This window comes from Strongylocentrotus purpuratus, unplaced genomic scaffold (assembly GCF_000002235.5).
Source record: "Strongylocentrotus purpuratus isolate Spur 01 unplaced genomic scaffold, Spur_5.0 spur5_scaffold_4, whole genome shotgun sequence".
NCBI lineage: Eukaryota > Metazoa > Echinodermata > Echinoidea > Camarodonta > Strongylocentrotidae > Strongylocentrotus > Strongylocentrotus purpuratus.
In genome coordinates, this window is record NW_022145610.1 from 3,648,750 (window position 1) to 3,770,645 (window position 121,896).

The 121,896-nt window shown below is 37.2% G+C and overlaps 5 protein-coding genes across 7 annotated transcripts; 3 read left to right on the forward strand and 2 right to left on the reverse strand.

Annotated features, from left to right (window-relative positions):
• Positions 1-23,798: 23,798 nt before the first annotated feature.
• LOC100892962 (GTPase-activating Rap/Ran-GAP domain-like protein 3) lies at positions 23,799-64,072 on the forward strand. 2 transcript variants are annotated; one of them, XR_004066363.1, is made up of 26 exons: positions 23,799-23,871; positions 29,861-29,948; positions 31,525-31,643; positions 35,092-35,156; positions 37,829-37,889; positions 38,681-38,783; positions 39,365-39,463; positions 43,513-43,616; positions 44,655-44,769; positions 46,190-46,235; positions 46,706-46,812; positions 47,737-47,852; positions 48,896-49,006; positions 49,526-49,600; positions 50,046-50,109; positions 50,991-51,038; positions 52,705-52,803; positions 53,403-53,516; positions 54,555-54,718; positions 55,374-55,526; positions 55,943-56,009; positions 56,938-57,018; positions 57,757-57,875; positions 58,385-58,490; positions 59,303-63,331; positions 63,364-64,072. XR_004066363.1 is itself a non-coding variant. In XM_030997646.1 (25 exons), exons 2-25 carry the CDS (start codon positions 29,870-29,872, stop codon positions 60,232-60,234), a joined length of 3,147 nt encoding a protein of 1,048 aa, XP_030853506.1. In that variant the 5' UTR covers positions 23,799-23,871; positions 29,861-29,869; the 3' UTR covers positions 60,235-64,072. The 2 variants fall into 2 exon arrangements, 1 of the variants encoding a protein (XP_030853506.1); XM_030997646.1 differs by having other exon boundaries at positions 59,303-64,072.
• Positions 64,073-67,870: 3,798 nt separating this feature from the next.
• LOC580013 (DNA polymerase epsilon subunit 3) lies at positions 67,871-77,247 on the reverse strand. The gene is made up of 5 exons (XM_780094.4): positions 77,141-77,247; positions 73,502-73,599; positions 71,833-71,918; positions 70,709-70,827; positions 67,871-70,125 (listed from the first exon to the last, which is right to left on the reverse strand). Exons 2-5 carry the CDS (start codon positions 73,565-73,567, stop codon positions 69,797-69,799), a joined length of 600 nt encoding a protein of 199 aa, XP_785187.1. The 5' UTR covers positions 73,568-73,599; positions 77,141-77,247; the 3' UTR covers positions 67,871-69,796.
• A 4,249-nt stretch (positions 77,248-81,496) lies between these two features.
• On the forward strand, positions 81,497-91,872 carry LOC588920 (vesicle-associated membrane protein 4). 2 transcript variants are annotated; one of them, XM_030997674.1, is made up of 7 exons: positions 81,497-81,632; positions 83,474-83,601; positions 84,107-84,219; positions 85,381-85,481; positions 89,766-89,845; positions 90,331-90,382; positions 91,103-91,872. In XM_030997674.1, exons 2-7 carry the CDS (start codon positions 83,536-83,538, stop codon positions 91,132-91,134), a joined length of 444 nt encoding a protein of 147 aa, XP_030853534.1. In that variant the 5' UTR covers positions 81,497-81,632; positions 83,474-83,535; the 3' UTR covers positions 91,135-91,872. The 2 variants fall into 2 exon arrangements, with proteins under 2 accessions (XP_030853534.1, XP_030853535.1); XM_030997675.1 differs by lacking the exon at positions 89,766-89,845 and having other exon boundaries at positions 91,103-91,145.
• Positions 91,873-97,239: 5,367 nt separating this feature from the next.
• sec1 (syntaxin binding protein 1) lies at positions 97,240-115,769 on the reverse strand (the record flags this gene model as incomplete). The annotated part of the gene is given in 17 exon segments (NM_214669.1): positions 97,240-98,018; positions 98,922-99,082; positions 99,517-99,608; positions 101,012-101,113; positions 102,055-102,176; positions 104,258-104,477; positions 105,192-105,257; positions 105,817-105,880; positions 107,043-107,147; positions 108,330-108,545; positions 109,060-109,208; positions 109,871-109,974; positions 111,040-111,118; positions 111,880-111,956; positions 112,826-112,907; positions 113,808-113,857; positions 115,729-115,769. Coding segments are annotated over 17 exon segments (1,782 nt in total). The 3' UTR covers positions 97,240-97,953.
• Positions 115,770-117,769: 2,000 nt separating this feature from the next.
• LOC115929269 lies at positions 117,770-121,423 on the forward strand. The gene is made up of 3 exons (XM_030997958.1): positions 117,770-117,829; positions 118,154-118,214; positions 120,588-121,423. Exons 1-3 carry the CDS (start codon positions 117,770-117,772, stop codon positions 121,421-121,423), a joined length of 957 nt encoding a protein of 318 aa, XP_030853818.1.
• The last annotated feature ends 473 nt before the right edge of the window (positions 121,424-121,896 follow it).

Genomic DNA, 121,896 nt, shown 5'->3' on the forward strand with positions numbered 1-121,896 from the left:
TAATTTAAAAAAAACAACAACAACAACTTAAAAATTAACATCATGCGACTTTGTCCAACAATGTATTTCAGCCCGCTCGGATGACCCGCCCATTGACTGCCAAAGGTATCTCCCATAAATTATGTTAAAATCTTTCTGTAAACGCCTCAGTTCCGAAAAGCGATCCCATCACATGAACTCAGCACTTGCTCGAAAGTCTTTAAAAAGATACTTTTTTTAAGGGATGATCATGGAATTCTCTCCTTCCAGACACGAACTTTTCCATTTGACCATGGTGAGCCGAGATAGAGACATTTTACTCCAAACTCTTGCGGATGTTCGTTCCTTCCCCCTTCTCAGTCAGAGGTACTTAACACAGAAACCTGCATACCATGCTCGTGTGGTAATGGTAGCAATACTCAACTTCAATATTCTTGGCGTCGGGAAATTCTGTAAAGTGAAAAAAACGCAATATATTGTGACACGGAAGGAGGCGGAGACGTGTATCCTGCCCTAGTTACACAAATCTTACTTGATTCCCCCCACTCGACTGAAAGACGAACCACTGTGACATAAAGTGCATCGCGTGCCCTACGTTCGTGCTATACCCAAAGTTCTCCTCTCTCGCCATGCTAGATTTATAGACCTAATCTACTGTGTTCAGTGATGTAATGCTGGTAAACATGAATACGTGTAGCTAAATTATAATTTTGCCGAAAACGTAAGCCTGTCTACCATCTATGTTTCTCTATCCCTGTCTCTTTCCCCTTCTCCCCCTCCCTCTCCCTCCCTCTCCCTCCCTCTCTCTCTCTCTCTCGCTCTCTACACACACACACACACACACACACACGCACACGCACCTCTTCTCCCTTCTCCCTCTCCGCACATATACACTCACACACTCTCTCCCCCGCCCTCCCTCTCCATCTCTCTCTCTCTCTCTCTCTCTCCCCCCTCTCTCTCCCTCCGCTCTCTCTTACACTAGCTCTCTCTCTCTCTCTCTCTCTCTGTTTCTATCTTTATCCCCTCTCTTTCGCTCTCTCTCCCCATCTCTCTCTCCCTTCCTAATTCTCTTTTTGTTCCCTCTCCCATCCCATCCCTCCCCCACTCTCTATCGCCCTCTCTCTTTCATTAATTATTGAAGATATAGATGATAATATGTAATCGTATTGTTCAGATTGAATTACGAACATGACTAGTTAATTTATATTAGTAGAAGCAAGTGCGAAAGTGCAAAGTAAATTAGATCGTTGTAACCCGTCACCTCCTGCCCCTCCCCATCCGCTATAGTAGAGTTACATCACGGTATTTTATTGCGTGAAAGCCAATGGAATATTACATATTATGTATACATTATCTACAAAGTGCATCTCATATCAACCACAACCATCGGGGTGCCGCTTGTTTTTGCTTTTCCTGAATTCGAGTTTTATAACACTTGTGAGATAACAAGTAATCAATTGAAATCCTATGAATTTGTTTATTATATAAGCAACTTACATCACTGCGAAAAGGTAAATCTTGTACAGTTTTAGCGTATGTTTTAAAGATGAGATCTTCTAAACATTATATATATAAACATGTACTTATCCGTACTGCCCCTCCCTTCCCGCCCCAACACACACACCTTTTTCTGTTAAGGTTCAAATTCATTTTAACCCATCTGCCCGTGGTCAACCCTACCCCCCCCCCCCCCCCTCTTCATAAAACATGTTCTAGCTGCGCCCTATATAATTGACAAAGGTTCATCACGTAGCACATACAAAGTGGTATGTACTGTGAGCTTTTGGAACCATCTAAATGATCAGATATTGACTAAATACAAAAATTCACTACACATGAACATGTATACGGGACTACACAAACATATGGCATGCAAATGTGGTCCACAGCCTTTAAATGTTACTTGTCATATTGTGTTTATTTATTTGCCACTTGTGTGATGGAACACTCTGATCAGCACGAGTGCTGTTTTTCATCGGGGGTATTTTAGGGTATTTAAAGATATATGCTTTTCAGGGGACATATTTATATGATACTCTATCAGACTAACATTTTAAAGAAAATGATCTGAAGAGCTGTAAGGGATATCTTCACCTTTCCCTGAGCTCAACCTTCTCTGTGAGCACCTTGATAGATGAGAGTGACACACAATTCAGCTGTGACCTTTCACACTCCCTGGCGAAATGACGTCGCGGTCTTACTTAAAAGATACAAATATGGCCACTGGCGACTTCAGTCAATACTCATATGATTTATTGAAAAGAGAAGCACTTTAGGGCATTTAATAAAAGCGCTGTTTTATGGGTATGAAGAAATACCAAAGTGCCCGATTAAAGCTCCCCATCTTCGCGGAAAAATATAATAAAAAGATACGTAAAAATTACGTGTTCTGTAACCAACACCAAACAATGGTTCATAGACATTGCTTTTGTGCAATGTGCGGTTATAGGCCTATATATTTAGATGATTGTTTATTTGTTTATTAGCCTTTTACCAAATGAGAGGCTGACTAAAAATGATAGACATTCGAGAGATATAAATTTACGTCTTTCAAGAATGTATTTTAACGCGCTTTTTGCTGGTACCTTTTCCGACTTACATGAAATTATATGATTACCAGTATCATGAGATGATCCACCTGCTCCGAAAGCAAACTGTCATATCGCTATTTCTCTCTCTCTCTCTCTCTCTCTCTCTCTCTCTCTTTCTCCCCTCTCTCTTCTACATCTCTTTCCTCTCTGTCTATCACTGTCTCTCTCTGTCTGTCTCTTATTCTCCCTCTCTCTTTCTTGCTGTTTATCTTTCTCTCTCTCTCTCTATCTCTCTCTCTCTCTTCCAACTCTGTCTCTCTCTCTCTCTCTCTCTCTCTCTCTATTGCTCTCTCTCTCTCTCTCTCTTTGTCTCTCTGTGTCTATCTCTCTCTCTCTCTCTCTCTCTCTCTTCTTCTTCTTCTTCTTCTTCTTCTCTCCCCTGCCCTCTCTCTTTCTCTTGCATTAAAAGAGACAAAAATGGTGATTGGCATTTTATTATTTCTAGGCATTTAGAGTGTTTGGTTTTCTTCAAGTAACGGATAGATACACGTGTACTTTATTGTTTTTTTTTAAAGCTGAATCCTCTCCAAAATAGCATTTTGTACTTATCTTTTACAGAGAGTCAATTCCATTATTGAATTGGATTTACGTTCTGAAACAGAATGATCTCATGCCACGCCTCAAAGAGTAGGTTTATACTTTTTTGTTTTCATAAATAGATTTCACTCCCTCTTCGATTGTTATCCTTTATTTGAACAAAAAAGTGTATTGTTAAAGTAATGTTGGGGTACGGCATTGTGTTATTGAATAGAGTCGGACACAAAAAGATTAGAAAAACACAAGTAGCCTACTCATTATCAATCAGACACATTTTCGGAAAACCGAGTATAGGCAAATATTCGGAAAACAGAGAATGGCGCACAGTGAATATAGAACCGTTATCGTTCAGTACGTGGCAGTGTGTACAAAAGGCATGCTAACAACAATTTTCTGGATATATTAATTTCATATGTCAGTCATCTGGAAGGTATATTTCCATTGCTAATCCTTCATTGATGTTGAAGTTAATTTATCCACAGTATTATATGCAATATTTTCCGACGGGTCTTTTTGTGCATACTGCCTCGCATTGAAAGTTGAGGGCTCTCTATTTACCAAGCGTTATTTGATATTTTTCCAAGTATTTGCATGTACTCGGTTTACCAAAGTTGTGTCAGATATATAGTAGGCTTCTTGATGATTATCAAAACCTTTTTCCATGATTGTGGAACGACATTATTAAGATTTGATTTTCCACTGTCTTTAATCACATAGAGGTATGTTTATAACATAGATTTACTGTACAACTTGATTTTTTTTTCTTCTCTTTTTTTGCATTTGTTGTCGATCAAGAAACGTGCATCATAAAAAAACGATAGATAATCTGGGAATGTTAATTAAATGTATCCTTGAAAAAGGTTTTGAATAACAAATCGGCATAATTGGAGTTTGAACTGCGCACATGAAGGCTTTATTGAACACAAAATCAAATCATGTAGATCCGGTGTAGGCAAGTGCTTAAATAAGATACGAAAAGCCCAACATTCAACGCCGTTGTAAAATAGGTCTAGTACGTACTTTTAGTGGTTCTTATTTTTGTTGTTCCTGTTTTGATGAGGTTAATGATAATCAGTTTTTCTTTTTATCAGCAGAGTTCCTTTGTTTAACACACGACATTTTATTTAATGCATTCCGTAAAACGCATATATTCCTGTATGTCACATTTTATACAACCATTCATCAAAAGCAAACACTGAGTCTTGGCTTTCCATTACCTTCTGACATCGTCCATTACTCTTTCACTTCAATCTCTGGTTCGTATACCTGTCTTCTGGCTTTGGGTTTCCGCGTAGATTACCCTTAAAATCATATTTGATCCTAGTTCCGAATCCTTAAAAGGGTTCTGTCAGGTAGTGAAATAGAGAAGCACTTAAAACATCAACTGCATTTCGTTCTCAAAAGTGTGATGGTGTTCTTTTCTGATGTTAAGGGTGATATCAAGGTATGCATAACTTTTCTTTCTCTGACGCTGTTAGAATAGGAGAATTGGACTTGAAAAGAACACACTTATTGAATAACGTCGGGGAAATCGTCCTAACAGAAAACTCATTGATCGCTTGTGATGAGCTATCAACAGCAAAAAAACTGCAACTGCTGTGAAGTTGAGTTGTCTGTTGCGTCAGGATGACGGTTAACTCATAGCCTGCCATAAGGCTGCATACACGCTATCGTTATAGTGCTTTGTACATGTGAGCAAACCATGCTATGCTATGCTGCCATGAGCATGCTTGCACACATTCGTAGTAGCAGTTATTGTTCATAGAACCATCGCGTTAATCAGATTATCTCAATATAAACTTGGCACTGGGGGATTTGGGGCTTGGCACAATGGGGATTAGCCCTGTGGCATGATAAGAGTTAAGGCCATCATCCATGATCACATGATGCGTCAAATGCTGACGTAGTACTGCGTCGTGCGAAGAGACATTGCAAACAAAGTACATGTTTTGCAAAATGAACGATGCAAACCCTGTGCTAAATGGCGCATGCACTCATTTCCTGTATTGTCATGAATATTGAAGGTAATGATCCAATCAAAATAACGCCTCGTGTACAAGGAACATGCGAGGTTTTTATTTCGACAGGTCGGCTGGTTTAGGTGATCGTCTATTGACGCCATTGAATGACGTACATGTAGGGTTGCGTCAGCGACGGGTACGATCCTTGACGCGACATGTGAATTAGCATCGCACACAAAGTGAACGCACAATCAATAGTGAAATCATGCGCTAAATTACTGGCGGCTGCACTATTTTCCTACACAGGCATGATTAGCGAAGGTAATTAAGCGATAAAAACTATTCATTTCCATTCACCTTGGTCACCGTTCAGTCTCCCATGAAACGTCAAAGAGCTTGCCATTTGCTGACGTGGTCTTGCGTCAGCGAAATAACACATCTTGTGCAACAGACCTGATACATAAAAAAGCTACTGAATCTTACCGTCTTAATCATCTATTTTCATCCATATAATAATAATAATGGGTTCTTGTATAGCGCTCATGTCTGCCGGACTTGACACTCCTGGCGCTCCCAATCAGTACACTATAGCTTTTGCACGGCTGCCATACGGCGCTCTTGCATTTCAAGGAATTAATTCCTACCAGGTACCCATTTACATCACCTATATGTATATTTGTATTCACCCAGCCACCAATCTGGATCGATGTTTACGTCGACATTTCTCTATCTCCGTTTTGGCCTATTTTAGAATACCCGAGATATTTTAGAAATTTTACCTCGTAACTCAAGGAATCCTGTCGATCAACCAATTTTCTCTTTGGGGATCCTTATCTTTTCTTCAAGATATCCCAATTACCGTAATGCATAGTTTGATGAATGTGTCGCCTATATTATGTTGTAACTTTTATACATTTGTAAATCAATGTACTATTTGCATTTGAGAAAATACGTAGAGCAAATCAAGCAAATGGAAATATCAATCATTTACAACTCCCTAGGAAATTATCAATTTTTCTAAGCCTGTTGAGAGAGGTGCAGTTTTCCCTATTTGACCGTCTAACAGTCGACGACTGATTCTGCCCGCCCCTCTCTCATCTCTCTCTCTCTCTCTCTCTCTCTCTCCCTCTCTCCATGGAATGCTCTCTCTCTCTTTCTCTCTCTCTCCCCCCCTCTCTCTCTCTTTTATTTTCTCACTCTCTATTTGTTTCTCTCTCTCCCCTTCACCCATTCCTTATATATCTTTCTCTGTCTCTCTGTCATTCCGTCTCTCCAGTTCTCCTACACTCTCTCATCTCTTCATCTTCCTTTTCCTCGCTCTATCCCCGTCTCTCTCTATCTCTTTCCTTTTCTCTAATTTTCTATATTTTGTTGTCTCTGTCTCTCTCACCCCTATCTCTCTCTCTCTTTCTCTCTCTCTCTTTCTCTCTCTCTCTCTCTCTCTCTCTCCCTCTTTCATTTCTCTCCTTTCCCTCTAAACCATATCCCCTTTACATTGACCCGCTTATCACCTCTTCAATGCAGACCAGATTCAAAACGATCCATCAGGTTTGTTACGTTCTCTACGTTGATATTTAGTTCTCAAACCTGGGAAATAGCCCACAAGTGGCCTCGGCTCACCCTGTGGCTATGGCGTCACGTCTATTGAATTACTGGTACCGTGCATGATCTCGACTTGGGACGAGTTTATCTTGAGTTACACGATTTTGACATGGGACGAGTTTCCATTAACCGACGCAAAGTCTGGTGTTTTTCTTGGAAATGGATTTGAATCAGTGACGTTTTGAAGAACGAAACCCGGTCTAACAATTCAAACGAAATTCGAATATACAACGCACTTTTCTCGATACCAATTATGTAATGGAGGATGACGGATATACGCAAGCCCAATTTGCGATAGATACCACTATCACACCATAGTGCAAACTAGGGCTGCACCTGGCGTGATACACTAGTAGGCGCATTATGCATGAGGATATTCATTGACATGTCATTTTAAGAGGGTGACAAATGTATGGGGTAAGAGACCTTTTCCTTTCGACTACAAACCAAAATTCGCAAGGAGTCGTTGGTGCACACGCAAATAGAATACTGAATAATTCAAAGCGACGATGTATTTCATCGGTGTCGAGCAAGAAGCACAATGTACAAGTCGTAAACTATTACCTGGGGAAAAATCAAAATAAACTTAAGATTTCTTATAAAGGATGTAACATGTTCCTCTCCAAAAAAAAAATAATGGGTCATACGTGTACCCTGTTCTTACAAATATCTGACGACAGAAAATATAAGGAAATATTCTTTTAAATACTCTTTCTATCTCTATTTTTCTCCCATGTCTTTGTTTTCTCTGTCCTTGTCTCTGTCTCTCTCCCCTCTCTCTCCCTCTCGTTCTCTCTCTCTCTCTTCTCCACTCCCCTCCCTCTTCCCCTCTATTTCTCCCTCTCCTTCTTTACCCTCTCTCCTGTTCCAGTATCTCCTTTTTGGCCTCTCCCAAATTCTATGGCCTGATTTTGCTCACCTTCCTATCCTCGTTTGTCTGATCTTTTTAATCTGTTTTGTGTGACCCTCTTCCTCCACCCAACCCCCTCTCTCTCTCTCTCTCTCTCTTTCTCTCTCTCTCTCTCTCTCTCTCTCTCTTCCCCTTTACTCTTTCCCTTTTCAGCAACTATTTGTGTCTCTCCAAAACTTCCCGGCATGGCTTTTGTTAACCTCTCTCCACTTCTATACCTGCAACACGTTGATTGCATCTAATTACTTCACTATCACTAATGTCGCTTCCCTTTACTGGAGATGTACTCGAAGATAAAAAGAGAACGTACGCTTTTGGTTTTTCCTTGTGCATTTAGAATTAGGCCTAATCGAAACATATGAAACCCTTTTTGGTTGACCTTTTATGCAATACACGTAAAAGGTACATCAGGATAGGCAGATGGTAGACAGAATTCATTAGAACTTAGTCCGGTGTTCATCAAAGCTTACTCACTTCAATCTAGATTTAAAGGGAATATATTCAGTCCACTCGTGTATGGAGTGCCAATTGTCAACTTCTTTTCATGTAGCAAAAGTTATCGTAATGTTGTAACTTAAATAAACAAACGAAAATGATGTCGACGTGAAATCAATTTTTCATTTCACTTCTAGGCTGGATTCATTTGATTACGCATTTTTTTACAGAAATACTTTACGCGTAACATTGAAAACAAATAATAGCTAAATTGGTACTTATTATATGTTGAAGTTAAATATGGCTTAATTTTAGTCCACCGCTATAATTAAAGACGAGCCTTTAGGCCCTCTATCAACAGGTTAGAAAATGAACCCGAAATTGTGCAACCACAGCTGTTGCAGCGCTTTCAGGCTTGAAATGAAATTTGACCTTTAGTAATAATTTAAGGTCTAAATTTCGACCTTATACGAAACAGTATTACCTATTGGATTCAAAGGTTGAATATCAAGGTGCACATTATGAACCTGTAAACCCCCAAATGGATCTGTCTCAGATTGAATTTGATCAAACATAAAAGACAATCATAATTTCGTTGCTCGAGAAATTTGGAAAAAACATACCAAATGCACTGGAATTATTCCTTTTAAGTTTGCAGGCACCAATTCACCACCCAAACAGCACGATATGACGTGCCGTTTTTGCTCGTTTCCCTAAAAATCGATGGAGACACGTGATGTACCTTGTCAGCAGGTATGAGAACCAGTTTGCACCCCAAGGCCATGTTCTAAATTGGACCTTAAATAGGACAGGCGAACCTCTTCACCTCTAATGTCTCATAATAGTATCTCGAACAAGACCTTAACCCAATCCGTCTACCTTAGCTACAACCTTCTCCCAGTATTTCATTTCATTTCATTTCATTTCTTTATTGTGTCCATATAGGATAATTGTTTATATCCACATGAACAATCTTGCTTCAACATATGAACATAGGAACAACATATAATTGACATTCAGAGGGCTCTGTTTTGGTATACATTTGATATAATATACATGATCATGATGAATATACATTGAAATACTCTTTTTTTTCTTCTTCTTCTTCTTCTTCTTCTTCTTCTTCTTCTTCTTCTTCTTCTTCTTCTTCTTCTTCTTCTTCTTTTTCTTCTTCTTCTTCTTCTTCTCTCTTTCTTCTTACATACCCTCCCTTTTCCTTTATTCTTATATGCTCTAATCTGAAGTAGGTATTTTGTTTTAAAAATTATTCCTTGATATGGTATAACAGTAGGGGTACAACAGTAAAGTAAGTATACTGAAACAAAATATATATTCGTGTAACATGTCAATAAGGGTATTTTGCATAGTTTTCACATTCTGTTCTCTTACTGGATTTCACCTAAGCCTATTGCATGTCCCATTTTGTTTTCTTAGAGGGATCGTTATGCGTACGACATTTGATGATATTGCATATTTCCTGGAAATACAAAACCTTCTGATTTTTGTTTACGTATTTTGTCATTATCATAAAATACAATTACATGCGTTGCAAGGAAATCAGACCACATCATTCTATTGAAATAAAATCCAAACAATTCTTTATTACACAATGAGAAGGTAATTATTTTGTGTACTTAAAAAAGAACAAGATTCAATTCAAACATTGGAAATGCGTCCGTAGCATCATCTTAAAAGATTGCAATATTGGAGAAAAAAATTAAGAAATCCCCCCTATCGGATATAATAGTAAATAATGAACTTTCGTAGATTATGTTGACCCTCCGATGTGTTTGCTGTTGCTGTTGCTGTTTGTTTGATTACTTATTTATTGGTTTAGTTTTGTTACACATTTGTGTTTTCTGTATTGTTTCATTTTCGTTTCGATTTTTTTACAATTTTGTTTGCATTTTTTATTTTTGTTTCTTTTTTTTTTCGTCTTTCTTTTATTAGTTTTCTTTTTGTCTCTCTTTTGTTTTATTGATGACTGTATAAAGATTTTGTTTATTTTGTTGTCTTTCTTTTATTATTTTTCCTTTTTTTTCTCTTCTGTTTTATTGATTGCTGTTTAAAGAAACCAGTTTTATTTTTTAAACACTGCCCGAATTCACCCCACCCCCCTCCAGCAACACCCATATCCTCAAACCGTTACTTTCCAAAAAGATCCGATTCTAAGTCAAAGGGCCAGCTATTTTGAGAGAAACTCATCTAAACTCACACCTTACCAAGGCAAAGCAGAGTCCGACATTCTTGGAACCAGACATTTCGATTTTTGGCTCATATGTGGATCACATTAGCATATCATGAGATCTAATAACACGGACCTTCTTCCTACACATGCCGACGACTAGAAATTGTATCAATAGTGATATTGATTGCACTCATTTTTTCGCTGGTTTTATTTAAAGTCGTGCAGATGTCGCACTATTTAGCACTCCATGTGTAATAAATCTATAATGCGTTTCTTTGAAAATGACTCGAGCGTAGAGCTTTCAAAATAATTACGTTTGAACGCACAAGAGTGTTCTAATTGGTATTTCCTGAGCAACTGATTGACTTTCATTTATTCCCTTTTTGTTAGATTCAGTACTGGATGGGAATGTATGTAAATATTCAATTAGCAAGTACACTTTACGAGTGTAAAACAAATACATGTATTAACGAATCGAAATTGGGGGCACTTACAAAATAAACATCACATGAGGTCCCTACATGATGGTTATGTAGGGCGTACTAGAAGGAGAGAGAGAGAGAGAGGATGGAGAGAGAAAGAGAGAGAGAGAGAGAGAGAGAGAGAGAGAAACGAGAAGGGGGAGATAGAGAAAGAAAGAGAGAGAGATGTATTTTACAACTAGACACGTGCATACATATTGCGAATGGGGGGGGGGGGAGGCTGACAAATGACAAGAAAGGAAGAGAATGAAAGGAACGGAAAGGCGTTTTTGGTTGATAGGGCAACTTGTCATTGATCGAAAAGATACGTGTTCGTAAGAAGATTTTGTCTTTGTTTTTTCAAAATAAAACAAATGAAATGAGAAGCAACATATATTGTCTGCTTGTTATTTTATATCTAGTCATGGTATCCTGGTTCATTCACTCGACTTTCAAATGTGAGGTTGAGGGTTCGAATACCTGCCCCGCACTAACCTCTTTTGCATTAAGACATTAACCTGCATTTGCCACTCTCCACCCAGGTGGTAGCCTTCCTTAGGTGTTTGAGCGCTAGTTACTTTGGCGGCTCCGCTATCGCATGGGTAATTATGTAAAAACGACATTGCGTGACGGATATGAGCGTATCAAGAGAAGCCGTTTTCTTATCGTCTACATAGAAAGGTTTTCATGTGTGCGTGTGTGCGCGTGTGCGTGTGTGTGTACGTGTGTGTAAGTGTTTCTTCCCTCTCGAAGTAATTTGATCTGTTTACTCGTGAGTCGTGAATACTCACAGCTATCTATTCACGGCTTGAGAATACCCTGGACATCGTGTTAATTAATGTGCAGAGTTTAGCACAGTGCTTTTATGTCATCCCTTCTCGGTCAAAATACTATGGCACCGCCCTTGCTTATGCTTAAAACCTGATACGTTCCCGCCACCTTAAACGGTGGAAAGAAGTCACCGTCTGCCACACATTTCCTTGAATTCACGGCTTATACATTAGCATTGTAGATATGCCATATATACCTGCTATCTACACCCTAAGCTGGTGTATCAATTCCTCTAGGATAACACGAGCCTTTGAGCATATGCAAAGCAAGAATCCACCTCTAAAGGTCACCGTTCAAAATTCCGTTCAAAAATGAAGCTTCGATAAAAACATCCCAAAGGCGCTTTGTATTTAGCTGGAGCTAAGAACCAGGGGTGTTGTTTGCTTAAGGTTTATGATGAAGTTGAAATGAACGCGATGAAAAGGGAAACGAGAATTGAGATTCAGTACAAACAAAATTGCTAAATGTTGGTACCAGAACCACTGAGAAGTATTGTTTGCTAAACGTTTTTGATGATATTTGAATAAAAGCGATGAAAGGGGAAATTCAGATTCATTACATACCATGTAGTCGAGTGGTTTAAGCACTTAACTTGAAATTGAATGAAGGCCGTTGTTCGATAACCGACATAGCACTAATGTTCTAATTTCCTTTGGCAAGGCATTAATCTTCATTTGCCACACTCGACCCAGGTGAGGTAAATGGGTACCTGGTAGGAATTAATTCCTTGAAATGCTAGAGCATTGTTATAGCAGCTAGGTTAAAACCAGGGTTATAATTAAAGTGCGCCTCGGAATAGATTTGTTTAGATAGACGGCGCTATTTATAAACACCTATTATGGTTATTATCATTATTATTATCATTACCATATTGTGTTCATGATCATGCCCACATCTTACTAAAAACTTGCGATGGATCCGAAGCGACTGCTAATAAGCGTTCAAATTATTGAATCCCAATCGCAACTCCGTACATAGGAGACAGGTGATTATAAAATTTACGATTTATTTTGGGACTCACAATCGGTTTGGATCACTCGTGCAACTCTTAATACCAGACAGTGCCCAGATACTCATTTTTTCATTGACTTTATTATAGTGAAAACATGACTTGTTCAATTGAATGCGCTATTGCCATGCTCGTTTGAACTTTGTAGTGATTAACCTAGTTTGCCACTAGCAGGTCAGCGAAAATGACTAGAAATATGAGCGCCTATTGGTTTCGATCGGAATAAACGCGCCTTTTTCGTTTTCACTTCTCTGTATAACTATCAATTACGCCTCAATAGCGATGGTAAGGTTGCAGCCAGTTCAATGAACCCATAATGTGGTTTGTATAATTTTATATTGCTCTTTCAGTGCGGAAGATGGTTTAAACCAGCGAAACCTTGATATTCAAGGAAAGCATATCAATCCATTCAAAATATAACAATCGTTAATCGCGGAGTAAGATACCATGAAATATTGCTTGAATCTAGATGAACAACGGCAATGTGCACTATGACTAAAATGAGAAATTTTCATTATTTCATAAAAAATTCATAACTTTCTTATTAGTTATCAGATTTTGCTCATACTTTTTTTGATTGGTTTGTCTGATTGTTCTGCTTTTATTGAAATAAGTTGTTTTTTAAGAGGACTTGCCCTCTAAACGTTATAGCAGCGCTTTGATTTTTGTCGTCTTTGAGAGCCTACTCTACGTATAACGAAAGCATTAATGCCCCTTTGATAGGCGATAGGTGATAGGCTTTCAAAATTCAAAGTTGTTAATATTGTTCACGGGTAGTTTGCTTGTTTGGCTTTCTATTTCTTCACTCCCTTTTCCTGCTTATTCTTGAATCTATTTCGAAAATGACTAAGATCATTATCCGTCATTCATTTTAACTAGTTCATTAATGGTATATGCTGTCTAATTTTAGGGCATAGTATTATCTTTCCGGGTTTGTTTGTTTTATGTGTAGAGAACGATGTTTGTGAAGTCGTGAACAAAAATAGGTGAGAGTTGACACATACAAAAGACAATGCAAAGGGCAGTGTACTGAAGAGTTTCAAAAATAGCTTCATAAATTTTCGATTTCAGATTTGCATTTAAATGCGTAGTATTATCCACTGTGTTAGCACTAACCTTTCTCATATTTCAAAGCTGTTTACCAAAGTACGATCTCTCTCTCTCTCTCTCTCTCTCTCTCTCTCTCTATATATATCTCTCTCTCTCTCTCTATCCCTCCCTCTCTCTCTCTCTAACTATCCCTCTTTCTCTATTCTCTCTCTCTCTCTCTCTCTCTCCCTCTCTCTCTTCTTTCCTTCCCTCTTCACACGTATTGCATTCAAGAGGTGTTTTCCCTTTCCAGATGCGTGGGTCCCGGCGTTGAGAGAGAGAGAGAGAGAGAGAGAGAGAGAGAGAGAGAGAGAGAGAGAGAAAGAGAGGGGGAGGTGGGTGGGGGAAGAGGGAGGGGGTCGAGGAATCATTTGGATCATATTTCCACGTTCCTTTTCTTCTTAAAATGTACATCTGACACTATAATTATGATTTTGTTATCCCTTATCAACAGAAGATCGAGAATCATCCTAAATGTTTGGATGCTGATCAATAACGTCGAATTTGAATGTGACTCTCACTGTCTCTTTAACCGTGCAATTTGGGGTAACATACCCCACCCCACCCTACGCTAAGTAGCTTCGCCACTCAATGTGCTGTTGATATCGAAACGGATACTTATTGGAATTTCCTGTTTGTTAATTAAGTTTAACAAACGGATGGAATCAAGTGGATTTGTTATGATATGTAAACGTTAACATCACCTCATATTACTCATAGAATGGGAGGGTCATTTGAGGTCATCCGCTTTCGTCCCCAAAACATATTATTGCAGCGCCCTCAAGAAAAGATTTCCGGAATGATTTTAGTTGGTGATTTAGATGCAAGAAGCAACAAGATTTACATGAGTTACAATATGGATTATCTGGGCTGTAAGCAACCATGACTGAACACCGATCTGCCTATAAATCTTTACTATAGTTTTTTTAAATCAATCTACTAGATTTCGGCTTGTCTCAAGCAAATCAGAATAAAGGTTATATGATTTTAGAGACTGGGCAAATGGTCTCTTGCATTAAGCTGTGTCAATGAGTTCAATAGAGCGAAAAGGAAAAACGAATGTTACTTTTGTCGTAGCTGCCTTCCAAGTAGGAAGCATGATTCGGTGTACATGTACTGTCTAGCAAATAATTAGAGCAACATTAAGTTATAATTATTGCTTAAATTAAACATCAATTTAATGCATTTTACCATCAAGTTAAGTTGTTAAGTACTGCTCCTCATATAATTTTCAGATTCAAGCCACGGAAAAGGCCTAATGGTCCCGTCACAATCGAGCCTCGAAAGAATTTAGAAGATTTCTTAGTTTGCTTGGCGCTTTGCAGCGGTAAATATGCGTTCGTGCTACCGTCTGTAGACTTGAAGCACCAACTCCTGCTTTCAGCTTTCCGTTCAGCACCTTGTCAATATTTGCCCTGCGTGCTCATGATATAGAAATCTCTGCCCGTCATATTCTTCTCTCGACTCGGGCAGGATGTCATTGAAACTCGTCGGCGTGGACGAAGAAGATCAGTGAAAAATAGCATGGGCGGTGGCGTAGACACGAGTCATGGGTAACAGGGGCGCACGCCCCCGCCCCCACCCCCCGTCATCAACAACATGATCACAACTACTCTCGAGAAATTAATTGAAGGCAATTTCAATATAGCCTAGTGCATCACCTTTTGAAATGTGCGAATATGACAGTGACTTTGATATTAAATTTCTTGAGTTGATTTTTCGAAAATATTTCATGTTCATGTTCAATAAATTAATACAACTGTTAAGGGGAGAAAGAGAAAAGGGGTAGAGGAAAGGAAGGTGTAGAGAAAATATTACCACCCGCCCCCGCGTTAATAGTTAAAGTTAATATTCATCGTATCCAAAGAGTAAGACCGCCCCCCCCCCCCATGTTGATGGACCCCCTCGATGTCATGACCCTCGGTATACGCCACTGAGCTCGGGCCTAGTCGCAATCATGTAAAAGCCCCCCCCCCCCCCCCACTTACCCCTCGGACATTTTAACTACATAATCATGGCCTTGGCTTATGGTATTCAAAGTAAAGAAAAAATTATCGAAATTTGAACAGTTTTTTATTTTCTTTCTAAAGGAAGTTTGCCTATATTCTTCAGTTTATTTCACACAATTCAGAGAAAGGGGGAGGGGGGAGGGGCACGGGCGACCCTCCCCATATCATCTTGCCTATTGTATCATGCAGACATAATATTGCTAAAAAATCCAAAACTGTTACTGCCCCCCCCCCTTATTTAGTATGTACTTGTATTTATTTAGTATCGAAACATATTTTTACAGGAAACCAAAAACATGCTCAGCAAAGTTTTTTTTCATCATGGTCCTGATTAAGGAGAATACAACAAATAGTAAAACATTAAACTCGGTTTGAATAGAACAAACAAACACATAATTCATAGATTAGTAGAGAGAAATATTTATAGATAAGTAGATTAAAGCTCTAACATGAAATATGAGGATAAATGGGACACTCAAAGATGAGCGTAGTTGATGGTAGGTTTACCCCCCCCCCCCCCCCCCCCCCACTCCCTCCCTCCTTAAATACGTTAGACATTGCGTTGGATTATGTTGGACATTGCCAGGGCATGTGTTATTTCCGAATAATGAAATTTAAACGCACCTGCATGTGACTAACTCTTCGTCCGGGTTTCAAGCCATGGATTGCTAATTCATTTCATTTGAATTCCACATCATTCCAGCTAAAAGCCTTACCGATATGAGGAACTTATGTTTTGACTCGCTATTTTCCTCACACGGTACACCCGAGTAATGGTTTTGTAGCTTTTTAGGCGAAGGGCCTTTAGGGCATCTTGTGAGATGGAGCGAGCGGCTTGAAATGGCAGACATGGAGCTAGATAGATTGAAGAAGTTTGCTTTGTAAGCTATTTGGTATGGGCGAAGGATGAGCTTTTAAAGGATAGGGTATATTCAGTGGCGCAAGTTGTTTGGTTGTTTGTTTGATTGATTTTATTTCTGCGTTCAAAAATATACAAACTCAAATTCAAAGTACAAAAATTCGAACAATAACAAATTGAGGGGGCACCGTTTTTTTTTTTTTTTTTTTTTGGGGGGGGGGGGGGGGGGTGGGGGGTTAAAGAGGGGCTTCTAGTCTTACACAGTGAATAGAATCAAAATCATTCATGGAACGCACATAAGGCCTCGTGTATTTGACTTCAAATAATCTACTCATCTTCTAATCCATGTTTCCAGTTTTTAAAATCTGAGATGCATGGCCCTTCGTGTATCAGTATTTGTGACATGTTGTAATATTGAAGCCCTAAAAAAAGCGTTCCAAATTGATCATGAAGTGCTTCGGAAAAGTACAAATCTTTGAGTGACTGATTTTACCATACTAATTTTCCCTAAATAGACTGTAGTGTTATACAAAAATTCGAAATCCAATCATAAATATCTTGATAATCAAACATGCAATTGGCTTGTAAAAGACATGGGATTCATTTCTGACCCACAGGTTTATAACTATGATTGCAGCATGAGCTAAATCCAGGAATTTGTTTAGAATCATGGGCAAAGATACCTAATACCTTTAAGTGTCAACGTCATTTTTTTCATAGAGATACGCAAAGACATTAGTATGTACTTATTCATATAGGGCACCTCGCCAAAATACTGTATGTGGTTACGATTGCCCGAATAATATTGCAATTTCAACATTTCTGAAAATGTCAAATATACATTTGACATGAAAACGTTTGAAAGGGATACAATAAACTCACACAAAAATAAATAATTATATCTATTACATAAAAAAAATACCTTAGTCATAAATAGAGTGTTTGTGTAATAAACATATAACTTTCGAATATCATTACTTTAAAGAAGTAAGATATTGACGTGACTAATAAAATATAAAATATAAAATATTTCCTTTTACCTATTGGCTTTATATTCATCAAATGCCAAAGGGATTTTATTTTCATATCCTGAAATTAAAGCAAAAATATAATTATATATTCCACATTAATTGTAAAGACTGTGAAAAGAACATTTGTGTTCTTCCTCCTTCGTCTTTAAATAGATGTACAAAAAAGGCGCGATATTGAATTTATTCACGAAGTAGATTTCTGAAGCCTACGAAATTGGTAATTGAGTGTAGTTGACCTTTACAGAGGATCTCCAAACATGAATAATACATTAAACATAATCCTTTTCTAGGTTCCTCGGTGGATTATTAAAATATGTGTATTGAAATCATGGAGAAAAGAAAGAAAGGAAGAATATTCACGAAAGCGAAAAAAGGGTACATTTGTGCTCTTTCTTATTTTATTATCATCTAAGAGAACATGTAAAAGAAAATCATATCATATTATTTTGATGAGCTTTATCTGGAAATATCTATCTCTAGGGCCTTGATTCGTCACATTATTGTGTAGCCCCATAAGTCAATATCTTTGTTCAGTGCTTTTTCTTCCCGTTTGTTTATCTGTAGCGAGATTCAGTAGGATGTCATTTTGATGTTTCCATTGGCTCAGTATTCTCTTTATGACGAAAATATCCAAAATGCCTTCTGGAGACAGTTTACCTCAGAACAACACTTTTAACTCCATTATTCAACATGATTATTAAAAAAAGAAAAGTCCACTTCCAAATCTCCAACTTCTCTTTTATATCAAACTCGACTTCTAAATGCAGAAAAAGCATTTTAGAAGACTGGTCTTAGACATCAATGAAGGACGACGTATGAACCAGATAAGCAGACGTCATATGAGATCAATTCAAATTGAATGCTTGTCAAAAATCTTTAACATCAATAATAAACACTAGAAAGGGATAAAGATATCTCGAAACTACTCTTTTATCTCAAACTTGATTTCAAGAGAGAAAACGTAAAACTGACCTTGGAATCCTATGAAGAAAGAAAACGCGGGAAACGAAATACTTCTCGCAGTACACAACATTTTCTAGGACAGACGACATTATTAGTGACATTGCATGGCCTTCAAACATGGATAATTTACATTGATACTATAGAGTTGGGTTGAGGAAAAATTTTATTATTCTATACACTTCACTAGACATGCGTGCAAATTTCTTTGCGTCTCTGATGACAATTGCATGCGTGCAGAGTATTGAGGTTTCATCAGATTTGCTCGTTATTTATTGCATTACAGATGATAGATGGCAGTTCAATCACTCAGAACCTTGCCCTTATACTGATTATTGATACCTCCTGTCATACAGAGAAGTCAGAAAAATGACATCAGATAAATTACTATATGCTTTCACGTGTATCATAAGGCTTAAGAAAGACGCATGCTCAAGCAAGTATTTTATAGTATTATCTTGTTTAGTCTTCTCAGTCTAGAACAAGGACAATTTTTAATCAAGCTGTTATAATATCTTTAAATCAGTATTGTAAATATGCGTAACATTCGATGTAGGGAAGACCTACCCCCCCCCCCCCCCCCCCCCTCCTTCCCCGTCGCCCTGATTTTTATGTAGTGTAGGCTATTCTACTGTGACATTGTTAGTACCGGTAATGGGACTGCATTTTTTCAGCAATGTTTATCATCAATTTAGTACGGATACACAAAGTTATGTGAAAGGACGACAGGACGTAGAAATACATGTACATGGCTTACGAAAAGGGAAGCCATCACGATTGTCTTCTAAAAATTATAAATGCAATTAACTGCCCTAACATGTCACGAAACATCTGTGCATCATTCAACCATAGAAGTGGACTTATTTAATGTGGAAGCTTGCAACCACATTAAGATATCGCCATAGTTTCTTAGAAGTGTAAGCCAACGTGTCTCCATATAGCGGCGTAGTTGCACGGATTAGGGGGGGGGGGGGGGCTCCGCCACCCTGAGTGGTAAGAAAACGAAAGAAAGACAAAAGATTGAAAAAAAAGAAAAAGGGAGAAGATGAAAGGGAAGAGGAAAGCAGACGCATGAAATATGTCCCGCACCCTTCCGCTAATAAGGAGCCTTTAATTATCCGAGTTAGACCAGTGCCCCCTCCCCCTATAGGCAGACTTACGCTACGACAAAGTCACGTGACCATATGCGGTAGAAATGTCGTTGACAAACTAGGTATGTTTCTGGAAGTGAAGATGGTGAAGGAGAGGAGTTACGATTGCCGTAAATGAGCTGTAATGAAGATGCAATGCAGTTTCATTCACTTACGTCTTTCTCCATCTCGCGAGCGAAGCATGCGTCAATTAATGAATGCCAATTAACTATAAGGAACCATTTCTATGACCTTTGACGAAGACTCAGGCGAAGTGTGCCGGAATATGATTCTGGAATATTAAACATAAAAAATGGGCATATTATGAGTTAATTGGGTTTCGTCGAAAAGATGACACATTAATCCATTTAACGACTGCTCCTTGAGACAGTGTTGTGTGCCTCGGATAAAGGAACATGCGAACAGCCAATTTTTCTTGGAATTTATCAATTGAACTCACAACTACGTAGTGTAGAGTTCAGTGAGTATATCGGTTATGCAAGATACGTGTGCGTTTTTCGATAATTTTAAGTGATCAATTTAATTACCACTTGCACGTTCCTGTACTTGATTTGATTATCGTGTCTGAATGAGTCTGATTGAATGATTTGCCTGGTACTATAGCCTCGAAAAATTGCGTAATAAACGAACTTACGACGACTACTTCTGGAGTTCATTCCTCTGTTGAAAAAATTTACTGTATCAGACTGTCGTTTATGGCCTCGTTCACAATTCGGAAAAGAATATAATTCATTGTGGGATGAAAATACATAAAGCTTTAATTTAGGTAATAATACACGCAGAAGGATATATTTATGCACAGGTTTTGATGACCAAAATTTTGACAAAATTAGGTGAAACTGCCGATTACAATATAATTTTTGTTTACACATTTCTCCAAGCAATCCGCCTCGTTCATAATCATTGTAAGCAAGCAAAATAATCAAAATTATGTGCTCTCTAAATCTGCTCAAACTTCAATATTCTTTAACGATTCTAGTGTGTATGGAAGCATAATTGAGGATAAACACATGATCAGCAATGGTATTTTCCATCATGGCCTGATTATGGAAATATACAACTTTTTTTTTTAAATACAGAATTCATCAATGCTCATTGCAATACGACAAAATTATAATAGTGTATTACAAAAATAATTAATTAACAATGAGGAAAACTATACTATAACCTAGTTATGCGTTAAATTTGTGTTGTTTTGTATTAAATGTGATGTTTTTTATGTACCTGTATAATGTAGGGGTTCCATGAAAAGCACCGCATTAAGTTTATGTGCTGGCTTCAATGGAACCACCCTACTCAAATAAAACTTAATAAATAAATAAATTGATAAATAAATAAATAAAAACATACACAGAAATACAAAGCTCTAGTCGGTAGAACAACACGGAAGCTCGAATCGTGGACTGGGAACGAATTAATCTCAATAATACAAATGGTGTTTGTCCGCTCTTCTCTAGCGATGTCACGGATCGGACTAAAGGTTATGATTGAAGGAAGGGAAAATTGATCACTATCACATTCACACCCATCCCCATGGGACGTGTATTGACCTTTAATAGAGGGATAATTTGCTTCTGAAATACATTTATAGATAGCAATTTGATTATCTTGTATTCAAGGTGGAATTGATAGGTCACTATTTTTATACACAGGGGTGTAAGTTGATCGTACCCGCGATAAAACTCATCTCAGGTAATTCTGCTTGTAAATAAAGCTAACGTCATTTGTATCATTATTTGATGACAGCTATGAGGCTACCTCGTCCTCATCATCTCTTGCATCTTCTCTTTTCTCCTCTTCCTCCAACTCACTATCCGGGCCTCGCCCTTCCGTACTTCCTCCTTCTTCTCCTCCTCATTTCCATCTCGATCCTTCTCTTCCCAATTTTGATCCTCCGGCTCCTTGTCCTCCTTCTCTTACCCCTCCTCCTTTTCCCTCTTCTCTACTTCCCCCTTTTCTCCCTCTCCTGCCCCTCATTCTTCTCCTTCTCCTCCTCTTTCTCTTATACCTCCCTAATCTGATTTCTCTCTCTCTCTCTCTCTTCTGTTCTACCGCTCCCGCCCCCATCCCCACTATTCGTGCATATGTTTTATACGATTGCTCTAATAATAATAATCTGGATTTATATATCGCTAAATACGGAATACCGTCTCAAAGTGCTTTATAGATATTATTACCCCGGTCATCGGATTCATTCACGCACAATGTGCACCATCTCCACCGTCTCTGGAGAGTATTCCTACCACATGGTCACCGTGAGGGCATAGGCATAATACAAATAGTTTTGTCATCCTACCGGGTCCCCATTTCTCTCTTGGGTATTGAGTGGCAAATGTAGACTAATGCCTTGCCAAAGGACATTAGTGCCGTGTCGGGGATCGAACCACGAACTTTGAATTTCAAGTCAAGCCTAACAATTTAAACCACTGGACTACGACACTTCTAAATCTTTATCATGGTGAACATAAGATTTGAAGTTTTAAAAAAAAAGACACTAAATTAAGAAAGAAAACTTGTATTAGAACACCAAAAGTCCGATCACATGTTCAACTCCACCCAGGTTATGTCGGGGAATCGCTATCCCCCCGCCTCCCTCCCCGTTCTGCAGAGAGTTGCCAAGAGATCATTGTAAATAATAAAATACCGTGAAATTATTCTACCTTATAAATATCTGTGCCCTTGAAGGCTTTTTTCTAATAAAGTCTAAATGCTCGGCAGACAACACCGAAAGGTTACTTTCGAGGACGATATCCCTTCATAATATTATCGCTCTCGTTCGCGCGTTAAGTCAAAGCGGAAGATAGGATTAATGTCTTGAGTACACCATGGACGCGCTGAAATAATCGGCTTAATTATCTTCCGGGTATTGACGCTGTTCACACTGGCATTGACACTGCGGGCGACAAATTACATTCTCCGCCAGTCGCTAGCTTCAGACTATCTTCTTATTTTTTTCTTTTTCAGCTAATTCTATCGCGTTGTGTTTTCTTGTAGGCTGCAATAACGTCAAATTGTCGCCTCTAAGAAAACATTAAAACACCTGGAAGTTAACGGTGCTTTTCTTTCCCTATCTATTACAACTTTGGAAATTGGATACCCTGTGGGTTGTAGAATGACCCCTTCCTCCCCCCCCCCCACCCCCTCTCTCTCCCCCTTCTCTCTCTCTCTCTCTCTCTCTCCCTTTCTCTCTCTCCCCTTCTCTCTCTCTCTCCCTCCCCCTCTCTATCTCTCTCTCTCTCCCCCCCCCCTTTTTGTGTGTGGGGAACTGGAGTGGTTCTCTCTCTATGTTTCTCTCCCTTATCTCCCCCCCCTCCCGCTCTCTCTCTCTCTCTCTCTCTCTCCCCCTCTCTCTTTTCCCTCTCCCCCTGTCCATGTCTCTGTCCCTTGACACAGGAAAGCTCCTCCTCAATCGCATTATTCGCATGTGACCTTTTCTTTCCTCATAAGCACATTACTTCGCATACATGCACGAGGTGAAGGACGGAGAACATTAATTATTAAAGTATACCTGAATGCGAACCCACCTCTACGGGATTCTGAACACGATGAAAGTTAAATTGGAATAAATTGTGTCGTTTTGTAAGCATGGTTTAATAGAGGTCATGAGAAGCAGTCGCGTCGGGGGATTGGAGGGAGGGGGGGGGGGCATGTCGTCACTTTTTATTCAAACTCATTCAAATTTAAATGTAAATCTACCCTGCAAGAGAGATCTTGTATTGATTGGTATTCTTAATACACAGGTTCACTGTAATACAAATGGGAATTTCTATTCACTATGCGAATGACTGCTCAAAGTTACTGAAAACTGCTATCTTCATCAACAGCTGGTCTGTTACAGGTGGTGGTTAAACCACGTTCAATTATTGGGATAGTGAGCACTAAATTTTTTTTCGGCCCTCGAAAATTAAAAATCGCACCCCCCCCTCGAGCAACAGGAGGGGGCCTGTCTCCAAATAAAGGTAACATTTTACCTGTCCCCCCCCCCCCCGGATCCGCCATTGCATACGGAGAACCATGCGGCGACTGTGCGGAGAGGAGAAGAAGTAAAGCAACCGAAGTGTTATATTTGGTGTCACTTAACACTGGATGGTGGTCGAAATTTTGATAACAAGGTCACCAGTTTGTCATCCCATTTGACGTTGAAATATTTTGTTTTCTTCATTTTTCTCATGAGAGTTCCTTTTCTTGTCTTTCAGTTGGTTGCCACGGATCGAGAGGGGATATCCACGGGGCGCTTCCGAGTCGAAGATGGCGAGAGGGATGAGGTAAATTAAAATCATTTTTTTCTTCTTCAAAGTCTCTTTTTGTTCTTACTTTGTCATTTTCCATTTTAAGAAGAGACGTAAATTTTGGTTTAATTGTATCAAAATTATTTTCTAACTGCTTCCCCCTCCCTTTTTCTCTCTTTCTTACTAAACTGTCTCTCTCTCTCTCTCTCTCCTCTCTCTCTCTCTCTCTCTTCTGTTTTTCTTTCACTTTTAACCTCTGTCTCTTTTCCTTTCTTTATATATTTCTCTTTCTTTTTTTCTCTATCTCTCTCCGTCGTATGTATCTATCTGCCTCTCTCCATTTTCTTTTGTATCTGTCTCTTTCTCTCCCTCTGTATTTCTTTCCCCCCCCTCTCTCTCTCTCTCTCTCTCCCCCCTCTCCCTCTCCCTCTCTCTATCTGTTCCTGTCTTTATCTCTCTTCCTCTCTTACCATTCCCTCAATCCATCTCTGTCCATTTCCACACCGTGTATCAATTCATTCACTCCTTCCCTTTCGTGAAAACATTTCTCTGTTTCGCGGAAGCTAGATCTTTTCCTTCCGTTGTTGTCATTCTTGTAATCAAGATTAAAGATGACATTCATTTTGGAGCACCACCAATCTATCATTCCTTGTAGTATGTGCCCCTAATTCTTCTTTGATACAGTTCGTAGCATCCGTGGAATCCAATACTATCAGTCTGTAGCCACACCCACCTCCCCAATTTCATTGCCTCCCTCCCAGCTTCAGTCACCTCCCTCCAAGTATATGCTTTCTTCCCTCTTTTCCATTCATACCTTTATTTTCTTCCTTTTCATCAGCTTATTCTTCTGCCCCCTCTTCTTCTTCTTCTAATTTTTTCGTTCTCCTTCTTTTTCCTATTCTTCAAAGCCCTCTTCTTCTCCCTTTTCTTCTTCTTTTTTAATTATTATTATTAATATTGATAATAGTAATAGTCGCACAAGTAGTCGTATCATTGTTTTCATTATTTTCATGATTAATAATATTATTATTATTATTACCATCATTATTATAACTTTTATTGCTATTATTTATTCGGCAAAAAAATCCAGAAAACAATGGTGAATAAAAAACAAAAGTAGAATTTGAAAAGATTCGCATGCATGCCAGGGAAATTTAAACAATTTAACAAGTAACTATAACACGATGAGCTTCTTCTTTTCTGGCATATAATAGTGAGTTACAACAAAATACAGATTTTGTTTTTCTTCTATAAATTACTTAACTTATATGAAATGGGATTGTTTAAAAGATGGAATAAAATACTGATAACTTTGAAATTAAGTTACCATGACTACGATCCGATATACTAGTTCTTTGTTAGCCACTCTTGTAGTTTTCTCCTCAAGCTTTCCTTACCTCTCTATTTCACTTTATAATGTAACTACCCCTTCCGGATATAGTCCTATAGTACTGCATTATGTCATTACAAATGGGGAAATTGCCGAGAAAATAATACGCCATGAGCATCTCCTGTACCGTCTCACAAATAGCCTTGAAATTTGCATTCAAGTAAAGCTGTTAAAAATGATAAATGTTTAATATCGAAATGTCATGTCATTTCACGCCAATGTTTCCGGTACGATTTAATTTCTTCTCGTCTTGCCATGACAACCTTGAGAATTGATGCGATCCAAAGTGAGAGAGAGGAGAAAAAGATGAAAAGAGGGATAGAGTAATACAACAAAATAATATAAATGGAACCAAAATACAGAAAAACAAGTAAAAAAAAGAAGAAAAGAGCAGATTATTAAGACACGTGCCTTCAAGATAATCAGAAAAATAAGTTCAACTATTTTCTTGTTGGTCAATCGCATCAAGTCCAGGTCTTGACAACATCCGGTTAATGGTCAACAGTGAATTGTTTTTACTACATGTATATCATTGCATCTCGGGGGGGGGGGGCGTTGTCTTAATTGTATAGTTATGTTTCATGAATGCAACGCCTTTCTAGAACATGTTCCATAATCCGATAATGAAACTATTAGTTCGGTGACGTAGGCCAGCTTCGAGGAAGCGTCATTTTGATTGCGTCGTTATCTACGGTAATCGAACATAAATCATGTAAGCACTCAGTGCATGCGCCAATAATGAAATCCTAGGTTTGATATTGTTCATTTTTGCATTTAATTTTCGTATGTCTCTCGCGTGGTGCGTCAAGGAGCAAGAAAGTCAGTGACTCAGTCCTACGCCATTGTAAAGACTGACGCTTCGTGTGCATCAAGCATTAGGTCTTAACGCACTGAGTGCCGTCAAATGTGCGTTTGATGCGTCAATTTGCCTTCGTCAAGTTCATGAATAAATCATAGTGTTAGAGAGATGAACACACTAAGTCAGAAAGTGAAATTTGACCTTTGACATGCCATGCGAGAGTGACAGCTTTAATACATAAACGTCAGAAAAATGTACAGTTTACTGAATAACTAATGGCGCATGCGCTAATTTCCTATATAGGCTTTATTAGCGTATTCAACGTGAACAAGATGGCGCCTGACTGTTTCTTGGTACGACCGCATAGGACTAAGTTGGTTTGTAATTTGGAAATGTGCGATCGATCCTACAAACTTGTGATCAATCGTAACTTTCGTTAAGCGTGGGCTTATAGACTATAGGTGTATGTATGCATAGCCCCTACTTTGTGCTCTGCGTTTCACGTTGTTCATGAAGTGAAAAATTCGATATTATCGTGCCCTAAATCTAACATAACCCGATTGGCGGAGAATGTTTAGTGCAGAAACAAGATATCAGCAAGTGATAGCCAGAGACCTGGCCACTGGCATATGACAAAAGATCAATAAAATGTAATCAGGTTAAACATTCTGTCATAGCATAACCCAGAAAGGGTTTCTTATTTATACAGTCTACCAATCGAGTACCTGGACCCGTGCCTTGGAGCTTATTCTTCCTAGTGTTACAAATAATTGTGACCCTAATGTGAGCAAGTGACTCATCTGTTTTCCTGTACGTATTCTACTTCCATAAATGTAGAATACCTTCATCAGTAACGAATGCTAACTGCTCATCGCGTTATGTGTTTCATGTCTTTTGAGATAATGCTATCATGACTTCCGAAAACATATCTTTGGCGTTTTCTTCCAGAATAGACATTCACAGATCAGAAGTCCACGTATGATGCGTTAATATATATTTCTGGACACTTAACGCTATTTCTTCATACTACAGAAAAGCTTTTCGATAAAATGTCTTCAAGCTTTGTGACATACAAATAAATTTCCAATGAATAAAGTCCATTAATTTTGAAGCGGTGAATCTGCGTCATTTAGCGATGATCGTCAACACAATGAAACCTTTCAAATGTTGTCTAAGCAAAAAGGCATGTTCTTAACACTGGACACTTATTCGTCAATCAACTTTAATCGAAAACTGAGATGAAAATTAATTAAACTTTACATTTAACACACTTCGAAATGATCGACAAGATCATAATTATCTACACTTCACTAGCTTGGAAATGATTTTTTTTTCCTGAAATGTCATTTTCAATGTACGTTTTTCCTGCACATAAAATCATTAGAGATCTCCTGTTTTTCCATATAAAATCTATACAACTGTGAACTCGTCTTTATGGGGTTTGCGTAGATAAGACATAACGCAGATCTGCAATTTGACCAATAAGTGCCCTTTTCATCTAGGTACAAAATCCACGTTTTTGTCATAAATAAGAAATTCCAAATTTTGAAAACGAAATACCTTTAATATTCCCATTGGATTCGCGATCTGAGTAGAATGAAATACGTTTTTACCTTAGTTCTTGTATATAGCTTGAATTTATTTTGTAAACAACCGCAATTTGTTTTGTGCGCTCATTGACATGCATTTGAAGCTAAAAAGCGTGAGAACAGATCGAGATAAAGAATGAAAATCTTATTCGTGCTGGCCGTTGCAAGAAGAAGGAGTAGAAGAAGAAGGACAAGAAGACTTATGAAATGGAAGAGGGAAAATATAATTTGAAATAAGCCGTTGTGCTTTTCTAGGAAATAGTAAGAAAAGTACTATCGAAACTATGTGAAGAGCCGAAGAAATATTGACCGGTGAAATTAGATGCGAATAAGGAGAAAAGCAAACGCTGCATTAATAACATGATTTATACAATACTCTAATTGTTGGTGAGAGGGCATGTGTTTAACGGTAATTATTTATATCTACGTTTAAAAGTGAACACATTTTGAGGGTAGCAGAAAGAGATTGCCATAGTTTGTTACCTGACAAAATTATGGACCTTTGGGTAGGTGCAGTTCGTATAGAGGGCATAAGGTAATGGTTTTAAATTTATTTTGAGAACCTTTAAAAAGAACACTTACAAGTAACATCCTGCTTCGACGTTCCTGCACGCAGTGGCGTACGTGGAGCGGACACTGGGGTGGGCGTGTGCAAGGAAGAAAAAGAGGGAAAAGAGAGAAGACAAGGGACGCCTGGAGCATCGCCCGCATCGTCTCAACAGTAGCCTTGTAAATTTGCATTCATGTAAAGCCGATGCCCCCTTCTCCTCTCCCAACCCATCATTCCAATACCCCTTAATGGGTGGACTCACCCTACGTCGAAGCTTCCTGATGTACCACTTTAAAGCCCAAAGTATGATGGCAAAATTTCACTTAAATAAATTGTATCATAATGTAAAAGAGGATGCCATTCAAGACACACTTCTGGAAATAGTTCCCCCCAAAATGTATGTGAAGACAAATATTGATAAAAGAATACATAATTTGGGTTTTCTGTTGAACGCACAAAATCGAATTTTTCATTTTTTCATCAATATCCGACTTCAAACACAATTGGTTTGGAAATTCTTGCAGAAATGTGTCTTAAACGACATTTTCACATTATGATGTGATTTAATTAAAATGTTGTAATCAAATTCTGGGGGCTCCTGAAATGTTAAAGGGTCTTTAAACAAAGAGTGGCTCACATAATATTGTCTACATTTACTTACGAGTTTACATTCCTGTATGTCCCCATTGTCACAGACAAAATCTTATTCTCTACAAATTAAAAAAATAAAAGTAATGCGTCCCCTAAAACCAATGCGCGTTCGACGCTGTTCATATTAGCGAAGGGCAAGTCTTAGATCTATTTGTTTCTTATCAAATAGACATACGACAAACTAAAGCAACCTCGTCTCACCCTTTATATATATTTGGCGGCAAACAGAGTTGTTTTCTCTCCCTTAATGTGTATTTATGCAGCCTCCTCTCACGGGATAGGAAGGACCCTTATATCTATCGACCACGTTCTCCTTTCGAACAGTATTTTGGTTGTCAGTCTTTCCCCTCGGTTTCGGCACTCTTTTTTTTTGTTTCGACTAACTTCATCAGCTGATCAGAGTAGTCTGATGTTGCCGTAATATTGTTGTTATCTTTTTTACATCCTTCTTTTCTTCAGGGTCTGTTCCATTCCCTCTAACCATACTAGATGTTGAAACTTTGTTTACTAAGTAATAATCTTTTACTAGCTGGATTTTAAAAAAGGGAGGGGGAAGCGGCGTAGAGAAAAAGAAAGAAAAAAAATAAAGAAAAATGTTAAGAGAAGGAGAGAGGGAAAGGAAAGAGAGAGAGAGAGAGAGAGATAGAGAGAGAGAGAGAGAGAGAGAGAGAGAGAGAGAGAGAGAGAGAGAGGAAATCGAAATTATAGAAAAATCGGTACCCTGGGTAACAGGTCGGCAACGTATTGGATGGGATGGAAACTCCACCCCACCGCAAGCTATGCGTAATGTGTCTATAAATGCGTCCTACTTTATTATTTATCATTTAATAAAAGGATGGTGATATTATGAAGTATGAAAAAAGAGTAGAACTAAATTAGGTTTAGGGATACGAATACATTGGGGTGTAGTCCAGGTTTGAAGTAACGAGACTGACTGGGAAGGGGCGGATTATCACCAGATTGCGTGATGCATAACTATTTTGTTTAATATTTCGTTGGCAAAGTAATTTTGCATTTTATCAAAATGTCTCTCTTTGTAATTTCAGATCTCGACGATGGCAACCGGAAGTGACGTTCACCTCGAGAACCCAGAATACCACACACGGTGGTATTTCAAGTACTTTCTTGGAAAAAGTAAGTTTTAAACTGTAGCATTAAAAGCTAATTAACATGGTGGTATTTTCTGGATTCAACGATTCAAAGTTCAACTATAGTAATAATGAAAAAACTCTCGAAAAAGTTGCAAAGTAATGTTAAGAACCGAATTGCTAATCATTATTATTTCGGCAGAAGGTGTTGATGCGCTGAGAAAGAAACAAAGAAATTAAATATCAGGACCCCATCTTAAGAGTTAAGATTGATCTATATCAATTGTAAGTCCTCCATTCAATCGCAGTTTTTCAGTCTCTTATTTCTTATGTACAGAGTTGCAATTAATATCAATCGCAAATAAGTTGCGATTGATTATTAACTCTTTATAAGACGGGGCCAGGTCTCAAAAGCTTTATTTAAATATAAAAATAGCTACAAATTTTGTCTAAAATTTTATTTCATCCGCTATGCTTGGGGGTTGTTATTTGTTTCTCATTAAAAAAAAATCTTCATTTTTTTCTATCCTCATGATAATGTTTGTCCCTACTCCATCATTTAGATAGTAAGGAGAGACAGTGTATAAGTTTTTGTTACCAGATTCAAAAATATCTTTGAATAGCAAGGCGCTAGAAAGTATCGCGTGTTTCCTTTTACAGTAACTATGACAACAATTCCGGTGTAAAAAGAGATAGTCTTAACAAATAATAAAGAACAAATCAGGACGCTCACAGCTGCTTTCTGAGGTGTATTTCAAGAGTGGAGGAAGCTATATGTATTGTTGTTTCCTTACGTGATGATAACATATCAAGAATGCAACTTTATGTAGCTCCTTTGTATGGTTTTTCTTTCCTGAAGTTCTAACAAAGATTAATCGTTAAAATGAGAACCTTATGTGAAATTGATTATATGCAGTTGTTTCTATTTTGGTTCGGAAAGAGCTTACAAGAAACCTTACTAAATACATATATACCCTAACGCCGCTTAAGTTAGTTTATAGAAAATATCTTTCTAAATTTGGGAATGTCCATGTATAATGACTTTTCTCCGAGTGGACTTTTGACCTTTGATATTATCAACGCCATTTCCTCGAAAATGTGATTTTCTGACTAGATTCTTCGATTTTAATGCTGTGTTTTATATGTCCTGTAATATATCCACGGAAGTATGATGAAAATATATGAATCTCCATAGTAACGATTCTTTACCCCGTCTTATGAGATAAGGGACTGCAAACTTGCGATTGATTCGGATAAATCGCAATCTCTCTCTCTCTCTCTCTCTCTGAGAATTTCCTTTTGGTTAATTATCAACTTTTCGATCCTTGTCCTCAAATCGCAAAATGTTATGATTTTTTTTCTTCAAAATACAGTTCGTATCTTCTTGTTTGTCCTTTTTTTTTTTTTTTTTTTGTTGTTCTTGTTTGTTTCGTATTGTCAACAAACACATTGCACCCCCTCTCTCTCCCCCCACCCCCTTCCTCCCCCCTCTCTCTCTCTCTCTCTCTCTATCTCTATATCTTCCTCTCTCTCTCTCTATTTTAAGTGTCATGACGTACGTGTATGTAGTAAATTGTTGTGAGCCTTATTTTTAACACTCGGGTCTTTGTTTATCTCCATAGTTCATCAAAACTACGTAGGAGCAGATGTGGAAAAGAATATCTTCTTCCTCTCCGTAGTTCTTACAGACGCTAACAATCACAATGTGCCCCAATACAGAGCGATCTTGTGGAGAAAAACGGTAAGCAAAAATAATTACGAAATTTCGCAATTTCCAGAAATTGCAAACATCACAGGAACAGGGATTTTATTGTTGTTTTTTTATTCGTGATAATGTTTGTTTAAGTCGTGATATAAATCGATATTCGTGAATTTTAATTTCCTATAGATTGCTAAGTATGTGGAACGTGTACTAAAGAGTAGAAAGAGAAGAAAGAAGTAGATGAAGAAAAAATAAGAAGAGGAGAAGAAAAAGAAGAAGAGGAGGAGGAGGAGGAGAAGAAGATAAAATTCAACATGATTATTATCCAACTCCGTCCATAAGTTAAATTGAAAACTAAAAACAATTAGTTTGGGGATGGCCTGTAGACAAAGTCTAAGTTAAGATATAAATTTAGTACTGTTTTGAGAGATTGAACGGATGTGAAAAGCGAATTAAAAACATATTCAGACAAGAAGCCTGTCATAACAGCAATTACGAAGATTGAAATCGGTTCCTGACGAGCAAAAGGAAGTCTCAGAAGTGGCTCCTGAGATTTCAGAAAGCGATACTTGAAATGTATTTTCTGCAAGCATCACCCAAAACAAACATGCTGCGATACCCAAAACCTGGAAACCCCAGCTTAGCTCATCAGTAAATCATGTTGTTTAGTGTTTCTTCGGCTTTCGAGACAAATCAGAAATATATTGAAATGGATAGTTGTTTTCAAAGAGTTTGCTACAAATACAAATCTTCTTACTTACGATTTCAATCATTTTAAGATTTTAATCTCTGAATCAGACCTGATCCAGAAGAGGTGCAAGAAGCCCACACTATAATGGAGGTGGTGGGGAGGGGCGCAACTCCTATGCACGTATAAGGTTTTTCGCCCATCCTCTGGTTTCCTCTGATCGCACACCTACTTAGTAGACCTGCTTTCATCAGCTCGAGTTTGCCAAACTAGACCGAGCTCAAATTGGTCTGGTGAGGACGTAATTTCGAGCTTCGGTAAAATATACCGAGTCTGAAAATGGCGGGTTATTTGGCAAACTTGAACTTGAATCTGCAAATATTCAGAATTGAATGATATGTACTGTTAAACTAAGAAAACAACAATAACATGAACATTCAGCAGTAACCAGAAGAAAAGACAAAAAACAATCTCTATCTCTGAGGTTTCCTTTTTGCGTTTAAAACGGACTTTTATGAAATTGTTTCAAGACCACTCTTGATAGAATTTCTAAGTTATCGGGATGAAGTGTGTTTTAAAAAGCTGCTGATGGGCTGCAGAAATCTAGCAAAGGCAGCCTTTGGCGCATACTTTCCTGAGAAAGTAAACAACCTGAGACATCTGCATTCTTTAACCTTCTCAGGCTTATGACTGTAATCGAATCATAAACCGCTGTAAATCCCATAATGCCTGGGATTCGCTGATCCCCGTTTTCTGCCTAATGAAGACGTCTCGAATATCACTGCGAGGTGTTGGGGGACAGCGATTAATCTCGAGAGGCATGTTCAGGTTATTGTGTTCTTGATACTTTCTTCGAATCAAAAAGCAACCACGGTCCCGGGGTAGCTGGTTTCACAGGAATACACAAAAATAAGAGAAAGGGGTTTTAAATGTTTCAGACATTTACAACTAATAAAGAAGATTTGTCGTGGTCTAGTGGATACGTCACCGGACTGTGGATCAAATGGTTCGCTCTTTGAGTTTGAGTCCTGCCGCGGCATTAAAGTTTTTTGGCAAGACATTAATCTACACTCGAACCAGGTGAGGTAAATGGGCACCTAGAAGGAATTAATTCCTTGAAATGCTAGAGCACCACAATGGCAGCCATGCTAAACCCGGGATAATAACTGTGGAGCGCCAGGAGCGTCAAGTCTGTCAGATATGAGCGCTATACAAGAACACACCTTTATTATTATTTCTTGTTTTAAAATCATCATGACTTGTATTATTATTATTGTTATTCATGTTGTTATGGTGTTCCTCAAGGTTCAGTTTTAGGACCGGTATTGTTCTTACTTTATAAAAGAGTGTTAAAAGTTTATAACGTAAGTAATGAATGATAAGGCACATATAATTCCTTTGCAACTTCATGACCGAATCGCCAATTCGTCTTCATAAGATTACCCTAAATCTTCATCTCTTTAAAAAAGATTCATAACTCTCAGACGAAGTTGTCCAATTTCTTAGAAACTCTCATTAACCGGTTTCTCCTCATTCTACTTTTATTTCTTTTACTGGGAGACATTCCCAACCGTAAGTTCCTACCATACTTACTCCAGCATACGATTTAGAATATTTTATATCTGCCCCGAGTTCTCCTTTAAAAATGTAGCAAAAGAACAACGTTGCAAAGACGCCTTGCACCTTGTGTTTATCCCATAGTCCACAGCGAATTATCTTTTAGTTTAATCATTATGATTTAAATCGTCCGTCAGAAAATTGATCATCAAACCATCTTGTCGTGTGTTTGTCACGTACGCATGTTCACGTTTTTATAGATGGGGCTACATAAACTTTCATCTCCACAAAATGATGAATGATTAAAGAGGCCATTGCGAGCGTAGTTTTCGTTCGTTTAAATGGAGCCAAGCAATAAGCACTCAATTATTGATGGTCCTTCTATATTTGTTAGATTGTTTGTTTCCTTTTTAAAAATCAAGTATTCATGTCGGTACTAGTGTACAACATCCATACTAATAAGATGTAAATTCAAATCAAAAATTCATGTAACTTTATATATTGAAATTCCCTGCACGATCAGCAAATGCAAAATGGATTGTGGTGAATTTCCTGCCCGGATAGCAGAAGAAGTTGTATAGGTTTAAATCCCTCCTGGCTCGAAGATGTTTTTATGACTTGTCCTCTATTCATGTGCAGATTGTGCGGTTTGGGTACTGTATACGGTTTGGGCACTGTCCATTGTAGGAACAAAATATAGATATACAGAAGGAAAGGCCATTTTGTTTCATTTTTGTCCAGGTTGAATTGTCATGGAAATTGTTTACTCGCATGTGAGAAACTGCATATTATGTTCACGGTACACAATGTCATTGTGTCAACATTGAACGAGTGACACATGAATTATTGCTATGCATAAAGGTTGCCAGCTATACTGAATACAAGAAGAACAAAAATAATTGACTTGATTTTCGTCTCGTTCCTTTAATCTGTATAATTTACTTCTCGAAATTCTACTTTACAAACGAACTTAATAATATATCCATTGTTTTGTACACATTCAAAAGCCATGCTGATAAATTATTCAAAACCTTGAGTTAGCCGTTTGACTAAGTAACACCTCCACGCCGACTCCAACGATTCGATATTCGACAAAATATATTCTGCCATTCTGGATGATGTTATTGTCAGTTTCGTGTCAGTTTCATAGATGAGTTACCGGGGTATTAGCCGTCTGATTTGTACAGTTATCTGTTTATTTCATTTTTTTCATGTTTCTTCCGTTTCATATTTCTTCCACAGGGAACACAAAAGATCTGTATACCGTACAACTCGGCTAAGTCGATGTCAGTGAAAAGAATACTTGGGTAAGTAGTCGTGTAATAAATCCCTTCGTCGATCTCATACAAATAAAAATCATTCTGCCAATAAATAGGTACCCCTGAATAGAGTTCATGAAATACATCTCCTCGTGGCATTTTCGCTTTTACAGACGATATTACTTTAACCTAGGTTTAACCTAGTTCTTACATAAATTCAATTTTTATAGAAAATTCGCTCCTGAAAACAAGATTCTTCCAGATAAATTTGAGTACTGGTCATGCGATTGTATTTATTTGGAAAGGAATTATTTGGAAGTCCTTGGTTAAAGGTTGATTATAGGGTTCGTCACAATTGATGTATTGAATTATATTTTAAATGACCAAAATGAAAGGACATTGACTCCGTGTTGGAGAAAAATCACTTGTATTGCACACAAAAATCAGTATGGTACTTTACATATAAACTCTTTACATATAAACGCTCACACGCACACTGTCATATGGCATGAACGTTTGCCCCAAACTTTTCAGCTATTTTTCTTAACTTATGTCGATCTATGTGAGGAACAACCGAACTTCATTACTTACATTTGAAAAGAATGAAAAGCTCATTTAAATTAAGTGTCATCTCTACCAGAGCTCAATTTTCTCTTTAAGTCGCTATTTTTTGTCACGATCTTTCCTCGATGGAACGTTGGAAAATCGGGGAAGTACAAAATATATTGCTATTATGCTGTGATCATAATGTCAGAATGTTATTGGAATTAGTTTGATATTCAAGGAGACGCAGCTCATTTGTGATGAGCGCTTCGAAAAAACGTGCTGAGATCAAGGGTCCTGTTGCTAGGCAACCAACTTGTTGTGGAAAAGATGCAGAAAGAGATGATGAAAGGGATGATGAAAGAGATCACGCATGAGATGAACTGCACGAGCATAGCATGAACATGTCCAGAACATTAGGAAGAAGAGATATGAATATTATTTTACATATGGCCGTGACTGTCATCTTTGATGCTCCAAAAGCAAACACCTGTGAATATAAATTTTGGTATATGACAGGCTGAAAATATTTAAGTTCCCTTCTAAGGACATTATGGCACATAAAAATGGTTGAAGAGCCAACTCGAGTAGATAGGAAGGTGGCCACAAGGAGGTAAGTCGCCACAAATGTGTCTACCAAAGAGAAAATATTTAAAAAATCCCATAGAGAAATCAAAATACAAGCTACATGCCACACCCACCTTCCCCTTCTCCCCTCACTGGTTCAACACGGCAACACATCTTCGCTAGGCGCTTTTAGGTGATGCTTGAACTATATCAAATTGCATTCCCTAACTTGTGCTCGTGCATTTCAGCAAACTCACTTGCTAAATAATGGAAGCTTTCAACTCATACAAATGGCGACAATAACATAAGGGTAATAAAACAGGTATTGGCTTTAAATGTTCGTATAACATAACAATTATGGCAAAATGAACAATGATAAACATGGCAACATCTTGTTCATAAAATGATAAAATGCCGGTAGTGCCGTCGCATCAGTGTTAAAAAAAAAAAAATCGTTCCGATTTGTTTCCCTTTTTTGGCACTCTTGTCATGACATTGCATGCTCTAAGGCCTCTCCGATCATGATCATTATCATCCTGACCCATGAAATATCTTTTAACGCATCCTCTTCTCAAAAATCATGATATTTGTTAATTATTCACATGCTAATCATATTTTTGCATTGTCCTCTGAAAACCTTTAACATTTGCAAGCGAAAAGCACTGACGTAGATTTTTCTTTAACAACCACAGCTGCAGTTCTGTGTAGGTTGATTTTTCAACAAAAAAAAACTTAAAATTTGCAAACGTTAATCAATTTAGATAGATTGCTCTCTGCCTATAATCATGTTTATATTAACGCGAAAATTCCCTTGGCGCATTACATTCTAATATCACTAAGAAGCTCTGCTAGTGATAATGGAAGACTATTGGCAAAGTTAAAATGAATCTCTTAAGGTGTAAATGAAATTAGAGTACTATTTTATATGCAATGAATTCATCTCGAATGCATGTCAAATTAATGATGGAAAAGGTCGTGATGCAGAAATCTGACAATCGAACCCAAGGGACAAAACGTATAACTATTTACCTTAAATTGAGATGCATTTATGAGAAAGATTTATGTAGATATATGTATAAATACATTGAAAGCAATCACAGTTAGTATAATGGCTCCTAAGGGTTCAATGAAAGCATGAGATGTTTACCGTTTAGATGCCACTTAAGAATAATTTGATTATTAATATGCAAATCTTCACGTTGGATATTATTTATCTTCCTCTTTAACTTGATGATGGGTGCCTATAACGGTCCATAGATTTAAATGTTGTTTGCGACGAAGATGAATTATCCCTGGTATTACTGATGATGATAAATGGCTTGTATTTTTCGAAAGATTTAAAGATGTACACCCACGTACCTTCTTCCGTAAGCTATATTTCGTATATTAAGATGATAGTCACAAACGATGATCCATGATCGTCTCTTAAGTGTCATTAAATCTTAGCACATCAATTTAAAAGTATTTTTGTTATATCGAATTATGTCACAACGAATTGATTGATATACATGCATTTATAATAGCTGATATAGACGATCATATTATATGTATATATAGTAAATCATAAATAGTAAATCATTTAATGTTATGCTTGTGCTTTTAATACGCAGCCGATTCAACATCAAATCAGAGAAGTCACCAAAGGAAATCTACACACCAGACATTCAAAAGGTAACATTTCTCTTTCATGCAGTTCTCTTTTCTGTTCATTCACATAATTTCTTCAACGTCATTTCACATAACAATACAAAAATGTCCCGCATTCGTTTTAATAACTAACGAGTAGGCTCCCAAAACCAGATTGGATCCAAAAGCCAGATCAAAGAGACCCGAAAGCATCGGTCTGTAGGACGTTTTTACAACTAGTCAGAGGGTCCAGGAGACGGAAGGTGTCTCTCCATTAGTCTAGTGATTCGTGAGACCGAAGCATTCGGTCTCGAGGGCCTCTGGGTGAGGGAGGGAGGGGGGGGGGGTGTTTCACAAAGATCCCGCTAAGTTGAACTTATCTCTAAAAATGATCATGGCCCGACTGGAGATGGACTTAACAATTATAGAAAGCCGCTAGCATCTTTGAAAATATTTTGTAAAAGAAGCTTTAAAAGGCAAAAAATGCAGTTTCAAGTAATTTATATTTTCTAATATAAATGAGATTTCATGTGCTTAATGTGGAATTTATGAAAAGTTATAAAAATTCTAAAATACTTGACTTTTTGCTTTTGAATATATTTCATTTCAACGCTACAAATAGCTATCCATAATGTTAATTTAACTCCAAGTCCAACTTGGAGTTAAATTAGACTGTGAAACACCCCATGGTTTCATAAAACTACGGTACACTGTATAATGCGGGAAAGACTTAACTATCTTACAACAAAGAATAATAATAATCATCTATTCGCCATTTTATCGAGTATCTTTTATTCATGGCGATGTTCTTTTGTTACTAATTTTGTGTCTCACAGGAGCTACTGCTGTTGGAAGAGCAAGAGGGGTCAGTGAACTTCAAGTTCGGTGTTCTCTATGCGAAGAACGGTCAGAAATCAGATGACGAAATGTTCAGCAATGGTAGGCCATTCATTGCGCTAAGAACCGCAGTTTTACTTTGTTCTGCTTGATTTTTCTCTATATATCTTCTCTTCTCCTTCTTTTTCTGTCTCTTACTCTCTCTCTCTCTCTCTATCTCTCTCTCTCTCTTTCTCTCTCTTTCTCCCCCCCTCTCTCTCTCCTCAAATGATATATAGGTGAAGAAGAAAAAACTGTTTCATCATTTAATCTTTGCCTGCTATTTTTTGTCAACCGCCGCAGGACTAGTTTTGCTTATATGCAATATTAACATATATACAAATAATCATTTAACTAGTAAACATTTGAAAAGGTGTGTACATGTAACTGGTAACTTAGTTTAGTATCTCATATCTAGATGTAATTTTCCTTGCAGCCATGAGTTGTCCCTCTGTTTACTAAACTGTTGGATAATCTATAGAGTATTCTTCCTTTGGGATCTACACTACGTTTCTGTATTTTAAATACCTCAGTAAACTGGTCTTTTTGGCCCGTGGCGTTGCCTAAGCCAATCATAATTATGTGCATGAATAATCGAATGATACTTGATCGATTTTTGTTCACACCTTGTTCCTCCCTTGCAGAGCATGGATCAGAGGCCTTCCGGAAGTTGGTTTCTCTCTTGGGCGAGACCATTACACTCAAGGGGTGGGACAAGTTCAACGGCGGTCTCGACGTCAAAAGTAAGAAACTGTTATAGTCTAACATTTTTTATGTAAACAAGTTCAGTTTCGTGGTGCAGCTCGATTAAACACGATTTGCAATCCCGGCGTGAATTGCACTTAGATTGTTTCTTAGGCGAGTTTATTGCTCGGGACTGTTTTAGTTTGTTTTTTTTTTGGGGGGGGGGGGGCGAGACCATAAAAAGGGGTATGACAAGTGTAGAGGCAGAACTAGTTGCATGTACGTCAACAATGTTCTCATATTCAAAAAGTGTTCTTTGTTATCCCGATGAACAAATATTATCAATTCCATCATGAACAGCAGTTGGTATGTTTCTTGGGCGAGCTTATTCCTCGGGACTATTTTAGTTTGTTTTTTTCTTGGGTGAGACCATTTCAGTTGATTTCTTTCTTTGGCGAAACCGTTTCAATCAAGGGATGGTACAAGTTCAAGAGCGGTGCCGACTTAGAAAATGAGCACTAATACTATTTCGAGTCGTTAACGCTGTCATTATTAGGATCGGACCATACTAGATGCTTTACCGTTTCACCTTATACCCAGGGCCAGTTTTTAATGATCTCAACTTTTATGAAAAGTTGTTTGTTGAGTAAGGGTTGAATGTCGCTATACTGTATTCAAAATATAAGCTATAAATATTACTTCTACAAAGAGGTATTGCAATCTAAATACTCTCTCAGTAAACAAGAATTCGTATTGTTGAGTATATAACGCACCGTACACAACTGCTTAGAAAAGGGCGCGCGCGGAACCCAAGTTAAGGCCGGCTTCCGCAACCAACATGGCCAGCTTCTCACCACAGCTTGGTGCCCAATATGGAAACCAAGTTGTATACCGATATTGAATCGGCATCTTTTTATGTCACCACCCCTTCCATTCGTGATTGAGATTTGTTTGTAATTGGCGACTAGAAAACGACGCCAGAGGCATACAGGTTCATGCATCTTAATCTCGTGTATAAAAGCATACTTCGAAGCGGTGAAAAATTGATCGGCTAATGGATGTTACCTAAGGAAATGCAGAGCATTGAGACTGAGGCAAATGTCAGATATAGGGTGAGGAGTAAAACCTCCTGACCGCTATCTACCGAATTTTGTTAAGGCTATAAAAAGTTCAAGTGATATATAAATCACAACATTTCCCCTTATGATCGGAGTAAAGAAAATCATTGATTGACCACGGAGGAATTCCAGGCTTCGTGATGTTGTGGATGTCGTAAACAGGTAGAGATTCATCCATTCCCAGTGCTTCTCTCGGTCGCTCTGCTATCTCTCTCTCTCTCTCTCTCTCTCTCTCTCTCTCCCTCTCCCTCCCTCTCTTCAATTAGTCTCAAATTATCTTCTTTTAGTCGTCTGCGGTGCTCTCCCTTGTGGTACACCACCTAATCAATATTTTCTCAATTCATGAAAGATCGATCCCCCTCCTTTCAAATCGCCTCATTGCCCATTACCCCTCCTCACCACCCTGTTAACCCATCGTTTCCTCCGCTTTGTCACCTTGATATGCATTTCTCATCTCATCTCATCCCAGTCTTTCCTTGATCACCCTTTTTCTCTCCACATATATGTATCTTACTTTCTTTCTCTTTCTCTCTATTACTTTCTTTGTCTTTCTCTCTCTTTCTTTCTCTATTTATTGATCCCTATCTTTCTATATCTAACTCCCCCCATATCTCTCTCTCTCTCTCTTCCTCTCTCTTCCTTTCCCATACCATCTCCCATTTTGCCTCCCCTCCCCCTTATGACTCTCCTCCCCCTCTTCGATCACACCCCTCCACTCTCTCTCTCTCTCTCTCTCTCTCTCTCTCTCTCTCTCTCTCTTTTCATTCACTTTTTCCCTCCAGGTCCTTGGTATCTTTCATTAATCACCCTTCGTACCTTGCCGGAAGACCCTCTATCTCTCTCTGTCTCTTTGTGGCGTCCCATTTCTCCGTCTCCATATCCCTCTTTTCATCTCTCCACTTTCTATCTCTCCATTAGCATTTACCCTCAAATATATCCCGCTCAATAGTCCTACTTTGCTCTCGTTGTCTAGCTCCCACGCTCTCCTTCTCTTTCTTTTCCTTCCTCCTTTTTCTCCCATTCCACCTCCCTTTTTCTCTACTTTTCCATCTCCCTCTCTCCGTCTCCATATCTCTCTTTTCATCTCCTTATTTTCTTCCTCTCTGTACCTTTCCACATTCCATTTAGGCCTACTTATGGTCACCCACCTCCTCCCAAATCTAAGTTTACACTTTCATCGTACACCGGTCATACTGTACCATGTATATTTTGTCAAAAGACACAATCAATCTCCCCCCCCCCCCCTCTCCCTCTCTCTCTCTCTCTCTCTCTCTCTCTCTCTCTCCCTCTCTCTCTCTATATATATTTCAATCTATCTATCAATCTATCTCTCCCTCTCTTTCCCTTTCATTTCTTTTTCCCTTCCTACTCCTGCCTCCTTGGTTACTTTCATAAATCGCTCGATACTCTGCCGGAAGACCCAATCGACTGGAATTCAGGAGCATCGACTGCCATGTTTACTAGCATCGGTCATGACCGGATACTCCCGATCAATCTTGCTCTGTGCTATTATGCGTAAATAGAGCGGTGTAGAGCGGTGTCACATCGCTGCCCCCTTGGTGTTCAACGATCGTCTATTCCTCTATCTAGGCTGCTATTTCATGCCCTGGAAGCAGCGAAGCGGAATAGGTTGTTCTTCAATTCTGAAAAGTAAATTTTCAAGTTGGAGTCCCTTTTAATGGCAGAAACTCAAATATAGACAAGAAGTGAAGACAATTAAATATATAAAGAAAATTACAATAACTTTATAATCTTCTGTTCAGGCGGCATATGATGTGCCTTTTCAAGCAGGTGATTTACTTTCTTACAGCATTGTTTTTTATCCTACACTTGAAAGGATCAGTACGTTGTGTCTCTTGGATGGAAAAAGGAAAGACAAAAACAAAATTTACAATGTTCATCGATCGAGGTGAAATGTATATCTCAATACCATACACATAGGCCTATACGCTTTCAGTGTGCGTGTGGAGATCGAATACGATCTCATCAATCATAACATTGATGAGCAGTTTGCCATCGGCCCATCCTGGTGTCTGCAGCAAACCCCAGATGGTTGTCTTTGGGAGAACTTGGTAATCATATTACAATGTAGCTCCTCGCGGGGACGTGAAAGGATATATCTCCTAAAAAACACGAGCATACATGTATTTTATTTAGAAATAAATAAGGATTTTGCCATTTGATCTGCATGCCAGATGCCACGGAAATTTGTCAACTCTAAAACGGTGAACAACCGTCAGCACTATTTATCGAATACAGGATTTTTTGTTTCTTTCTCCTGCCCCAAAAAGGAATAACAAAGGGTAGGGGGAGGCATAAGAGGACATTTTTTTTTTTTTTTTGGCCTCGAAATTTGAAAATTTGACATTTTGCTCCGTTGGGGGGGGGGGGGTAAGGTCACCTTTTTTAGGTCAGCCATGGGAATATTTTTATTTTTTTTATTATTATTATTAATTTTTGTTTTGTTAAATAATTTTTTTTTTTTAAACCCAAAGGGGGGGGGGGGGGGGGGTTTGGGATTTTTTTTTAGGGGGGGGGTTTATACACGTACAAATTTCAAGGAGGGGGTGTTAACCCCCAAAACACCCCCTGCGTACGCGCCTGTCTTCAGCATGTCTTCATGAAGTCAATGAGTGTTCTTTAAATTTTTGTTAATTTATGAGTAAATATATCTTTTTATTTAATTTTCTCACCATTTTTTTAAATTTTACTTTATTTTAATTTTTATTCATTTATATCATTGTTTATTTATTTATTCAGTAATTTTCTTTATTCATTAATTTATGTCATTGTTTATGAATTTTATTAAGTAATATTCTTTATTCATTCATTTATTTAATGATCTACTTATCTATTTACTCATTTTTCTATTCATGTATATATTCAATTAATAGCTTTTAATTAAAGTTTGTATTAACTATTCATTAATTTCTTCATTTCTTTCGTAATTCATTCATTTATTTACTGATGTATTTGATTGTTTCTTCCAGACAACACCACGGGTACAGAATCAATCTACACTATGTACGAGGGACATGAGGTTATGTTTCACGTATCTACCTCGCTGCCTTATTCCAAAGATAACAAACAACAGGTACATTAGTAATTACATTTGAATTGATTCTTCTTTCCATTGCTCTTCAAAGAATATCTTAAAACACACTTTTCCAATTCTTCTTAAAGATAAAGGTGAGTTCTGGTAATGCGATTGCATTGTGAAAGAAAATGTGTGGAATGGATCAGAAAAAGTTGATCATGTAGCATGTAAGTATTGGTGTGTACTGCAAGGTTCTGGAGTCATCAAAATCATAATAAACTTGTCCCAGTCTTGGTAAAGAAACAAGCACTGTACACATAAGGATGTATATGGGACAACACAAATGGTGTCGAGGCTACTATACCTTGATTTCCTTATCTTTCTATGCTCATTTCTCAGCCAGTATACATTTTCTTCCAAAATTGCTCGGCACATGACATTTATTTGTAATCTTGAACATTCAGTGTAAGTTTCGTTAGATTCTGTGAGAATTCATTTTCTTTTTTTACCAGAACTCAAGTTTATCTTTAATTTGTCCTTACACTAAGGGACTTGTATCTTCTGGAAAACCCGCTATATCAATCCAATAACTATCATCATTATCATTAGTAGTATCTATACCGGTCATATACAATGATGAACATAATCATAGCAAAACATGATTCGCATTCCAATTATGTATTACAAAAACATTTAAAAACATTTGGGTAATCACAAACCATTTTTTCCGGAAGTTCTTTTTTTTAAATTTTGTTCGTGTAATATATCTTTCCTTATCATAAGATGATTTAATTTGCCAGCATAATATTATTCTTCAAAAAATGGTATCTGGTGATAATCTTGCTGATTTCACCAACGCGATTGAGGAAAAAATCAATGGCAATTTCAATACCCAAATGTTTTGCCTGTAGAAATGTTAGACTCATGTATTATCTGATTCTAAAGTTTGGACGTTACAAAGGGTGATGCAAAGAGCTTTAGAAAATGCTCTATTTTATTTATTTATTTTTTTTTCTTTTTCGATTGTGATCAAGTTTTGTCAATGCTACACCATTTCAATAAAGTTGTTTTCTTCTCATAATCCGTATTTTGCAGGTCGAGAGAAAACGACATGTTGGTAATGATATCGTAACTATTGTCTTCATGGATGCCGAAGACCCGGAAGATGAAGTCTTCTTCAAGCCTTCGATGATCAGGTCACACTTCACACGTATCCTTTGACCTATGACCCCACATTTGTATTTTTATCTTTTATTTTTATTGATATATTGATTGATGCATTTATGTATTTATCCATCTTTTAAATTGTATTATTATTGTTTATTATTGTTTATCATTTTCTCATTTTTTGCCTGTCAGTGTCAGAATATCGGGAAGATATATATATATATATATATTTTAAGTTTGTTGTTGTTGAGGATGGACGGCCACAGAAAGAGGAGGCTCAGGTCTTAAAAGTATATTACAAACCTCCCAAACGAGGCTATCATATTTTCTACACCCCCCCCCCCTCTTAGTATGCCCCAAAATCGCCTTCTCCCTCTATTTCCGCCCCAGTTGAAGATGGTCTGGCTCTATACAAGTTTTCTGTTTGTGATATTGTTTACCAAAGTTTGTCTCTATGTCCTCAATTGTTGTCCCCCTGTCAAGATATATATCAATCAGGGGATAACATTCCGTGCAGTATAATCACTCAAAGTTATAAAGAGCTGTAATCAGATAAAGAAAAACATGAAAAAATCGATCTTATTTACTGGGTGTAAGCCACACATATTATGTTTAAATAATTGAAATTCCTCCCAGGAAGCATAACATTTATAAAAGAAAAACATGTTGTTTACAGAAAAATGGCCCCACGCTAATATCCTGCAAATAATCAAACAATTACTTAAGAAACCCAGAATAAAATACATTTTTCATTTGGAATGAGTTTTCGCATTGGATTAAGGTCCGAATTGATTGGAAGTATTAGACTGTATAAACACAAAAACATCTCAGACACAGTGATAGCAAGATTATGTATTGTCAGGTCTAGCAAATACAAAAATATATTAACAATTCTATTAACATGATTAAGCTCCTTCAAATTGGAAAACAGGTTGAAATATGGTAGGAGTTAAAATTTTCTATAGTTGTGATCAACAAATTCGTTAACAATAAAATCCGCATACGTCTCTGTACGACAAATTAAAACAGGATTAGACTTACCTTTGTATTATCTGATATCACCTATTCCTCACTGCGTTAATGAATAGAAGTAGAATAGAGTAATGACGATAATTCATATCCATTCCAGGGGATGATCAAGGCACCTAAAGTTAGGACTTGGTTTTATCTAAGCTGCCTTGGGTTGCTGAAGGCAATCAAGGAAATACTTTCTATCAGGTGATTATTTACTACACCTGGATTCAGAGAGGCAAGTGTAGACCAATGTCTTGGTAAAGATTATTCAGACACATGCATGAGACTTAAACCGGTGATATACCATTCGACTAGATGAAGCGACTGGCTAGAGCACGAGGCCTTTAACTTAAATTTTGTTTACAGATTTTTAAAGTTCATAATCTGTTTCAGAGGAAAGATGACTTATTTGATGAATATTCCTTGACGATGACTTTTTATAAAAACAGACATATTTGCATTGGTAACATACAACAAGAACGAAGATACTTATAGGTAAGCTTATTATGTAGATTACAAATCTGTTTTTCTTCTTTTTTTTAATGGCAAAGTATATACTAGTTAATACTTTTCTTAATAACAAAATCCTTCATAATCTTAGCTGTCATGTTTGTATTACTACTGCAAAATTATTTAGGTTAAGGTCCATTTCATTTCTCATTATACAAATATGTATATATATTTCGCATTACTTGAAACAAGTTTTTTTGTTAAGTCAAGTGGAAGACAAAGACTTTCGGGAAAAAAAAACTAAGGCGATTTCAGTAGCCTTGTACGATTGTTTGTCTCTGCGAACATTAGAATGACACGTTACGTTATATGAATCTGATTTCCAACCACAATCCTTCAAGTTATCAAAATTACCCTATCAGTCATGTATTTATACGTGTTTTGTTTTTTGATATGTTTTTTTTAAATTTGATTATTTTGTTTACTTATTTCTTTGTTTATTTGTTTGTTTGTAGGTTACGAGTGTACTCTGAAGAGTCAGTGCCTTTATTTGGTCCACCGCTGCCTGCCCCTGCTGTGTTCGACGATCACCGGGCTTTCCGAGATTTCCTGCTCGTCAAACGTAAGCTAAGGATCCCCCTTTGGGAGTGGGGGGGGGGGGGGGGGAGGGGGGCTTACATGAAGAAAAAAATAATAGTTGTTACGCTGAAATGTTTATCTAACCCTTCCTGAATTGTTGTCATTACTATTTAACCATTTATTATGATTTATCCGGGTTTTTTTCCACCTATCCAAGAACCGATTAGAATGGCATAGAACATCGAGTTATAGTAATATTGCAATCAACCTCTAATGTGAGACAGTATACCACGATAGAAAAGAGACACATACTACAACTACGATTATTACTACTACTACTACTACTATACTACTACTTCTACTACTATTACTACTACTACTATTACTACTTCTACTACTACTACTACTACTACTACTAATATTATTATTATTATTATTATTACTACTACTACTACTGCTAGTGTTACTACAACTACTACTACTACTACTACTACTACTACTACTACTACTATTACCACTACTACTACTACTACTACTACTTCTACTACTACTATTATTACTACTACTACTATTACAACTACAAAGACTACTACAACATCTACAACAACAACTACCACTACTGCTGCTGCTACTACATCTACAACAACAACTACTACTACTACTACTACTACTACTACTACTATTACTACTACTACTACTACTACTACTACTACTACTACTACTACTACTACTTCTACTATTACTACCTGATCACTACATGTACTCATAATAATACTATACCACTCCTAGACCAATATCGTTCTTATTCATATAGGCCAAGCTAGTTCCAGATATGAAATAATGAATTCCACAGTAATTAACCAAACAAAAAGTCGTAGGTTTCGAAGTACAATCAGTGTGTCTCTTCTGTACTACCAAGTGTCCCCTTAAGGTTGTGTTAATATCTTTCATTTGATTTCACCCGCAGTCATTAACGGGGAAAAAGCTGCCTTCAACACGCCTATCTTTGCCAACAAGCGCCAACGAACATTGGAAATGCTTATCAAAAACCTGCAACAAGATATGATGCAAGAGACGAATAAGGTATGAAGCCAGGTCTAACACTTCGAATGCTTTCTACGCCTCATTACACAGTCGCCTGTCTGCCACACGTCTAATTTTGCACAAAACGACAGGCACCAATAGACAAAAGGATTGCTTTGTACTACACAATGGCTTCCCCAAATGATCTACTTCCGGTCTTGATGGTACCCCTTTAAATATCGCACCCCGTCGTATGAAGAGTTGAAATTGATCGCAACTTATTTGCGATTGATATCGATCGCAAATATTATGTACATAAGAGAAAGTGGACTGCAAACTTGCGACTGATTAGAGGACTTTCGATTGATTCGGATCAATCGCAACTCTTTGAAAGACAGGGCCCAGTATAGATTACAATTGCACTGGAAACAGTGAAACAATCTTGAAGCCTTTGGTATATCAATCCGTGATAAATACAATGTGGCACAGGGCAGTGTGGCATATAAAGAGTTAGATATTTGTAGAGAAATCGGATACTTCGCATTTTTTACCCCTCGTTCATTATAATAAATACACTCCATGTTTTAACCTCCGATATGATAGGAGTTATTGATTTGTGTTTCGGGAAAACCATCACAACGATTTAAACGCATAACTGGGATGTGCGTTTATGTAGATCACTTTACGGACTCACCATTAATCATCATTAATTATCATCATTTCTTGTTCTGTTCTAGTTAGAGTGTTGTGAGTTACTGATATTCTTAGGTTTTTAACTAATGTGTCAATCGTGTATCTACAGCGGTTAAGATGAGAATGGTGATGAATATTCTATCCAGCGCTGCTTCTCTAATTTAATTTCCGGTATTGTTAAAAAGGTTTGGGACAGGACAGTTGCAAAAGCCGTCTCAGGTTATACTGAAGCCCTATACCAAGCTACATTGTACATGAATATTCCTGATGCAATCAAGATACACGATTCGGTTTGTCGATAAAAAGAGAAACCTTACCCTGGCTGTCTTTATTACTAAGATTAATGAAGAAATCAGTTTGAGGGACTATGTTTTTAATCTTGTTCCTTTTCTGTCTGTGATTTTCATCAGCAAAACATGCTGAACAAGAGGTCATTCAGTGACGTCATCCCTGACCCCGTCTGGGGCTGGAGAAGTAAGAAAGAAGAAGCCAGACAAGCAGAGTTTGTCAAGATCGGACAGGTCAGTGACTTGAGGAGAGAGAAAGGGAGAGAGTGGTGGGGGGAGAGTGTGAGAGAGGGGTCAAAGTGAGTGAAAAAGAGAGAGAGAGAGAGAGAGAGAGAGAGAGAGAGAAAGTCTTGGGGACGGGGACAATAAGAGCGAGAGAGAGAGAGAGAGAGTCTTGGGGAGATGGGATCAACAAGCGTGAGAAGGAGTAAGAGAAAGAAAGACAGAGAGGGAGGGAGAGGGAGAAAGGAAATAGAAAGAGGGTGTGAATGCCAAGATACAGAGAGATTGGTAGTGAAAGAGAGGACAAATTATGTTATTTCGTAGTCTTTTAGAGCCCTTAAATATCCATTTTCTATCTATTAACATTTTGAAATTGCACGAAGTGGTCCTATGATAAAATAAATAGCATAAATGATATGAAGATAGCTTATAGACCAATGCGGGATGCCGATAACAAGTAAGTTCTTTGTGCCATAACTAATGTTTCTCTTTTTTAAAAAGCAGTCTTTCTTTTTTTAAATTTCTTATCAGATTCTTAAACTCAAAACTATCGTGAAGGGGGATGCCCCCACAAGCCTTGCATCGACGAGTTTACTCAAAAGAGAGGTAAGATTATTAAGATTATGACGGTGAAATTCAATAATTCTCTCTTTATTGTTTCTTTCCCTATCTCTCTCTACTATCATTTACCTCTCTTTTTTTCTTTCTTTTATACGAATGTTAAGTACCAATTATTCGCCACCCGTTGCCCTACATTCGAAGCCTATATTGTTATTTTGTGTGGAGGTGCTTTTCTTTCTCTTTTTCCCCCTTCTTTTTCAGCTGTGGTCTTTCTCAACATTAATGTGTGTTTTTTTTTCTCTCTTTTCCTTTTTCCTCTTTTCGTTCGATTTTTACATTTCCGTCCGATAAATATCTTCTCTTGTCTGCACTACTACTAAAGCCTCTAACACAAGCTTCAATCTTTATAATTTACAGAATTCGAATAATGAAAACCTTTAAAAAAAAAAATTAAAAAAATTAATTTTATTTTTGGTTCTCTCTACTTCAGCCTTGGGAACCGCAATGCATCCAGAATGACTTTCTGTTCGAGATTGTTTGCGGAGATTCATGGGGTATGTTTATAGTTTCAGCTTTCATTCATAATAAGTATTCTATCCGTTCCGAAGATACTGTTTTTGTAATAGAGTTGGATTCGTACTTCCAAAAATGGAACATATTGCATTAATTGCGTTGGTTCATAATCATTCCGAAAATGAAATCGTCCACTGCATCGTTTTCTTAATATTGCGAACCTATGTAACAAAAATAAGCAAAACATGTCTTAAGGAAATAGTAAAGTATTGTTAAATTTCCTATTTAATTTTCGGAATTATGAACCTTCGCAAAAACGAGCGCCTGTCGTCATAACGTACAACCTGTCTCCGAATAATCATCCTTGGGTTCTAGAGTGTGGAATACAATAAGTTGAAACAAATATATATCAACATGTCTTATCATCTATGTCAGTTCTAAAAGCTTTGTGAAATGTCCTATTGATTTAAAAACTTCTATAGAATGATAATAGTTGAGAGTTTTAAAATCCTCAATCCAAATTCTTAAATAATCTTTGGTGGTTCTAAAGAAATGTTTTCCAAGAAATTAAAATTTCAACTAACTTTCCAATTTATTGGTCAATTAAACGAGCTGTTTTACTTTTGTAAATTACATTTTCGACCAGACGATCTTCTAAACGGAACTTGTGTGAGCGGTCGTAATATGAAACCTAGCATGTGCCCAAATGCTACTTTGTTAATGAAAAAAACAAACTCTTTTGATTCTCTTCGAGTCAGGTTTCCTAAAAAAAATGTTATCTTTCATCACTGATAAAATATCTTAGCTCATGTCTAGCCTTGAAACATTGTGCATCTCTGAAACATGAAAGATATCATTTTAATGGATTTTTGACATTCGCTGGAGGAAATGTCAAAATTTGTCTCGTTGTTTCCCTCTTCAGGGGACAAGCTGATAGTTGGAACGGAATCAGGGGTCTTCATAATCGAGGGTAAGTGAAGCTTATTTGTCTCATTTTGAAACATAATATCACCCAGAAATCTTAGGAAGCGACGTGCAGAGACGTCTTAATGAAGAATTTTTGCTGGGAGTTACAGCAAATTGTAGTTCTTAAAGGAGATTCCCTGTTATTGTCTAGTTTGATTTCATGCGAAGTCTGTATCATAATTAGACCAACAAACTCTTTGCCTCTAATAATAATAATAATACATAACATTTATTAGGCGCTTAATACTGATGTTTCTAAGCGCACAGTGTTCTGATTAAGAGAAGACTATAACCCGTAGAATTAAATTAGAAGAAAAAGCAAAAATACAAAAGTAACATAGATAAGGTAAGAAAAACAGTGGCAATCAACTAAATAAAGACAAATATGGTGCGCACCTCCATTGACCGACGCACAACTGCAATTTACAATTTGAAAAGATAGGTTTTGAGTAGAGATTTGAATTGAGATACAGAGGGGGCGCAGTGAATAAAGGCGGGCAGTTTGTTCCAGAGAGCGGGGGCAATAACTGAAAAGGCGCGGTCACCATACCGGGTGTTAGTGCGGGGTCCAGGTGTTAACAGTAATGTGGAAGATGAACGAAGTGTTCGTGACGACGTACGGGAACGTAAGGATATGAGATCGGAAAGGTAAGAGGGGGCTAAGCCATTGATAGCTTTGTAGCACAGGAGAAGAATTTTGAAGGATATGCGGTGGTGAATTTTAAGCCAATGTAGTGAGTTCAATATTGGAGTTATGTGCTCTGATTTACGCGAGAGAGTCACAAGCCGAGCAGCGCTATTCTGTACCCTTTGAAGTGGGCCTCTAAATACACTACACACATTTAATGATTCTTTAAATCAAAAAAATTCAAAAGGGTCTATCCTTAGAAGGCAAGTCCACCCTGGTATTAAGTTATTCTTAAAAGAAACCGATAAATAAAAGAAACGGGTTAGTGAAAGTTTGAGCAGAAACTGGTTACAAATAAGAAGATTGTGAATGTTTGAAGTTGCAATTAATCAAACACAAATGGGCGAATCTGACGTTACTTGCGAGGTCCCCTCCCATTTGGCCTATACTAATAAACTTCATAAAAACTTAACTTTCAATCATACATTTACCCTATATATAACTATCGCAAATTTGTATTTTATACAACCCTTGTATTGAATAAAAAATAAATCCGTCATCAAGAAAATTAAAGTTTATGATTTTTGTTTGTACAGAGCAAAGGAAGAGGAAATAGGAAAGGAGCTCGCAAGATATGTCACTGTGTTAACAATTTGTGTTTCACTGATGACAATAATTCATAACTTTCCTATTTTCAATCGGATATTGGTAAACGTTTCACTAATAAAGTTGTTTCTGTCATATTTCTGCTTTTATTAAAACCAACTTAGTTATATGGATGGACTCTCCATCAAATCGGGCCTTAATATTCTCGCGGAACCTATCGATCAAACATGGTTTAGAATACGATTTTCAAAGTAGTCGTTCTCCTAAACGCAACCTTCTAATGTGATAAACTAAACGATGTTGTGTTATGCATGCACTAAGTTTGAGAAGGGTGTATGATTCGACCATTTTTCTGTTTTCTTCGGTATTCCCCTTTAAAAAAAAGTTAGAGTCTTTTTCTGTTTTTAAACATGAACTACTTCCATCTTTGTTACAGAGGGGCTAAGTCCTCGCATGATCTTCGATAAGACGGTGGCTTTCAAACAGCTCAGCGTGGTAGAAGCTCATGGGCTATTATTAGCCCGAGCAGACAAAGGTAACCATAGTAACTATATTCTAATTCTATGGCTCTGTGAAGTTTCAATAATAGGACAATTGACAAAGAAAAAAGGTGATTTATTACATCTGCAGGTGCCTCCTGTGTCAAACAATTGCTTTGTGTACTGCAAGTATAGTTTGAAGTAGGGTAGTAGTTGAAAGTAATCAAGGGTTTACTCTTCTAGTAGAAGAGTTTTTTTTAATTTTTGTTTTAATGAAATGATTTATCAACTACATTTTTAGTTTTAAGGTATCATTATTTAATTGATTTATATTTAGATATGATTACATATGGTTTTTGTTTTACTTTTTAAAATGATATATATATGTACCGAGTTTGTATATTACTTTCTATTAAGTTGAAAAATACAGAAAGAAAATCAAATAAACAAACAAAATTTGTTTGATCACGTGATGTGCTATGGGCGTTTCAGCGTACAAATAATTCGAGGGATATCGTCTTTTTTTCTGTCGCAGCAGCGGGCATGTCGTGTGCAATTATGTCATAAAAGACATGTTGTCTGCGTTTGGTGCAGTTCAATACCGGAATTGCCGCTGTCTCTTAATTTGATATCGTGGTATTATTTTCCTCTTTAGGCAAAGATGGTCGGATCTATGTCTTCAGATTATCAGACTTTGAAGGGCAGGAGAATGAGAGCTTGATCAGAACAAAGTCCGACTGTAGGAATCACAAGATCGAGAGATCGAAAGGTAAGCACATCGGACGTAATACATATTTCAACAATCTGAAGGTTAATAAACGTTGGTGCTTCCCACTTTTATAAATACTTGCACCCCATAAAAATGTTGTCTACATGACAGAAGTGAGAATGTATTCTTTTTCTTTTCCAATTAATGTCAGTCGTTCACTTTCTCTTCCTCATTTGTATAAGTTGTCGGATTAAAAGAGCAAGTAATAATGAAATTGAATATGGTTTTGGTAGCTCGTAACGTTTCTAAAGATTTACGATGAATGATCATTTGTTCATCCTTATACAGTTTATGTATGTCGATTGAAAGTGTACTTAAATGTAATCGTGAGTCCTTGTAATTACGGAAAAATAACTAACAACAAAATCAAACAAAAGTTATGACACTGAATGTTCAAGAGTACAAATTAATGATAGGGCCTATCTGCTACACTATTTTAAGAAGATGTAGGCCTATAATTGCTAAATAATGAGAAATGTAAGAAAAATATCGACATCACTTTTCTGACAACAAATGGCTCATGTATAACATGCGGGCTCATTATCATTGAATACAATATTGTGTGGTTCTCAGTGAATGTGATTTTCAGTGAGATTTGTTCATTTACTTAATTGTTTGTTTCTCTCCTGGCCATTTCAATCAATCTAATGCGCAACAAACAATTCAAAATCACTTTAACCCAGTCGTAAATGCAAGTCCATTACCATAACGCAAGATCATCTGTATCACAATGCTTTTATTTAAACATTTATTTTGTTTTTATTTTTTATTTTTGTAACGACAGAATGTCTTATTATAGGCCATGTTCTATCTAACCTAATTATTATCAGCTATGTTATCTTGGGGAGGTTGCGCTCCGAACATTTTTTGTTTATATCTGTTCCTACTATGTATTATATCTCAACGTAACCTACTGAATTGTATTTTCTGTGAACAATAATTATTTTACATGGTGAATAAATAAAACAAACAAACAAACAAACAAACAATTATGTATTTCACCGACACGTAACTGGATTTGATATTCTATTTTTTCAGGCTGCCACCTGTTCTCTGTAAGCCGGCCTGGAGGAAGCCATCTTCGGATGGTGATAGCTGTGGGGAAGAAGATGATCCTGATGACATGGAAACACAATGCTGCATGGTCCGCTTGGTGTAAGGCCGCGGATACAGACACAGTAGAAGGGTTTCAGTTTACAAGGGTGAGGATCGATGTAGGATTTTCATTGAAGAAAGTGGAGGGAAGGGGATGAGAGGTGAGGGGAGGTGGGGGAGGGGAGGAGAGGGGAGGGGATGGAGATAGAGAGAGAGAGAGAGAGAGAGAGCGAGAGAGTGAAAGTGGGAGGGAGCTACAGATAAAGAGAGGGAGAGGGCATTGGAGAGAGAGAGAGAGAGAGAGAAAGAGAGAGAGAGAGAGGGGATAGGGGAGCCGAAGACCCTGGGACGGAAGAGGGTCAGCTGCATGCTATTCCTGGTGCAGGGCTACTGATGATAATGGCACCATGGTGGGCTTTCATTACACCTGGATGAGAAAGAGAAGGTAAAGACAGATATAGAGGTAGAGAGACAGTGGGGGAGAAAGATTGAGTAGGAAAGGAAAAAGAAAGAGAGAGAGGCAAGAGGCTTTCAATTCTCAAGGTGAGGAATATAAGATAGATAGATACTTTATAGAAAGATATATTTGTAGATATGCCTACTCTTTGCTTCAATCTATGCGCATTAAAAAGGGAAATGAAAAGGAAAGAAAATGGAGAAGCAAAAGATGTATTAATTTCATAGGAAAGTAAGATTTTTTTAAAAGTTAAATATCTGTCGAGTATGATTTTATCTTTGAGTATTCTAATCTTATTTTGATAGGAGCTATCTGCGGGCGATGTACCCAATCCGATGTGCCTGATCGACGGAGGGCACGGCGACAACCACATCGTAGTCGGATACCGACATCAGTACGACCTCATCAACGAGAAGAACGGCGACACTTTCCGACTGCACCTCGTCGACGCGAACAAGGTGAGAACAATACTTGCTAATTTCGCATCAAGTCCGATGCGCACTTCATGATATTCAACTATCCCGCCAACTGATTGTTTAAATTGTATAGGTCACAAAAAATAATGTATTTCATATGTCAGTAGTGCCATCATCCATGTCGTAATACTAATCTTACTTTGTATTGAATTGAACTTTGCTCAAAATATGAGCATCAAACACTACTTCTGTGAATAGCTCTTACAAGGTAAAATACAATTGACATACAATCTACAGTTGAGGGTTGACTTCTCAACACACCCTCAAAACTCAAGTTCAACTTTCCCTGTCCTTTATACAGCATGGTGTTTCATATTAATATGCAGAACATCTTTTGCTATATAAACAGCCTTTCCTGATGTTTAAGATGCATTGATCTATTCTTCTCGCTTGAATAGGTTACTCTAGTGTCAGCTGTTGATATCTACGAAGACGATGAACCGGAAGTGCTTCTCTCTTACAATCGTAAGTTCATATCTACTCTAGATGTTACATGGGAATATCACCGCTTTATCCTGGGCTTTCTTGCGCCAAAGATTATAGTGCTTATAGATTGCAAATGCGTTTAACGTATTTGAGGTCTGGTTTGGATTTACTGTGAGGTATAAGGCTGCATTCAGGCTTCAACTTGGGAATTCTATCAGTGAACGGAGCATTTGTCGTACAACTCATGAGCTATATTACAACAACAACTCAATTCCTGTGTAGTTAATTTTACATCAAGCATAATTCATCCAATCGTTCATAAGCATGACATAAATTGGCATCTATACCAGTTTACATCGAGACCTTAATATTTGACAATTAATAGTTCAGGGCATATATTCCTTAACGCCTAGAGGTCTACCAACTGTGCAGTATAGCCTATGTCATGAGTTCACAACTAAATTGGCAAGGTTGTATGAATTTGGGCTACGGAGTCTTGCATTCGTATTATATTCCTCCTGAATAAAAGCTTTGTAGTTCCTGTTTTAAAAAGATATGTGAACTCAACATGCCCAAGTTGTTTCTAAACAATAATATATTCACTTGAGCTCTCGACATAGCTTGATAATGAGTGATGTTTTATTGCCTAACAATTAAATCTTTGTCCAAGATAACATGGTAGTGATTCCCATAAGCAATACATTTTACACAATGATGAAACAGTTTCCAAAGCAGCTTGCGCTTTCTGTCAGGGCTCTGTTTTACAAAGAGTTGCGATTGATCCAAATTAATCGCGAATCCTCCAATCAATCGCAAGTTTGCAGTCTCATATCTCTTATGTACATAGTTGCATTTGATATCAACTCTTTGTAAGACAGGGCCCATTTCCTGCTTTCTTCTTCTTTAGGGCTAATTTATTTACTAATTCTTGAAACTAAAGAGCGACCCCTCTTCTTCCTTCATACAGATATATCGCAATTTCGACGGTTGAATGGCGAGGCTTCTTCGGATTTTGACATGCATTGGAACTCGGCTCCAAAGGCTATAGGTAAATATCTACTAATGACTATTTATTTGCCGAAGTTACAGTGACGACATAACATGTGGATCCGATCGGTTCTCCTTTATAGCTAATGCGATGAGATGTGCTTAATCAATGCAAATTCATTGTGAATATACATACTCCACATATTAAGATAATGTCATCACGTTGATAGCAAGTTTTTTAGGTCGACAGCTTCAGATCTTCAAAGCTTTAGATTTTGAGTTTTCAGAGAGCTGATATTCCTCTGACAGACACTAAAATGGCATATAAATGATATTATTGTAATCTATGGCTTGTTGAAATATATTTCACACATTTCATTTTCAGTTCGGATGTGATCTTTAATAGTGTTTAGACACATAACTCTAACGTCATGGGGCATATGCCACAGACGTTATAAATTTAGATAAATACCAAAGATAGCCTACCCTTCGTAAGGAAAATAAAAATGCCGAAATCTTCTAACTCTTATGTGCTGTTCATGAGGCAAAGCATATTTTACACTCACTTGCTCATAAAATGGAAAAAATAAAAAAGAATATATTAAATATCAGTGGATTTGACAAATATAATGAATAATTAAAATTAAATCCGTGCCATCACATGAAAGGATTCGTGGATTTTGTTCTCCATAACCCTCTCTCCATTCAATATATATCATGTCACTGATAGAATAGACAAATATTGTAGCTAATTTTAACATTGTATATATACTTTATCTTATTTTCCTCCCTTTTGCAGTATGCGCATTTCCCTACATCCTAGCCTTTACTCCAGACTCTGTTGAGATTCGTCTAGTCGTCAATGGCAATCTGGTTCACACGATGACCATGCCTAGAATCAACCTTATCACATCCAAGGTATTTCATTTATTCATTCAGTCATTCAGTCAGTCAGTAAGGCAGCCAGTCAGTCATTCAGTCAGTCTGTCAGTCTGTCAGTCATTCATTCATTCAGTCAGTCAGTCAGTCAGTCAGACAGTCAGTCATTCAGTCAGCCAGTCAGCCAGTCAGTCAGTCATTCATTCAGTCAGTCAATCAAGCATTCATTCATTCATTCAGTCATTCAGTCAGTCAGTCAGTCAGTCATACATTCATTCAGTCAGTCAGTCAATGAAGCATTCATTCAGTCAGTCAGTCAGTCAGTCAGTCTAGGTCAGTCAGTCATTCATTTATTCTGGTTTAAGAAAGAAAATTCTTTGTAAAACTGAACAGTCGAAAAAATAATACATACAACGAGTTAAATTATTCAAAATTATATAAAATAATACAATATATTCCCAATAATTGACAGGAAAACAAAGATTGGTATAAAAAATGAAGAGTTATTCAATGCCAACCATGAGATCGTTGTTTGATTTATTTTACAGTGCGACATGTACTTTACATCGATGGGTATGGACGTCCTTCAACCGAGCCCCAAGGAGCCAGTCCGAGCATTCAGTCCACTCTCCAGCCCAACATCACCACCACAAAGTGAGTTAACCTGCCACCTCTGTTTGCCCCTCTCTCTCTCTCTCTCTCTCTCTTTGAATATTTTTTGCAGGAAAACACTGCCAAATTCTTTTAAATATGTCCCTCCCGTCGCCCCCCCCCCCACAAAATCCTTATGGTAGGATTAAAGGATAGTATTTGTGTGGCTCTCCATCGGTGATGCTTAAAATAATGTAATACTCAGTTTTTATATAGCGCTTATTACAAACACTAAGCGCTTCCAAACTTGGAGATTATTATCCTGACTTTAGCCGAGCTGCCATTACGGCGCTCTAGCATTTCAAGGAATTAATTCCTGCCAGGTACCCATTTACATCAAAGTTTCTCGAGTAACATACCTTTGTAAAATCATTAGCTGTTTTGAGCGTTAAAACTGCATAGTATTGACATGGTTTTATCACTTTTGATGATGGAAGTTTGTTTGTATGATTATTTGTAAATGGTAAATAAACGGATCTGAATGTGAACCGTGAAGAACTATTCCATAGCATCTGCCTCTGTAAAACCTCAACAAAACAAAAAAAAACATCACATCGGGCAACTTCTACCGGGGGAGGGGGGGGGGGGTATCAAGAGTGTTGTTGTTCTGAAAGGTAGTTTCCTGAGCATATTCAAGGGGACATTTTTCTTAGCATCCATCTTGTTAAGTGTAAATTCGTATTGCTGGAGATTACCAGCACTTTCAAAGATTAGGAGGTCCTGCGGAAGGTATATTAATAGATATTTAGGAGAAATTTTGACATAAGGTATTCAGATGATGAGAAGCTAACATCTGTTTTATTTCTATCTCTCAGCATATGGTCCTTTCTCGGGCGCTGCAGTTAGGATCTACAAGATTCCATTAATCAGTCTGGTAGGGCAAATGAGTGAACGACCACTGCCAAACCCCACCAATAACTGCCGACCTCGTTCCTTCATCTCACCTCTCGTCAACATTGCCGAGTCTCCACCGACACCTGTTCGGCGTTTCCGGATTTCTTCGGGCTCCTCTCCAAAGGAGGAAGTGGAATCGGAAATCCTCACGACTGTAACCGTCCCAGTGACGTCATTACCTCCACAAACATTATCCAAGGTCAAGGCTGGTCCTAGACCTTCTCAAGAATACTCGGACTCGGGCTATTCCGAATCAGACTTCTCCTTCGAATCGACGGACTCCCTCCCTGGAAGGTCCTCGCCAAGCAAAGGCGGGGACTCCGCGGAAACGCGCCGGCACAAATTCGGTTGCCTCCGCTCACCGCGGATGGTCAGACGACAGCAGAATTCAACGAAAGCGGACAACGACGCACGCGCAGAGCTCCTCGGGAAGCCAAACAAACGCGCAAGTGGGCGATCGCGCTTCACGTCAAGTACGTCGAGCACGCAGTCGGACTCGGTCTTTTACCCAATACACATCGAGAACAACAATAACAACAAGAATAACCAGAGTGAGAGTGACATCGGATTCGAGTTTATCCCACCTCCGCGAAGCCCACTGGCCGAACGTCTTAGCAGCACAGGGAGTACGGCATCGCAGCAGTCAGAGGCAGAGATGAGAGCCGAGCTGTTGGGGCGTTTTATTCACTCGCCTCGGGCTGATCGAGCCTCCAACACGTCCTCGCTCCAGTCCGAAGACGGTGGATCCGTCTTTCTCGAGCTCCCATCGAATGGAAAGTCAACCAACGGTCACCCACCGAGCCCGTTCGCCTTATCCACTTCTGTTGATGATGACGATATTGATTTGAAATGATAGTAAAACGAAGTACTAGTTTCAGTGTACTAAAGTAATATGTTTATGATTATGATTTTATGCATGTTGACTGAACAAACGATGGGCCGTTTCCACTGCCCATATTTTAAACGATGTTGCAAAGTTGTTGTCTTTATATGGATTTATATCGTGCTGTTACTTTGATGAATATGCCATTGTAAGCCAGGCCTAATTATGATTATGCCCCTTCAACATAACACTCTGAATCAATGCCCAGAAATAACATCACAATGTACCCCTTTCCCTCACCTCTCTTCCAATTTATTAACTCCACCTCCGTCTTTTTCTCTTTACCCTATTCTCTAATCTCTCTCTCCTCTCTTTCTCTCAATTTCCCTTAATCTGTCACTCTCTGGACATTTTAAAGAAAATCATTTGCACATATGTTGACCATAGGTTGAGCACATTATATCAAGATGACCTACAAAAGAGTCCTCAGAATCGACAATCCACGCCACCCTTAAAACAATAATTTGTATAAAATATGGTTGACCTGGTAAATTGGTTTTCTGATCCTGTGCATGTACAACGCACAGAAATATTATTATCGTGCTGTTAAAAGAATATGGATTCTAAGCACCGAAGCACGATAGCAGCGTGGCATTAAGGTCAGACGTGTAGGAAACCCATTGCCCTCCAAATATGTCATTCTCCCTGACTGGTTACGAACACGGTGGCAGCGGTGGGATCAATGAAACCCTACCCTATCAAAATGACTAGTGGCTCAATTCTCTCTTTATTGAAGCAGGAACAGATGAATTGAAATGTATGTATTTCATGCTGCATACATATGAGAGGCCTATGTTTTGTTATTGATGGCACCAGAAAGTGAAATCGTAACATTAGGATAACCAATCCTACATGATTTACATATGTACACGATAATTATAAAAATGTTGTATTTTGGAGAAAATCGTAAAATGAAAAAGACATTGAAAAGATATAATACAACAGAAAAGTTCATCATATTCTCAGTATTTCCCCTTTCCATCGTCTGGATAAATACAGTCAAACCTGCTTTAGTAACCACCTGTCCTCAAAGACCACATTTTTTGTTTCCCTTGAAAATGGTTTCCTATTGAAATTTGTACAAAAGGAACATGTCTACAAAGAACACCCTTTTTGTTCCCTTGAAAAATATTCCCTATTGAAACATGTACTAAAGGAACCTGTCTTCAAAGACCACATTAGTTTTTCCCATGGGTGGTCGATATAGACAGGTTTTTACTGTACACAATAATAATGGTTTAAGAATTTATGGCAGTGGAATCATCATATTTACGTTTAATATCTGTACTTTCTATGTAATGATATTGTGTACGTCTTTTGGTTCATGTTTGTGTTTATGTTCGATTTATTATAATCTGATTTGCTTGTACACTATTTCATGAGCTGGTTGATACGGGATCAAGTTTGAAGTTGAATTTAGAAAGTGCAGAAAACATCGACTTTACAAATCTAAATTAAAGCAACAGAGTGCATTCAATGAAGTGGTCTTCATTTATATTCACAAGTTGATTATCTTTAGGCTTTGGCCTTTTCCGTCACAGCAATGTTCAATGGGGGTGGATTAAGCATGTTAGGGCAAAAGCGTGATTGTCTTGGCGCGACCATAAACGATAAATCATGATTTGAAGTGTGTTGACACTTTACATTCTCCTTAAAAATATATTCTGTCGTGGTTTCCCGCGTTATATCTATTTAAAACGAGGATTTATGGATGCAATTCACATGTATCTCTTTATCAAATATCAACAAAATAAATTTTGCATTATCTAGGTAACTTTACGATTGAAAATAGATTGTTTTGAGAATAGCATGTAATGAGACGAGTTCACTCTCACACTACCTCAATTGTTATTTCTTTCATCAGGGGCATCCGGCTAAAACTTAGTGTTTTTGCTTAATCGAAGAAATTTCACTAGTCTTTTCCCCTTTTTTGTTGTTATTCAAGTCAAACAAATTCTTTGTGTAGCATATTGCATTAGAAATACATCTTCTTTACAACTTTAAGATATATCAGTAAGAAGGTCTGTGCTTGTTTAATTGTGGAGTTTAAATTGGACCTGATCCATTAAGTTCACTGATTTATAGAACGCTAAATTATTTAAAATACGACGGTTTGAGCAAATTTCAGAAACAAAATTGGAAAAACTTTTGACGAAAATTGCAAGGCATTTTTTCACGTTTTTCATCAATCTGGGAGGGAATGCAACGCCTATTTATTTAAAGTAAAATTGTTGGAGCAAACTTCGTGAAATTTGCGAAAACAACGATTTCGACAAAATCTGGAGGCGTTAGTTTACCATTTTCGGCCCAAAATGCAAGATCTTTAGAAGCGCAATTGTTCATGTCTTTATAATCAATCAGAGATAGATGTGACCTCGGCCTAAAATTTCATGAAATTTGGAAAAGTAGCCATTTTTTAAACCCAAAATTTCAAGGGTAACTTCATCTCTTTTTTCTCCACAATCTGCTGTTGAAACTGGACATGTAATAGGCGGATGGGACACATGTAAGGTTTGCCTTTTCAGTTTTATACTAACGAAATCAGAGAACAAAATTACAAAGATTATACCAGTTTATCTCGCATGAGACAATTTCACAGATATATCTAAACGTATATAGTTAAAGAAATATTATGTTCACTTTCTTTGTCTTATCTTAATGAAATCACAATGCAGGTTGCAAATACTTGTGTTCCTAGGTCTGGAAAGCATCGAATAAGATTTGAGATCATTGAGAGCAACTTACCACTGGAGCGTATAATTATGCTTATTTCTGCAGAGATAAGAATATGTTTGTAAACTGATCTATTCTTCTTAGTTTTTCTGTACGGGGTCATGATTTTTTTCCCCGAGCAAGGATCTGAGCTCGGGTGCAGCATGCAATGACCCACTCATATTAATATGTAGATCGGTCAGTTTTATTTAGTGTGTCTTCTTCACCATTCCTCCCTAGCCCCCCCCCCCCCCAACCTTTTCCAGTTTGGATTCAATATTGAAACAGGTAAAGAGATGCAGCCGAATGCCTTTCTAATACTTCTCATTCGGTTATGCCCCGGACCTTGTTAGAGGTAACTGGCTGTGTAGTTCTAGTAGATAAGAGGTAACTGGCTGTGTAGTAGATAAGACATAACTTTATACTTTTCTCAAATGTGTATCAGTTACATATATGATATGTTCAAAACGTGTGTCTGCGTATGGCTACATTGTGTACTGTAGTTTCTATAAGTGTAGCAAAAAATTTGTGAAGTCTCGTTTGTAAATTTTGTACTTTTGTCTTTATACTCGTAGAAAATAATTCTAGCTCTTACAAATGAAAATATTATTGAAGAAAGATTTATATATTTCTGGGTCTGTCGATGCAATTGATATCGGTACTACACTTTAATTATTACATTCTATTTTATCTCAAGAGTTTATCAGAGAATATAAAAATTCCGAGGCATATTTATAAATAGAGTACTACTCTTTTGAGATGAATTTATAGCTTTGTAAATTACTAGATTATATAGCTGTACACAAGGATTTTAATCCAATGGTACTTGTAGCAAAGTAAATAAAGTGTAAAATAATCTGTCATATTTTTATTTGTATAAATAGATAAGATATCTGTATTGCTAATGTGCGCATGCCTTGTTTTGAATGCACAATGATGCACGGTTTTAATGTATGTACGATTTTTTTTTCATCTTCGAAGTTGTTAGCAACGACTGTAAATTTGCTTTTCACAAAACCTTGTGCTATAATTGATATACTATGTGTAAACGGTTGAATCTAAAACTTTGGAATAAAAGTACTGAATAATAAAACGATATACTGGTTAAATTTGTCTTTCTTTTTGTCTAGTAATGTCTATGTTTCTATGTTTTTTCCCATCTGTCTCCGATTTTTTTTCTTTTCAAAGCCCCTCTAAAGTGATGGGAGCCCAAAATTCGTCAAAAATTTGATGGCAAAATTTCACTAAATTTGTGTCATAATGTGAAAAAGGATTTTATTCAAGACACACTTTTGCAAAGATTTTCCCCCAAAAAATGTGTTTGAAAATAAATATTGATAATAAGAATACATAATATGGGTTTTCTGTTATACGCAGAAAACATGAATTTTGTATTATTCGACTTCAAACACATTTCTTTTGAAAATCCTTGCAGAAATGTGCCTTAAATGACATCCTCTTTCACATCATGATATGGTTTAAGTATAATTTTGCCACCAAATTTTGGAGCTTCCAACACTTTAGAGGGTTTTAAATTAACGTTTTCTTTTCCTATTAGTACAAATCTAATTAATAGCTTCCAGGAGTATATTCCCCTTTCAAATTAAAGTAAAATGTATCTTTAAAAGGAGAGCATACTGAAACAAAGCGGGAGAATTCGAGAAGCAGATTCGCGAAAGTTTGAACGAAATCTCACAAATAATAAAGTTATGGATTTTTGAAAGTTGTAATTATTATGTGTAAGAGGATTTCAAATTAGTAGCCGAATTGGTAATGTCACTGTGATATTTTGGCGGACGTCTCTCCAATTTTTTCCAACGCACAAAATTACTAAGATATCATTCCTCACCCCCCCCCCCCCACAAAAACAAATGTATGACCTTGGAGGTTCATTTCTTGGGAAGACTTGTACTAATATTCTATCCATGATATATCTCGAGTAGTACCCAAGGGAATGAGGCGCTTACGAGTTATGTACACGATAAAGGGGCAAGTTGTAGTGGCCAAATTGCAATTCATACAGACAAGGGTGTCGATTTGTATCCGTGGTTGGGGGGGATGATAGGTGCCAAAATATTTTCGGCAATGGATCAAAGCAACCAAGAGGAAGAAGCGTGTGGCAAGTTGCACCCCTCTCAAGCGCGTAGCCAGGATATCATTTTAGGGGGCGGTAGTAATTACGCAAAGCGCGGTCCCTAGGGGGTTGGGTGCAGGGAGGGGGAGGGAGGGGGAGTCCCCCCCCCCCCCCGCGAAGCGCGGAAGCTTTGACGTTTTACTAAATTATTAGAGAAAGAAGACGATTCGTTGGACCGTTCTCGACTCTTAATCCTTGTTTGAATCAAGTTCCCCCTTCCTCCGCGCGTAGCGCGGAAGCTCTGACGTTTCATTGGATTTTAAAGAAAGAAGACGATTCTATGTACCATTCTCGACTCTTAATCCTTAATGTTTGAATCAAGCTCCCCTTCCCCCGCGCGTAGCGCGGAAGCTCTGACGTTTCTGTAGATTATTAAAGAAAGAAGACGATTTTATGTAGCATTCTCGACTCTTAATCCTTGTCTGAATTCATTTTCGCCCATTCCTGCGCGAAGCGCGGAAGCTTTCACATTTTATTACATTATTAAAGAAAGAAGACGATTTGTTGTATCGTGTCCTTCATGAATTCAGTTCCCCCCCCCCCCCCCTACCGGGCGAAGCGCGGAAGCTTCAACGTTTCAATAAATTATTACTCTTAATCCTTGTCTGTATTCATTTTCGCCCATTCTACGCGTAGCGCGGAAGCTTTCACCGTTCATTAAATTATTAGTAAAAGAAGACGATTAGTTGTATCGTGTACTTTGACGTTTCATTTGGTTATTACTCTTAATCCACGTCTGAATTCAGTCGCCCCTTTAACAGCTTTGTCCTTTTCACTATTAGAGAAAGAAGACGATTCGTTGTAATGTTCTCTATATTAATCCTTGTCTGAATTTAGTTTCCCCACTGAAAGTAAGTTGTGTCACAAATAAGTTGTGACATAATAATCTTTCTCCAAAAATGAAAAATGTTTTAGGAAATATCAGGAATAGAATGAGTGAAAAAAATAAAAAATTAAGATACAATGACGTGAATTTTTAAAAGGGTGAACGGAAACAAAATAACAACTAGTGAACTTTTTTATAAGTCATATTAATATCTGAAAATCTTTCTCCTAGTCTCCGATCTCATCACGAAATCGTCACAGAGTTCATCTACGTTTACACTGTCCAGGATTGTCTGATGTGCATTGCAGATTGCTACTTTTGCGCTTCGCGCTTAACATTAGCTCGTTGCTTTTTGACGCTGCGTCTTTGCATTTGGCGCACTGCATTTCTATGATGCTGTTGATTGAACAAATTAAATAAATTCATCAATTCCTGATAAAGCCGTATGAGCGAGAATTCAATTTATTCTTGTCTCATATACGGTTGTCTTATTTACTTCGTATATATGTATGTATTATGCAAATGAGACAACAAAATGTGTATATTAACTACTCTCATCGGGCTCTCATCATTAATTTTTCTGTTCATTTTTTTGTTATGGTGAATTATTGGGGGGGGGATGATTGTACAGGCCATCCCCCCCCCCCCCCACCTGAAATATTGGGGGGAATATATCCCCCCATCCTCCCCCCCCCCCCCCCCGGGATCGACACCCATGCATACAGATGTAGTGATTTCATCATTCAAACATTCATAACATATGGTCAGATTTATTTCAAACCTTTGCCAGTCCGTTTCTCTTAATTCCTGCCGTTCATACACATAAACTTGATACAAAGGTTGGATTGCCCTTTTAAGGTTCTACGGCGTATTTGCAGGCCAAAACAATGAAAAGGTTAAATTCCAACGGCATTTGAAAGATATTACTAATTTAGAACTTCCCTTATAACAAAAGAGCTTGGAAATGTATTTTTGAGGGAAAATAACGACCGTTAGTTGTCGAATCGAATTTAGCGATCGCGGTCTTTTAATTTATTGTCTGATTTTTAGACCCTTGTACCGATTGGTCGTAAGTTTTGTGCTGCGCAAAAATTCAATCAGTTTAATTTTGGCCAGTACAAGAAGTGGGTAATTGTTGGCTGCAAAAGGGAATACTATGGAAAGTCATTACAACTAATTCATAGGGACCAAGGTAATGACCTTCTTATATTGATATCTTAAAGACAAAGAAGTGGAGCCAACTAAATTTAAGTTGATATAATGGAATTCATTATTACAAGGAACCACTGAACAGTTTAAATTTTAGGAAATATAAATTGCATATCCACAATGAAGGGCATACCATGTAATTCCACCCGAACCTTTGACTTCAAATTATATTCAAAAGTCATTTACAGTTTCGCAATTTCCATGAGTACTGTAAACAGATCTCAAATAATAGGAAAGTATATTTTCACACAATTTCTGTCCCATGAACTCTTTAGGGATTTTGTACAGGATGATTTTGAAAGTGCAGTCAAACCTGTCTAATAAGGTCACCCATTGGAAACAGAAAAAAAAGTAGCCAATGTAGACAGATGGTCTTTCTAGACAGGTTCCAAAACACACATTTCTCTCTCTCTCTTTCTCTTGTTAAACATGATACATGAACATGGCCACATTAGACAGGTGGTCTTTATAGAGAGGTGGCCACTAAGACAGGTTTGAGTGTACGTTAGATTTTAGGTATCAAATTTAGGCAGCAGTTGTCTTTGTGGGACGGAATTTAAGAAATTTAAGAAAATCATCCATACTTGTGTGGTAGCAAGTAAAATTATTTTTTAATAATTCCCCAGAAATATCCCTTTATTGTGAATATATACCAACATAACATGAGAATACACTAAGTACAATACTTTATTAAAGACACAAAGAACAACTTAAGAGACAAATCATATGGGAGATATCAATTAAATATAATATTTCCAGCATTTTTTTCTACAAAAAGTTCTCATTACAACCAACTATTTACATAGTCATATACATACAATGTACATACATGTACATTATTTTCTGCAGTCGCAAAGGGATTCCATCTTGCTATACTGTAGTCAAACTTTGAGCTTCACATGTTTCCAGTACAAAGAGATGAGTAGCCTACTTAACAGACGCGTACGCACTTGCATAGAGTGGGGCAAGTCAAATTCTTTGTACCGTAATTCTTTATTTTACTTCACACCCGTTATTCTGCTAGCCCACAGAATGCAGAGTGAATTCTGTGTGGTTGATCTTATACATTCTAGCATTATACAAATACACAACTCATTTGTTTTAAGTGATTGGTACACTGTAAGTGATCTTAAGGGGGGGGGGGGGGGATTGGATGATTTGACAGTGCTACACCAGAATAGATTTCTGTCTTACTGCATGGGAAAGTCTTCTTCACACGTAGCAGTTCAACGCATAGTAGTTTAGCCTCATCTTTTATGACATCTAATTTTCATCTTTTCTTTTGATCCAGAATACTCTGAATTACAAATTGTACATGAGCATAAAGTGTGAAAAATCACTGGAAATTTTGAGTCCTTTTATGCAGTAGTACATCAACAAGAGCTATTTTATAAAAAAAAAATCATTACAGTCTCTAACTTGGCAATACAGAGTGAAATTTTTATAATCGTTTTTGTGTAGAAATTGGCAATTTCCTGTATTTAAAACTAAAAAAAAAAAATTTCTGAAAGGGAGTGTATCATGGCAAATACTGGTTAACGGCATCTATGTTTTCTTTCGGACAACTGCACGTAAACGAAGGGACTAGGTCAGTGCGCTAGCGTTCGCGAAACAGACCGAATTTCTCCTCACGCTTTGGTTTCGCGTATGTTGCACACACGTGAATGCTGCGGTCGCGTCGTTCGTAGTCGGATTATACCCGATTGGTCCCGAGTAGGCCCACGGGAAAGACACATAGTCTCGTCATGACATACTCCCTTTAAAGTACCAGTATGAAAGAGTGGAAGTATATATAACTGTTGCCAATTTGAGGAGGAAATGTGGATTCATTGGGCCTTTAAAGAACCCTGAACTGCTACGGGTTAAACAACTGAAATAAAAAAAAATATTAAAATATGCTGCGGTACAATAAAAAGTTATTTTATGTGTAAATGTAAAAGAATGGCAAGTGAGGTGGAAAAAGTAGATGGGTGCATATGAAAAGGTCCTTGTGTACACCAACTCATCTGTGTTACAAGATATACATATAGAAACATGAAACGCACTACATTTATCATTGTACGGGCAGCAGGGGTAAATAGGCCATTTTAGTAATGTTATTGAATTTACGGTAATGTTTTGTGAAGTGCTTAGTTAAGAATTATTTAATTTACCTGCTACGAATAATTGCATTTTCATAGACAGAATGCAAATTGCATTACGCGTTTATTTGTTCTTACAACTAATGTATGCAATTTGCATTCTGACTACTAAATAATGATTGTGATAACAATGACGATATCAATAATAATCATAACTTTTCCTTGTTTTACAGTCCCACCAACCAGACCGACACGAAACCCAACAAACGATAACATTACCTCTGATGGTTCAATCCTGATCAGGTTGAAATAGGTCTGGGCCCTGTCTTATAAACAGTTGCCATTGATCCAAATCAATCGCAAGTTTGCAGTCTCCTATGTACATAATTACGATTGATATCAATCGCAAATAAGTTGCGATTAATATCAACTCTTTATAAGACGGGGCCCAGGAGTCGGTCTGGAATCGGTTTGGTAGTGTGACTACGGGATCAAATGTGAACAAAGTCTTTACAGAAGCAAACTCCAATCCTTCTTGAAGTCCAGTAGAAAAACAGTCATTGTAAACACTCATTTGTCAACGATCTCTTCCACCTCCGGGCTTTCTGCTTCTTCATCTTCTACTGTAACCAATTCTTCCCCTGCTCCTTCCCCTGCTCCTTCACCTGCTCCTTCACCTCCATCATCTACCTCCTCTACATCGTCGTCGTCGTCGCCATCATCATCCTCATCATCATCATCATCCATGTCATCTTCATCATCGACATCCTCATCATCATCCTCATCATCTTCTTCTCCTTCTTCTCCTTCTTCCTCTTCTTTGCTGGTATCTTGTTCTTCTTTGTTCTTCTTTCTCTGCTCAGAGGCCTCCTTCTTGTTCTTCAGACTTGCTCGGAAAACTAAGAAAACAGAACAGGTAGAAGGAATTAGTTTCAGATTATACAACATAAATGTATGTTATAGAGAGGATTGCTCCATGGCCAATTCTAATAGCATTTCCCAGCGAAAACTGTTCTTGATTTTCATTATTTCAATCTAAATATTAAACAACATCAATACTAAGGATGATATTAGCCAAAATATCTGATATTATTATTTGTGTGAAGGATTTTTGTGCCGACCAGAAGAAAAAAAATCGGTGTATCTTACGCTTTGTGCAAAAGTACCAGGATGACTGTGCAATTTTAAAACCATGTTTTATAGTTTGTCAATAAGTACCCAGATGACCATACAGCATCTCTCCATATCTCATGATTTGAATTGCACAAACACTTTGAAAAGATTCCCAATCAACTGGTACCAATGAAAGTATGTCAGTCCTCCATTTTTTTGGAGTGGGGGGGGGGGCTGTATTTGGTCTGATAAAAGTTCTACGAAGGCTGGTACATCAAGAATGACCACATACCTGTACTCAAATCTGAGTTGTGGTCTGTAACATGAAATGGCTGGGACTTTACCTAATAATGATGGATGATTATATACCTTCTAGATTTGCCCTCAAAGGTTCAGTGAATTCACTGAATTCCATGTCATCTAAAGCAGCAAATACATCTGTAGCATTCAACGTCTTCCTCTTGCTCTTCAAAGCATGAGTATTGGCACTGTAATCAAAAATATATTTTTGAAAAATCATTTAAAAAAAGGTATGATGGAAATGATATGGGCTATGAATAGCAGTCAAATGTGTTGCACAATAATAGGCTGTAGGGTAGAACTATTTGCACATGACTAGTACCAGAAATACATGAATTTTGGGGTTACACATTTCCTGGGTACCATTCTCCATCTGATCATACATGTATCCGTAGCAATATCCAGATCAACAGTTTTCTTGTCTTCATATAATCCAAACATCTTTTCTTTCGTCGACCTCTTTCCTTCTCCCTTTGCTGTATAGCAGCCCTCATATCAGTTCGACCTCTCCTGTTCTCTTTACATAATGTCCAAACAACATCAAACTTATATTCCGTCTAATCTCTGTCTCCCTTACTTTGTTTTGCACTTTCATGACTTCTCAAAATCCCCTGTACAATAATAATAATCATAATAATCTGGATTTATATGGCACTTAATATAAACTGCCATTTCTAAGCAATTTACAGATATTATTACCCTGGTCATCGGATTCATTCACGCACAATGTGCACCATCTCTACACCTGAGGGAGTATTCCTACAATAAGGTCACCACTAGGTCATATGACAATTACTTATACAATTGTTTTTGTTATCCTACCAGGTCCCCATTTCTCTCCTGGGTATGGGGCGTAAAATGTAGATTAATGCCTTGCCAAAAAAAACTTAATTTGGAGGGCCCAATCAACAAATTGTGTTGGGCTTTAGACTGAACTAATCATTTTTTTTAATGCAAAGATAATGGGAGAGTGTATGAGAAAGAGAGACAGAGAGAGAAAGAGAGAGAGAAAGAGAGAAAGAGAGAGAAAGAGAGAAAGAGAGAAAGAGAGAGAGAGTGAATCTTAGATAATTTATACAATAGCTTTATACAGTAACAATGATAAGTCATAGACTGTTCAATTACTCATCTTAATTACATGATGGGTGAATATTTCACACTAAATTACTAAGATGTTCATTCATTGATCTTACCATGAGGTAGCATACAGTACAAAGACACTGGCAGCTTTCGATACTGCATTCCTTGCTTCCTTGGAAACACTGACACCTTCAGGAATCTATAGAGAAAACAAAAACAAGACACATGCTTACCTCAATATATTTGAACCCACATTTGTAACATGGAAAAATATTGACTCCTTACACTACTTACATTCATGAAAATACATCATTAAGATGTTTTTTGTGTCACGACCTTTTCTGCACCTCTTCAGAGTTGCATGCTATATGAATAAGTATGGCTAGGTTAATTCTCCTGTTTAGGAAACCGCTTTTCAAATATGAGGTATTGTTCTAATACAATATATATATATTACCTTTTCTTCTTTATTGGTTCTATACTGCTATTTAACATGAAGTTTATATTCAATTTGGATGAAAGATTCACATTGTGAGACAAATGATCTAGCAGTAAAATTTCCAGTTGATAGGTCTCCAACACCACTTACCAGCCACTTAAACCAGACATTTTCTATCAGTAGTCATATTCCTTACTTCAATCCCTGTGTCATGATTGTAATTCCTAGCCCTAATGTAAATAATAATAATAATATTAGATATGTATAGCGTACATATCCCCTATGAATGGTGCTCAAGGCGCTCCAACTATGAGGTATTGTTCTAATACAATATATATATTACCTTTTCTTCTTTATTGGTTCTATACTGCTATTTAACATGAAGTTTATATTCAATTTGGATGAAAGATTCACATTGTGAGACAAATGATCTAGCAGTAAAATTTCCAGTTGATAGGTCTCCAACACCTCTTACCAGCCACTTAAACCAGACATTTTCTATCAGTAGTCATATTCCTTACTTCAATCCCTGTGTCATGATTGTAATTCCTAGCCCTAATGTAAATAATAATAATAATATTAGATATGTATAGCGTACATATCCCCTATGAATGGTGCTCAAGGCGCTCCAACTAATGTAATTTAATGTTTGTAATCCTTTGATCCGATCATGTCCAAAAATGTATATCCCACATCCGACGTTTGTCCAGGAAATTATGGCCAAGATTTTCCCCAGCCTGCATACATGTATTACTGTTCAACAACTGATTTTGAATGGAACATTACACAATCACAAAAGACCCATCTTTGCCAATGCCCAAGTCATAAAGTTAACTCAAAAAAAATAATCAACACCAAAACATTTTTCATTTGGTCTAATAACGGTCTGGATTGCAATTTACATAAAGGATTTTGGAGTAATTCACCATTTCAAAACCTTGTTGTACTTCAAGGCGTACACAAATGTGAGGCAATTATATTGCTGCTACACCGGGCTGCTCACAGAGCAGCCCTTCATATCAAGGTAGATGCAGAATAAGCTTTAATTCAGAACACCACATACATTGTAAGTAATGAAGACCTATATGGCCATCTACCAAAACTCTATGAAACGCCAAGACAGAGAAGACTGAAGCTTGCTGGCCACTGCTTCAGGAGAAAAGATGACCTTGTCTCCAAACTTCTGTTATGGACACCATCACATGGGCAAAGAGGCAGCGAAAGACTAGCCAAAACATACAAAGATATATATACTCGGAGAAGATGAAGACCTAGAGATAGGCTTGTTGATGAGGTCCTTGTCCATTGGTTTGGCTCAGCTAAAGTAAAAGTATTGTACTTACTGCATCTTTCATAATTCTTGTGATGACTGAAAGAGGTAGGTTGAGGTCTTCTGGTCTCTCTGCCATGGTTCAGTCACTGATGATCACTCGGCAGAACACTAGTTTTAAAATAAAAGAGACAAAAAGAGCGAGGGGGATAGTCAAATTCTGTAAATGATTTTAAAAATGATTATGTGTTCAAAAAACACCAACACCAACACCGAACTTAAAATCTAGTGTTGAAATCCAAGAGTTGGTGAATGGGAAAATTACATGTAAATCTTTAACACCAGCCTCATTTCAAGTTTAGTGTTATGGCTGGTGTTGGTGTTCTCACAACACCAATACCAGCTGTCACCGGATGTGAAATCACTCATTGTCTACTCTTAATGCCTGGCAATACCTCTTCATCGGTATAGATAGGGTGTCTGATCGCGCACCCGATGTGTGCTAAAATTCTTCCCATAGAGATTGCACGCATCCCTATGCAGTCTACGTGCACTGCGCGACCATGCAAAAAAAGTCAAGTTTTTTTTTTCAATTCGAGATTCAAACCTTTATCTGTTGTGATCCTGAAGGTGATACTCAATAAATGAGGTGTCATATAAAAGAGCAAGTGAATTCCAATATTTCCAAAGGGATGGGTTATTTCGAAATTCTAAAAATATCTTGGTCAAAACAGCAATTTAAACATTGTGTCCTGGCTAACTTTGAGGTTTGCCACTTTTGAGATATGACGCCCCGATCGATAAGTAGTCCCAGTCCTAAGGAACAATTCTATGCGCTTATATTTTCGCTAGCCCCCAGGGATCACAACTGATTACAGTTTAAAAATACCCTTCCCGCTATTTGGTGGATCAGCTAATTAGGGGGCGTGCGCTCCGCTCAGTCCAAACCATGGTTACATCGCGTAACATCTCCACGTACGAACGAAACCTGAAATTCAATTACACATTATTGTGAATGAAAGTATGGCTAGCCATTCGCGCAATAAACCCGGAAGTAAATACACGTTATGGTCAATGGCAATATCGCGGAGACAACGTGCACGTTGTCTCCGCGATATTGCCATTGACTATAACGTGTAGTCACTTTCTTTTTTGGGGGCGCGAACGGCTACAAGTCGCTACAGCTCAAGCTGCAAGTCGCGCATTGGCTTAGCAGCATGGGTACGATATGCATATGCTTGCATATCGCGCGATACAGAGCTCTGTTTGGCTAAATTTAGCAAAACAACATCACTCTGCGTGGACGTCTTTTTCATCGATTTTGACCAAAATGATATGAATATACCAGCGTTTTGGAGGGGCTGTATCTTTTGATAGAAACATCAGTGAAGCTTCAAATTTGAAATGTATTATTCTGATTACACTTTTTATTCAAATATCTATCAAAAATGGTGAAAAACGATCCCAAATTGAAAATTGAAAAATCGTTCAGACACCCTAGTAATTTTAGTTAGGCTTACAGTTGCACCATGTGAGAGTATAAGAATTCTTTGTCCTAACCCAAAGATTCATCCATGTTGTATCGTTGATTCAACATGGTGAAGAGAGAGTAAGCATGCGCGGTAGCCCCGCAGCAAATATGAATGCGTCCATACTTTCTCTTTGCCATGTAGAATTGATGATACCAAATTGAAGAATCCTCAGGGTAGGACGAAGAATCACCCCTTTTTGATTTTCCCATCAAAGACTTCTTCAAATTATAATTTCAAGTGGCCTAGAGGAGTCGAGCAACCTAGTAAGTCAATAATCCCTTTGCATATTTTGAGATAATGTCGCCCAACCCGCTGTTTGAATCGTTTTCCTATGCAGCCTCTGAAGCTCCGACGCCTTCGGGGTCGTCGTCGGAGCTGAGCTTCCTAGAGTAGGGAGGCCAATGCCCAAATCTAACTTTTTAATTACTAATTTGTTTATACTAAAACTAAGATTAAAAGAAAGCATTTACTTTCACTAAGAAAATCCACCCATCTGCCGACTCCAGAAGTTCCATCAAATAGGAGATATCCAGCTCTTTTTATCCAGCTTCCTTCTACGCCTTTCCGTACGTAAGAGCCTTGAAACAATTATATTTCATGTCGCAAAGTTACGTTCATAATTAGACAGGCCCGAGGGACAAAGTTCATGATGAAGTTTAAAACTTCGCGCGAAAGTGCAATCACTCAACAGCGGCTAGCCTTGAATCGGTCGCACACGTACATGTACACACCTTCTTCTTCTTAGTTGATCCCTCCACCGACACAGGCGCAGCCCCGATGCGATGCAGGCTGAAGTCCAGCCATCAATGTGCGAACGACTACATCTTCTACTACTACGAGCCGAAGACGATGGTTAAAAAATGACGAATAGATATCAAAATTGGCAGGAAAGAAATATATGTAATTCATTGATATTTACCTTAGATGTGTATTCCAATAATTTAATTTCCTCATGAGTATTCCTTATTATCAACGATCGAGAAGTTACGAGGTCCAATTGACATCCATCTTGCAGCGAACACAATCATAGCGCACATCCATGCGCATGCAACGTACGTATTTCTCTCACTCTCTCTCTCTCCCTTTCGCTATACGTAACATACACACTGATGTATCATACAACACACACCTTCAAATCATGGCTTTCATTTCAATTCTCAAGTATAGACTGCTCACGTAGACTTTTTTTTTACTGAAATATCTTTTTTAACACTTCTCATACATTACTGCACGACACTCGTATCTAGTGCTGTGAGAATAAGGTACTAGGGTCTATAAATAAGACTACGCTTTGCGCACGATCTGACCGGAGCTCAGATTATGTCGCAATACCCTTTATTTTTGGCGCGAACAATGACGTCACTGTTCACTGTTTTCCTTCTCATTTTGAGATGGATGTAGCTATAGGGCTCAAACCAACGCAAGATTGACAGAAACATCGTACTCTATCTACTTTCGAATGTTCAGTTTGTAAAAATCTGTATTGAAAAAGATATAATCTTTTTTCTTTATATTTTCTAGTTGTTAGAAGTGGCAAATGTGAACATCTGAAATGTTGATCTCTATCAAAAGTTCTTTACTCAAAATGGATCCCATATTTTTAGGGTCTACCTTCTGCCAATGAGAAGGTTTTTAGTGAGCAAACCTCTACGCCCTCTAGGATTTTCTTAGTCGGTGGTGCGAGTGCGTCAAGGTCGTCTGCAACCACAATTATTGTTTATTGGATTAAAAAATGTCAAAATCTGCAAGATTGTCAACAAATGGTGAAAGACTGTTACAGATCCGTGATTATAGGTATGTTGTGAAATGTCTAATTGTATTTTCTTTTCTTATTTTCTTCAATTTTTATTTTTACATCATTTTTTTCCCTTTGCTAATTTTTTGAAGTGGGCGACGAGCGCACAAATCGTAGGTGTAGAAGCCTTACGCCCGGGCATTGGCCTCCCTACCTAGAGTAACATACATGTATGCTCAATCTTATATTACTGCCCCACATACCTACTTTTGTGTTATTTTGATCACTCGTTAGTAGAATAACTTCAATAAGTTCGCTCTAAAAGGAAATCTATAAAAGAACAAATTAAGAAAAACAATTCAATACAATGAAATATTATTTTTCATGCCTTACTGTTCATTCAAGGCATATAAAATATACGAAATCAAATTATTTTCGCACTTACCTAGTCTAGTCTTGGTCTTGAGTTGGACAACCTTTTCAGAGATTCCCGCGGATAAGTGACGTCATTTCAGAGGATCGAGACAACTCAACTTCACAGGTTACTGTGTACAGCCCTTGACAATCCGACCATCTACACAGGATAGCTCGACCCTACGGGTTGTCGAGTTTCTGTTTCTGTGTCGGTTTCGGTTGCGTCGGTAGATTCAGGTTTAACTGTACTTCACCAAGACACCAACGTTATCAAAATTAGACATAATTTATTACAAATCTTTGTCATCAACATAGAAATATAAGATAGCGTTTCCTATGTGTGAATCGAAATATTCATTTTCGAAATTATAACTAAATATTTTAATAGCAAAAGTGACTCCACTTTATAAAAAGAAAGATAAAACTGATGTTAGCAACTATAGACCTATTAGTGTTTTAAGCGTAGCATCAAAGATTCTAGAAAAATCGGTCTGTGTTCAAATTGAAAGATACTTCAAAGAAAATGATATAATTTATGAATTTCAATCTGGTTTTCGACATGATTATTCGACTGAAACATGTCTAATTCATTTGACTGATTATTTGAGGAGAGAAACTTCCCAAGGGCGCTTTGTTGGTATGGTGCTCCTTGATCTGCAAAAAGCTTTTGATACAGTTAATCATTCCGTCTTATTGAAGAAGTTACAACTAATGGGTTTTGATAAGGCAAGTTTAGATTGGTTCAGATCCTACTTATCTAATCGGCACCAAGTAGTGGCCATTCATGATATTCGTTCCAAACTAATGCCTATAACATGCGGTGTTCCTCAGGGAAGTATTTTAGGCCCAATTCTATTTTCAAGTTATATAAATGATATGTGTACTTGTATAAAAGACTTCAAACTATTATTGTACGCAGATGACAGCGTACTACTCTATTCAAATCCTGATCCTAAATATATTGAGGAAAAGCTCAGTGAACAGCTGTCTACGTGTGTCGATTGGATGACTGATAATAAGCTTTCTTTACACTTGGGAAAAACAGAAAGCATTTTATTTTGTTCTAAAAGTAGTTCTAAAAAGTCATTTGAATTCAAAGTGAGACACAATAATCAAGCAATCAAGAGAAAAGAGTCTGTGAAGTATTTAGGCATTGAGTTGGCTAGCGCAATTTCATTTTCATCTTTAGTAGAATCAGTTGTAAAAAAAGCAAATTCTCGTCTGAAATTTTTGTACAGATATCAAAGTTGTATGGATTTAAAAGCAAGACGTACACTCTGTTTTGCTCTTATTCAATGTTTATTTGACTATGCTAACCCTGCATGGTACAGTAACATAAACAAGTCAGATCAAAAGAAGTTGAAGATTATACAGAACAAAATGGTGAGATTTATCAACTGTTCTGGTCCAAGAACTCATGTTGGCTATAGCGAACTTTCTAAAGCTGGTTTTCTTGAAGTCGACCAAAGATCAAAACAACTCGCATTGCATCACGTGCATAAAATATATCATACTAGGTCGAATCATTATATTCGATCCAACTTCGATCTTGTTACTGACGTACATGATTATAATACAAGAAATAGACGATTCAACTTTAACTTACCAGAAAGAGTAGGTAGTATTGGAAATTCGTTTTATTACAATGCCATAAAACATTGGAATTCCCTTCCCAATGGTGTAAAAGAAATAGGAAACTATGATCATTTTAAGAGGAAATTAAAGGAATACCTAATACTTGACAGTCAGAGAAGAGAAGTGAATGACATGTTATATGATTGAAATTGTTATTCTTCTGTCGGTTCATACTTTTTCATGTTGTATATACTTATGTTTTCGTACGTTATAGAAATTCTACAAATTCATCATTATTTTCCTCTTCTTCCTTCTCCTCTTTTTCTTCTTCTCCTTCTTCTTTTTCTTCTTGTACTTAATATCATTTCTATCATCAGTTTAATGTTGTTATTATTATCTTTGATAAGTAGTTCTTTTAATTTTCTTATCTGTCTGTAAATATTACTATTTTAATTTATTAATTGTATACATGTCTGTAAGGGACCCCACTGGAAATAAGCTCTCGAGCTTTCGTGGGTTATCCTGTTCAAGCTGACTTATTTTTGATCTGTTATTATTGTATATTGTTGTATGTTGGAAGCTTGTCGAATAAAAAAAAAATCAATTAAAGAGACACAGACAGAGAAAGAGACAGCGGAGAGAGAGAGAGAGAGAGACTGGATCGAGTGCCGAGAGATCTAGAGAGAGGGGGTGGGGGGGGGGGGGTGACGGGTGCAAGATCGGAAGGGCAGCGCGCACTCCTAACAGAGCAGAGGGGCATTATAAATTTAAAGGGACTTGTCACTATAAAAAAAAATGGACCTTTATCACTTTTCCATAGACGCCTGTACAAAATCTGGTAAACAATTTCTTTTTTCTCTGAAGTTACACAAATGGATTTAGCTCCTTTTGGAATTAAACTCTTTATTTATACATGCATAGGCAACTTTTGGGGGGTCGGGGGTTAATTTTTGTTTCTTTCAAACTTGTCATAAAAATGATACACCGTGATTCATAGATTGTTATACCTAACCAATTTATTCGTATCATTTCTTTTAAGTCACATGGATTGGAAAAGAAGACATTCTGGTTACACTTATATTAAGTTAATCTTTTCTTTTCCCGGCATCCATGTGACTCTGGCAAATGTACTCTTATTTTGTGTTCAATGATTTTCTTTGTCTCTGCAGAATAAATAAATAAATAATAATAATAACTATAGTAGAGAAATCCGCCGGTATGAGCAGGGATATCGCCCTGGTATGGGGTGTGATGGCTAAACTTCCTAGATTTAAAAATATCTAGATAATCGGAATTTCGGTAATTTCTCTAATATACTTTGACGAGTTATTGGGTCAGGCTGTAACATTTTAGGGCTTAAGTTCATGGAATTTTTCTCTACATAGCAAATTGTAAAGGAGCGGTGTTGCCATTTTGACAACTAACAAATGCATAACTTTCTTATTCTTAATCGGATATTGCTCAAACTTTCACTATTTTCGAAAATAATATCGCCAGTGATATTCGGTTGTCTCGCAATGTATGGTCAACAAGGGATCTAAAACATTAAAACCAACTAAATATCAGGATGGACTTCCCTTTTCAAATGCAAACAAAATGTCTAAAGCGCTTTTCTCCATCGCATATAATTTTGCACCCCAAAACCAGATAATAGCGCATATCAAGCAATATAATTATTACGCTTTAGAATGTAAATCTTTAGAATGTAACTCTCTCTGCCTCGCTCTGCCTTTGCTTCTAAGCAAAATTTAATGCATCCTCTTTTTAAATTTTGCAACTCTCCCCCTCCCCTCCCCCTCCCCCCTCCCCCTCCCCCCCCCCGAAAAAACCTCAAGGAATTCTGGTTTCTATCATTGAGACGACAAATTAGCACAATTATATTGTTTGCCCCGCGCAGGATAATCCCGAGATACGTCATTCCTCCACGAAGTTTGCAAACTTTCTCCGTCACTGTTTGAGAGTCTTTCAAAGTTCATTTCTGTAGATTTTAGCCATGTTTTATGAAAGCTAGTAGTAGGTGATTTGTTACTTGTATTGTTGAAATAGATTGGTGATAGGCATGAATCACAACATCATCTGAGCAGCAGCGAGCCAATTTGGTTGGCCTATCAATCTGAGACTCTCCTAATTACAGGGGCTGCTGATGTGACCGTTCACATATCAAATAATTATCTATCAGTAATACCTGGATTTTAGTGGCTATATTGTTCGCAATTGCACTTAAATCTACACCAGAGGGGATCTCAGCTACTATAGAGAGGAGCGATTATCTAGAACTATGCATACGATTTTTTTTTTTGTAAAAGGTTTTTTTTTACCGTTATTCAGATTTTCATATACAAAATGATAAAGATAAACACAATTGTCCTAACAGTATAAACATAATACATTGTATTATACATTATAAACATAGACACATTTTACAAATATTTTTCATCAGTATCCAAACTAATATAGTACATATTAAATCACATGATCAAATATACAAATTTTGATATATAGTTCTGCGATTTGGGAGAAGAAAAAAGAGAGAAAAAGTTGACGATAATAGGCCTACTTTTTTTCCATTTAATTTTCATTTCATTTATTCAACCAGTATAAAACATTCTACTTCATATCAATATTTTCGGATAAAAAATTATGAAAAAGGAAGAATTTGTACAGTATAAACTTTTCTTCTTTGCAAATGAATTAGTTCAATATAAATTAAGCAATCTGAATAAAAGATTTTCTTATAAAACAATAAGTGTAAGGTGAAGGTGCGAGTGCGCTGCGATCTGCGAGTAAGTGTTAGAGCGCCATCCGCGTTATAATTAAGCAAGTGTTTATGTCTCATCCGTGAGAAGCAAAAGGTTGGGCCTTGTTTTTACGGTTTATTCAACTTTATTTACGATTTATCCTCAAAATGTTCCTGTCATCGATGTGTCCTTGAAGCCCAAGAGAAAAAGGTGTGTATCTTGTTTCAATAATGCAACAGAAGAATTCATGACAATGATATGATCCTAAAGGCCTAGCCAGACTGTATTTGTGTAGGTTCTCTTAATTGAGTGTGGTCCCGTGTGATGAATATCGTGTGCGGTTCATTGTTGGAAGGGTAGGCCCTACGGTCTTTTGACTTGTTTTGCATTCTTTTGGAGGAAGAGGCAAGAGAGAGAGAGAGAGAGAGAGAGAGAGAGAGAGAGAGAGAGAGAGAGAGAGAGAGAGAGACACCGAGAGAGAGAGAGACACCGAGAGAGTAGAAGAGAAGGGAAAAGAGGTAAAATTAAGAGGAAGAAGAAGATGACAAAGGTATAAGCTAAGCAAAAAAAGAGTCAAGATTAGCTCAAACAAAGGCTCAAAATAAAAGTGAAAAAACTACACTTCTACTTCTAGAATTCTATTTCTAGTCTGAGATTAAATTTAGAAATTAAGAAAGAAGGAAAAGGGTAGTAAAGTCTAAAGTAAGAAGAGAGGAAAACAAGAATCAAGGAGACGGACAAGATGATACTGGAGTGGAATAATAGAAGAAGAAAGAAGAGTAAAAAAGAAGCAGGAGAGGATGCATTTTTATGGTACTGTAAACGTAATATTAGCGGTGCTTTAATTTTCCTGCTAAACTTGGTGTCCGCGAATAGTAAAACATGCAAAGATATAAACATGACTTATGTGTGTTTTGAAAGGGCTGAGTTGCGTACAACGCAAATCAAAAGGTAAAGACCAGTATTGGAAACGCCCCAATTTCAAAAAATGAAATGGAAGCTCTATTACCAATCATGTGAAAGAATATGTTTTGACTAATACATGATGATAAAAAATTTGCCGGGAAACCGCCTACTAATTCATATATTTGGTAAATTTGTTTCTCTCATGGTCTGTGAGAGATATAGGGTAGTCCCATATACATCTTTCTGTGTGTAGTGCTTGTAACTTTATGAAGAATGGGCCAAATTTCTTATAAGGCTGCGACGGGTAGTCGAATGCTCGAGTACCCGCACGGTTGACAACTACTCGGGTACGATTTCTAGTACCCGAATATTCGGCCGCAAAAAAAAAAAAAAAATGTCCAGGCCCACGCTTACCCATGCCAGGGAGAGCGGCGTCCGCTGGCATGGTACCGTCGGTAAAAATGTTTCCCAACTCAAGCACTGTCAAACTCACCTTTCAGAAACTGGGACCAAATGTCCAGATTTCTGTTTGGACTTGGAGGAAAATGGATTATTCTGCCATCTTTGGTTTTTAAAACAGCATTGTTTACTGTTATTATTCTTATTAAATCGGCGCCTTCAACTGCAACTCAAAGTAAAGTTGCATGCGTTTTCAGCGAGGGACCTGAGAAACTGCCGAGTGGTATGGTAGTGGCAAAAAAAGAAAAATAAGAAAAAAAATCAAAAAATCAAAAAATTCAAAAAAAATCAAAAAAATTCAAAAAAATTCAAAAAAATTCAAAAAATTATAAAAAAAACATGGCGTCCGAATATTCGAGTATTCGCCTGTGAGCCTGGGAGTGTACTCGGGTACCTCATTACACTGTTGTGCACAGCCCTAATTTCTTATCATTTTGATGATTCCAGAACCTTGCAGATGCTAGATGCTGGATGATTAACCTTTTTTGATCGATTCCATAACGTTTCTTTCACAATGCAATCGCATGACCATAACTGGTCTTTACCTTTAAGAACCAGTGAATATGTTTTGGGGTTGCTCAGCGCGAATAATTAATTTCGCTAAAACAACATTGTTACAGTAGTCCATTCATCTATTATTAGATCATCGCCATTACTTTGTTTTGCATCTTCTTTCTCTTCCTCAGATTAAGCCCAGAACCGTATTCCACAAACTTCTGTTTCGGAAAATGTTAATAGATTTGGAAAAATGCCTCCAAAATTTAAGCGACACCTTCGAAGCGGGGACCTTGCAGGTTCTAATGATGTTGAAAGGGTGAGTCACATTTCATTCTAAAGTAAAGGTTTTCCATAGGCATAGGGTTTGAGATATATCAAATACTTCTCGCTTGGGACTGTTCCATTTTTAATGTTGTCCAATGTTTATTAGAACATGACTTTGTGTACAGCTGTTTGCAATTCAAGTGAACATGTAACATTGTAATCCAGTGTAATCTCATTGAGAGGTCAGCACCTATAGGCGACCTATCATAAGTTACTGTTATTTCACTTGCTGGAATCACTTGTATTCCTCCAAATGTTGCATACAGAATTGACCATTCAGGCTAAGCAGAAGTTTAGCATTTAACCGTGTCTTTGTACCTTCCCTGAAGATTGATGCATCATTCATTCATTCATTTCTGTGGTGAAGCAAGTGTTAGTAATACTTGCTTCGTTTTGTTCATATTTGTTTACAGTCTAGGCCGATTTTGCTAAGTTTTGTTCATGTTTGGCCAACTTTGTGATGATCTAATTGATTTCTATGATCTATTTCTTTCTAGGTAAACTTGTTGGGTGAATACCATGATGATGATGAAGAAGAAGATTTCTTTTATGAGCGGAGTCCTGTGCCAAAACCTGGACAAAGTAATCAGAGTAGCTCCAAAGTACAAAAGTATGAGCACCAATAGTGATGCAAATTTAGATTATATTATTCTATAAAGGCCACCTGTCTATAGTGGCCACTAATTTCTGTTTCCCTTGGATAGCCCAAGGAGTAACTGACATCTCCCTGGATAGCCTTAATAGACAGGTTTGACTGTATCAGTGTTTAATGATCTATGAGAAATTGGATGCTTGGCTAGAATATTCCTTTTTGTCCAATGTACCATTGAAGGTATCAACTAAGTACTGTATGCAAAATCATTATTACATGTTTGGCATGTATTGTTAAGTGTAATTCTGAGTTAACAGGGGAAATGGCAGACATGGGTGAACTTTCAAAAATATCGACATGACACATCGATTAGAACCCCCTAAAAATATATAATTCCAAGCCATTGTCCAATGCCCTAATACTTTAAAGAAATTTAACTTGTACCAATCATTCTAAATTGAGTTTGATGGTGTGATCAGTACATTTTACTCTTTAAGTGGTTTTTTTTCGAAGCAAATAGAACTTTGAATTATAATGCAGCTGCCATTTGTTATTTTCAGTGCTGTGAATTTCTGGTTTAGATATAAAGGTATCTAGCTCTGGTAGAAGAAAAGAAATTAGAATGAAATGTGTTAGAACATATATGTTTCTCCTCTTGTTTTTCCACTTGTATCAAGAGATAAATGCCGTAGACATGTGTATGTTGGTGTATCCTCCATGCTTTTGGATTAATTTGTTTATCCAACTTTTTAAGGGGTTGACGTTCATAAGGCCTAAAAAATAAAGATGTTGTATTGCCCTCGACCGACCCCAAAATCATGAAATCTAAGGTCAGCTTTAAAAAAAAATATTGTTTTTACCGTTTTTTAGAAAAAAAAATGTATTAAAGCATTCAAAACTGAGAAATATCAGCCAAAAGAGGGATTAAAAAATAATAATTTCAGACCAACTGATGCATGTTTTGGCACCTAAAGGGCAATATAATATCTTTTTTTTCTTTAAACCTAAGGCTAATTGCCCTTTTTGTTAACCCCACGTTCCCATCAAATTTATTTGCTCCTTCCCTTTGTATTTTTCTTGTAATCAATCTTTTTATCTGTATATCATGTTTGTATGTTTTAATTTTTTTTTATGGAGGATGAAATAAATGAAATGAAATGAAATGTTGTTTTATTACAGAGTTCAAAGTCAAGTAGATGAAGTGGTAGGAGTAATGAGAGGAAACATGGAGAAGGTTATGGACAGGGGAGAAAAGCTGGAAGATCTAGAAGATAAGACAGGTATGGTCAACCGTCAAATCAACTTTTTATTGGAATTATTGGTGCAATAAAAGTTTGGTAAATATATGAGATTAGGGCTTAGACTGAGATAGCGTTTGGGGGTTATGGATAGATACAGATTGCATGACCACAGAAAATCATTGTCAGAAAATCTTTGACTGCCAACCTTATTAATGTGTATGCCAGAGATTGGACAGCATGGAATAGTGCCATGAAGATTTCGACATCCAACCACATAGTTTTGGACAAGTGGAATGATGATGGTGGTGGTGGCAGTGTGTGTCCTGAAGTTAACCCGTTCAACTCGGGAACCGAGATTTCTCGGGTCCCGAGGTACGTACTCACAAACGGGAACCGAGATTTCTCGGGTCCGAGCAAGGGCTTCTTTTATTGCAGAAAAGTACATCTATTCACCTTCTAAATACAATATAAACTACCTGTATACAAACCTTGAACCTTTGGCTACATGCATCTCATTTTTTACCGACTGTAGATGCGTAATTTTTGTTTTATTACAAGTTTAGCATGAGAATGCACGAGTCCTCTTTCAGGATATTCGTATAGAACACATGCAAGTCAGTTTACGTTATTTTCATAGATTTTCGGATTCGCTGCTGCTAACTAGCTGGGTTACTATGCCTAGGAATGTGTAAGCCGGACATAATGATTTTACAAGCAGCGAATTCCACACTCGCTCTGGAAAAAACTTTTGTACTCGGCACGCGCGGATACACCGTTCAATGCATGAGCCTTGGCCTTATATGGTCATTGACGCCTATTCATGGTAACGGGCCGATTATTGAAAAGCTTATAGTATATTACAGTCTCGTTCGACCTAGCGCTCTCAGTTCAGTTTACTCATGCGTACGTACACAGGGTAACGGGCCGACCTATTATTGGAGAGATTAGCTAGTCTCGATATAGTCCATCCCATTGTTTCGTTTCAAGGTTGTCGGCTATTATTTACTTATCGTGCTATAAAGTGTCGGAGTTTTACTATTTAGTTCAGCTTTTTGATTTTCATGATAGTTGGTTGCACAAATTAGTTCTCAATTCTTTGCTTATAACTGCTCTTTATCTATGTAAGATAGTTTCTCAAAATGTCTCGTCATCGGAGAAAGCCTATTTTTAGCGTTGAAGATGCTCGAGAAGCGATCCTTGACTCGGACTCAGAAAATGAATATGATAAAATGGACTTATCAAGCGAAGAAGAGTATTCGTCGGACGTAGAAAATGAAGAATATGAAACAACGACATTCAATGATATTTCCATATTATCTATAAAGCCTGTCGTCTCAAAAGTTTTGACTCCACAGCTATCTTTTACGTCATTGTATTTACATGACAATACGCTTTTCATTTTATCAACTTGACCAATTTAGCGAATCATTCATGTATGGACCTCCTCTTTTATGAAAGGCTTATCCAGGCTCCCTCATCAGCTGCCCCACGATAAGGGGGAACAAAAGAATGTAAAGAAGTAACTACTCTAGAAGATTGCCGTTTTGAAAGAAGAGGATGTAGGCGTAAATAGGTCAATTTACATTACAATACAAACAACCACTCTAACTTATACACCTTTACGAGGGCATGTAACAATTTTAGAGCAGGTTGAAGTAAAATATCTTGATCAACCTAAAGCCGGTCTTGGCTTGAGCGGGCATATGAAATGTTCAAATGTTATGTTCTGAAAAACGACCCCTTACTCTTCCTCTCTCTCCCCACGGAATTATCCTCCCCCCCCCCCCCCACCCCCAGCTCCGATTTTTGTCGCCTTTAGTCTGTCCTTTTTGTTATCATATAGATATCTTTTCGCTGAAGTATAATGTCCGACGCATAATAGTATTGTCAATATAGCATAATAAACAGTGTTTATATCAATTTGTTGCAACAGAGATTTTCATTCAAAAGTTTTACTTTATAAATATAATTATTGTACAGTAATATTCTTCGCATTTAGACATTATCAGCCGCTCGTTTTTTACTTCGCTCCCTATAATAAATATAAGGTATAATAAAGTGTGTATATCATCATTATTTTATAATAATTTATCTCAAAATAGGAATGGTGCCGGCATACAAGCAAACGGCGGAACAAAATTGGTAGATAGACAGAGAAAGCGACCAAGTGAGAGATAGAGGGAGAGAGAGAGACACATAAGCAGAGGGAAAAAGAGAGAGAAACAATCATTTCTTATAATTATCTATTTGTCTGTGACATTTTATCTTTATCACATATTCTTGTCCATTCCTTTATCGTGCATGATTGTTGTCTTTGAATGAGTGTTTCAGATAGGGTAAAGTCTGGCTTTACGTTATATGATTTTTATTTATGAGAATGTCGGAACGTGATCCCATTTAAAAATTTTAAAAACAGCAACGACAACTGCAATAACAACAAGACCCTTCCCTCCCCCAAAACAACATAAACCAGGGTTATACATGAATACAAAGTCATTTCATTGTTGTTGTTGTTGTTGTTTGGTATTATCGGCGTTTCATTCTTTTTTTAGAATATTTACGCCTCTCACTTTATTTTTTCTTCTTCTATTTGTTGGTACTATTTGTAAATTCATACTCTTCTCTTTTTTTTTTTGATAATATAATCTCAGATCTGTCATCCAATTATTCAATTATACCCTTACCTTACTTCCGCTTTTTAGAGTTTATAGCCATGACAACGACCCGTACCCTCAGCAACGTTCATTGTTCCTCTTACGTAACTCAGCTGTGGGAACATGCATGGGCCAAAGACAAAGACAAAGCTCTTTTCGCACATTCTATATAGGTCCCAAATACTTGCAGACATTTCTGTGTCGGTTTTATTTGTATGTACTTTGTCAATACATATACTTACAAACTGCAATTGTCAAAATTTGGCAATATATTCATACATATTGATATTTATATGGCATGAACATGCTCAAAGCGCTTTACATTAGTAAATAAAACAAACTAATCATTTTGCTCTCCAAATACTTACACACTATTTCGTTTTCCCTATAATCTTTTTAGAGAGCGAGAGAGAGCGAGACAGAAAGAGAGAGAAAGACAGACAGATAGACAGAGATATATAATATATAGAGAAAGAGAGAAAGCTGGGTGCATCCTTATAGTCTGTACTGTATTTATTTATTATTATGTAATGTTGTCTCTCCTTTCAACCCCTCCCCCGTTCTGGATTCTTCTTTAGTTTCATTTTATCATGTTTATATCTTTTCGCTAAAGTATAATGTCCGACATATATTATAACCGTCAATTTATGCTGATATACTATTTCATATTAATTTAATGCAACATAAATTTACATAAAAATCTTTTACTTTTTATAAATTGTGTATTTTTCTCATACAATTGGGTATCTAAATAAAAAGAGATGAAGAAGAAGAAGAAGAAGAGGAAGAAGAAGAAGAAGAGGGATTAAGAGTGAGAAGAAGAAAGAAAAGATTCTTCAGAGAAAGAAGATGAACAATATGAGAGAGAGAGAGAGAGAGAGAAAGACAGACAGACAGAGAGAAAGAGTGAGAGAAAGAGTGAGAGAGGGAGAGAGAGAAAAAAAAAGTTGGGCACATCGGTATAGTCTGTACTGTATTTATTTATTACTATTCGTTTGTCTCTCCTTTCACCCCAACCCTCCCCCATTCTGGATTCTTCTTTAGTTTTATTTTATCATGTCTATATCTTTTTGCTATAGTATAATATCCGACAAAATAATATTATAACCATCAATTTAGGCTGATAAATTATTTCATAATATGAATATGATGCAACAGAGATTTACATTCAAATCTTTAATTTCTTATAAATTGTGTATTTTCACATGAAATTGAGTATCTAAATAAAAAGAGAAAGAAGAAGAACAAAATAAGAATGAGGCGAAGAAGAAGAAAAGATAACGAAGAAGAAAACCCTACGAAAGAGCTGAAAGAACTGAGAGGCTTGGAGCACAGCAGAGAACGACCGTGCAACGTGTTCTCGACATGACAAAGCCAGATTGGCAAATGATCTGCGCATGCGCTAGGTTCCCGTTAGTCGAAGCCTCTGGCCGCTTGAACGCACACGCATTGTGGTGCGCGCTGAGCGGTCTCACGGTACGGCGTGTTCGATTTTTAATCTCGTTTGTGAGGTGGCTATCAGGCTGAATAATGCCGAGCTGAACGGGTTAAGAAATTGACCTGTATTAGAAACAGACGGCAGGTCCAGGTATTACTGATACAGTATGTTGTTCAATCAAACACTCCACTTTACCAACACACATAAAATCTTTTATTTTATATTTTGTAGAGGACCTTATGTTTAGTGCATCCATCTTTAAAGTTAGTGCCAAGGGTCTAAGGTCACATTTCTGGTGGCAGCAATGCAAGGTAACCTTTCTCGCAATCATTCTACCTTTCTTGATTGTCAGTGTTATTTGTATTGAACAAGTCTCTCCTAAAGATGTACAACCCATGTTTATTCATGTGTGATAATTTTTATAAGATAGGCTTCCAATACTTTGTGTTATACATCTATTCAAGATGTACATATTTGTTTATATACACTGTATATATGACAAACAGACTAGACAAATTTGTATAATAGTTCCCATTTCTGTTATTTTCTGTATAATATAGACCAACCTTTTAAATAATTAATCATAGAAACTGATTAATCAGACAGGTTTAAATTTTTTTGATAAGTAGATTTAATACAAGTGCATGGGCAGTAAATGTAGACAGATCATACGCAAGGACCCTTTTTCTTTGGTGTTTTGTTGTTGTTGTTGTTGTTAAGAACGGGATAACCACAATTTACGCTGTATGGATTATGTTATGATTCAATGTTTACGGTGTCTTTACATACATTGTAGATGCGGATCCTGATGCTAGTGGTGGTTGTTATTATCCTTCTCATCGTTTTAAGTAAGTTTCAGTGAAAGAAGTGATGTAAATACAGTCAAACCTGTCTATTAAGGTCACACAAGGAAAACGGAAATAGTGGCCATTATAGACAGGTTCTCCAACACACAATTGTTTCTCGAGGGAGATAAAAATACATGGCCACTATAGACAGGTGGCCTTTATAGAGAGCTGGTCGGCTAAGATAGGTTTGACTGGATTTAAATCATATTTGGTTTGCTTATTGAATACACCAATGGCAGATTTACAGAATATTCCAACAGGATCTGTGCCTGCATTAATAATACATGTAATTATATTGATAATTCTGTACCTTTATTGAACACAAATCTGCCTGAAATGTACTACATTGACTAAAGTCAAACCAATTTAAACAGCAAAAAGACAACTACCGGTACACTCTTTTTTATTCTCCCTTTAATGTCCAAATGATGTTTGATTGTATAATAATATTTACCTGCAAATCACAGAGTAGGAAGAATCTCCCTCAAAAATCACATTTTATTTAATATGTTGAAATATCAAAATACCAGTGTAAAGAAAAATATAAGATTTTTTTTATGAGTGGCATCGGAGACTACCAACCAAATAATGGAAGTCATTACATTTTGAAACATGGAATTTCTAACATTAAAAAAAAAAATTATTGTTCACCATTTAATTGCCATAGACATTTCAAATTTTCACCTATGTTTCCCCCCTTTCTTCATTTTTTTGATGCAGTTCCAATCATCTTAAAGACCAGGAATAAGTAAAATCGGCTGACTACTAGCATGGCTAGTTTGAACGAAAGACAAAGAGGTTTGGAATAGATCAAGTTGTGAAAGGGACTACTGTAGATCTGTAAATAATGAGATCTGTTGTGTATTCAAGCAATAGATCATCAGATCATTAATAGAAGAAATTTTTGATTATTTGGGTTGTTTATACATGTACCAGATACATTCATTTAGAGGATGCATAGTAAGGTTTTTAATACTTTGGAGGCAAAAGATACGTTCAGAAACAGAAGTGATAAATGATGTGTTAAAGATATTCTTACTAAATGTCTATGTATCAAAGACTTTATGTACGCTCTACACGTACTTATTTATTGAATTGTAGAGTTACGAGGGATAAAAGCAGGGACTGTAGCCACCATATATTTACATAGATTTTCATATTGATTTTCAAATAGAATGGAAATGAAATTAAACATGTAAGTTTTGAAATGTCTGGTTTATTTTGTATATTGTGCTCATCTATGATGTGAATATTTTATAATTTTGCATCACATCATACAGCATCTCATATCTGAGATAAGAACTTATTTTAGTGCAATACATGTAGCATTTTGATGCATTTATATTTTTATTTACATTTATTGTATGTATATATGACATACATGTCAGCTGCCTGCTGTATGTACATGTTTATTAAGGCCATTATGACCATGTATAGTTATTCCAGTGGCAGTAGTTATGGCCTTTATTGCGGTCATGCAGCAAGTAAACTTTTCCCCCCAAGGTCCTTAAAGATAAAGTTGAGTTCTGGTCATGCGATTGCATTGTGAAAGAAACGGTGTGGAATCGATCAGAATAGGTCGATCATCTAGCATATAAGTTTAGGTGTGTACTGCAAGGTTCTGGAATCATCAAAATGATAAGAAATTTGGCCCAGTCTTGGTAAAGTTACAAGCATTGTACACAGAAATATGTACCGGTATATGGGACTACACAAACATGTGGCATAAAAATCTGTCCCAATTTTAATGCTGTTACATGCCTTATTTAAAATATTAAAGCATTTGAAGAAGAACAATGCTTTTCAGGGAACATTTTTAACTGATGTTCTTCCACATTTGCATGATAACAATGATAACGCTCACAAAATATTTTTTACCTCTTCCCGGAACTCAACCTTCTCTTTAAGGCATTGCTTCACAAAACCGTCATAAATACAAGTTTGACGACATTCATTGTTTCATTTTAATACATGTTTCGATATGATGTCAGTAAACCAGTAATTTTGACGGCTTTGGAAGATACTTCCCTGGCCTATGTTAATTAATTGAGGATTTAAATTGAAGGTTTAGTTCATGACAATGTCTCAATATTGGCCAGTATGAAGAAACTCTGTTTTTTGCAGGTATAGTCTGTTAAACCCATAGCAATTCAAAGCATTCTCAGGGGTCTACTTAAATCACTTTTTCCTCCTCAAATAGGCACAAACTATTCTTATTTTCTACTCCTACACAGTTTGAGAAAAAAAAAATAATGAAATGAATCAAATTGTACACAATTGATTATAAATTTCACACTGCATTGCCATTTTAGAGACTGTAATTATTATAAACCGTTGAATAATTCCTATTCACGAATATCACATTGTACTGCATTGTAAGGGCTCAAACATTTTTTTTTGCTGTCTTTTTTTGTTGTTGCTCATGTACAAGGTGCAAGTCCTATCTATGTTTGAACCCCATTATGACAATGAAAGCCATTGTGATAGTGATCTTGCCATGTGCCCTCATGGCGACCATGTGGTAGGAATACTCCCCATTGGTGCACACTTTGTACGAGATGCATCAATTCTAATGAAAGGGCCCCTAGTCTAGTAATTGCTGATAATTTATGTTTGTCAATTAAGACGAAAAGGAATTAAAGAGAGACAAAGGAAACAATGTTTCTTATTATTGATAATTGTGTATATGTTTAAAACTATTAAAGAAATACAGATATTTGTTTTGCCAAGTGTTTTATAGTTCTATAGGACTGCAAAATAGTCTTTGTTATGTATTGTAAAGAATGATTACAAAATTATGCATTTTTTTTTAATGATCCGAATGTGTACAGTAGTGTAGCATAGATAACATGCATTTGACACTCGGGATGTATTGATATTTGTGAAATATTAAAGATTTAATTTGATATATATAATTGCTAAAAAAATGATAGATTTTCATTGTAAAATAGTGTATTTAGCTCTTCATCATACAACTACAGACACAGAGACATGGATTAATACTCTAGTACATTGGTTGTAAGGGGAGTCGATGCATAAATAACCAGCGGGGGGGGGGGGGGGGGGGGGGGGGGGGGGGGGGGGGGGCCAAACCCTATTTTTAAACAAAAAATTAAACATGGGATGTTGTAGAGTTTCGATTGGTATTGATTGATTTAGGGGACTGCCTTGCACTTCTGGATGTACCATCGTACCCTGAAAATATGCTGTGGAAAAAAAAATTAGCGCCACTTTGAGCAGCATATTTTCAGAGTAGTCCACCCAGGAGCTGTGCAAGGGGATCCCTTAAACATGTTGGTACTGAACAAGCTTTTACAACATCCCACGTCTCAAAAATATCTCCAAAACCTGGGTCACATGGGGTTATCTATGAAAAGACATGTGGCAAGAGAATGGTAGAGAATGAAAGAAGAGCCGAATAGAGGGGGGGGGGGGGGTGAAAGTTTTACCAACAAAGATAAAAGAAAGAGAGAGAGTTAGATGAGAGAGAAAGGTAGAAAGAGAGTGAGAGAGAGAATTTAGAGAGATAAGAGAGGTTGAAAAAACGTTGGGATGGTAGTACAGATAACCCCCCCCCCCCAAAAAAAAAAAAAAAAATAATAATATATATACCCGTATATAACTGTCCTAAGTGGAGAAGAAATTCCATATCAATGTGACACCCCATATAATTTTGCTTCTTCTAATATCTTGTGGAAGGATATATCAACCTTCTTATTATCTAACAAAAAAATAAAACAAACACACAAACTGAGAGAAAGAGAGAGAGATTTCCTAATATAAAATGGAGACAAAAGTATATTAAAGCAAGAAATACTCAAACACAAAGAGGGAAGATATACATAGATCATTCCTTTTAATATCTATCTTCTTTATATATCACTCTTAATATGATGACCTTACAAATGTATTAGACATAAAATAAGTAAATGCAAACTCATTTTGTAAGTTACGAGAGCTACTTTTGTGTAGTTTTACATCTTCACTGATCTATAAATCACATCGAATAACATTTCCACTTGTAATAGTTTACTGTCTGTAATAGTGGGCATCACATCGAGGCTTATTATTGCACATAATGACAGTTTGTAATGAGATTTGAATCATAGCGAACTTAAACTTCTACCACATCATCTGAACGACTTGTAAGCAAGAAATGACATTTCTATTAATCACATGGTAATTCTATTGATAGATATGCATAGAGGAAACACATTTTATATTTACAGTACTCTTTACAAAGCTGTTACGTGTAATTAATATCTGAAAAACAACTCCTATCTGACCCTAGACATAATTTGTCTTTCATTCTTGCTTTTTAAAGGTAGGGAATTCTACTGCCACTACTTCAGGTTTAATGTATACTGCCATCTACTGCTCACAATGTCCTGATATGTCGACACCATGTTCCACAATGCCTCCCCAATCGCATGACGCGCGCGTAATGATGCTTGGCTACAGGAACTGGAAATCGCTCTATGAACGCCTTCACCAAAAGATGGCGCAATTAAAAATACATTACAGCAGTGGTAGCGAAATTGGTAAAATACCCTGCCTTTAGTGACTTTGGGTACTAGTAATCAATTTGTTTTCATTTTGCTGTCATACTCGCATAGTTATTTTTATTTTTCAATGCACAATGCCTGGACTGGTTGTTCTCAAATTACATTTCAGAGCTTCATGTTCATGTACTCTCTCTTCAATTTTGAATTTTTTTCCCCTTTCTTTTGATATCGTATTTGATACGAGTAAAGGTAGATTCATGAAGCAAACCCCAAATTACCAATCATTACACAATTCAATTAATAAATGTACACATAGATTAATGCAGGTTCTTGAAAGAAAAGCACACACTTCCTTCATTTTTAGCATTTAAAATTTGTTGTTGAATGACTTGTAGAACCTATAAATGATAGGATATTTTACATGTGTGTCTGTGACCACAACACTTATCTTAAAAATAAACATGAACTATAGTTAACATCCCTCAATTAAACTCTCAACAGGCAAACTTTGAAAGAAGATAACAAGTCTTCTCACATGGTTTCTATTCTGAAAGTCAACTTATCGTATAGGATGTAGTTCATCATCAAAACTCTGCTCACCATGTAATACTACTTGAGCTCTGCAAAGAAGAGGCTCAGTGGTAGAGCAGTGGTCTCAAACATGAGATTATCCGGCATCAAAACTCAGGCAGTGTTCGCTAGTGTCCTTTGCTAAAGCATTAATCCTCATTACCAAGTCAGAGAGGATTTAAAGATGTCAGTCCCCTAATTGCTTCCTTACAAGCATACACATGCTTTCTAAGCAGTTGCGTAAATAAACCCGTCAAAACCATCTCCAAGGAATCATTGTTTGTATGAGATATTAAACAGGTAGATACATGTACATGTACATCAAATAGATACAGATTTGGATAATGTAATGTCAAGCTATATACAGTCTAAGTACATATAAACCAGCAATAATATACTATACTAGATGTCTCGGAGCAAATTAGATTTACAGCATTAAAAAGAGAGAATTATCCGAAGGAAACAAATCATGCCTACACAAATTTCTGACTCGAATACAATATACAGAAAGCTAGTTGTCTACATATATGATTTTAAGTAGGAATAAATACTATACATCAAAACTCCAAGAATTTCATGATTGGAAAATGGTTCCAAATTAATTTTTAAAGAACTAGCAGCAGATTGATAATTGGATGGACATTTATATGAATATCACGTCATAACAGCACCTAAATGTACAAGAAAAACAGCTCATTGAGTTGAAAGTTGGTGATTGAGAATTGGTGTGATACAACCCCCCAATTTTCTACAAACATATAACAATTAACTGCTACCCTGTAAATACAAATAAAATATAAAACTACAATCAATGGCAAATCATCACATGTAGATCAGGGATTGATTAGGAGGATTAAACATAACTCTTCAGTGACATAATACCTTTATCAATAAATCCTTTGACGTTAAAGGCCCAGGCTTATTTAGAGTTCTGATCATTTCAAATTGATCACAAGTCATACAATCAATGGTAATTGTGTAGAGGTGTCATATTGTCTAGTGGATACGTCACGGTCACTGGGCTGTGACTCACACGGTTCGAGTCTCGCCACGGCACCAATGCCCTTCGGCTAGACACTAATTTGCATTAGCCACTCTCCACCCAAGTGATGTAACTGGGTAGGAAGAAATTCCTTGAATGCCAGAGCACCTTTAAGGTAGCTCAGCTAATGCCCAAGTAATATGAGTACAGCTCTGAACAGACGATAAGAAAATCAGAGCATTGAAAGGAAAACAAACTACGCACCATATCAGGGGTTAACAAATTATACAAAGAAAAAGAGTAGGTGGGCTACAGCGATTCGATCAGCATAAATAAAGTCTGGGATCCTACCTTAGACTCTAGTACAAATATATACATAATAATCTCTTAAACCTTTCATTACAGCTATCATAGTCTAGGAAACCCATAGAGATCTGTGCTTTAACAAAAACATTGTGGTACTTAATGGTTAATACAAAGGACTATTGAGAAATTGAAATGTGCTTTCATTTTCCTCTAGTTACCTACAGGTTCCATTCTGAAAAGTAAAATAGTATGAATGACCTGTTTAGGATTACTTAAATGAATTTTCTCTTTCATCGCAGATATTTCAACCTGTTGGAAAATCTTCCTTCATATACCTGGAAGAAAGCGTCAGAAGCCGTACCGTCCAGCATACCCATCGAACTTGCCACAAGACAAAGTTTTGAACTGTTTCTGATTTAATTAGTTGAAGTTTATCTCTAGAGCTTTCATAAATGTTACCTTGTGATACAGAGAGAGAGAAAAAACATAATCTGAAATCTAATCAATCTATAGATCATCATATTCCTCTTCATAAGAGCCTTCATCCATTTTCTGTCATCATGCCCCTTCATGAATATGCATGATCTATGGATTGACCAAAGAAAAGTATGTTTGAAGTCGACAGTATGGAGCTAAGTTGATTTGCCACGCCAAATTTAAAATGGCTGATACTACGGACATTGACTCATTGAAGAACATTTCATTTTATTCAACATGCATTCCTAATGAGTTTCAACCTGAATTTTCAGAATTAAATTACAAAGGTTAAAGACGAAGCAAAAAGAAACTGCAGGAGAGTAGTCCATATTCTGGTCAAATAATGGTACAAAAATGGGATATTTACAGTGGTATGTTGAAGGAATAAATAAACACTGGTTTGTAGATATACATGTATATATATTCTATACTCCTTAGTACAACGATTGAATCGATTCACAGGTTTCATCAAAAACACAGAATATCTTCATAATTAATTGTAACCTATCAAGAGCTCTACTGGAAATCTATGATAATACATTGAGCTACGGCTCTCTGCTACTCACGCTGGAATGATTATTTAGAATCAATTTCTTTTTCAGCAAAAAAAGGAACGAAAGCCATGGAGAAACCTTCCCAGTTTCCATCAGAGATGTTGATGAACGTGCGATGGAGCCCTCCTGAGTGTTGGGTTATCCATCGCTGGCTGCGGTGTTTGGTGGTCGTGGGACTCAGTTGCTGCCCAGTTCACGCAGATCGCTGAGGAATCCCTCCGGCGTTAGGATATGAGTTGAGCCTGGTGGACAGAGGGAAATTTGAGAGAGATGAATTGGAATGAAAATGTTTGTTTTTCTCTGACTCGCTGGCTGATCAGCATATCACACCTCCTCCCACATACACTATGAATATGACTGACAAAGAAAGCGGACAAAATATACAGTTCCTCAGGTAGACAAAGGAACATCCCTTCACTGCTATTATGTAAAAAAGGTGAATATGCATGTGACACCTGTTCTACACATTTTTACACAATAGCAGGGAAGGGATGTTCCTTTGTCTACCTGAGGAACTGTATATTTTGTCCGCTTTCTTTGTCAGTCATATTCATAGTGATAGCAGTCCACCACCCATCAAAGACCACCTACTACTTTTATCACTCCCCTCCTACCACCACCACCACCACCGTCATCATCTTTCTGTTCATTTTTATCATCATCACCACCAGCACTTCTGCAACCATCAACTCTGTGGACTCCTATCCTCCCAAATTTACCATCTTATCCTCATCAGCAGCATTATAAGCATCCTCCTCCTCCTGTTCCACCACCTCCTCCTCACCTTCATTATTGTCATAATCATCATCATCATCCCCACCATCATCTTTACAAACATCATCACCATTATCACCAACACCATCACCCCAAACCAACACCACCAACACCTCTCATCCTTCTCTTTGAAGAGCACCTACCGAAATGAATCTCAGACTTGTTGAACTGTGGGTCTTTGTTATACCACCGCTAATACCCTCACCACAAACCAACATCACTAACACCTCTCATCCTTCTCTTTGAAGAACACCTACCGCAATACACCTCCCACTTGTTGAACTGAGGGTTCTTGTATCATCAACACTAACATCAACACCACAAACCAACATCACTAACACCTTTCATCCTTCTCTTATAAGAGCACCTACCGCAATACACCTCCCACTTGTTGAACTGTGGGTCCTTGGACACCTCGTAGGCGCACCTCATCTCAGAGTAAGAGACTCCTCCGATCACAAAGATGATGAGGCGTGGCCCTGTCTTATAGTCCAGTGGGCCGCGATCCTTGTGCCAGTTGCCATAGCGAGCACTGTAGATGAAAAGATCAGGAGAGTTGGAATGAGATTGAGAATGACAAACAAAAGAACATATGACAAGAGACATTTTTGTAAAATTGAAACCTAATCAGGCATGATTTGGTAAACTGCCTTAAAAAAGAAAAGGAGAGAGAGAGAAAAGTGACAAAAAACTAAATTCCAAGAGGCACTATTTTTCGCATGTAAAAATACATAGCTGGCACAAAAATGACCATTACCGGCATGTGTACTTAGTGATCTGTTTTTCATAAAAAACAGAAATATGAAGTACACTACACTGTCTTATCACTTTCATTGAGGTATATCTCTGGGATTACAAAGCATTGTTACTAGCTGTTCCTTAGTGAGGCACCTTCATTAGAAATTTAAAGTTTACCCGTTTGTCTATCGCAGTTTTAAGAAACACTCTATTGACAATAATTCCCACCTCTTAGGTCCAGAGCTACCAGTGCTACCAGTGTTGTTCCTGCCGGACAAGAAAGGATAATCTCTGTCGCTCAGCTTGTTGGCAATGGCATCCTGGCAAAAAACAAAAATAGACAATTGAAACATTCTTTTATACAATAGGTCAAAAATAAAAAGTTATTGAAGTGTACCAATCTTTAAAAAAACTTGCTTTGTGTCATTTAGTAGTTCAATGTCGCAATATTATATTCAAAAAGATGTGCTTTAAATATTAGTTCTGTGAGGATGTTTTGCAAGTTAAAGTACACTATCAGTGACAGTTTTGTTTTTATATAGTGGTTTTTAGTCAGATTATACGATGTTGATCATAATAAAAATAACACAAGCTAAAGCCTGGGTAATGATTGTGGAGTGCCAAGAGTGTAAGTCTGATATACATTAGTGCTATACAAGAACCCACTATTACTATCATTATCATTATTATCATTATCATTATCATCATCTTCATCATCATTATCTTCATCATTATTTTGATCATTATCATCATCACCATTATTATTATCAAAAATTTTCATTATTATCCTCATCATCATTATTATCATTATCATTCTCATCATCATTATTGATTGATTTGATTGATTTATTTATTTCTGTTTGATTTTCTTTTTCTTTTGCATTTTTACAAATATATAACAAACAAATATTGCAAATTTACACATGACAAAAGAATATATGTGGAATAAGGTAAGGCTGGGTGTAACTAATCGAGAACATCAAACAGGAGGGTTGACAAAATAAGCAAAGCTTGATAGTATGACTACCCTCAAAGGATACATAATAATACAAATATGGAGGAACAAAATATTGGTAAAAAGGGGGAAAAGACAGAAAAAAGAAGAGAAAAGAAAGAGGGGATGCACATCAATATTCACAGACTTATGTGGTAGTTGGATTTCAAATTGATATATAAAGATTTTAAATAAGAAAAGAAATGCAAATTTGAATACTGAGTGGCCAACTTGGGATACAATAGAATGAGAAGACTCTCAAGGTTCGGACAGTAAGCTGGTTTTAAACCTGGGCCTGCGAGTCAGAGCCTTGAAATGTTTGTATAGAAGACAGTGTTTATTCAGTATCCCAAGTAGGCCACTCTTTATTCATACGTGTATTTATACCAGGTCATGGAAGGTTATAATCAACGTTTCAATAAATGGAAGCAAAAAAAAGTAAACAGTACAGAAAATTATCGAGTTTTGTAACGATGGGTAAACGAGGAGAATTTATTTTGTTGATGGATTTAAAGATAATGATAATAATCATCAATATTACCAGTATCATCATCATGCTTATCATTATTATCATAATTATTATCATCATTATCATTACTATTATAATCATTATCATTATTATTATTATCATAATCATTATTATTATTACTATAATTATTATTATTATCATTATAAGTATTGCTATTATTATCATCATTATTATTGTTATCAATATTATTCCAATCTTACCTCCATGACATCTTTGATAACTGGAGTCCATCGAGACATCCTGTATGTCTGCTCTGTAATACGCTCCTTACGCGGCGTAGGTTTAGTCTTACGGCTTCTCTGCTGCTCAGAGGAAACATTAGGGAAAGAAAAATATGGAAAAAACATCTTTTTATCTAAAATGGCTGAGCTTTGATAATTTCAGGGCTAAGGGTGGTTATGGAGGTAGAAAGGCTTACATACACAAAGGCTATCAACTTTTCAAAGAACTGAGATCCCGCTATGAAAAGTAAAAAGTTTAAGGGATAGTTCCGAGATGGGATCTGAAGTCTAGATAACAACACTACCGGAACGATTCCAGGTAGAGAGGAGAGTATGCACTGGTGATGCAGAACCAGTCATAGAGGTGTGGTCTGGTGGATAAGCCACCGAACTGTGAACCCCAGAGTATGGGATACAAATCCCTGCCATAGCACTAGCACCCTTTGGCAAGTCATGAATCTACATTTGCCACACTCAACAGAGGTGAAAGAAATGGGTACGTAGCAGGAAATAGCTCCTTAAAATGCTTGGGTGCCATAAAAGCAGCCATACTAAAGCCGGCATAATAATAATAATGAAGCGCCAGTAGCGTCACGTTTGACAGACATGAGCATCAACATAGGGTTATATCACACTGCAAAACACTGCCACTAGTTATTACCTTACAATTGGAAAGGAACAGTATCATAAACATTTTGTATTGGAGTGCTAAGTTTTCCCAAGCTTGCTTTTGAATAAAAAAAGGACATCTTCAAAAATACATTAGGCCATAGATAAGTAGGTAATATTTCACACCGTACCATTTCGGGGGTGGGTTGTCACTTTCCACAAGGCCTGTTGGTCATAAAACTGGATGCTAATCCTGGTGATTGACAACACCTGTTATTGGGTAAATACCTGAATGGTGTTGAATCCCCATGAGAGCCCACTCCGATGCATCTTTAAGAAAACTCTGAACTGCTATGTATTAAATTGCCAATGTCTATTTTTTTTTCTCTTCATATATGCCCATGTTAACTTACATTGTGGATGATCTGGACACCAAGCTGGGCCATGTTATTGACGATGGGTCTGTCTGTGTCGGGTATGGCAGCGTGTTGAATCAGCTTGTTCAGATTCTCCTCAGTGATGCCCACTTTACCATCTGAGCGAGTGGCAGTAAAACAAACAAATAACAACATCATAATAATCATAATCAAAGTGATAATAACAACAACAGACAAAAAAAACCCACCAAAAACAACAATGATAATATAGTCAAACCTGTCTATACGACTGCCCAAGGGAAACACAAAAAGTGGTCTTTGTAGACAGGTTCTTTCAGTACGTTTTAATGAGAAATCTTTTTCAAGGGAAACACAAAATGTGGTCTTTGTAGACAGCTGGTCACTAAGGCAGGTTTGACTGTGACAATATTGGACTCATTGCCACTCCAGTCAATCCACTGTTATTACCCCCGGCCTTAGCATGCCTACCATTGTGGCTCTAATGCATTTAAAGGAATTTCTTGCCGGGGACTTTAGTGCTGAGACAGGGATTCGACACAACACACATTAGTGGAACAGTGTAAAAAAAAAACTTTATTGTTCGCGGGAGTTTTTTTAGGATTTTCCCCAACGACCTATAGAAAAATATTTATGGAACTTCGGCAGACTCACAGTGCCGACGATCTCTGATCTTAGGGGAGGAAGGATACAAGAGAGAGAGAGATATTAAAGATTTTTTTTTTTTAACCAGAGCTCTTTTGGAGCTTTCGAGAGTAAAATCGCTCATCTCTCCCCGTGTATTTTTCCCCGCTACAATAATAGGAGGAGAGGAGTGGAAAGAGATGGAATTTGGCAAGTCCAAGATATTTGGTCAATAGGTGTCCCATACATTTGAGGATTTCTGAACATATAACAGATTGACATTTCTAATAAATGTGTCATTTTACTCCACAATTGTTCTGGGACCTGTTTCACAAAGCTTTTTTTCAATGGCAAATGACAAAACTCAGTGACAAATCTGCTGATAACCAATCCGAAGCAAGGATTTCACGAGCTTGTAACAAAAACTGTCACTGATGACAAGTTTGGTGAAATGGTACCCTGATCTAAACATTACTAGGGCTATTGACTAAATGTGATGCTAATATGTATACTAAACTATTTGATGAGGTAATGAATGAGACAAAACAGTTTGGGATTGCACCATTAATGACATGAATGTTGTGATGTTCACCTGAAATTCTTGAATTTAGTAGACAAATTACTGAAGTCCTTTCCCACTATAGGCTCATTCATGTAATGTATGAAGAGGTAGACCTCAGTGGGTTTTTCATAATGATTTAATACACAAGTGAGATACGCTTCATCTTAAACACAATGCATGCTGTAAAAATAAATACAGTGGTTTAAAACCACACATCTGAACAAGGCTCAAGACATTGTTATGTAATCAATGACTACTATCTTTACCACACACAAACTGCTTGACATGAAAAATGATTTTATCATCCTGTCCTTGTGGATGGTTACAATAAGAAAGCTTTACTATTGTTTGAACAAGTTGCAGATATATTCCCATCCCTTTCCCTTGTCTTTTGTAGTTAATTGTGAGTATTAGAATACTCTACCTCAATAGATTAAGAATAGCAGTTCTGCTGAAGTGTTAAAAAACAATCTTAAGAAATATCTCTTTAATTTAGGTTATAATTGATTACCATTACCTTTCATGTCTGTACCTTTCCTATTACACTTTGTATAAATGTATCATGTATTTCATCTTTTGCACAAGCTGCGCCTTGAGCATTTGACTGTCAAGTGGAATCGGCGCCTTATAAATCTTATGTATTATTATTATTATTATTATTGGTTCATGTATCCCTGTAATCTTTCCCTGTTTTAGCGTGTATTTGTATTTTATAAACCTAACTTTAGTTAATTATGTCATTTGTAGTTTAAGGAGCCTATCCACAACAAGCTCTGCTTTTCCATAGGCTCTGTCACTATATCTCTTAAGTTGAACTCAAGGATAATATTCTGAATAGTGTGTACCGGGATTGTATGTACATGTATATTATAATAATTTTTCAATATGTTGTTACACTCTTTGTAAAATGAGATATTGTGGAAACCAATACAACTATCTAACTATCTAACTAATGTGGACAGTACGATGATTCTCACCAGACTGCATACACACCAATGAAAGACGGATGAGATGAAGTGCGAATGAAACACATACCATTCTTACTAATAATGTAGAGAAGGATCACACGAAGCTTATCATAAGCAGAGATCTTGGTGTCGAGCAGGATGGGGACGATGTTGCGCATGTGATCCTTGACCTTCTCTCCCTCGTAGTCCATGCCCATAGCCAGGTCCTGTTCCACACGGACCAGCTTGTCAACGTTGTTCTTGTATTGGTTCATGCACTCCTCGGCAAGCTTCAGCTGGGTGGTGTACTGAAAACACAAACAGAAAACAAAAATACATTGTTTCACATACATACAATGTACATCAGCATTCTACACATTTCTAGGATCATAACAACTATTGTTGACCTTAAAGGCATCGTTTAACAATGTTAAACCTGAAATGCACGGCCCTACATGTACGTCTTATTAGTGTCTGTGATATGGTTTAATATTGAAGCCCTAAAAAGCATTGCGCTTAAAAATGATTATGAAATGCCTCAAAAAAGTCAAAAGCTTTGAGTGACCGGTTTTACCATACTCATATTCCCCAAAAGACTGTAATGTTATAAAAACTGTTAGGAAAACGCAAAATTAGATTTCGATTTCCAATCATAAATATCTTGATAATCAGACAGGCAATCAGCTTGTAAAACTCATAGGATTCCTGACTCTTTCAGAATCTGAGGCAATGTTACCGAGTCACTTTAATGCAAAAAAGATTTTCTAAGACACTGCCTCAAATCTGTATAACGAATGTAATCACTTGTACACAGCTCAGGTATTATATTAGACATGCAACAAAAATGGATGCAGTATGTGCAGAAATTGTTGCCCCTTCTATTCATGTATCCGGCAATTTTTGTAGTGCTCTGAATCAAATGTGTTTTTCGATCAGCCACAAAATGTGGAAATATTGTCGTAAAAGGGTTAAATGAAGCAATTGGCATTGTAATGCATTCTTGATGCAGAAAATACACACACCTTTCTTAACTCCTTCTGATACTGTGGCATCTTCTTGATCATCAGAGTCAGATCACGGACACTCGTCTGGAGAAGATAAAAAAGATCACCAATATCAATATTAAGTAAAGACCATGATGTAAGGGGAGGAAGACTACATGGACATGTACACATATATGTCATGATGAACAGCATTTTGAAGGATTGTTCCTTTCACAAAAATCAACCTAGTAACAAATACAAATATATGTTTATTGTAGCTATTTAAGACTGGAAGAAATATTACTGGAAGAATTATTCACCACAAACTCCTTTTTTGGGGGGCAGGTAGACAAAATCTTACCACAGTAACACATCATTAAAAAAAAAGAAGAAAGTTGTATGATGTTTCCACAGGATGACATCAATGTACATTTTGTATGTTGCAAGAATGTGATGAAGCATTAACAGTATTTCAACTTTTATGAAGACCTTAATGTACCTGAAAACACTTCCAAATAATTCAGATTTTCAGGAAAGCACACATTACTTGTCCATGCAAGAATGGAGGAGAGAGGGGGAGGAGAGAGGGGGAGGGAGAGAGGGAGGGGGGGGGGGGGGGGGGGAGAGGCGGGAGGGAGGTGGTAATCTTCAAATAAAAATTTACCTTATCACCTCCAGATCCCATCTTCTTGCCTTGAGCAAAGTCCTTGAATTGCTGAGTAACCGTCCTGTGGATGTGGGAAGTTTGCAAAGAAAGTTAAATATCTATAGTTCACAGTTTAGTGCTGTTCTAGCAATATTTAGGCCTATGGATATAAATATTGTTCTGGCTGAAATGTAATACTTATTTGATATCAAATTCAACAAAACTGATGTTAAATCGGCAAGAAAAGTGACAAGAAAATTTCAGTCTACTTTATATTACCATCATAAGGGCCTTTCCCCTAAAGTATTTAGGAAGTATGTTAATCCATTGCATTATCAAGGTAAATTGCAGAATGTTAAATTAAAATCCCAAATTTATGATTTTCTGATTTAAATCAATCCAATAACCAGTTCACGATAATATTCAAATTGTAAGCTGACCTCTTTTACAATCACAACCCTTAAAAAGAAAGAAAAAGATCTTGGTGTTCAACATAGCATACTATTAAAGTATGCATAATTTTGAAGGAAACTAGATGGAACTTCAACTGCGCGCAGTCGAAACTGATGCCTCCACCATAGAGCAATTTCACAAACCAAAACAGAAGCAATCTTTCAAGTTCAAGTTTAATTGTAATCCATTAACAGGTTCTCAGAATATCATGATTACAAGCTATTTTTCATATATATGCATGACCCTTTTATGATCTTTGACCTCATGACCCTAAAATCTAATCAGTTCATTGGCTCTGCAAGATACATACATGTACATGTCTTGAGTTTGATGGTAGTCCATCCATCGGTTCTAATGATGTGATCACCAGCTATTTTTGCATACATAATGAGCACTGTGACCTTTGACCTTGTGACCCCAAAATCTAATCAATTCATCGGCTCTGCAAGATGCATACATGACCTAAGTTTGGCAGAAATCCATCAATCGATTCTTGAGATAATGCGATCACAAGATATTTTTACATATATAATGAGCACTTTCATCGGCTCTGTAAGATACATACATGACCTAAGTTTAGCACAAATCCATCAATCGATTCTAGAGATAACACGATCACGAGAATGGGACGTACGGACAACCCGAAAACATAATGCCTCAAGCTAATTCGTAACGGAGGCATAAAAATCTCTTAACATACAAAGACAATCGTCATCACAGGGCATTTCAGGTAGAAACATCTTAAAATGTGAGAACATGTGTGAAGGGGTCTACTGCCGGAAGACACTCACGTTGACACCACAGCAATATGCTGATGACGAAGGGTCACCCACATCTCGTCTTTATCATCCATCAATACCTCACAGTCCGGAGCGCTACCACCTTGCTGCTCGTATCTAATAACAAACGAACAACATATACAGACACGTGTTAATGAGGGTATGATACATGTATTACTCAGCACATCAGTTTAAATTACAACACTCAATTGACCTCATCAAAAAAAATCGAAGAGTCATACAAGAATAAATATGTCCTTACTCCTGGTCAAGAGCACATCTTTTAAAGCCTGTCTGCACTAGTGTGGCCAGGAGGGATTAGACCTACCTGCATGGTCACTGACAGATGGTTATCTCATCAAATCAGCTCTCAATGAACATGAGAAAAAGGGGACAATGGGGGACCAACGGGTGCATTGTTTACTATATAGAGGGCGCAAGTAGTGTAGTCTCGCTTTAACCTGAGACAAGCAGACTTTGTGATGGGCGTAAAAAGTTCTGCAACTAAACTTACAAGTACAAGTCATGCTACTATTTAACTAAACTTTAAGATTTAAGATTTGGCGCTGCTACATGTATATGAACTTTCATAGGCCATACATGTATTTATATGATAGTGAACATCAGTGTGGTAGGCTTAAAAGCAGCTCTAATTTATACACCATTATAAGCATATGTTCAAAATCTCATAAGTATGATACAGATATTTCTTGTGACTATAAAAAAAAACCCACCTACATGACTAATCACTGAGATCTGCGAGTGATTTGAAAGAGTGATTAAGACATGGGTGCAAAGAAGAAATGTTCAAGTAGATAAAGTGTCTCGCTAAAAGGGACGTTTAAGTTCTGGGAAAGGTGAAAAAACAAAAATATTCTTAATATGTTGGTGTGGAAGAGTATCATAGAAAAAGTGCCTCCTGAAAAGGCTTGCTTTTAAATTCCCTAATATTCAAAATATAAATGAAAAGTAACAGTGAATGCTTGTGGACCACACTTTCATACATGTTTGTGTAGTCCCAGACACACATTTAAGTGTACAGTGCAAGTGACTTTTAGCAAGACTGGGTCAATTTCTTATCATTTTGATTTTGATGACTCCAAAATCTCACAGTATGTGCTACATGATCAACCTTTTCCCATTGCTTCCAAGACAATTTCTTTCACAATGCAATTGCATGACCAGAACTCAACGTTATCTTCAAGGACCCCTGTGTTGTCCTGGGACTTGAACCTATGACCTCTGCATGTATTTAAATCAAGTGGTTATAAACCACTGGACTACAACAGCTTCACTTACCTGTAGACATCATTCTCAATGGGCAGCAGGTCATATGCCATCGCTTGGTAGGTGAGCTCGTGAAGCAAAGGGGAGACAGGGTCAAAGCCACGGTCGATGACCAGGAGCTGAGATCGGCGCTTCTCAGGGCCCTCTCCCATGCTGGGGTCATCGGCCTTGTAAGCGTCTAGCTTGTTCTGAATCATGTGGGCAAACTCCATGTTACGGTCAAACTCGCTGCCATGGGAGGGAACAGGGACAAGGATACTTACAATTATGCAGAATATAGGTAATAATAGAGAGAGAAAGAGAGGGAGGGGAAGAGACAGAGAGAGACAGACATACAGGGGGAGAGAGAGAGGGACCAAGAGAGGGCAGAAAAAGGGAGAGATAGAGAGAGAGAGAGAGAGAGAGAGAGAGATAGAGAGAGAGAAAAACAGGTAGTAGAGATCCAAGCCCTGCGTCATAACGCTCTTACAAATATCAAATGTCACCTATCCGTTGAAAAAATTCAGTATCTGGTTCTTTCCATAAATAAATAATGAAGTTTGTGTAAAATAAAAATCAGGACAAGTTTACTTTAAAGTAAGAAAACAATAATGCAATTACATGTACTTCTTCAAGTACTGCAAATCACTGCTTCTTAAAAGACAATCGCTACTCCCGTTACATGTATATTTAGAACTAAAACACTTCTCTTTAATACTACAAGGACTTTGAGCAAGATTCTTTTCTTTGGCGCTCGACATACCTTCTGTAGCGAATGGCTGGGTATTCACCAAGCGTAGAGCAGAGTGTTGCGATCTGTTCAGCCATACGTTCAATGTACATGGGTCGAGACTGTCCCCGGCCTGGGTTGTAGAACACATTGAAGCTGTCTGGGCAATCTAGTGAGAACACCTAGGGAACAAAAGTGTAACAAAGAAAGGAAGTTATCAAGTTTTTCAAAACAATTGACCATACTTGGCTGAAGAACTCCAGATTCAATGCCCTAAAGAATTTATCACATTCACAGAAAGAGCATAAATTGCCCATAAACGGGTACCATACATAGGTTTGGTGCTTTACCATAATTATAGCATTCCAAGTTCTAAATTTTAAAAAGGAAATTTGGCAATTAAATCCTTAATTTAGCAAAGTTTGAAATCACTGTTGTTTGATCCCAATTGACAACATTCTTGTAACTTTTACAGACTTCTTTCTGTGCATGTTTATTCTTTTTAGATAAATGGGTTCATGCAAAAGACATACATGTAGGAAGTCAAATTACATAGGCAACCAGTAATCCCTTATGTCTTGTATTATAACATATTATAATTTTTAAGTGGATTTACCTCAGAATGACATGTTTAAAAGTTACCCATACATATTGCACTTCATTTATATATATCCATGAAGAGGTTCATCTGATTGGTAGTGATTCCATGAATCGAAAACAAACAACCTTTTTGATTGTGAAACTGTGAAAAATTCAATTTATGGATTTATCTATATCATATCACTCTAGACATACAACCTGTACGTGACTAATACAGGAACAAGAGCATAGTTATCATACGGACCTGTGACTCGTACGGTAGGAATGCAACGTTGATTTCCTTCAGGGTTTTGATGAACCGTTGAGCTGGGCTCTTACATAATCTCCCAAACAATGCGTCCTCACAAGCTGTAGAAAAGAGAATCGCAAAACCAGGAAAATTGTTTTAAAAGCCTGTATAATAATAATAATAATAATAATAATAATAATCATTTAGTCCACTCCAAATTTTATTAAACCAAAATGAAAATTCTTTTTGCCCAATTGATTGTGAGCCCGGAAGCCACTGAGCAGCGCCAGATCGGCGTTGCTCTATCCCTTATTGTTGGACGCCAAACAAGGTAGCAGCAACTCCCATCTTTTAACGTCTTTTGGTATGACGCAGCCGGGGATCGAACCCACGACCTCCCGGTTGTGAGGCGGACGCTCTACTGACTGAACCAACACTCCATTTTGTTTTGTTTTTATTTATTTTTATAAAATAATAATCATTTACATTCACGTTTACATATATCTTTGAATTAATAATCTCCCCATAATTTTACATGCCGCAGAATCACGTTTACTTGATTTCAAGTTTTTGTGATGTACATATACCCGGTATGTACAATATGGTAAAGGAAACTAACAGAGGAATTCCTAGATTCCTATAATATGCACTACCGGTATACACATATTTTGTTGTATTTTTTAAATATTAATTAAACAACACAGTAACTGTACTAGGATGGGAAAAGAGGAGCCATTAAACAAACATGTGCACTGTATGTAACATTTGAATTCTCTGTAGTTTCATAGAAAGCTTAATGACAGGGCAGACAGAGTACATGCATATACACCTGATTCATGAAATATCAAAATTACACTTGGCATTTCCCTGTTTAAATCAGCATAACAATGTAAAATAAGATTTTTTTAAAAATCCCTGTACGAATTCCCTATGGAACAGGACAGAATAGTTGGTCACTTCTTTTACTTCTAGCTCAGATACCAAGGTCCAATGGGATTTCTGTACAGGGTAAAAATACAAATTAATGAAATGTTAGTTACATGTACCAAACATTGGCAGCACTAACAGTACCTTTGTTGAGGCAAGTTAAAAATCACTAATATTTGTGTGGTGAAACATGCACAAATATTAAAAAATTCCCAGAATTTTGAAAAGTTTGGATATAACAAAAATTGTAAACTTACTCTCTGTGAAGAAGATATGAGCGACCTTGTACTGAAGAGAGTTAATGTCCTTGAAGTCTGCAATCAGCTGCAAGATATTCTAAGAGAAAAATGACATAATACAGGTTAATCATAATAGTTAGTACATGTAGAATGTCTCTATAACTGTCAAGTCACCATGGATTTTCACCCTGGGCTGCGACATTGCTTGATGTACATATTATACTATTATACATGCACACTATGTGTATGTGACAAAAATCGACTATGACAATCCACTTGTTGGTTTCATTGGTTGAACAAGGCTGGTAAAGGGTTTTAACTTCGAGTACTATTGCATTTTTAGAGAATCGGACCTTAATCATTGTATTCTGCAAAGTTTAAAATAAGGAACATCGTCCATATAGATACATATAATATGTGCAATTTTTTCGCAGAAGCAAGTACATGTACATACATGTATATAAAATGATCTAAGAGGTGCTCTCAGATTGTAGTTGCAATGCACAGTGACACCATTGTTTTCTGATGCACAAAATTTTCTTGACCACGGCTTGTCAAAAAGTTAAAATTTAAATAGAAGTGTAGAGCAATATTGTAAGAAGGATATTCAAATGAAGGTCACATAACTCAATTCAAATATACAATGAATATGCAAACTTACATGTAAGTCTGATAAACGTTTCTTATATTTTGATTTTGAGTTATTAATAATGAAAAGTGCCAAATGTCTCTGTTTTATACGTAGCCTGTACGCCCACAAAGAACGTAACCAGGGTAATATCCAGTGATCCCAAATTAGTCTAGTTTTGACTGCTTTATCTGCTGTAGGCTTGTGTAATAAAGTATATAAAAACTTACTTTTTCATTGGGTTGAATGATGTAGACACCTTCTAATCCCTTCAGAGGCTCTCTCTTCTTATTGATATCTTCCACAACTAAAAAAACAATAACCAGATATATATACAGTCAAACAAGCTCTACATGTACATGTTCAGTATATGTTGATGTTTATTGATATCTTCTACATGTTTATCTATTCAATTCAATTCAATTCAAAAAGAGTTATTCATCAAATGATTAGCAGCTAAAGGCTGAATTGCACATTTGTTACATTTAAAGAAATTATTGAAAATAGATACATACAAACAAAATTGCAAAGTGCACGTTACAAACCAATAGTAAATGTTAAAAGTTTAAAAAGTGATGAGTGGCAGTGGGCATTCTCGTGGTGATGGGCATCTATAAAATAATAATCTGATAATAACAGTCTAACCCGCTCTACATGTTTATAAAAAGAACATATGTTTATATAGACTACCAGTAGTTTGATAACTCTTTCTTTGTGTAGTGATTATCATCGAAGCAATTACTTATAAAGGAACTTGTACATAAAGACCACCAGCCTATATAAAGAATCAGGAGATGCAAAGACAAGTATATTTCTACTCAAAAGGATCAAATGATAAAGCAATCTGCAAAATACATGTACATTTAATGTACATATACATGAACAATCCAATTCAAATGGTATAGAAAGTTAAATTGATGAAGACTCTACTAGTGCCAGGCTTAACAATAATCATGTCCAGAGCAAATGGGTTCTTTAATTTCAACTCTGGACCACAAAACTTAGAAACAGCAAGCCGATCCATAAGGACCCTACAAATATCTTCAATCTGGACACCATTCCCACATGAAAAAAAAAGTAATTGTGAAGCTTAAACTAATGCTTTAAAATACACTGCATATATACATTTGTATACATAAGTCTTTGAGGAAAAAAAAGAAGAAAGACAGGACTTACTTGTAATGCCCTCATCGGCTAGATCATGCATACGAACACATGCTGATATCATCCGCATGCTCAGCTGATCCAAGACCAATACCTGAAAAGCAATTTAATTTTAAGAAAAAAAATGTACATTCACATCAAATACTGTATGTATTTGTATTTGTATTATTTTAAATCTAAGCAGTTAACTATAATTAAGCAATACAAAAGGGAAGATACAGAATATCGATATCCAAAGAATTAAGTAGTGACAGTCCTATGCTGAGTGTGAGCCACTGACAAGTACTGTAGCTTTTTCAAACCTTTAAAAAAAAATGATCTGGTAAAAAAAATACAATAAAGTCTTAAAGATAAGAAAAAAGCTGCAAAATGACAATCTTAAAGTGCTCCTGTGAACAGAAAAGTCTTTTGTCCACTGAAGTAAATCTAGATTCTAGAGTACAAAAATCTTGAATACAAAAATCTTGGAATACCATGCCATTGTTTAGCACATGTACATGAATGCTAATGTCATAGTCACTGAAAAAAAAAAAAAAGTGAACAAGGTTCACTGCAAAATCAATGCAGCAACAGGCTGGAGCAGGGTTAATTCAGTGTTTGGCACTAGTATGGTCACCATGCCATTGTTTAGCACAAAATTGTTTGCAACCTTGACAACTTGGCCAGTATGAAGCCACACTTCAGTTCTCTATTGAAGAGCCAAAATGACTGATAAATTATCCAACACAAATAAAATTATCAGCGACTATGACATTAGCATTCATTTCCCAATACAATTTAAAGCAGTAGCAACAACTTTAGTATGAACATGTACAATGTACATGTACCTACATGTATTGACATTAAAACTGCTGATACACAAATCTCCTTTCATGTAATTTTCAATCTTTCTACCAGTATGTACTGGTCAATTAAATACAGCATATAAATAACACTTGTATGACATACCATACTTGATAGTAACAGTATACATGAGCAAAAGTCATTTACTTACATTTTGGCACTTCCGCTTTCTGAGCGGTATAATGACATCATTCATAATACCTTGAAAGGGAAGAAAAAGAAAGAAGTGATTATAATTCAACATCAAGGACATTCAATGCCATTGATCAATCAACTTTGAAATATGAAGCAATGTTAACACAAATAACAGATATCTGCTTTCCACACGTTCCCTGGATTAATGTGTTGGAAGTTGCAGCTACATGTACATGTACATCGCAAATACATGTAAATTAAATGTGCACACTTTACAGTTATAACTGAAGGAATGAGACATCTAGTAAACTCTACAGAGTCTACATACATGTACACGTAGATAGATCTGCACTTTGCACTTGTAAGAGAAAACTTAACCTTCCTCCTCAAATCAGGGCAAAAATTTGAAATGGCTTAATTTATCAGTTTTTCTTCTCTTAAGGGAAATCCAAAATTAATAGCGAAGAAAAATCAGAGAAGAAAACCGATGAAAGCCTGTTTAAATGAAATCAGATCAAGAAAAAAATGAGAAAGTAATCCAATTTTTAAAATTGTCACCACTACCCAGTACCCATATTGACACTTCACATTGAATCGGCATGTCTTTGTGATATAGATCTAGTGGTTGAAAAGACTTTCCCATTTGTTCCAACACAAACAAAAATTCAAATTTTTCAAAAAAAGTAGGATTCAGGATTGTCTTTCTCTTTCTAGAGGACCTGTAATAATATATTCTCCATAAAGAGTCCAAATGTTTGGAGTACATGTAGCTCCCCTGCCTCCCCAAGGGTGAGGGCAAATCATTGTGTGCTTTAAGAATACAACCAAAATAAAGATGGAAAATAAACAAGCACAGACATTTTGCTCTTCTTTTTCTTTCAATCTATCTGGTTCTTGTCAGTTCTCCTTTTTACTTCTTCATTTTTTTTAGAGTTCTCAAAAAATCATGTCAGTTATTGAGCCAAACCACAAAGTGACACTATAGTTTGGAATGGGACAAAAGGTGTAATCATTTGGATATTCCTCACTGTTGGAGACAGAAAGACAAAACAAAAGCAAAACACATGAAATACAAATTACAATACTAAATAATGCTGGGGTGCTTTTAAAAATTGTTTTCTATTATTCATCCCGCAACATGTTCCTGATTGTGAATTGCAACGTGGAATTGCAATGGAACAACATTGCGATGACTGAACACTACGGTAATAACAGAATGTGGCAGCGGTGGCAGATGGCTAAGCTGCAAATTATTGATTAAAAATATGCACTCACATTAGCCCTAATCTAACCAGTATTTAAATGGCAAGGACAAAAATGCACTCACACATCATTCATAGACTATCTTGAGTTATTTTCCTTTTCTCCGTGTCACATACAGAAGTCAGCCATTTTTGCGAGCAGACTTAAATTTAAAATCTTTCCTAATTCATCATTTTTTGTTAATTTGTATAGTGTCACAATGGGAGAGGTTCCTAGAAAAAATAATTAGGGCCTAGATCTAGGCTAGTAATGACCAATAAATGTAATCATCTTCATCAAATTAGATTCTCAAGAAGACAACAAATTGAAATTGATAAATAATTACTAAGTATTTCACACCTAACTTACTCCTTTAAAAATCCAGCGTATTTGCTTGGAAAGCATTTTACCTGAGCACGGGATTAAGCCAAAGCCAAACATCATTCAATGATTCAATGCCTTCATCATCCACATTTATTTTCTCAGCTCAGCTCAGCCTCGACCCACCCACACACACACACATTTGCATTCGATTCAGGTGAACAGTGGTCGTTATCATAATCGTTTGGCAGTTTTCCCTCCATCACATAAACAAATACCAGGAGGTACCTAACGACAATAGACTTTAAAAACATACGCGACTTTAATTTTTTTAAAGGAATGTTAAAATATGACATAAATTTGATTTTACTTACGCTTGTTAACCAACGCCTTTAACGCCATTTTGCTTGCTCAATGTTTACCAATATGTACGCACGTACGGGTCGGCTGATATAGATTCCACACACGTAGCATAGCATTCCGCGCGGAGTCGCGCTGCAAAATCCTCTGCTTAATGGGCAAGAGCATGATTTATTAATGAGTTAATTGCGCGCGTACGTACGTGTACGTTATCGCTGGAGAATATTAAATGGGAAATGAACAGTAATTCGGGATACACATAGATTTTTATGTCAACACTGAGGCTAATTTATTTATTTCCTGTCTTTTATCTTATCGAAAGACAAAATGAAATCATTTATTTTGTTAGTGAACAGAAAGTGTTTGAAACATTATAATGCATTCCAATCGACTAGTGAGGACAAGACGAAGCACTAAAAAATGTAGTCATGATTAGTGGGCGTGGTCGGATGATTGCGGCGACACTTTTCTCGTGGATGCATTGATGGAGGATGCACTACAGAAAATGAGAATATTAGGCTTAACGCATGTAATAAAACAAAATCTGTCTATTTCATTTTCTCATACTTGAATGATTACGTCTAACCCAGCAAATATGTATACGTAGACGGCTTCGATACTAGTAATGTGTAAATGAAAAACCCACCCAGGGTACCTGATAGGCCGATATACCAGAGCGCTATTTGGCTGCCAGCTATGATACGTGTATTGATGTTGGAGCGCCAGGAGCGTCACGATAATTTATGTGCGATATTTTAAGCCACAATTTATTTTATTATCAATTTATAACCCCATCTCTCGAAATGCTACCGATTTACATGCATTCAAGACATTTTCCCCAACAAGTAACCATTCGACACGTGGGTGGAGAGTGGCAAATGCAGATAAATGCCCCGGCAAAGGACACTAATTCCGCGACGTGATCGACTCGAGCCGACGATCTTCATATATCTCAATTCAGGGGTTTGGAAAATACCTGTCGAGGGCAGTCTCTCCACTTCAGTAATACTAAAATATATCAATAGAACAGTATTATATGTCTCCCTCTTCAGTTTGCTGTGATCCCTTATTCATGTTTCCATGTATTATGATGTCATCGAGTGGAATAATGAGACTGGCTTCACAAATTTCGTGTCAGTGCAGCTTTAAAGGTGCTAGGTTAATGCAGAGGACGTGTGAAGAAAGGGAGGATGATTAGAAGAGGAGGAGGAGGATAAATTAGAAAAAGAGAGATTCTAAGATGGAGAGAGTGATAATGAGCAAGTGTGGGTAAGGGAGAGAGATATAAGAAGACTAAAGAAGATCAACTTGAGAAAGAAGGGAAGAGAGAGACAAGAGACAAAAGACAAGAGAGAGGGAGAAAGAGAAGGCAAATGCGACATTGCTCTCCTTTCCAAAGAATAACAAACAAAATAATTGAATAACACAAACATACAGAACTGAAAACGAGAAATAAGCCAAATAAAAGAATAATGGACGAGATCAAATTTTGTCCACTTCATGAATCAGAAAAATGTTCAAACAAAATGCAAGATTAATTTTTACCCATGCATGCAGCACGCCGGAAAGAGCTTAACAATTAGGATTATCTCATCGATGACAACCTTGGCTTTCATGCATGTGTGACTGGACTTCAATCAATATTGTGTGGGTGTTAGCAGCAGGAATTTGGGGTAGGGTAGGCCAACAGAAAGATTCAGTTTCATTTAAGTTTATTCGATATTTTCCCATCACTTGAGGACAATTATTATCATGTGTGATAGAAGAACGTGGTAATTATGATATAGCATACAAATATGTGAAGAAACATTACTTAATATTCCTTTCTTTTTTAATATGACTACAATACAGTATAGTTATAAGAAGAAGAAAACTCCTGGTGGGGGGTTCAAGTGGGCCGCCTTAGGGGTATTCCCCCTATTCGGGGTCCAGCCCACGGACGCTCTCTAGCTTAGGCAATTCAGAACCTTCAAGATAGAATTCTAATCCATATCTTCTGGGGAGGGAGGGGGTTCCAGGGGAAGGAGCCCCCGGTCGCTCTTGAGAACCTTCAAGATGGCCATCACGACTGATAGAAATGATAATCATCTCCTTGAAATTCACACAGCCCCTAAAGTATTTCGAAGCTCACTGCTATCGTGAAAGCGCAATTTTTCCCTGGCGAAGCCCAGGGGTCCAAGGGTAGCAGGGGCAGAGCCCCTGGGGGAGGGGGTTAAGGGGCGGAACCCCTGGACGCTCTCTGGCTTTAGCAATGCAGAGCTTTCAAGACGTCTCGAGCAATATAATCTGTAATCTATATCGCTTGAAATGTGCACCCCCTGTATCGGTCTTATTTGGTTGGAAAACAATTTTTGTATCTCTTTATCCCTCACCCTCTTCCAAGGACAGTTTAATTTAAACATATATAGGGTTTTGAACGACTTCTATCTTTACAAATAGGGTCCAGTGACCCGCCGCAAGGCCCCTGGAGGGACGCAGAAGCAGAGTTTGTATGCCATGGGTAAAGGGGCTGAGCCCCCGGACGCTCCTGAGTTTTAGCAATTCAGAACCTTAAGATAGCAGTCTTGAAAGGTAGAAATACTGTAATCTGCGCTGCCCCTTTTGAGCTATTTCGTTGAAAATAAAACATTCTCTCTCGCACACAGTCCTAGAGACAATTTTAAAGAACAAAGGGTTGTCCTGAGAAACCATTTCTATCTTTACGGATGGGGTACAGGGGCCCAGCGTATGGCCTTGTAGGGGCTGCAAAACGATTACCGTCTCTTGCGATACTTGTCGTATTTTCTCCTTGAAATTCAAATAGCCCTAATTATTGTATAAAGGTGGCGATTTTTTCTTCAAGTATCTCTCTCTCTCTCTCTCTCTCTCTCTCTCTCCTCTCTCTCTCTCTCTCTCTCTCTCTCTCTCTCTCGCTCTCTCTCTCTCTCTCTTTCTCTCTCTCTCTCCCTCTCCTTTTCCTCTTTTCATCTCTTTTCTGTTTCTTTTCCTTCTCTTTCTTCCCTCTCTCTCTTTTCTTTCATTTTTACAGAATGCTGCTGCTCATATATATTGTTATCGTCATCATTATTATTATTACTATCAGATGCGTACGCAGGGGGGGGGGGGATATTGGGGGCCGAACCCCCCCCCCTCAAATAAGAGGGGGTATATGAAATAATCGGTGAAATTTTGAACCTCGACCGCCCCCGTCTCCCATTATCCGGATTCATGGTGAAATGTATCGTTTTAACAAAAGCGACCTGAACAGCACCACTCTTCTGGAACTGAATATATTTGCTCAAATGAAGCGTTCAACCGTTTCATGATAAAAGGCATGATTATCGTAAAGCCCCTATCAAGGATTCCCAATTAAGCCCTCAACAATCCAAAACCCATCTGTAGCAGTAATATCAGTTTATTGAAGTGTGTGTAAAATTTCAGATCTAAACAAAATCTATATGAGTGGAAATTGAAGCCCTCATTTCGTAAACAACGAATGGGTTAATGGCAATTGAACATTTTGTAAAGTAAATAGCCTTTACTTTTGGTCATAGTAAACATTTTGCCACCATAATGTTACAGAAATTGGATGCTCGAACGATTAAAAGGGAGGTCTGAATTGGAGACTAGCTTTAATTTGGGCGAGGTTTTTGGGAGTGTGTAAAAGTTTGGAGGTCGAGGCCGAGGTAGTTTTGAGACAGACAGATTTTGTGAGAACTTAGAGTTAGGAGCTGGGAGGATGTTGCTCGGGAGCATCATCAATTAGCAAAAGGGCAAGAACTAGTATAAATGTGAGTTAAGTGTAACTGTTATTAGGTTGTGGCAAGTAAATATTGGATATCACCACCATGTTTCTTGTGAATAAACATCAGTTACTTAAAAATCATTGTTCGATAACTCCTTTCTCTCAGAGACTGTAATTATTTGTGTGTATGACTTGGCCCTGGCCTTGCGTGAGCATTAATTTAGGCTAGACTAAACATCTACCCCTGCAGTCTTTAAATTCCCCATTTTCTTAAAAAAGAATTCCCAAAAGTTATTACACTGGTGTCAGAAGTGGGATTTGAAAGGTGGAATTTTAGAAGATTGTTAGGTCTAGTTAGGGAATAAGTCATATTTTGATATAGTAACTCTAGTATAAAGTTGAGATAGGTCAATGGCAGTAGCCTACGTTCATTGTCATTGGCATCGTACACCACTGCACTGCAAAAGCTCTGTGTGTACACGGGGAGCAACACGTTGTAGTGGTGTGTGTGTGTGTGTGTGTGTGTGTTGTAATGTTTTAGGATCGGGGTTTCAGTGCATGTGCTGAGCAAAGGGAAAGTTGGTAGTCCCGCAGGCTAGATAAGCTAGTCTTGCTTTGCAGACCCGATAAGCTACTTTTGTTTGGGGAAGTTAAGATATAACTTAGTAGTAAATTTAGTCACTTTAAGTAACTTATTTTGATGGGATTGTTTTATTTGCCATTTAACTAATGAAATAATTTTAATCCCCTTTAGGATTATATTCTTCTTCATTGGATTTTATTGTGGAAAAGTTTAAACTATACTGAACCTGACGTGAAATTTGTATAGGGATTTTAAATACAGTAGCCTTATAGTTTCCATTTATAAAACTTCTAAATAAAGCAAGAGTAGGCTCATGAAAGTAACAGGGGTTTAGGGTGATACACAGTTGTTGAAGTGACTATCGACTCTCAACCATGCATCGCTCACGGATCTCGTCACGTACGCGTACAAGAGGGAGGGGTCGCCTTTCGAGTCCTCTAGGAGTTGGCGCCCTCCTACAAGCGTTTGAGAAGTTTGCGGAAAGTGCCGTCAGTAACCAGGCTGAAATTATAGCGCACCTTGACAGATCTTCCACAGCACAGCAGGGTATTGAAAGGCGTCTGCAGGTGCTGGAAGCCAGAGTTGGAGACCAGAGCCCAGTGACATCACCAAGTGTTCAGAGAAAGCAAGTAGAGGCCTCAATGATGGCAGAGGGAAACGGCAACTAGTCGTGTTCGAGGAGCGGAACACGGCTAGAAATGGCAAGGCTCCTGTCATTACATCCCTGGGTGGAGAAGCAGAAGGACTCTTCCTCAGAGGGGGGATGGTTGGCAGGACACTTTTGAATCAGCATACCCAATCTTCACAAGAAGGTAATTGTGTAGGTAAATGTGAGCGAGTTGATGTTGTCATTGATGTTGAATCTCAAGAGGAAAATGTTGGAGAAGCAGGAGAAGTCACAGGCGAGTTCGCTCCGCGTTTAAGGTCGCTGCCTGAAAGAAGCAGCGTAGGATTGTCTGAGGGACAACCAGAAGAAAAGCGGGAGTTGTTACTGAGACGACAAGACCTGTTCTCCAAGGGATCCATGGACTTGGGACAGACAAGCATAGTCGCACACAAGACAGAGACGGGTGATGCTGAACCTAGTTTACCCCTAGCTAAGAGGGAGGAGGCTGTCAGAGCTTTTGATGAGATGAAGTCTCAAGGAGTGATAGAGCCAGCATCAGGAGAATGGGGTTCAATGATTGTACTCGTTAAGAAAGATGGCAGTATGCGTTTTTGCGTGGAATATCGATGTTTGAATCGGGTGACAAAGAAAGATTCTTACCCGCTTCCTCGTATTGACGACATCTTAGATGCATTGACGGGCTCCCAGTGGTTTTGCGCCCTTGACCTGTATTCCGGATATTGGCATCCTCGAAGGAAGAAAGGTGTATCACCTAAACTGATGTCAGACTTGTGAGACCCTTACTCTGTTCTAAAGAAGATAAACGATGTAGTCTACAGGATCCAGTTGACGAAAAGGAGTAAACCAAGAGTGGTTCACAGAGAACGTCTTTGCAAGTACAAGGGACAGAAGGAGCCCTGGCTCCATGTAAGTGATGATAATTCTTCTTTCATTACCGAAGCAACACAAATTAGTACTGAGGAGCATTCCAAGCTCAGCAAGAGACATCAAGTGTGACAACCTGATGATGCTCTGGATGAAGAACCCTCGAGAGAAAACAGTCACGAGCATCAGCATCGTCAAAGGAAGTCTCCCAATAGATATGGTTGGGATTAGCTGGTAACTTTGACAGCTGTGTATCACGGTTATCACATTGTCTATAATTGTAGTGGATTACATTTACACATAGTTATGGATTATTATTTTAAATCAAGGATATTGTTATGGTTAAGGACTTGGTTTTCATTAAATTTTTTGTTTGTTAGGTT

Bases quoted from the DNA above. Each gene is read 5' to 3' on its own strand.
- LOC100892962 (XM_030997646.1), top strand. From the start codon at position 29,870: ATGGCAACCGGAAGTGACGTTCACCTCGAGAACCCAGAATACCACACA. The intron at 51,039-52,704 runs GTAAGTGAAGCT...TCTTTGTTACAG, and splicing joins AGGGGTCTTCATAATCGAGG to AGGGGCTAAGTCCTCGCATG. The intron at 53,517-54,554 runs GTAAGCACATCG...CTATTTTTTCAG, and splicing joins CAAGATCGAGAGATCGAAAG to GCTGCCACCTGTTCTCTGTA.
- LOC580013 (XM_780094.4), bottom strand. From the start codon at position 73,567: ATGGCAGAGAGACCAGAAGACCTCAACCTACCTCTTTCAGTCATCACA. The intron at 71,919-73,501 runs GTAAGTACAATA...TTTTCTCTATAG, and splicing joins CAAGAATTATGAAAGATGCA to ATTCCTGAAGGTGTCAGTGT. The intron at 70,828-71,832 runs GTAAGATCAATG...TTTTGATTACAG, and splicing joins GTACTGTATGCTACCTCATG to TGCCAATACTCATGCTTTGA.
- LOC588920 (XM_030997674.1), top strand. From the start codon at position 83,536: ATGCCTCCAAAATTTAAGCGACACCTTCGAAGCGGGGACCTTGCAGGT. The intron at 83,602-84,106 runs GTGAGTCACATT...ATTTCTTTCTAG, and splicing joins GTTCTAATGATGTTGAAAGG to GTAAACTTGTTGGGTGAATA. The intron at 85,482-89,765 runs GTATGGTCAACC...TATATTTTGTAG, and splicing joins AGATCTAGAAGATAAGACAG to AGGACCTTATGTTTAGTGCA.
- LOC115929269 (XM_030997958.1), top strand. From the start codon at position 117,770: ATGGCCATCACGACTGATAGAAATGATAATCATCTCCTTGAAATTCAC. The intron at 117,830-118,153 runs GTATTTCGAAGC...CTTTACAAATAG, and splicing joins AAATTCACACAGCCCCTAAA to GGTCCAGTGACCCGCCGCAA. The intron at 118,215-120,587 runs GTAAAGGGGCTG...AGGCGTCTGCAG, and splicing joins GCAGAGTTTGTATGCCATGG to GTGCTGGAAGCCAGAGTTGG.